The 114,598-nt window shown below is 37.3% G+C and overlaps 2 protein-coding genes and 2 pseudogenes across 10 annotated transcripts; 3 read left to right on the top strand and 1 right to left on the bottom strand.

Annotated features, from left to right (window-relative positions):
- The first annotated feature begins 13,166 nt into the window (after positions 1 to 13,166).
- RNF146 (ring finger protein 146) lies at positions 13,167 to 35,060 on the top strand. 5 transcript variants are annotated; one of them, XR_007725169.1, is made up of 4 exons: positions 13,167 to 13,920; positions 26,931 to 27,040; positions 27,214 to 27,307; positions 32,754 to 33,304. XR_007725169.1 is itself a non-coding variant. In XM_050788710.1 (4 exons), exon 4 carries the CDS (start codon positions 33,312 to 33,314, stop codon positions 34,389 to 34,391), a length of 1,080 nt encoding a protein of 359 aa, XP_050644667.1. In that variant the 5' UTR covers positions 13,167 to 13,920; positions 26,931 to 27,040; positions 27,214 to 27,307; position 33,311; the 3' UTR covers positions 34,392 to 35,060. The 5 variants fall into 5 exon arrangements, 3 of the variants coding, with proteins under 3 accessions (XP_050644667.1, XP_050644666.1, XP_050644668.1); XM_050788710.1 differs by lacking the exon at positions 32,754 to 33,304 and adding an exon at positions 33,311 to 35,060; XM_050788709.1 differs by lacking the exons at positions 27,214 to 27,307; positions 32,754 to 33,304 and adding an exon at positions 33,311 to 35,060.
- A 343-nt stretch (positions 35,061 to 35,403) lies between these two features.
- Positions 35,404 to 91,559, bottom strand: ECHDC1 (ethylmalonyl-CoA decarboxylase 1). Of its 4 annotated transcripts, XM_050788716.1 has the most exons (8): positions 90,909 to 91,559; positions 88,923 to 90,592; positions 85,762 to 85,883; positions 78,070 to 78,291; positions 74,284 to 74,426; positions 63,294 to 63,346; positions 61,645 to 61,725; positions 35,404 to 36,975 (listed from the first exon to the last, which is right to left on the bottom strand). In XM_050788716.1, exons 4-8 carry the CDS (start codon positions 78,287 to 78,289, stop codon positions 36,567 to 36,569), a joined length of 906 nt encoding a protein of 301 aa, XP_050644673.1. In that variant the 5' UTR covers positions 78,290 to 78,291; positions 85,762 to 85,883; positions 88,923 to 90,592; positions 90,909 to 91,559; the 3' UTR covers positions 35,404 to 36,566. The 4 variants fall into 4 exon arrangements, with proteins under 4 accessions (XP_050644673.1, XP_050644672.1, XP_050644674.1 ...); XM_050788715.1 differs by lacking the exon at positions 85,762 to 85,883 and having other exon boundaries at positions 88,736 to 90,592; XM_050788717.1 differs by lacking the exon at positions 85,762 to 85,883.
- A 3,741-nt stretch (positions 91,560 to 95,300) lies between these two features.
- LOC126952087 (14-3-3 protein zeta/delta-like) lies at positions 95,301 to 98,815 on the top strand (annotated as a pseudogene). Its single transcript, XR_007724786.1, has one exon. The product of XR_007724786.1 is annotated as a 14-3-3 protein zeta/delta-like (transcript).
- A 2-nt stretch (positions 98,816 to 98,817) lies between these two features.
- Positions 98,818 to 103,479, top strand: LOC126952086 (60S ribosomal protein L5-like; annotated as a pseudogene).
- The last annotated feature ends 11,119 nt before the right edge of the window (positions 103,480 to 114,598 follow it).

The raw sequence follows: 114,598 nt of genomic DNA, 5'->3' as shown, positions 1-114,598 counted from the left end.
AGCTTCTCATGTATCTATTGATTAATCCTTATATAATCATGCAATTTCTTCTTGTCATTATCTTTTTTATCACTTATTTAATCTAACAAAGGTTGAGAGATGCATCAGTTGCCCCAAATTTTTTTTCTTCAAATGTTTTTTATATTTTTAACAGTCTGCTAGGACTCAGAAAGTAGGAAAGCCAGAAATGTGAAAGTTTGTAGCTAGAGTATGAAACTATTTGTAGCCAGACCTAGGACCTGTAACATGTATAAGGATGTTTTGTGTTGTGAATACTACATGAAAAGCTAACTCAAACTGACTTAAACAATATTGAGGCTGTATAAGCTCATATAATTGAGAAGTTCGGAGAAAAGACAGCTTTTAATTGTGCTTTACTGAGGCCTCCCCATTCTCTTAGTCCCGCTGTTCTTCATGTATCAGTTTCAACTTCAAGTGGCGTTCTTCACAGTAGCAATACGAATGAGCCAGCTCCAGGTGTGACACCTGCACTTGCTGCTAACCAGAGGAGAAGAGAGTCTGTATCCCAAATTATTTACAAAAGTTTGGGAATTTCATATGGTAACAGAGGTCAAATGGTCACATCTTTATAGTCACTAGCCCAGGGGTTGGTATGCACTCACTGGCTTCATCTATTTTACATGCTCCACTTACAAGAATGAAGTACTGTTTCCCAGAATGTCATGGCCCCTCAATGGAAGTCAGGGACAACTGGTGCATTAGTCAGGGTTCTTCAGAAAACAGAACAAAATGGCTATAAATACATATATAGAAAAAGATTTATTATGAGGGAGTGGCTCATACAATTATGAGTCCCACCATCTGCCATCTGCAAGCTGGAGGCCCTGGAAGCCAGCAGTGTAGTTTCAATCTAACCCCAAAAGTCCGAGAACCAGGAAAGCCAATGATGTAAGTCCCAGTCATGTCTGAAGGCCCAAGAACCATAAGCACCAATGCCATCAGGCAGGAGAAAATTAATGTCCTCACTCAAGAGGAGAGAGTGGATTTGCCCTTCTTCCACCTTTTTGTTCAGGCCCACAACAGATTATATGATGCCCATCTGCATTGGTGAGGGTGATCTTCTTTATTCAATCTACTGATCCAAATGCTAATCTCTTCTGGAAACACCCTCACAGACACACTCAGAAATAATGTTATACCAGCTATGTGGTCATTCATTAGCCAGGAGAGTTGACATATTCAATTAACTTTCACAATAGGGAAGAGAAGAGGGGAAAACCAAATTTTAGTCAGAGGAATAGAAAATTCCTAGGTCTGGCAGAGTGTGGTGGCCTGTAATCCAAGTACTTTGGGAGGCCAAGGCAGGTGGACTATCAGGTCAGGAGATCGAGACCATCTTGGCCAACATGGTGAAACCCTGTCTCTAATAAAGATACAAAAATTAGCTGGATGTGGTAGTGCACGCCTGTAGTCCCAGTTACTATGGAGGCAAAGCGAGGAGAATTGCTTGAACCGAGGAGGTGGAGGTTGCAGTGAGACAAGGTCATGCCACTGCACTCCAGCCTGAGCCTGGCAACAGAGTAAGACTCCGTCTTAAAAAAAAAAAAAAAAAAAAAAAAAAAAATTCCTAGATCCCTGGGCATGGGCCTCTGAAGTTAAATAGAGAAGAAAGTCATCAAAGTCCTGAATTTTAAGGAACTTCATATTTAGAATACTATAGATGTTAAAAATTGCAGGGTGATCATAACTGAAACAGACCAGGACAGAAACTAGAGAGTACCAATACTACTTAAAAGCTTTTTTTTTTTTTTCTTGTTAAGGATCCGACTCTGTTGAGCAAAATTAAATCTACCTATTACTGGCCAGGCGTGGTGGCTCACGCCTGTAATCCCAGAACTTTGGGAGGCTGAGTGGGGTGGATCACCTGAGGTCAGGAGTTCAAGACCAGCCTGGCCAATATGGTAAAACCCCATCGCTACTAAAAATACAAAAATTAGCCAGGCGTGGTGGCAGATGCCTGTAATCCCAGCTACTCGGGAGGCTGAGGCAGCAGAATTGCTTGAACCCAGGAGGCGGAGGTTGCAGTGAGCCGAGATCACACTGTTGCACTCCAGCCTGGGTGACAGAGTGAGACTCTGACTCAAAAAAATAAAAACAACAAAAACAACAACAACAAAAATCTTCCTATTACTTCAAGAAAACTGATAATATCCAGTCTGCAGTAATTTGGAATAAAGCTTGACTCATCCAAAAATTTGAGCATCTTAAAAAATAAGAAGACAGCAAAAGCTGCAGGTTACACATATTTGTTATTTAATGATACACTATTACCTTCCCTGCTACAAGGATGTGTGCAGTCCTATAATTGCATCAGGTCCAACATTTACTTGAGTCATGCATTTCAAAAAGATATTTTCCCAGGGGTGGGGGAAGGAAATATTGCCCTAGAATAGCAATAGCACAAGTTAAATCTGAAAATCTCTAGCATGAGCCAAGATTACATCAAAGGTGATTATTTCCTTAATTCTGTCACAATAGCTAATGTTGTCTAAAAATAATAATGACAAAGTTTAAGGGTGGATTACCATGACAATTCTGTTTATGAGCATTCCATATTATGCAAAATAAAGTTTATTTTTAGTTTTCCCTGACTGCAGAGAGACAACAGTTACTCCTAAAGAATCTTCCCCAAACTGGAATTAACAGAATTAAAATTAAAACTTTCTATATTGAAAATGCATCATAAACAATTCCTAAGGCTTAAATCTCATTTATGAAATCTTATTTATGAAACTAAAATGTATAACCTATATTATTGAAAATGTCAAGAAATTAGATACGGATTTTACTAAAAAAAAAAAAAAAAAAAAAAAAAAAAAGGAGAAGAGAACAGAAAGAAAAGAAAAAGGCCGGGCTCCGTGGCTCATGCCTGTAATCCCAGCACTTTGGGAGGCCGAGTCAGGCAGATCACCTGAGGCCAGGAGATCTAGACTAGCCTGGCTGACATGACAAAACCTGTCTCTAGTAAAAATACAAAAATTAGAGGCCGGGCGCGGTGGCTCACGCCTGTAATCCCAGCACTTTGGGAGGCCGAGGCGGGCGGATCACAAGGTCAGGAGATCGAGACCACGGTGAAACCCCGTCTCTACTAAAAATACAAAAAATTAGCCGGGCGCGGTGGCGGGCGCCTGTAGTCCCAGCTACTCAGGAGGCTGAGGCAGGAGAATGGCGTAAACCCAGGAGGCGGAGCTTGCAGTGAGCCGAGATCGCGCCACTGCACTCCAGCCTGGGCAACAGAGCGAGACTCCGTCTCAAAAAAAAAAAAAAAAAAATACAAAAATTAGCCAGGTGTGGTGGAGGGTACTTGTAATCCCAGCTACTTGAGAGGCTGGGGAAGGAGAATCGCTTGAACTCGGGAGGCAGAGGTTGCAGTGAAACAAGATTGTGCCATTGCATTCCCGTCTAGACAACACAGTGAGGCTCTGTCTCAAAAAAAAAAGATACGGATTTTAAATTTATATTTCTTGGGAAATTATGTTTCAGTTTAGAAAATAATTTACCTGTCCATTCCAAGATGGCTGAATAGAAACAGCTCCAGTCTGCAACTCCCACCGTGGTCAACGCAGAAGATGGGTGATTTCTGCATTTTCAACTGATGTACCTGGTTCATCTCACTGGGACGGGTTGGACAGTGGGTGCAGCCCACAGAGGGTGAGCCTAAGCAGGGCGGAGCATCGCCTCACCCGGGAAGCACAAGGAGTTGGGGGATTTCTCTTTCCTAGCCAAGGGAAGCTGTGACAGACTGTACGTGGAATAATGGACATTCCTGCCCAAATACTGCACTTTTCCAATGGTCTTAGAAACGGCACACCAGGAGATTATATACCATGCCTGGCTCAGCAGGTCCCACACCCACAGAGCCTTGCTCACTGCCAGTGTAGCAGTCTGAGCTTGACCTGCAAGGCAGCAGCCTGGCAGGAGGAGGAGCATCCACCATTGTTGAGGCTTGAGTAGGTAAACAAAGTGGCCAGGGAAGCTCAAACTGGGCAGAACCCACCGCAGCTCAGCAAGGCCTGCTGCCTCTGCAAACTCCAACTCTGGCGGCAGGGAATAGCTGAACAAAAGGCAGCAGAAACTTCTGCAGACTTAAACATCCCTGTCTGACAGCTCTGAAGAGAGCAGTGGTTATCCCAGTACAGTGTTTGAGCTCCGAGAATGGACACACTGCCTCCTCAAGTGGGTCCTTGACACCTGTGTAGACTAAATGGGAGACACCTCCCAGTAGGGGCCGACTGACAACTCATACAAGCGGGTGCCCCTCTGGGATGAAGCTTCCAGAGGAAGGATCAGGCAGCAATATTGGCTGTTCTGCAATATTTGCTGTTCTGCAGCCTCCACTGGTGATACTCAGGCAAACAGGGTCTGAAGTGGACTTCCAGCAAACTCCAACAGACCTGCAGCTGAGAGACCTGACTGACAGAAGGAAAATTAACAAACAGAAAGGAATAGCATTAACATCAACAAAAAGAACATCCACACCAAAACCCTACCTGTAGGTCACCATCATCAAAGACCAAAAGTAGATAAAATCACAAAGATGGGGAGAAACTAGAGCAGAAAAGTTGAAAATTCTAAAAACCAGAGGCCGGGCGTGGTGGCTCACGCCTGTAATCCCAGCACTTTGGGAGGCCGAGGTGGGCGGATCACAAGGTCAGGAGATCGAGACCATGGTGAAACCCCGTCTCTACTAAAAATAGAAAAAATTAGCCGGGCGCAGGGGCGGGCGCCTGTAGTCCCAGCTACTCGGGAGGCTGAAGCAGGAGAATGGCGTGAACCCGGGAGGCGGAGCTTGCAGTGAGCCGAGATTGTGCCACTGCACTCCAGCCTGGGCGACAGAGCAAGACTCCGTCTCAAAAAAAAAAAAAAAAAAAAAAAAAAGAAAATTCTAAAAACCAGAGTGCCTCTTCTTCTTCTCCAAAGGATTGCAGCTCCTAGGCAGCAATGGAATAAAGCTGGACGGAGAATGACTTTGACGAGTTGACAGAAGTAGGCTTCAGAAGGTTAGTAATAACAAACTTCTCCAAGCTAAAGGATGATGTTAGAAGCCATAGCAAGGAAGCTAAAAACCTTGATAAAAGATTAGACGAATGGCTAACTAGAATAAACAGTGTAGAGAAGACCTTAAATGACCTGCTGGAGCAGAAAACCGTGGCATGAGAACCATGTGATGCATGCACAAGCTTCAATAGCTGATTGGATCAAGTGGAAGAAAGGGTATCAGTGACTGAAGATCAACTTAATGAAATAAAGTGAGAAGAGAAGTTTAGAGAAAAAAGAGGAAAAAAAATGAACAAAGCCTCCAAGAAATATAGGACTATGTGAAAGACCAAATCTACATTTGATTGGTGTACCTGAAAGTGATAGGGAGAGTGGAACCAAGTTGGAAAACACGCTTCAGAATATTATCCAGGAGAACTTCCCCAACCTAGCAAGGCAGGCCAACATTCAAATTCAGGAAATACAGAGAATATCACAAAGATATTCCTTGAGAAGAGCAACCCCAAGAAATGTAATTGTCAGATTCACCAAGGTTGGAAATAAAGGAAAAAATCTTAAGGGCAGCCAGAGAGAAAGGTCGGCTTAACCACAAAGGGAAGCCCATCAGACCAACAGCAGATCTCTCAGCAGAAACTCTACAAGTCAGAAGAGAGTGGGGGCCAATATTCAACATTCTTAAAGAAAAGAATTTACAACCCAGAATTTCGTATCCAGCCAAACTAAGCTTCATAAGTGAAGGAGAAATAAAATCCTTTACAGACAAGCAAATGCTGAGAGATTCTGTCACCACCAGGCCTATCTTACAAGAGCTCCTGAAGGAAGCACTAAACATGCAAAGCAACAACTGGTACCAGCCACTGCAAAAACATGCCAAATTATAAAGACCATCGATGCTAGGAAGAAACTGCATCAACTAACAGGCAAAATAATCAGCTAACATCATAATGACAGGATCAAATTAGCATATAACAATATTAAACTTAAATGTAAATGGACTAAATGCCCCAATTAAAAGACACAGATGGGCGAGTTGGATAAAGAGTCAAGACCGATCAGTGTGCGGTATTCAGGAGACCCACCTCATGTGCAAAGACACACATAGGCTCGAAATAAAGGGATGGAGGAAGATCTACCAAGCAAATGGAAAGCAAAAAAAATGCAGGGGTTGCAATCCTAGTCTCTGATAAAACAGACTTTAAACGAACAAAGTTCAAAAGAGACAAAGAAGGCCATTATGTAATGGTAAAGGGATCAATTCAACAAGAAGAGCTAACTATCTTAAATATATATGCACCCAATACAGGAGGACCCAGATTCATAAAGCAAGTCCTTAGAGACCTACAAAGAGACTGAGACTCTCAAACAAAAATAATTGGAGACTTTAACAACCCACTGTCAATATCACACAGATCAACGAGACAGAAGGTTAACAAGGATATCCAGGACTTGAACTGAGCTCTGCATGAAGCAGACCTAATAGACATATACAGAACTCTCCACCCCAAATCAACAGAATATACATTCTTCTCAGCACCACATCACACTTATTCCAAAATTGACCACATGGTTGGAAGTAAAGCACTCCTCAGCAAATGTAAAAGAACAAAAATCACAACAAACTGTCAGACCACAGTGTAATCAAATTAGAACTCAGGATTAAGAAACTCACTTGAAACCACACAAGTACACGGAAACTAAACAATCTGCTCCTGAGTGACTACTGGGTAAATAATGAAATGAAGGCAGAAATAAAGATGTTCTTTGAAACCAATGAGAACAAAGACACAGCATACCAGAATCTCTGGGACACATTTAAAGCAGTGTGTAGAGGAAAATTTAGAGCACTAAATGCCCACAAGAGAAAGCAGGAAAGATTTAAAATTGATACCCTAACATCACAATTAAAAGAACTAGAGAAGCAAGAGCAAACACATTCAAAAGCTAGCAGAAGGCAAGAAATAACTAAGATCAGAGCAGAACTGAAGGAGATAGAGACACAAAAAACCCTTCAAAAAAAAAAAAAAAAAAAAAAAAAAACCAATGAATCCAGGAGCTGGTTTTTTGAAAAGATCAACAAAATTGATAGACTGCTAGCAAGACTAATAAAGAAGAAAGGAGAGAAGAATCAAATAGGTGCAATAAAAAATGATAAAGGGGATATCACCACCAATCCCACAGAAATACAAACTACCATCAAAGAATACTATAAACACCTCTACACAAATAAACTAGAAAATCTAGAAGAAATGGATAAATTCCTGGACACATACATGCTCCTAAGAATAAACCAGGAAGAAGATGAATCTCTGAATAGACCAATAATAGGCTCTGAAGTTGAGACAATAATTAATAGCCTACCAACTAAAAAAAGTCCATGACCAGACAGATTCACAGCCGAATTCTACCAGAGGTACAAAGAGGAGCTGGTACCATTCCTTCTGAAACTATTCCAATCAACAGAAAAAGTGGACTCCTCCCTAACTCATTTTATGAAGCCAGCATCATCCTGATACCAAAGGCTGGCAGAGACACACACACACACAAAAGAGCATTTTAGACCAATATCCCTGATGAACATCGATGCAAAATCCCCAATAAAATACTGGCAAACCGAATCTAGCAGCACATCAAAAAGCTTATCCACCACAATCAAGTTGGTTTCATCCCTGGGATGCAAGGCTGTTTCAACATATGCAAATCAATAAATGTAATCCATCACATAAACAGAACCAATGACAAAAACCACATGATTATCTCAATAGATGCAGAAAAGACCTTTGACAAAATTCAACAGCCTTTCAGGCTACATTTCTCAATAAACTAGGTATTGATAGAATGTGTCTCAAAATAATAAGAGCTATTTATGACAAACCCACAGCCAATATCATCCTGAATGGGCAAAAACTGGAAGCATTGCCTTGGAAAACTGGCACAAGACAGGGATGCCCTCTCTCACCATTCTTTTTCAACACAGTGTTGGAAGTTCTAGCTAGGACAGTCAGGCAAGAGAAAGAAATAAAGGGTACTGAATCAGGAAAAGAGAAAGTCATATTGTCCCTGTTTGCAGAGGACATGATTGTATATTTAGAAAACCCCATTATCTCAGACCAAAATATCCTTAAGCGGATAAGCAACTTCAGCAAAATCTCAGAATACAAAATCAATGTGCAAAAATCACAAGCATTCCTATATACCAATAAGAGACAAACAGAGAGCCAAATCATGAGTGAAGTCCTATTCACAATTGCTACAAAGAGAGTAAAATACCTAGGAATACAACTTACAAGGGATGTGAAGGACCTCTTCAAGGAGAACTACAGACCACTGCTCAACGAAATAAAAGAGGACACAAACAAATGGAAGAACATTCCATGCTCATTGATAGGTAACATCAATATCGTGAAAATGGCCATACTGCCCAAGGTAATTTATAGATCAATTCCATTCAATACCAATGACTTTCTTCACAGAATTGGAAAAAATTACTTTAAAGTTCATATGAAACCAAAAAAGAGCCCGCATTGCCAAATCCTAAGCAAAAAGAACAAAGCTGGAGGCATCACGTACCTGACTTCAAACTATACTACAAGGCTACAGTAATCAAAACTGCATGGTACTGGTACCAAAACAGAGATATAAACCAATGGAACAGAACAGAGGCCTCAGAAATAACACCACACATCTACAACCATCTGATCTTTGACAAACCTGACAAAAAACAAGAAATAGGGAAAAGATTCCTATTCAATAAATGGTGTTGGGAAAACTGGCTAGACACACGTAGAAAGTTGAAACTGGATTCCTTCCTTACGCCTTATACAAAAATTAATTCAAGATAGATTAAAGACTTAACTTTTAAACCTAAAACCATAAAACCTTAGAAGAAAACCTAGGCAATATCATCCAGGACATAGGCATTGGCAAGGACTTCATGACTAACACACCAAAAGCAATGGCAACAAAAGCCAAAATTGATAAGTGGGATCTAATTAAACTAAAGAGCTTCTGCACAGAAAAACAAACTACCATCAGAGTGAACAGGCAATCTACACAATGGGAGAAAATGTTTGCAATCTACCCATCTGACAAAGGGCTAATATCCAGAATCTATAAGGAACTTAAAACAAATTTACAAGAAAAAAACAAACAACCCCATCAAAAAGTGGGCAAAAGATATGACCAGATACTTCTCAAAAGAAGGCATTTATGCAGCCAACAGACACATGAGAAAATGCTCACCATCGCTGGTCATCAGAGAAATGCAAATCCAAACCACAATGAGATACCATCTCACACCAGTAAGAATGGTGATCATTAAAAATTTAGGAAACAACAGATGCTGGAGAAGATGTGGAGAAACAGGAATGCTTTTATACTGTCAGTTTGGTGTAAACTAGTTCAGCCATTGTGGAAGAGAGTGTGGCGATTCCTCAAAGATCTAGAACTAGAAATACCATTGACCCAGCAATCCCATTACTGGCTATATACCCAAAGGATTATAAATCATGTTACTATAAAGATGCATGCACACGTATGTTTATTGTGGCACTATTCACAATAGCAAAGACTTGGAACTAACCCAAATGTCCATCAATGATAGTCTGGATTAAGAAAATGTGGCACATATACACCATGGGATACTATGCAGTCTTAAAAAAGGATGAGTTTATGTCCTTTGTAGGGACATGGATGAAGCTGGAAACCATTATTCTGTGCAAACTATCACAAGGACAGAAAACCAAACACCACATGTTCTCACTCATTGGTGGGAATGAACAATGAGAACACTTGGACACAGGACAGGGAACATCATACACCAGGGCCTGTTGTGGGGTGGGGGGAGGGATAGCATTAGGAGAAATACCTAATGTAAATGATGAGTTAATGGGTGCGGGAAACCAACGTGGCACATGCAGTGTTAAGTTATAGAAGACCCCAAAGAACTTTTGTTTATGAGTTAACCAATATTTACCAAATTAAAAGTTGAAACTGAGAATGGTTTACAATATGTACTAGTTCATTTAAAAATAAGACCCATTAAGTATTACCATACTTTAAAAAAAAAAAAAAAAAAACTCTACATTTTCCAAAACAAAGCTAACTGAATGAGTTTTACATTTTTTGTACATCGTTTTAATGACTGGTTTAATAGATACAGCCAAATTCTCATATCTGCTTCTGTAATCAATCTATTGTTATATCACATATCATGTAGCTTCTGGAAAACTCCACTGTACATTTGAGAGAGTGCAAGTAAAGTAACGAGTCTTAGTAGTATTATAAGAACAATTTACTATCAGACACTCCACAAGAGTCACAAGACCCATACGGGTCACTAGATAACACTTTGAACACCGCCACCCTAAATTAGCCACATCAGTGGTTTCAACATACATTCTATTGTAACACATCATTTTCTCATGAAATGCATTTTCATGGATGTCTTAGAATATTAAGTAAACAAAAAAAATGCTTTGATCCTTAAGTAAAACAAACAACATTGGACAATTTTGAGTGTTGGAAGGATATGTGGAGAAGAGTAGGCGCTTGGAGATGTGTAGTATTCAGGAAAGCATTTTGCAAGTTGTGGGAAATAGACAATGAGCTATAATCAAACAGGCCACTGGGTAATTCCTAGCAGTCAGCTGCAACTTCTTTACCTTTGATTGAATGAAGCGAAATGGAATCCCAGTTATAGTAACATTGTTACAGAAATATATTGAAACTGTTAGGCTCGGATTTATTTCTTTAAGCAAATAATCTGAAGTTTTGGTACTTAAAATTACTGGAAACCAGTTACTCTTAATTACTGGAAACCAGCGCTCTGACAATGTTGAGAGGTGCTGTCCTGTATTATTCAAAGATATAAACTTCTCACTATCTTTCTTTCAAGTGGCTGATGGAGGTAGGGTGTATAGTATTCCATGCATTCAATTCTGCTCTTCATATGCAACTACTGAAAAATAATGAGTTCACTTTTATTAATATACATAAAAAGTGTGTATATGTATATATACACACATAAGTGTATACATATGTATATATGTACATATAAGTATATACATATAAGTATATACGTATATACATATATATGTACATACACATAAGCATCATGTATATATGTATACATATGTGTATATATAAGTATATACATATGTATGTGTATATATAAACACAGTCACATACATGAATGTGGTTTTTTATTTTGAGACAGAGTCTCGCTCTGTTGCAGTGAAGGCTGGAGTACAGTGGCATGATCTCAGGCAATTTCCGCCTCCTAGGTTCAAGCGATTCTCCTGCCTCAGCCTCCCGGGTAGGTGGGATTACAGGCGTGTGCCACGATGCCTGGCTAATTTTTTTGTATTTTTAGTAGAGACGAGGTTTCACTGTGTTAGCCCCAATGGTCTTGGATCTCCTGACCTCGTGATCCGCCCACCTCGGCCTCCCAAAGTGCTGGGATTACAGACGTGAGCCACCGTGCCCGGCCATGCGTGTATTCATTCATTCATTCATTCATTCACTCATGTAACACATATTTACAGAGAACCTCTTTAAATGGGTCAGGCACTATTCCTGGCAGTTGAGGTACAAAATAGAACACACATTCCTGGCCTCCCAAGTCTTGCATCCTAATGTGGAGAGACATATGATGAAGATTAGTAAGTAAAATAAATTATCCATTACATTGTGATAAGTATTAAAAAGTAAAGGAGGAAATATGAAATATCGGGAATGGGAAATGTCATGATTTAAAATGTGGTGACAAGTAGAAGGACTGACTGAAGAGTTGGACATCTGAGCACATATGGAGGCAACATGACGGGGAAGAGTGTTCTAAGCAGAGGAAACCGCAACTGCAAAGACTATGAGGTTGGGAGCCTGTGGAGAGCTTTCTGGGAATACAAAGCTGGGTAAACAGTCTGTGGGGTCAAAGATGTAATGAGGGGAGAATTTTAAAGTCATTGTTAGGACTTTGGTTTGTACTTGTGTTGGGAAGCCATAGGAGACTTTGAGTAAGGGAGTGGTATGATCTCACTTCTTTTTAAGTAATTTTGGATTCTGTATTGAGAACAGAGTCAAAGAAAAGACTAGTTCTTGGTCTACCATAATACTATAATCCAAACAAGTGATAATGCAGATTGTAGTGGAGGTGGTAAGCAGTTGGATTCTGGATATACTCTGAAGGAAGAGCCAACAGATTATATGCCAATGTATATAAGACATAAAAGAGATGAATTAAAGATGGGTTTGAACAAGGAAAAATGCAGCCATTTGAAATACAAAGACCCTGGGTATGAGTGAGAAGAGGTGGAACTAGTTGACATCTTACAGTCTGTGCCTGGATTCAAATCTTAGCTGTGTGTCTCTCTCTGTAAAATGGGAAGAATAATAGTGTCTACCTCATAGTTTATTAGGAGAATTAAATGGGTATATATGAATAAAGCACTTAGAGAAACACCCGGTACATCGTTAGTTAATACTAGCATTACCTCTTCAAGCTGGAATCTTCGAGTACATATCAAATTTTAGCGATTCTCTGTTCTTGGGCTGTGTAGGATACAGGGACAAAACTGAGTGGCTAATAAGAAGATAAAGATAGAAAACTAAGCTTAAAGGATATACACTTCAATATTTCTACATGTATAGAACTTATAAGAAAAACAGTATTGCATACATGCACAAGCATCACTGAACTAGATGCACCCTTCAAGAGATTGGTTGACATATTAATATATGTGAATAAAAACCCTGAAATAAACTGACTTCAGGGGAATAACAGAAAACATATACATTTCTATATCTATAAGGGCACTGAAAACTTCCAATCCTGAATCAGTTAATGAAATCCCAAAATGCGAGAAGACACTGTCACAGAATGTTGAAATACATACTCTTTTAAAGATAAAAGGTCTGCTCTTCCACCCTCTTCATTTTCCTACACATTAGGAAAATTTTACCAGTTCTGAAAAAGGAAACGTACATGCTAAAACGGTGAATTACTGCTAGAGGTCTGATGTTTAAAACCACAGGCTTGCGACCAAAATAACCTATTTAATTTTAGATTCTCACGCAGATTAATTTCTTTCTTCAGTTTCTCAGGCACTATTCTGTTTTTTTAAAAAGGGGAGGGCTCAAAATAAAATACCAATTTTTTCCCGTATTAAATTGCTCAACCATTAAAAAGGTGAATAAATTGGAAAGTCCTAAAGTACTCTCTCCCCTCCATCCCCGCCCACGACCCTCCTTTTTTTTTTTCTTGAAGTGGAACAAGCAGTACTTTTGCTAAGGGATCTTCAAGCCGAAACTCAGCTAGGCGCCCCAGGGCTTCCTCGGGATAGCAAAGCTGGATTTTTGAGCAGCACCACCTGCCGGGCCTACACACGTTTTACTTCCTCCACCCCAAACCTCTCTCTGCTGTAACTGCATTCTTTCAGTGCCTCTGGGCCCTAATACAACCAAAGCACACTCTAAAGCAGCCAGAAGAATCCAAGCAGGGAAGTCGCCGGTCCCCACAAGCAAGAGAGTGCGGGAAGGCAGCGAAGCGATGCAGGGACAGAAAAAGGAGACGCCGGAGCCAGCTCGCGGGTGCGCGGCACGGCTTCCGCCCCGCGCGGCCCCGCCTCCGTGACGCGCCGAGTGGTCACGTGACGGCCGCGCGCGTTCCCGGCCGCTGCGGGCTCCGAGGCCAGAGAGAAAAGACTGCGAGGTGGCCGCAGCTGTGGCCGGAGAGGTGGGAGTCGGAGCGAGGCCCTCTCGGGGGAGCAGGGTGAACGCCGGCCACTCCAGGATCCTCACTCGGGGAGAGGAGGCATACCTCGTGGTGTCACCTCCAGCCGCAACGTACTCCGGGTCGGCCTTGCGCTCGGGGCCTGAGAGGGGCGGCGGCGGGGTCAGGGGCCGGTACGTAGATGGACGCCCTTGGGCTGGCGCGGCCCCGGCTGTCCGCGCAGAGGCGGGATGGGACAGCTCAGCCCTTTCCACCACCCCCGCCTTGGCTGCTGGGGCAGGCAAGACGACCGTGACAGCCCATGCGCTGCCCGAGGGCCCCGCAGCCCCTGCCCTAGGTGACGGCCGGAGCTGGTCTTGGTCCGGGTGCGAGGGGCGGAGCAGCGGCCATTACTGCGCAGCCTCTTCCGCCTGAGCCCGCGTCGCTGCCTCGGGTGGCAGGCGGGTCCCTCTCCTCCCCCTGGGCCGTGGTTTCAGGCCTTTACCCGGGGACCTCCTGGCCTCGAGGTGTAGGGGCGGCGATGGTTTTTCGACAGTAGCCTGCTCCCTGTTTCCCGTGTGGGGTCAGACAGTTTAGGCCTTGGGTCAGATCGAAGCCAGGGCGTACAGTCTGCATTTTTGTCTTTTCCCGGAGTGTCTCTGGCTGCTGCTTTCTCTTCTCTCTCTTCCTCCTTTTTTTCCTCCTCCTCGGTGTCTTGGTCTTGGCTAATACGAAGAGAGCAATCCCTGCACCTTGTTCTAGTGAAGCCCAGCGCTGCATATTGTTAGTTGTTTTGACGGCTGTTGAAGCATCGGAACAATTAAAGAGATCTCACAGTATCCCTTGAGCCTCCAAACCCTCTGTGCATCTTGAAAGCTGAGACTGTTGCTTTGTTCTGTTTGTTGGGTGGGGAGTTCTCTTCCTACCCTCCATCCCATGAGAGGAGTGTCGGTCTTCCATTGTTGTCGCTATTTATTTTGCGAAGGCTTCTAAAGAATGTAAAATTGTTTTTAAGAGTGTGGAGAAGGAACCGTCCTCTCCACAGGTAAAACCTACAGGACTGTAAGTTTACACACACATCCTGGCAACTAGAATTTTTTATCGTTAATCATTTTGGTATACGTTTTAATTTCTTTTCTACAAGTGTCATTTTAGTGAGCACTTATATCTCAAGTTTTGAACATTTTGTTTAATATTTTTGTAATATTGAAACAATGTAGAACTGAGGTGAGAAGAAAGCCCAAAGATAGGGAACGCTTTGTTCTTTGTATGATTGACGTTTCAGGTACTGGGCGCATCACCCCCACCCCGTGTGTGTACTTTTCAAATGGGATGTGAACGTATAATGGCATTCAATCCAGTATATAATTATAGAATTTGGAAGACTTAGGACATTTTAGTCAGTGAATCTATATTTAGACTTTTAAAAGACATGGCACGTAAGGACACATGGAGAAAATGTCCCACACTAATACCAGGATTTGTGATTTTTGCTTTGCTGTTTTATGACTAGCAAATATTGTTTGTATAGAGTGCCTGGGTGCCCTAAAAACACTTGAAAATAGGTCAAGTAAATCTCGTTTTAAAGAGAAAACCGGAAGAGTGAAACACCACTCTAAAAATAGATTTTGGATGTGTTTGTTTTGGTGCCTTGTATATCTTAAAGTGGAGGATGTTGTTCAGTCCAATCTTTCATTTAGAATTTATGTCTCAAATGGGCCAGTGTGTCATGTGGGCAGAATGGAAATACATTTAAATATTTTTTTTTCTTCGCTGGTTGTTCAAAACTTGGTAGAATTATAATCATCAGGAAAACTTTCTCCAAATAGCTGGTCTTTTAGACAAGAGAAAGAAAAAATTAACTTTTTTTAAAAGGAGATGTCAACTTACAAAGTGTTTTGTTTCAGTCTCCACCAACTTAAATTGTCAGAGGAAAGAAACAGACTTTTTTAAAAAAGGATCCAAAACGATATTTTGAGTTAAAAGAAGAAAAGGATATTAAATATGTTGTTTTCACAATATCGATCTGTTTAAAGAGTATTATTTTATATGTTAACCATATACTACCAGGAAACATCTAACAGCTCTGACAGTTGGGAATTCGAATGCGTATTTTTCTCCCGTGTTAGTAACAGAAGGTACTGAGCCTTTTCCATTCTCTTATCTGGTTGCCTTGTGCCTGAGGAATCTGAATTTGTGGAACAACATCTTTGTGGATATAGAAACCAATTTATGTAACACTTGGCTACAACCACCTGTGCTTACTTATGGACTGTGTTTAGTTTTTGTGGCGTATGACCTTTTGGGTTAATTCAAATCCAAAGTGTTGTTAACTGACTGCTAATTAAAGCATTTAGAACTTAGAATTACAGAATTATACAGTAGGATGAGATAACAAAAGACTGGGGGTCTTTTGACTTGACCAAGGTCACACAGATAATTTGCCAAAGAGCTTCCTTATTTATGAAATAGTTGCTGGCTAAGAAACATCTGTGTGTGATATGATTAAAAGACAGTATTTGTTCACTTTTACATCTCATGTTTTGAAATAAAATGCAAAGCCCACTTTTTTGTTGTTTTGAGAAAAATTAAAGGGTTTAATGCGCTAGTATAAAGATTGTGAAGGCAGTAAGTAGATTGCCACGTAGTAACGTCTTAAAGGGAAGTGATTCTTTAAAATAAAGTATCAGACCCCATTTAGTTGAAATGAGTTTTGTCTGAAGTTTCCAAGTATGACCTATTCTTTTTCTCAGCTAATTTTTAGCAGGCGATGATTAGGGCATTTAGTTACATGTCTCAATTTGGGACTGGTTCATAAAAAATACTAAGATGCGTCTGCTAACTCACATTTAGATTTATCTACTCCTTTTATGTATATATAATTTTTTTTTTGAGTTGTATACTAAAAGTGGGAACATTTCAAGTATTTTTTCTGTTACTAAGTGCTTTCATGTAGAACATTTCCTGTTTTGTGTATTTTGAATAAATGGTAAAAATCTTACATTAGCTGTTAATAATTGGAAAAATACAGTAAGTCTTCAAATATTTATAATTGATATTTGTCTTTGTTTTTATATGTACTTATATTGATGTTACATGCTCTTTTTTTTTCTTTGATTAAAGATAATCGCTTGCTTGAATCTATTACCTGAAAAAACTCGACTTTGATCTTGTGACTGACTTGAAAAGTGGGAGTGTGAATATTTGGAGTTGTTACAAATTATAAATGGTACAATATTACTTCATTTTTAGTTGTATTTATTTTTCACTTATTTGAATGGGTCAAGATTTAAATTCATTGATAATCCCTAAACCGCTTTGTATATTTTTAAGTTTTACTTGTCACTTTTTTTTTTTCCTTCAGAATTGTTAGGGGCAAAGTATCTAATTTGGTTTTAGACTTTTTCTTTTTTTTATGTTACCTTCTTAATAGATCATCATATTAAGTTTGGTGTAAAATTTACAAGTCATTCATTCCAGTAGGAATTATGTATGTTTGAGTTATTTATGTTTGGCAAATTAATTCTGGCCTGCAGTTAAAATTATGCTGTTGTTTTACATCCCCCTATTGGTTAAAATAAAAGCATCCCTTCTCCTCCAACTTTAAAAAAATCTTTGTTTTCAAATAATATGGATGTTTTCTGAGGACTTCTTCACATGACTGTTCTAAGTATTACATGTATGCCCTATTTTGTGCCCAGTTGAAATTATAGTTGACCATTGAACAAGGCTTTGAACTGTGCAGTTCCACTTATACAAGAATTTTTTTTTCTGCCCCTGCCACCCCTGAGAGAGCAAAACCAATGCCTCCTCTTTCTCCTTATCCTGAAAAGGATGAAGACCTTTATGATGATCCATTTCTACGTAATGAACGTAAATATATTTTTCTTCCTCATGGTTTTTTTTTTTTTTTTTTTTGAGACGCAGTCTCACTCTGTCACTAGGCTGGAGTGCAGTGGTGCGATCTCGGCTCACTGCAACCTCCGCCTCCCGAATTCAAGAGATTCTCCTGCCTCAGCCTCCCAAGTAACTGGGACTATAGGTGTGCGCTACCACACCCAGCTAATTTTTGTATTTTTAGTAGAGATGGGGTTTCACCATGTTGGCCAGGATGGTCTTGATATCTTGACCTCATGATCTGCCCACCTCAGCCTCCCGAAGTGGTGAGATTACAGTCGTGAGCCACTGCACCCGGCCTCCTTATGATTTTTTTAATAACATTTTCATTTTTTTAGTTTATTGCAAGAAAACAATATATAATACAACATAGAAAATATATATTGATCCACTGTTTATATTATCAGTAAAGCTTCCAGCCAATAGTAGGCTATTAGCAGTTAAGTTTTTGGAAAGTCAAAAGTTTTCCTGGAATTTTGACTGTGCAGTGGGTAGACACTCTTAATTCCTCACATTGTTCAAGGGTCAACTGTATAAATTCTCTGAGTTAGTAGGTGATGAGTCAGTTTGGCAGAATTGGGGCTACCTAAACCTGTTAACTTTGATTGTAACAGAATATGCAGTTTTCTTTTTTATCTGTCTTTGGCAAAAGTCTAGGTAAATTAACATTGAATTCATTGTCTCTATTAAATGATTCCTGTAATGACTTGTCAGTTTTGTAATGAGGTTAATATGCAAGACATTCTAGACCAGCATTGCCCAGTAAAGTAGCCACTAGCCACATGGAGCTATTGAGCACTTGACATGTATCCAGTCTGAATTAAGTTGTGCTGTAAGTGTAAAATACACACTGGATTTCAAAGACTATGCATACACTTACCCAAGAACATAAAATATTACATTAACAATTTATATTGAAACATATTGAAGTGGTAATGTAGAAACGTTGGATTAAATAAAATATATTATTGAAATTAATTTTACCTGTTTCTTTCTATTATTATTTTTGTAGAAATGGGGGTCTCACCATCTTGCTCAGGCTGGTCTGTAACTCCTAGGCTCAAGCCATCCCCCTGCCTCACTACCCCCAAAGTGCTGGGATTACAGATGTGAGATACCATGCTCGGCCTCTTTTTATTATTATTAATGTGGCTAATAGAAAATTCGAAACTGCATATGTGGCTTGCATCATATTTCTGTTAGATAATACTTGACCTTTTCTGTGAGAGACAATACGTTGTAGAAAGACTTGTTTAAAGGTATATTTGAGTTTGAATCGCATCTCCCAATATTGATGGCTTTGTGACTTTGGGTAAGTCATTTAACTTCCTGAGCTTAGGCTTCCTCATTTGTAAAATAGGTACAGTCATATTTCACAGTTGTTTTGAGGATTCAGTGACATGGATTTGGTAGTGTTTCACTAACTGTAATATGCGAATCACTTGGAGATCTGGTTCTGTAGGTCTAGGGTGGCACTTAGGATTTTCGTTTGTGAACAGCTCCCAGGTAGGGCTGATAGTGCTAGTTGGGAATCCCAGTTTGTATAGCTAGGATCTAGAGCATTATATTAGTTTTAATTCATTTTCTTTCCCTGGCGTTTATCCAGTTAGTCTGCACTTTGAAAAAATTATTCATGAGGATATAGAAATTGAAAAAGTCACCAAAGCATGAAAGATTGACTAAAATTATTTGAACTGTGGACTCAGGGTTACTGTAGGATTCCTGTTTACATCTGTTAAGTTTTTGGTCTGCTTTTAGCTGGAGTCACTTTTGTTGGTTGGGTAATACTGCTAAATCTCAGCCAAGAAGACCTAGTTATGTTGTTTTACACAAATGTATTTTTGAAAGATAATGCATAATTAGAGGTGAAATAAAAGAATGCTCAAAGACAATCAGAGGGCAGTACAATTGACCCTTGAGCAACACGGGCTTAAGGGTGCCAACTCCTTGCACAATCTGAGTAAAGTTTTGACTTCCCCAAAATTTAACTACTAATAGCCTACTGTAAAGTCAGTTAACACGTTATGTATGTTATATGCATTATATACTATATTCTTAAAATAGAAGAAAAATTACATTTAGAGTACTGCATTTACCGATACTGTGTTTATGTTACCTGTTTACAAGGTGTCTGTCTGAAATGATGGGTAACTGCAGCTGCAGACCCATCTAGGGCACATACCAAGTTAATTTAACTTCTTGTAATGGCATGACTTTTCTTGGCTTCTTGGGATCACTTCTAGCATCACTAGTGGCACTTCACATGGGTCCCATGGTGTTATTCAAGGTTTATGGTATTGCACTAATGATGAAAAACGCGCAGGAACAAGAAATTACGTTTTACTCCAATACACGCAGAGATGATTAGTGTCACACAGCATATTAAGTGGAAATTCATAATAGCAACAGGAAATTATTACAATATGTACTATAATTTTATATGGCTATGATTCATACTGCATCTTTACATTTGTTTAAATTTCTTGTACCACCTCAAATGGCACCATATGTGTCTGTGTTTGCTAAGTTTTGATACACTTTAACTTATAATTTCTCTACATTTTATAGTACTAAATGATAAAATAGACTATATGTTTTATGCATTCATAATATACCTAATTTTTTCTTTTCCTTTTTTTGATATTTCAAGACTACATGATTCATCTGCAAGTTTTTTCAAATTGTCACAAATCTCAAAAAATTTCCAATATATTTATTGAAAAAACTGTACGTATATAAGTCATTTTGTTTATTTCCAACCTGTGTTGTTGAAAGGTCAACTGTATGAAGTTATCGTCAAAGATCTTTGAAGGAAGAAATGAAATCATCAATATTTTGAAAATTAGAGAAAGCCGTTTCTAAGAGAATCCTAGAAATTACTTCAGGCAAGAATTAGAAAAAAAAAATTGAAGAAATCGGCTAAAATAAATATGTCTTTGGCTGTGTTTTTTTTTGAAAATGGCATTAATATAATGAAACTGGAATGTGAGTTATGGTCACTGATACATTCTTTTGTTTACTCCTAAACGTAACTAAACTAGAGGAGTGTGATGAGGGCAAGGATGTTCTTTTGAAGGAGAAAGGTCATGTTGATGGAAAGTCATTATTCATAGATACTTTGCTGTTATTTCAGTACAATTAAGTAAATAGTTCTCTGCTCCTGGGTTTGTGTGTGTGTGTGCTTTGTAAGGGGCTTTTTCAAATAATTTTGCTATTGATAAGTTACTTGAATTTAATCATTAGTCTTTAAATAAGGGAAGCAGAATGAGAGAACTGCATCTCCTTGAATTAATCAGATTTTTTTTTTTTAGTACCTTTGTTCTAGTGGATATGCAGCAAAGCTTTTATTTCAATATTTGTGGCTATAGCTTTATTTCAACGATGTGAAATAGTTTTATAGAAAAGATCACAGCTTATTTAGGTGTTCAAATATGGGGTCTTTAGAGGATTTTTTTGTACTTGTTTTGAAGCTGCTTTGTTTCAGTTAACTTAGATTCCTTTAAGAATCAACTTTTGTTTCGGAGATAAGATATTTATGGGGAAGACCTAGAGGAATAAATTAGATTGGTTAGAGATAATGTGTAAATGAATTCAAGAGATAAGGAGAATTAGAAACAAGGACATACTTTTTGTGTATTTCATAGGAATAAAATGGTACCTTCTACACATCTGAATTATTAAAGTACAAATAGTGATTAAACAAAATTTTTAGAAGAAATGGTTTAATTGAATCTCCCACACTAGAAGTTTTAACATTCAATCAATTAGGTTCTGAGAATGATGGATTGGTACATCTTAAAAGACTTGTAAGATAGCGAAGGATAGACAGTGCTAATGACCAACAGCAACACCCAGCAGGACTTTCTTGAGCAAAAAACTTCATGTTCGAATTGTGGGTAAAGGCTGGGCATGGTGGCCCTCACCTGTAATCCCAGCACTTTGGGAGGCTGCAGTAGGAGCATCACAGGACTCCTGCCTGGTTAACAGACCCTGTCTCTTAAAACAAAAGGGTAAAGTAAGAGCAAATTGACTTTTGAGTGATGGTCCGAAAACCTTTGTGATGGGTAAAGGGTAGAATGTCTGTATAATTTTTCTGAACTGGAACACTTTTGTTAGGAGACCAAGGGCAAACTGGACAGATGCTGAGCTAACGTATGTGGTCATCCTAGTGAAGAATCATAACCTTTATTGGGGAAAGAGCTTTGTGAAGCTGTTTTGGCTGTTCAGAAACCCATCTTGGTTTATGCTTAGATTTTTATCTCCATTTTGGAGAATTCATTGCCAATGAACAATAGCTGGGTAAATGATTTGCTTGCCAGAAGATACAAAGATGGGTTGAATTTTATATTTGTAAATGTAGGAACTCCTTTAGATTTTAAGTTATATAAAGAAAGGATTAAAACTTAGATATTTTTATGTATCTTACAGATTCCAGCTGGGTGCCTTGTTCACAATTAGAACTCAAGTGTTATTTGAATAAATCAAATCCTTTGATATTCTGTTCCTCACAATAGTTACTTTTAGGAGTTGATTTTTTATTCATCCAAAAAATATCAGTTCAACAAAAATTGATTGACACTTTACTAGCTACTTAGAGATATAAAAAGGTCCCTATCTTCAGGGGGTTCATGATTTCACAGAAGAGTCAGACTTCACAAATGAATGAAATTAGTGCATGTGATAAATTCAGTAATAAAAAAACATACAAAATATATAGAGAGAACAATTAACTTTCTGGAGGTAGTCAGAGAAAATGGTAGGGATAACCATTTCTGTGTAATATATTAAAGAACAAATAGGCATTCATAAGCTGTAAAAGGGAATAGATTGTACCAGGCAGGAGGAAATACAGAGCTACAAAGGGAGGTTTGCAGGACTATGAGTAATTTGATACAACTAGATTATTAATCTATGGGTGGTTGTTGAAGATAAAAAAGACTAGAGACTAGTTATTTACAGTTTATATCTTTAAAACCTTTTAATGTTGTCCTAAGGAGCTTTGTCTTTATTGTGTAGGCTGAGGAGCCAATATTGTGCTTCACATATGGAAGAAACCTGGTTCATTTTGCCTTTTAAGTATATCATTCAGTCCTAGCTACTTGGGAGGCTGAGATGGGAGGATCACTTGAGCCAAGCAGTTTGAGGTTGTAGTGAGCTATGATCATGCCACAGCATTCCAGCTTGGGAAACAGACTGTAGAGTGAGTGAGTGTGTGTGTGTGTGTGTGTGTGTGTGTGTGTGTGAGAGAGAGAGAGAGAGAGAATCTCAAAGGCTTAGTAAATGAATTTGAGGGTGATAGTGACACAAGATAATCAGGCTGTACAATAGTTCAGGTGAGAGATGATGTAGGTTTAAACTAGAGCATTAGCAATGGGTAGAGAGGATAGATTCCAAAGGGATTAGGAATAAAAGTTGACAGAATTTATGTTGTGGTTGGTTGGGGTGGGGGAGCAGGAGGCTGTGTGGTGAGAGAAAGGACTTTGTCTTTTTCTCCATGAACACAAAAGTAGTTAAGGCATGAAACCTGAGATGTCATATTGTAAGAATTATGCAGAAATGGGGGTTTGTAAAATGTGTGTATATGAGAGATAAAGATAGGAGGGAGCCAAGGGTTCTATTAAGTAAGAAGTAAAAAAGATTGGGTTCCAGAATGGGCAGGAAAGGAAATGAGATGGTCAAGAGATTGTAGGTCCCCATGAAATTGAAGAGCAGGTGTGGGAATGAGTGGGCTGGAAGAACCAGAGCTTGTGATCTGAGAGTCGGATTAAGATTTCAGAGAGGCAGCAGTTTAGGTGACAACTAGTTTCAAATGTGATCATAATATTTGGTTGCCGGAGAGGAGATTAATTTCTTCGAATTTAGGATTTAAGGAACTGAAAATTGAGGACAGTGTTTCTCAGATTGCATTTGAAGGACTAATGCATGAGTACCACCTGGGGTGAGATTCCTAGGTTTAAACCTATGTCTACTGGCCTAGAATTCCTAAGGAAAGGGGCTGAGAATCTGTATTTCTAACAAGCAGTTTCAGTGATTCTGATCACTGAAGTTGGGACAAGTTTCAGAACCTGTGCAATAGGTGTTGGATGGTTCATTTTCAAGGCTATTTAAATAGGCTCATAGTTATGTCAGCAGTTAGGATGAAGAGGATTATCAGTAGTGAAAAGATGACATTAATCCCTTATAGGTGGTGAGAGAGCAGTTTTAGGGGATTATAGGGTATGTTAAAGTCAGTGTGATAGAGACTTGAAAGAAGTAATGATGTTGGACCAGTAAATTGTCTCCTCCTGTCCTATATATAGGGAGTGTATGAAAATGTGCAGTTTCTGTTTGGAGTAGGCTGCAGCAAGGAAATGAACATAGCCTTCTTTGATGCCATTGAAGTTGTAGGCTCCTTGAAGGTGGTGAAAGGGTTGAGAGGAAAGTCAAAACAGTGGAGTCCATATCATCTAAAGTCAGAGTAAAACAAAAAGCCAGGTTTCTTAGAAACCCTGTTTAGTCAGTATATTAGGCAGGGTTCTCTAGAGGGACAGAACTAATAGAATATAGATATATGAGTTTATTAAGTATTAACTTACACGATCACAAAGTCCCACAACAGGCTGTCTGCAAGGAGCAAGGAGAGCCAGTCCGAGTCCCAAAACTGAAGAACTTGGAGTCAGATGTTCGAAGCAGGAGGCATCCCGTATGGGAGAAAGATGTAGGCTGGGAGGCTAGGCCCATCTCTCTTTTTCACGTTTTTCTGCCTGCTTTATATTCACTGGCAGCTGATTAGATTGTGCCCACCAGATTAAGGGTGAGTCTGCCTTTCCCAGCCCACTGACTCAAATGTTAATCTCTTTTGGCAACACCCTCACAGACACACCCAGGATCAATACTTTGTATCCATCAATCCAATCAAGTTAACACTCAGTGTTAACCATCACAGTCACTTTTGAAAGTTCTCTGATTTTAAAACAAATTGTTTGTTCTGTTAAACATTTGGTAGGATAAGTCAGCTTGTATTTAGAGGTTACATACGGCCTTAAGAATATGTTTCTTTAAACACTAGAATTTTGAGATAACTTAGGGAGATAGATGCCCATAGTATGAGAGCCACATGGAACTAAAAGAATATTCAAGTCTCTTCTATTTTGTGTTTACTGTGAGATCTGTCGTTTCTTTCTTTATCATGTGTTCTTGATTATTCTGTGTAATGTGATGTGTGTCCTGTAGTGGACATGGTGAAGTGAAGAAGGAAATACTAAATGAGAAGAAAGAAGGTTAATGACTGAGATGGTACAATTTTTTAAGAGTACAATTCCATGTAGTTAATTTCACTTACAGTGTTGTGCAACCATCACCATTATAGATTTTCCACAACTTTTTTTTTTTTTTTTTTTTTTAGCATTACAAACAGAAACTCTGTACCCATTAGGCAAATAACTCCTTACTTTCCTTCCCTCAGTCTCTGGTAACCTCTGATACCTTCTGCTTCTATGAATTTGCCTATTCTTGATATTTCATATAAGTAGAATCATACAGTCTTTCCTGTATCTGGCTTATTAGTATGTTTTCAAGGTTCATCTATGTTGTAGCACATATTTCTTTTTATTACTGAATAATGTACTGTTGTATTTGTAGACCACATTTTGTTTATCCATTCATCTGTGGACAGATACTTGAATTGTGTCCACCTTTTGCCTAATATTTCTGCCGTGAACATTGGCATACAAGTATCTGAGAACCTGTTTTCAATTCTATTGCTATATCCCTGGGAGTGGAATTGCTGGGTTATATTGGTAATTACGTTTAGCTTTTTGAGGAAGCAACAAATTATTATTCACAGCAGCTACACCCTTTTACCTTCCTACCAGCAGTGTTCAAAGGTCCTATTTTTCTACATCCTTACCAACACTATTATTTTCCCCTTAAAAAAGTTGTAGCATCCTTATAGATGTATCATTGTGATTTTGATTTACATTTCCCTAATTGCTAATAATGTTAAGGATCTTTTTGTGTGTTTATTGCTCGTTTGTATATCTTCTTTAAGTTCTTTGCTCATTTTTTGCTCACTTTTTAATTGGTTTGTCTTTGTTGTTGAGCTGTATAGTTCTTTACATGTTCTGGATACTAAATGTTTATCAGATACATGATTTGCCAAAATATTCTCCCATTCTGCAGTTTTTTTATTTTCTTAACAGTGTCTTTTGATGCACAAAAATTTTAAACTTACGTAAAGCCCAATTTATTTCCTATGTTTCTCATGCTTTTGATGTCATAACTAGGAATCCATTGCAAATCTAAGGCCATGAAGATTTGCCCCTGTGTTTTCTTCTAAGAGTTTTATGGTTTTATTTCTCATATTTAGGTTATTGGTTCATTTTGAGTTAACTTTTATATATAGTGTAAGGTAGAGGTCCAGCTTAATTATTTTGCATGTGGAAATCCAGTTGTCCCAACATTAGTTAGAGGCTCCTCTTTCCCCCAGTGAGTAGACTTGATACCCTTTTGGAAAAATCAGTTGACTATTGATGTATGAGTTTATTTCTGTGCTCTCAATTCTATGTCATTGGTATATTTATATCTATCCTATGCCAGCACCAAACTGTCTTGTTGCCTTAGCTTTGTAGTAAGTTTTGACATTGGATTTTTCAAGGTTGTTTGGGTTACTTAGGGTCCTTTGCAATTCCATATGAATTTGAGGATTGCTTTTCCATTTCTGCAAAAAAAGGTCAGTGGAATTGTCATAGGAATTGTGTTGAGTCTGTAAATCACTTCGGGTAGTATTGTCATTTTAATATGTTAAGTCTTCCAATCCATACATCACTTGTCTATTTACTTAGCTCTTCTTTAATTTCTTTCAGTAATGCTTTATAGTTTTCTGTGTACAAGTCTTTCACCTCCTGGGTTGATTCCTGGCTATTTTATTCCCTTAGATGCTATTATGAATGAATTGCTTTCTTGATTTCTTTTTTGGATTGTTGTCTGCTGGTGTATCAAAATGCAACTGGTTTTTATGTGTGTCAAACTTGTAACCTGCAACTTTGCTGAATTTGTTTATTAGCTTTCTTGGGGATTCTATGCGATCTTCTATATAGAGAGAATAAAAATACTTTTACTTCCTCCTTATGCGTCTGTATACCTTTATCTCTTTTCCCTAATTTGCTCTGCTAGAACTTACAGTCATGTTGAATAGCAGCGGTAAAAGCATGCATCTTGTCTTTAATTTTTTCCACTTTTAAGATAAAGTTTTCCACTGAATTTTGTGGAAGGATTATAAATAATTAATTGATTCTCTTGATTTTAATTACTCTTTTTTCTTTTGCAGCATAAAGAATGAACCAGCAGTGGAAGAGAAAATACTGCAAGCTGGCTGACTGCTGATGAAGAAAATGCTTTATTTTTATGGCAGGCATCTGTGGGATCTGTAATAGTAATGTAAGTGTAGCATCATGTTTTTTCAGTGCTGCAGTAAATTAAGTGGATTGGTTTAAAGCACAGTAAATTGAGTATCTGTCATATTTAGTTTTAATTATATAAAATGAGCATTTTCTGTTGACTTATAGGTGCTTTATTAACAATTTATTTACATTAAATTATCGTTAATGTAGATTTCCAAGTCTCCTCAGAGGGAAAAATCTCTAAGAAAAACTGAAGACACAGGAGTTTGCTCATAGAAGGCTAAAATACTGAAGAGATCTCCAGGTCCTCTGGGTTCTACCTTCTTTTTACATAATAATTTTCTTAAATAACTAAGCTAGGCAAGTAGTACTAGCTTTTATAAATAAGACAAACTACTGGGTTATAAAAACTCTAGTTACTAAAAACTTGTTTCACTAAATTAAAGGAATTTCTACATAATTGATTTTTTTAATGTAGTACCTCATTGCTTTTTATTCATATCACTTCACTCTGATCCCCAGTTTTACTAGCTGTGCTTTCATCATTTATCTTTGCATGAAATGCTTTAAAGTGTTACATACTACCTTGGATTTGTCCATATTTAACTTCACCCTATTACTGATGAAACATTTTTGCACTATGAATATATTTGTTTTCTAAAGTAATATAAACCATATGCAACTTGATATCACTCATGAAAAATGTAGTGAATATTTTATTGACTTTTAATTATAGCATTTTTCTTATTAGACCAAGAGAGACCTTAGTAGATCCTATTTCACATTTTCCCAGTTTGACATAAAACTTGCTATCTACTCTTCCAGTATGATACTGGTTACATGTAATGATATGTATTAACAATAATTAATTTATTACTGAAAAGTACGACCATATTTTTATTCAGTATTGAAAATTTGATAATTGAAAAATGATACTAATAAACATTTGTCTTTAAAAATACATCTTTTATTTAATCCTGTCCATTTATCTATCTATATACATTTTTAAATATCTTAATAGGTCAGATAGTCTAGGTGCTGGTCATCAAGGAGCTTACTATGATCTAGTAAATGAGACATGTATGTAATTAACAAACAGTGGAATAGATGCCATATTAAGGTAACAACAAGATGCTATTGAAACTGAACAGAGGGAGAGATTAATTTTATCTGAACGGTTCAGAGTGAACAGAGTAAGTTTCACTTTGCCTCTAAAGAATGAGTAGAATTTTAACAGTCAAAGAAAATTAAGAAACATTTTTCAAGCCAAGGGAATGAGGAGGGAAACAACTGCCTAATCATCAACACATTTTAGAGGAGTCAGGTAACAGTAATATGTGGGAAGGCAGGGTAGGAGAAAGAGAATTCAAAATAAGTGCCGGGAATGAACATTTATTTAGTACTTACTATATTACCAGATTTTACATTTATTTAACATAAAATCAATATTAATTGATTTTTATACTTAGGGACAGAGTATATTGATCAGTCTTGGAGGAGTTAGGTGACAGTACTAACTAGATGTTGAGTGGTTAGCTTTGTAAACAAGTAGCAGTACCCCATATTGAGCCAGGAGGAATAATGATAAGACAGAGTAAAGGTAAAGATAGATTTTCAGGATTTATTTTTGACTTACCTAATTTCTCAGTGATAGAGGTGTTAGTATATTGATAAACTAGGAGGGAGAAGTTTTATGATAGTCTTTGGGGAATAGGGAAAGAAAGATGTCTTGGCCGAGTAAAAGGTTACTGGGATTGATGGTGTTTAGGAAATCAAAATAGCTACTAAGTGTGTGGGGTTCACAACTTTTGCACCACACAAAAGTGAATTGTATGGTGAAATTTTTGTCACTTAGAGTAACTTGCTTGATTATTCTTTATTGCGAATGTCTCCCTTGTTGGCTTTTGTGGTGGTGGTCTATCTTTATTCCCTGTTCTTCTCTGACCGTTCCTTACACCCCTTCCTGGCTATTTTACCAGACAAATATTGGAGTAATTCAAGATTCTGTGGCTGGCCCTTTTGACTGCTCTCTCTACAGGTTTAATTTGGGCATTTACTCATTTTCATGGCTCCAAGGACCATGTATGTGTTGGTGAGTCACCAGACTTTTTTCAGCTTAGATTTATTCTTGGAGTACCAAACGAGTAAATTCAGCTGTCATCTATCTATCTCCACCTGGAGACCTTAATAAAGTCATTATGTCTGAGACAGAACTCTCCTCAAATTCTGAATTTTGGTGAATGTGTCACCACCCATCAGTAACCAAATGCTTTCATTTCTTTTTCCTTAGCATTCTTATATTATTGGAACCTTACATCAGCACCCTGCCTCTAATTATCTTATACTTGCATTACTACCTGGATATTCTAGTTTCCCTTTCACCTACCTCCTCCTGCATTACCATACTTTCCTCCAACCTGCTGTTCAAATGGTCTGGAAGCTACTAAACTGGCTGTTATTACCTGATGTAAAACCTTTCAGTGAACTCCTCTTGTCTCATTAGTGGTTCATATGTGGACCAGCTTCATAGAAATACTTGAGCCCCTTGAAATTATGTGTAGGATTGTTCCCTTTTTTGTGTCTGTAATTGGATTCTGAATTCAGACTTTAAAAATCTGATTTTTAATATTTGGAGTTTTTATTGCTGGCTAAAAATTTCTTGAATACTACATATACTAAAGACCTTTTTTGCTTATAATAATTTTGCCTTCCATTTGACTAATTATCCAAGAAGTTTCAAGGAAATCTGAGTTCTTGGAGATTTCCACTAACTCTGCCCATACCCCTCTATATTTTGTCTTCTTAAGAAGACGACTTAGTATTAATAAACTCTTAATAGTCTTACAGAAATATTTCACATGGTTTATCTATTGGAAGAAGGGGATTTATACTTAAAAGTTGGAATATCACATGAAGAATTCAGTGAAAACGTCTTTGAAAATAAGTGATGTATTATACTTATTAATAGAATTGGACTACACTCCAAATTTCTATGTGTTAAATTTTTAGTTTAGTAAACTGGAAATAAATTCCCTTTTTCAAAATGATTCAAAATTAGAATTTTATGAGACATTTATGAGATAGGGAATACCTCTTTTGCTTAGCATTAATACTTGCTTTACACAAAGGGAGGGGAAAAGCATTTCTTATTTACATATTGGTATGATCATCTGCATACATTTAGTCTCCTACCTATTTTAAGATCATTGAAAGTATGCAAAATAGAGCCTGTGTAGGGTAGATTAAAATGGTTTTTTAAAAAGCCTTGAAGTATGTCTTACAGGTAGACTAGCAGTTTGGGGTTACTTTGTGTCTATCTTGTTACACATTTTATGTGTATCTTGCTTATTGCATGTGCCTCATTCAGAATTAAAGAAGAAATATTACTAAGTTTTTCTGCCCATTTGTTGGTGATAGACTAACAGGATACTTGATGGGCTAAACAGAATCAGAATTTATAAATTGCTATGGCAAATTGATAGTTAAGAGTGCTTCAGATGAAATAATGACCACTTAGCTGTCTGGTGTCCATTGTTTTCAGATTAACTTTGTCCAACTTTACTTCATTCTAATGACAGAACCAAAATACCTGCACAAACCGAATTGTTTTGCCTTTCCAATTGTGTTGTTGTTACAGTTCATGCCTTCTCCTGGGATGATTGTAATTGCTTAGTTTTGAAATTACGTGTTTTGGTTTATTCATACATGCAAGAGTAAGAGTCATGCAAAATATTGATCATATTAAGTAGGGTGGAGGATAATATTTTTAGGTTGAAAACTTTTTTTTCTGTAGATAAACGAGCTCTATGTGATGGAAAACTGACTTCTTGGACCAGTTTTACTTAAAACAAATACAATAGGTTTGGAATTACGTATTTAAAAGCATGGCATTGGTCCATGTGACATGTTGGGTATCTTGTTTACATTTTACCAGACTTTATTTTTATTTATGTTTTAAATTTATGAGCCTGTCCTTTGTTCATAAGGTACTTAGATGGTTTAAGATATAGACTTCTTATGTAAAGATGTTGCTGTTGTTTTTCCAAAGTAATGATGATCATCAGCCCATTTTTCTATTTAGTCTTATGAATAGAATTATGAGTAGACTCTTTTAAATTATTACTTGTAAATGGATTGCTTTCTTGTTCTTTTTCTTAACTGGAGCTTTAAATAAATATGGAACTTGGAACAAAAAGAATTTCAGGAATTTTATGGAAACTTACTTTTTTGACCTAAATTGAAAGGGATGAAAGTTTCTGAAAACCTAACAAAATGTGTGCACAGCCAATTCTTTTAGGGGAGGAAATAGGCAGGGAATGTTAATTGGCTATTTAAAAAACATATGCCTTAGTTTGTAACTTATTGTTGTTTCAGGTTACAAGATCTTTGAAGGCAAGTGTTTATCTCAAAATATGTGAAAGCTTTTATAGTGCTTAACATACTAAGACGTCCTATTAGGGTTTATTTAGAACAAGCTTATCCAACCTGTGGGCGACATGCGGCCCAGGGTGGCTTTGAATGCAGCCCAACACAAATTCATAAGCTTTCTTAAAACATTATGTGATTTTTTTTTTTTTTTTTTTTTTTTTTTTTAGCTTATCAGCTATCATTAGTGTTAATGCATTTTATGTGTGGCCCAAGACAATTCGTTTTCTTCCAGTGTGGCCCAGGGAAACCAAAAGATTAGACACCCCTGACTTAGAACTTTCCATAGGTTAGGAAAAAGTTGTACTTTCTTGATGTCTATAACCTAGAATTTTTGGTAAAGGAATTGATTGGAAATGTTATTAAAAGTTGAAAATAATTTGGAAATTAAGCATTTTAGTGATCAGTTCTTCCACTGAAACTGTGTTGCTTCCTTTACTAAATATGTGCCATCTTTTTAAAAACTTAATGTGTTGCTTCCTTTACTAGAAAATTGCCATCTTTTTGAGCCTTGTCTATTGAGGAACCAAGAACACAGAAAAGGCTGTAAAAAGAAAAAAAAAAGGATTGTTTTAAGATTGGATGTGCTGTGATGATAGCCTAGGATTATTGTTTTTCAATTTTTGATGAGCGTAAGCATTGTTAGTGACTATATCTTTTGTAACTACTGGACCCATTTAGAATGGCAGAATTAGCTGGCACAAAGATTGTCATGCATTTTAAGCTTTAATCTCTGACATCTTCATCTTCATTTCTCAGTCTTTTTTACTTATCAGTGGTTTCCTCCCTCTATTATTTTCTCCCCTTTTAATTTTTTTTTTTTTTTTTTAACTATGGGGAAAAAAAAATTAAATGTTTCCTTAGCAGGGCACAATAAGGCTTTCATGACTTGGCTTTTGATTATCTTTACACCTTCATCTCCTGCTCTTCCATTGCTTGTATGACTATTTGACTCAGTGTCTTGCACATGCCTCTGCCTGGAATCTGCTCCACTGCCCAGGCCCCTCTGAATGAACACTAAACTTTCTAACCTATGTCCATCCTCTCATCTCTCTCTCTCTTTGTTATTTTTGTAAGTATGTTAACACATTCTGATTATGCAGGAATCAGGCCATATTGTAATTATCTGCATATTTGTTTCCTTATTTAACAGAGTACTTGTGTGTCTTATTTATCATTAGACCCATCAGTACTTAGTATCTAGACCATGGTAGGTGTTTGGTAAACGTTTATCTGAATCAGCAAGGCAGAAATTATAAATTTTATGTCAGTGTTTAAGCTGGATACATCCAATTTGACAAATCTTTTTTCTTCCTCCTCTTCAGGGCATCTTCAATATTCATGTTATTTTCTCCCTTGGTCTTATGTGATTGTTACCTTTATGAAGCTTTAGTGATTACAAAGCACTTTTTTTGTTCATTTTTACCTGAGCTTTGTAAACTCTGATTTGCAGGTAAGGAAATTTAGACTAAGGGTTTAACTGCATGCCTAAGAGCACATAGTTAATAAAGAACTCTAAAACTCAGATTTTTAGATTTCTTGTCTAGCGTTCATTTCACTGTATAATAGCTGCCATGATCCTTTTTCCCTCCACTGGATGCAGCTTTTCATTATATAGTTCTTCAGTGTGTTTCTCCAGGGCCGATCTGTAAGTGCACTGATGGAATTTTTATACATTCCCAAAGTATGTACAAGTAAATGCTTATAAAACGTTTTCATTGGTTGGAGAGTTTTTCTTCTACTTTCATCTTCATATCCCCATTGTCTAGAATGTGGCTTGCATATAATGCACATAATAGGTGGTTAGTATTTTCATAATTGTTGAATTAAGATATTGCAAGAATTAAAACATGACTTTAATATTTTATGTATTTTTTCTTAGGATGGCTGGCTGTGGTGAAATTGATCATTCAATAAACATGCTTCCTACAAACAGGAAAGCAAACGAGTCCTGTTCTAATACTGCACCTTCTTTAACCGTCCCTGAATGTGCCATTTGTCTGCAAACATGTGTTCATCCAGTCAGTCTGCCCTGTAAGCACGTTTTCTGCTATCTATGTGTAAAAGGAGCTTCATGGCTTGGAAAGCGGTGTGCTCTTTGTCGACAAGAAATTCCCGAGGATTTCCTTGACAAGCCAACCTTGTTGTCACCAGAAGAACTCAAGGCAGCAAGTAGAGGAAATGGTGAATATGCATGGTATTATGAAGGAAGAAATGGGTGGTGGCAGTACGATGAGCGCACTAGTAGAGAGCTGGAAGATGCTTTTTCCAAAGGTAAAAAGAACACTGAAATGTTAATTGCTGGCTTTCTGTATGTCGCTGATCTTGAAAACATGGTTCAATATAGGAGAAATGAACATGGACGTCGCAGGAAGATTAAGCGAGATATAATAGATATACCAAAGAAGGGAGTAGCTGGACTTAGGCTAGACTGTGATGCTAATACCGTAAACCTAGCAAGAGAGAGCTCTGCTGATGGAGCGGACAGTGTATCAGCACAGAGTGGAGCTTCTGTTCAGCCCCTAGTGTCTTCTGTAAGGCCCCTAACGTCAGTAGATGGTCAGTTAACAAGCCCTGCAACACCATCCCCTGATGCAAGCACTTCTCTGGAAGACTCTTTTGCTCATTTACAACTCAGTGGAGACAGCATAGCTGAAAGGAGTCATAGGGGAGAAGGAGAAGAAGATCATGAATCACCATCTTCAGGCAGGGTACCAGCACCAGACACCTCCATTGAAGAAACTGAATCAGATGCCAGTAGTGATAGTGAGAATGTATCATCTGCAGTTGTTGCACAGCACTCCTTGACCCAACAGAGACTTTTGGTTTCTAATGCAAACCAGACAGTATCCGATCGATCAGATCAATCGGGAACTGATCGATCAGTAGCAGGGGGTGGAACAGTGAGTGTCAGTGTCAGATCTAGAAGGCCTGATGGACAGTGCACAGTAACTGAAGTTTAAATAAAAATGTCTTCAGTTCCATGCTCAAGGTTGAAAAGGTTACCTGTAAATTTCTGCCCACATAACATTATACTCATCCCTAGTAGTGCATTTTGGGAGTTGGGGTGGGAAGGGGTATGGGAAGGATAGACCCGTAATCAAAATGTCTAACATGTCTCTGTTGAGAAATTTATTTAATGTAAGGAACTTGGGTGTTAATAGTTGAGAGCTGTTTAGTAATAACCCAGTTTTCTCGAGGTCTGTTTACTTTATAGTTTTTAAAAACTTCTGTAGTTCTTTTGGCCAGTGTGTTTGTATTATCTGTGCATTAATGGTCCTCATCTGACTCCTGCATTGTGTCTTATTTTTCTGCATGGATTGGCATAAGACCATTACTAAAATTTGGCACCTGTGAGATGTTTGATATTATGAGCAGGAAGCATAATTTAATGTAAGAATAGATGTGAATTTGGGATTTCAAAATAGATGAATAACTACTATTTTATAGTAAAGTTATTGATACGGAAATGAAAAGAGCCAGTAACTTATGTTTCAGAATGTTTGTAACACACTTCATGGCGTTCCCATAGGCTTTGCTGTCTAGTCTTATAGTTTGAGGTTTTTCTGGTCAGCATTTTTCTTTTTGATTACAAAATTTATAATTTAATAAATACTAGAGTTTATCAAAAACAATTTGTCTCTTGTTTGAGTGTGGAAAGGGTGTGGAAACATTTTGACATTTGTGACCAAAGGTCACTTAAAAAGTGGTAGTTTTAATTGGTTGTTTTCAGCTTTAAATCACCTGCCCAGAAAAGTCTGATTTTTTTTCTTAAGAGATTATTTATTTAACAGATTATTATTTAAACAGAACCTATAGGCAGTGTGTATATAATAAATATATATGGAAATAAAATTAAAGCAGATACCATTAATATTTTATATTTTCCTTACCATATTCATTAGTAGTCTAACACTCTGGATTAAATGGCAGACTTACAGTGTTAGCAGACATGAATTCACTTTAAACAAAATCTTGTAGACCACAAAATCCACTTTTATTTGGTAGATTTTACATCTATGGCCAAATAGAAAATATTAGGTTGACACAGTAATCTAGAATTTACCTCTGAAAAAAAGTAACGTGAGTCTGTCTAACCATATTTTCCAACTCAACAGTAGGATCATGTATAAGGCAAATGCAAGTTATTTTTACCATGATTCTCAAATGTGAATTGAACGTTACAGTAGCAAATACTTTTGACCTCTTGTGATGAGTCAGAACTAGAACTTAATTCTTGGACTTTCACATTTTTTAAAAAGTGTATTTCTGGGATGATCATAAACATTTTATGTTGTGCATTTTTACGTTTACTTTTGAAAGACAGTTATAAAAGGTTGTTTTTCAGGAAAAAAAAATCTGATGTAAAAATGCAAATTTATGTTGCAAGATGCTTCATGAGTCCCTTCGAGTGGTTTTAATTTTAAAACTACATCAACAGTAGTTGTTTATTACTAGTTGGAAATTCCAGGGCACACAAATGAATGTTCAATTTGTAAAATCAGTTGACTTTCCATGTCATGGCTACCACTGTTTAGTAGATAATTTATAATAGAAAACTAATTATTGAAAAGATCAAATAAAGTTCCAAATTTGTAGTGGGTAGTGAGGTACATCTTTTTTTAAATTAAGGGCCATTTCCCATGAATTTTACTCCGGCTGTTTGGAGCAGAAGAAAATAATTGATCATATCCTTGTTTTCTTGTTCCCTGATCCCTCCCCACTTTTGCTCTTTAATAGCAATACTCATTATTTTGGTAAATTATTTCCAGGTAAGACAGGTAAGACAAAATTTTACGAAAAGTAACACCAGGAATAGGTTTTGTATAGAAGCTCTCCTTTTAAACACTGCTCTTTGCTTATAAGCTAAGAATTATTATTGGAATTGAGAGCAATAATTTTTAAGCCAAAAGTGTATATTTTAGCTAAATGTTCCAGATTATGCAGTAAATACCCAAGTGAATAACTGGCAAGAAATGAGGTAAATGAGTTCAGATATTCAAAAGATGATTAAAAACAAGTCTGCATATTAATAGTAGCCTTCAAAGTAATTCTGATGTTCATATTTAACATCATTTAACATTTATACATATTAGTCACTGGAGCTTTACTTGGAGTACATCCACACGAAAAACCAATTATTTATTAAATTTTCCTTTCTTAGCAATAGCCTCTAAATTTGCAGGCCCACCCCAAACTGTTCCTAAAAGATCTCTTTCATTCTGTAATGCTTCCTCCAAATATAGCTCTCTGCCTGAACAAACAGATTTTTTCAAAGCTCTGATTACTTCCGGTGGCCCTTGGATGAATTGCTTTAGCCATTCTTGTGCCTCTTCTAGAGATTTAGTTTCATCTGAAGACTGCAAGACCTCTTCAACCATTCCTATGTGTAGAGCGTATTTTGAATCCAGTTTAAGGGCCCCACTCAGCACTTTGAGAGCTTGTCTACTTCCGATTATTTCAACTAGCCGGGTGGTGCCACCCCAGCTTGGTATTATGCCCATCTCTTTGTGGACGAATCTGATCTTACTCTCTGGAGTCATTAACCTGTAAGAGAAAAAAGAAAAGCTTAATTGTAACTCTCTGAGTGTGTGTATATATGCCCTAATCATAAAGTACTACCCATTCATGATCTGATGTGAACTCTCCACAGATCTTTATAGGTAGATATATTAAAAACAATGTTTGAAAAATATGGCTGTTTTGTCTAGAATTTAATTCACTAATAGTATTTAAAACTTCCTTTGAAAACAGTATCAACATTTTTTGTTGTGCTTGTTTACCCTTTGCAAACAAGAACCTACTCTTTGTTTCTAAAAGCCCAAAGTTGGTATTTCTTGAGTGGTGACCTAATGAGAGGATCTGGATCAAGTGAAAGTATGGGAGTAGGAAATGTTAGGTGCATACTATGAAAAACAAACAAGCATATTAAGTTAAGACTCTCAAAAGTCCTTAGGGGGAAAAAAAACTGTTTTAAATACAGCATCTATTCAGCAAATATTTACCAAGAACTACCAATGCCAAGTGGTGTTTTAGGTGCTGAGACTACAGGAATGACCAAAATAAAATCCTTGTGCTCAGGAGCTTGTTTTCAGTTTGGAGAGAGAGGCACTAAACTATTATAAAGTCAGTGGCAATGAGTGCTTTATAGCAAAAAAAGAAAAAGAAAATGAGGCAGGAGACTATTGACTTGAGGATATGTGTGCTGGGGGTGTGCTATTTGGGACGAAGAAGGACTGAACATTTGAGCAGCTACCTGAGGAAGTGAGCAATACAAAAATCTGGGAAAAGATGTTCCAGGAAGAAGGAATTGGAAGTGCAAAAGTCTTGAAGTAGAACTGCTTAGTATCTCTGGAGACAAGTACAGTGTAACTGAAACATGGGGAATAAAATGAGAAGCACACTTACAGGCCTTAGTAAGGAGTTCGGATTTTATGTATTTTTTAAGTGTGCAGTTATTTAGAGGAGGTCAACCAAAGAATTAGCGTCTGACACTTTACAAGGGCTGCTCTAGTTGACATGTGCATGACGACCTTATTTAGCATTTCAAAGCTCTTATACCATTTTTTTTAAGGAACTGGCAATACAACTATTGCAGAGTTGGATTTAAACCTAGGCAGGTTGGCTTCAGTATCTTCATGGTACACATAATAGTTAGCTAGGCAAGGTAGAATCAGGTATACCAGTAAGAAAGTTATTGATAGAGGCTTGGATTAGACTGATAGCAGTGAGTTTCCCTAACGGGTTCATTTTCCCCAATCATGGGATTTTTATGAATAGGATGATTAATAAGGAAAGAATAGCAATAAAGGGGAGTTAACACAAAGAAATTGGTGGGCATAGCAAACGGCCTGACATTTGCCAGTTCAACAGACTGAGTAAAGTTACACGATTTAGGAAATGCTGCTGATGCGTTTTACTTTGAATGCATGCTTCAAAAAGCTTTCACTTTCAAATTACTCAGTACAAAAAAAGAAGACCTTAAGTTGGTTTGGCTTTCCAACGTGTTAAATACTGAAATGCAGGTGATTTGGTTCTATTAGCACTAAGAACAAAAAACTCAGTCTTTGACCCCAGAGAATTCTGACAAATGCCCATTTATTAACTCACTGGGAAACTTTGTCTTCACAGTTGTGAATTTTTACAAAGGAAAATATGCCTTGATTATGAACAATTGCTTCTAGAGGCAAATAGCTATGAAAAATAATAGTTTTCAAGAAATAATTTTAAAATTGGGAGGAAGAAAGAACAAGTCTTATAAAAATCTGAATTTATCACAACATTGTAAGAGGAATACTGCTTTGTTAAACAGAAAAGAAGGTCAAAAGGAATAGAAATTATAGAAATAATGTCTAATATTCTTAGAATAGGAATATTGTCAATATTGAACCCAATCCTATAGGCTTTTCACATAATACATTAAATATGTAACTGTTCTGAACTGAATCCTGGAATTGGTTCAGAGCTGCGCCTATATGGAGGTAAAGGACTATGCCAGGAATAAATTCATTTAGAATCAGCTGAATATAAAAAGTGGTTAAAGTCCTAGATGTTGGATTAATGTAGATGAGCTTATGACAACAAAAGTTATTACCTATGTAAGTACATTCATATTTGGAATTATTTGCTTCTAAAGAAAAATCATCATCTCGATGGTGAATTTTTTCCATTTGCCTTACTTTATAAGGTAAAGTATGTCTTTTGGAATCATATTTTACAACTCCAACAAATATTTTACAACTCAACAAATTTTATCTTTGTAAAACACCTTTTGTGATCAAAATCTAACATCCATTCTTTGCAAACTGTATACCTTGGGTGTGCTTGTGTACTGATATACATTAAATATATATTAAATAAATATGTCCAAAAAATTCATTGGTGACAAAAGAACACAAGTAGTTTCCTCTAATAAACACAGCATTCAGATGGTAACCTTTACAAGACTAATTTAACCTAAAACTTCAAGTTTAAATATAAAATTTAAAATGCTGAAAAACCTAATTTAAGAAGGACATTGTTATATTATCAACAAGATGTATCCCAAAACAGTTTCCTGATAGATCCTACAGGATTATACACTAATTCCTTCCAGAGTTTAGATGCAGTTGCCTGGTAATATAATTATTGCAAGGGATAATCTATGCAGAGTAATGGAAGACTTAGTTCTTATAATTTTGAAGACTTATGACAGACTTAATTTATAAAGCCATATTAAACTAGCTTTTTTTGACAAGTAAAAGAATGGTGTCTTCTGACTGTTTAATAGCATAATCATTGGCAATGTTTAAAATTTCCTCTGACATCCTGGGGCAAAGGAGATGAGATGAGATTAATCAAATGTGGATATACTTCTTGTTACCACTGTCTGGATGAAACAATGTTACAAGAAAAACTACTGACAACTGGGGAAAGAGTTTCACTTTTGACAGGTGATACAAAGTCAAGTGTTGATGGCACCAGGAAAGACTGTTCAGTGAGTTACTACTTTTTGATGTAGTAACTTAAGTTTCAGGTCTTTGAACAAATGTATTCAAGAACATTCTAAAAAAAAGTTACCAAATGTTACTCTAATAGGAACTTTTTAGTGGAAAAGTTGCAAAAAAAAAACCAGCCTTTTTTGTAATGTTGATTATTAAAGCAAGGTACTCCTAGTAAATTCTGTGATGAAGGATGGAAATATAAATAATTGCATTGGAAGAATGTACAGCTTTGATGTGTCCTAGTGCATATACTCAGGGGCCAGACTGCTGGGCTTGAAATCCTAGCATGACCACTAGACTGGCTACATACCACACATTGTAAAATATAGTGAAGGCAAAAGAAACGTGGTACAAAGAGGAGAGGAAGATTCATCTCTAGATCTTAGGAAGGTACTTAACATCTCTGCATCTCTTGATAGATACTTTGAACATATGTACTCCACAATTCTTTTATAGTGTCTTTATGTTTTAAAAAATCTGTGTGAAATTGCCTCAGACAAGTCTACAAGAGAATACAGTATTACCTTTTATTTCGAAATATAAAAGTTGTACATATTTTGTTGTCTGATACATAATAAACTCTATGTATACTAGCTTTTATTACTATTAAGTTGGTGGTATTGATAGGTCAGTAAAAATAACAGTAGTGTTTCTGCTAGTGAAGTAGTATAAAGTTGTCCCCTGGATTAAAATCACATAACCTCTAAATATTCAAAGTAAAAGAGCTATGCTCAACACTGTATAACCAGCAAACACTCTTGTTCTTCGATGCTGGTTATATAAATGGAGACCAAAAGACATACTAAATTTTTATATTGCCAAATAAAATTAGAAATAATGCTGTATTCTACTACAGATACAGTTGAAGCAGAAGATTGCAAGCTGATCTTTTAAAAAACAGATAAGACACTTATCCCTCTAAGATTTCTTTAAAGAGAACTGTTCAATACAAGTAAGATAAATATCTTGAAATTTTAAACCATTGATGTTACAAAATTAACATCATGTTACACATTTAAAGTTTGGAATCACTGATTTAAGTATAAATAAGCTTTAGTTTAGGGCCAGAAACTCTGCTAGTCCGTTTACACTGATTGCATAAAGGGCCAAGGACAACAACGTAAATTGCTCACATGGGGAAATATAGCATAGAAAATTATAGAATTAGCAACAGCATCTCTGACACAAATAATACTTTTTACAATTATGCCTCAAACATAAACTTACTTGTTCACACATATATTTTCCTGGCACCTTCTCCCTTTTGTTTTCTACCATCTATAACATCACAAAACAAACTATGGAAAAGAGAACCCAAAAATTCTCCCTATAATCTCAGCTTTCTGATTTCCAAGTCTCAGATGATTGGCTTCATGAGTTTCCATTCATTTTATGCAAAGAGACTGCTTGAATAAGAAGGTATATAGTTGAATGTGTGAAAATTTTTATTTGTGTGTGTGGTTGAGAGGGGGGAGCAGACATAAAAATGTTTTGTGATATTTAAGTCTGATTTTAACATTCAGTAATCCTGGCATGATCAGAGGTAGATTTTCTTGATGTCACAGCTCTGAAGTAAGAACTTCCAAGTAATGTGGTAACTACAAAAACAAAGCAACATGGGCAATGTGACTGCTTCCTGAGGTGGACATCTCCTATTCAGAGTAAAGTTACTTCCAAATCAAAAATGGGATTTGTTATTTTCGAATTGGGGTGGGGGCGGGATTGTGTGTGCATGCATTTATTTGTGTATGTGCAAGTGTGTGTAATATTGTACTTTATTTATTAAGCCAGTATTTTTTTTTTTGAGACAGTCTCACTCCATTGCCCAGGCTGGAGTGCAGTGGTGCAATCTCGGCTCACTGCAACCTCTGCCTCCTGGGTTCAAGTGATTCTCCTGCCTCAGCCTCCCAAGTAGCTGGGATTACAGGTGCCCACCACCACACCCGGCTAATTTTTGTATTTTTAGAAGAGACGAGGTTTCACCATGTTGGCCAGGCTGGTCTCGAACTCCTTACCTCAGGTGATCCACCTGCTTCAGCCTCCCAAAGTGCAAAAGGCTACCTTGTAGGCTCCTTTGGGATAAGCATGTTTATAGCTCCCTTTCTTTGTAATATACTTTGAACTAATGCGTAGCAGCTGGAAATGCTAATACCTTGGCTGAGGGTTATTTATATTCATGAAAACAGCATTAGAGATTGAAAACAAATCACATAGGCAGGCTCTAATTGGATAGTTGAGAATTTTATTTCACTAGGGAGATAAAGGAATAAAAATGTGCTTTTCATTTGGTGTATAAACAGCTCAATACCCCAAAGGAGAAATGGGAAAAGAAAATGCAGAGAATTCATACACATATAAATAAGCCAACATGAAAATTTATGCATCACCAAAAATCTCTAAAAAGGCAAATACAATTTAAATATAATTTTTGATTATCAAAATTATAAAAGATACCTTAAAAGATTATACTCATTGTAAGAAAGGATGCTCTCAAACATTTTCTGCTGGTGGTAATATAAATTGGTAGAATGTTTCCTAGAAGATAACGTAGCAATTATCAAAAGCCTTGTTAACACTGCATATCCTTTGATTAAGTATTTGTGCTACTTACATGATTTATTTTCAGGAAATAATCTGAAATGTGGGTAAAGCCTTTTGCATAAGGTAATTATCACAGCATTAATCATTTTAGAGAAAAATTGGAAACAACAGACCAACAGAAAATCTCTCAACAGACATAACTGCAAGTGGAAATCTAGTACATGATCAGGTGTTATCTCAAATCACTGGAACACAGAAGGCTTTCTAAAACAAATGCTGTTGGGACAAATAATCATTTGGAAAAAAGATGAAATAAGATCCATTACTCACACCATACATGAAAATAAGCTCAAAATGGATTAGATATATAAATGTAAAACACAAAACCATTCAAGTACTAGAAGAAACACACATGAACTTCTCTATAACCTTGGTATATGGAAAGGCTTTTAAATTACCACTCGAAATCCAGATGCAACTTTTAAAAAGATTGACAGATATGACTACTTTCGCGCATGTGTGTGTGTGTGTGTTTAGATGGAGTCTTACTCCGTTGCCCAGGCTGGAGTGCAGTGGCACGATCTTGGCTCACTGCAACCTCCCTCTCCCAGGTTCAAGCGATTCTCCTGCCTCAGCCTCCAGAGTAGCTGCAACTACAGGTGCGCACCACCACACCTGGCTAAATTTTTTTATATTTTTAGTAGAGACAGGGTTTCATCATATTGCCCAGGCTGGTCTCGAACTCCTGACCTCGTGATCCGCCTGCCTCAGCCTCCCAAAGTGGATTGTGTTTTTTTAAAAAGGCTTGCATGGCAAAAAAGAATAAAAACCAAAAACAAGCAAAGTCAAAAGACAAGCTGAGCAAATATATGCAAAACATACCACAGATAATGACACTATCCCTAATACTTGAAGAACTTTAAAAAAAAAATTGAGGGAAAAAAACAAATATCCTGTTGAGAAATAAGCAAAATGTGAATAAATAATTCACCAAAAATTTTTTTAAATGGTCCTTAAGACATATTAAACCATAATCAACTTCACTTTAACAGAAATGGGCTGTGTGCAGTGGCTCATGCCTGCAATCTCAGCACTTCGGGAGGCCATGGATCACTTGAGCTCACAAGTTTGAGACCAGCCTGGGCAACATGACAAAACCCTGTCTCTACAAAAAATACAAAAATTAGCCTCCCAGTTACTCCGGGGGCTGAGGTGGGAGGATAACTTGAGCCCTAGAGGCGGAAGTTGCAGTGAGCAGTGATCGTACCACTATACACCCCAGCCTGGGTGAGACAGAGCAAGACCTTGCCTCAAAAAGAAAAAAAAGAAAAAAGAAGAAAGAAATGCATATTACAACTATGCTGAAATGTTGTTCCTTACCCATGAAATTTGCAAATTCAAAAGTTTAATAGTAGGCTCTGTTGACAAGGCTAAGTGAAACAGACTAGAGGGAGTGCAGACTTGTCTATCTCTTATGGAAGAAAATTCGGCAATAATAAATATTCATTAACTCATTAATATTTGTTTAACTTTTGATTCAGCAATCCTATTTCTAGTGTTTATCCTTAAGATATGCCACTAATATTACTAAAAAGTATACATAAAGTTATTCAGTGCAACATTCTAACATATTCAAGACATAAAATAAGGCTGGAAACAAGGGAAAAAATTTAAACTGAATGCAAAAACTAAAGGAAGGTATTTTCAAATGAAATCACATTGAGGGAGAAAAGGAAAAATCAGGCAGACAGCTAAGGCTAGTCCTTGGAGAAATAGCCTGAAAAATCACAGCTACAGGCACAAACAGAACAGCCTGGGGAAAAACTAAACTGCAACTACACTAATAAGAAAGCAAGACCCAACAGAGCCTTTTTTCCTTTGTGTGATTAGCGGGCTTCCAGGAAAAAGGTTCCTCCCCTTTTCAGGCATATACATGGTAGGCTCTGTGGGAACTTGCACAGGAATGGGGGTGGGCTTACCTGAAACAGACCTGCAAGTTACACAAACAAGAGAAGCTGCACTTTGTGCTTACCCAAGACATACCCACAGCTGCACAGATAAGGAGAGTTACACAAATAGCTACAGATGAGGGGAGTTTCTTATAAAAGCTTTTGGATTCAACTGTAAAAACAGCAACCCACTCGGGCCCCCTCTCCACTGTGAAGAGCTTTCTTCTTTCACTTATTAAACTTTCACTCCAACCTCCCCCCTTGTGTCGACGCTCCTTAATTTTCTTGATTGTGAGACAAGGAGCTTGGATAACACCTCAGACAACAAGACCATTCACTCAAGACCATTTCAACATCCTTTGAAGGAAAAACAACAAAAACAACAGTGAACTAATCTAAGTAACTTTTGAACACAGTACAATACTTTACCCTTAGTCTGGGTGAAAAAAATATATGATACACAAAGATAAAACACAATAGCAAAATGTTAAAAATCGTTGGATCTGAATGAATGGCACAGGGAAATTACTTGTGTTACTCTCATGCCTTTTCTGCAAGTTTGTAATTATTTCAAAATTTAAAATTAAAAAACACAATTCCAGTTTCTCTCTCACACCAAATTCAATAGTAAAATATTAAATATTAGATATATAGAAATGTGTACATGCCTTTTTTGCCAAAAGTTGATGCTAAAAGCCAAGCAGTCTGTCATTTTCTATTTTCTAAGATAGTTTTGAGAGATTTTTCTCTATTTTCCCATGTTTTTAGAATAATATTTTTCTCTATTTTCCCATGTTTTTAGAATAACTAGAATTAGAAAGTAGAATCAAGGAATGAGTGTTTTAAGTACTTCCTGAAGCACATTCTAGAATCTTGATCTTGAAACCAAGCTAACCATTCATACTACAGGTATGTTTAAAATAATATCTATCAGAGAATCCTTTATAAATTAGGTATACAGTCATGCATTGAATAACAACATTTCAGTCAACAATGGACTGTATGACAATGGTCCCATAAGATTATAATGGGGCTGAAAAATTACTATAGCCTGGTGATATCATAGCCATTGTAATGTCATAGAACAATGCTTTACTCACATTTTTGTGGTGATGCTGTTAAAAACAAACTTACTGCACTGCTACCTGTACAGAAGTATAGCACATACAATTATGTACATTACATAATACTTGATAATAATAAATGACCATGTTAATGGTTCAGGTATTTACTGTACTATGCTTTATTTATTTATTTTTTCTGAGAAAGGTTCTCACTCTGTCACCCAGGCTGGAGTGCAGTGGTGCCATAATGGCTCAATGCAGCCTTGACCTCCTGGCCTCAAGCGATCCTCCTGCCTCATCCCCCCCCCAGTAGTGGGACTACAGGCATGTGCCACCATGCCCAGCTAATTTTTGTATTTTTTGTGTCTCACTATGTTGCCCAGGCTGGTCTCCAACTGCTGAGCTCAAGCAATCTTCCTGTCTTGGCCTTCCAAAATGCTGGGATTACAGGCATAAGCCACCACACCCGACCTATACTTTTTATTTTAGAGTGTACTCCTTTTACTTTTATATGTAGAAATTAAATGTAAAATGGCCTCAGGCAGGTCCTTCAGGAGGAATTCCAGAAGACAGCATTATCATCATAGTAGATGACAGCTCCATGCATGCATGTTACTGCCCCTGAAGATCCTGACTCTATGTAGGCCTAGGCTAATATGTGTGTTTGTCTTAGCTTTAAAAAAAAAAAAAAAGATGAATAGAATAAAAATAGAAAAAGCTTATAGAATAAGAATATAAAAAAAGAAAATACTTTTGTACAGCTGTACAATGTATTTTGTGTTTTACATGAAGTGCTGTTATAAAAGAACAAAAAAAGTTTTTTAAATTAAAAAGCTTATATAGTACAAAAGTTAACAGTTAATTCTGTCTTCTGGAATTTCTTCTGAAGGACCTGCCTTAGGCTGTTTACATTTAATTTTTTATATATAAAAGTAAAAGGAATACATTCTAAGTGTACAGTAAATGTCCTAGGCCTTCACATTCACTCACCACTCACTCACTCACTCACTCACCCAGAGCGACTTTCAGTCCTGCAAGCTCCATTCACCATAAATACCCTATACGAGCTTTCAGTTTTTTATCTTTTATACGGTACTTTTACTGTACCGTTTCTGTTTAGATACAGAAATACTTACCATTGTGTTACAACTGCCTACAGCATTCAATACAGTAACAGACTTTATAGGTTTGTAGCCTGTGAGCAATAAGCTATACCATATAGCCGAGGTATGTAGTAAGCTGCACCCTAGATGGTATAATTAGGTTTAACTACATACTATGATGTCTGCACAACAACAAAATCACCTAATGACACATTGGTCATAAAGTGTTCCTATCATTAAGCAATGCATGACTGTATGTAGGTACTATTACTGTTTTCTAAAAAGTAAGCAAACATTAAAAAAAAATAAAAATACAGTTTACAAAATTAGAATAACAAAGTTATCACTTTTCACTGGCAATGAAATAGAAATATAAAAGTTAGCAACAAATCTGACAATTAAATTCCCTATGCCAAGCCCATATGTGGTAGGTAGATTGGCCCTGAAGAGATGACCTAATCCCTGGCAACTGTGCATGTGTTACCATACATGGCAAAAGAGACTCGGCAGATGTAACTAAAGTCACATCCTTAAAATAGGAAAATTTTCCTGGATTATCTGAGTGGACCCAATCTAATCATGAGAACACTTAAAAGCAGAGAAAATTTTCCAGCTGTAGTCAGAGAAATGAAGCATAAGGATAAATAAGAGAGATTCAAAGTATGAGAGGAATTTGACTCGCCACTGCTGGAGGAGCCACATGGAAAGCATGAGAAGGAATTCAGAAAGCCTCTAGGAGCAAAGACTCATCCCCGAGCTGGCAGCAAGGAAACAGGGACTTCAGTCCTTCAAGTGCCAAATTCTACCAGTTGGAACCTGGATAAGCCTGGGAGTTAATCCTCCCCTACAGTCTTCAGAACCCACTCCACTTAGATTTTGGTCTCATGAGACAAGGTTTAGAAAAACCAGCTGAGCCCAGCTGGACTTCAGACCTATACATCTGTGAGATAATACTGTGTTGTTTTAAGCCACAAAATTTGTGGTGGTTTGTTATAGCAGCAACAGAAAACTACTACATGTATTAACATTTTCTTAATTTATATTTCATTCTAAATATCTTTAATTTGTCAAGGTGGATTAAAAATGAGAGGCTATATTGTTTTATCACATTTCTAGCTTTTCATTTCCTCACATCAATGTTGTCACTAAAATGGAAACATAATGCTTGACTAGATTCTGACCATTGAGAAATACCAATTTTTAATTCATGTTAGTTTTTTGCTTTTAAAAAATGGTTTTTAAAAGCCATTTTCTCTTGGAATATTTTACATGAAAAGTATGACTCAAGTGAGGGTCTATTGATGCAAAGTGGAACTGAGTGTTTCTGACATATGTATTCATTACATCTATTATCAGCTGGTGCTTACAGGGTTTTGGGGGAAGGGAACAGTGTTAGAATGCTACATGAGTTCATTTCTTTTATATATTCATATTAAGTATCTCCGTCTGCTGAAGTACTTCCATTGGCATGGATGAAAATGTCAGTTGAGTGAATTCCAGGCAATTCTCCAAGGTAAGAAAGTTAAACAAGCTAAAAGGGCCAACACACATAAAAGAAGGAACATATCTTTTTAGCAAATAATATCAAAGCTTTCCGTGTTGTTTTAGAACAAGCAGACATTCTTAGGAAATAATTAAAACAATCTGTCATAGAAAATAACTGGTGAGGTATTGATAAAATAAAGGGGAAAAAATCAGCTAGAGGAACTTGTACTGATTTATCACTTCCTGGAAACTGGGGCTACCAAGGTAGTTCATTCAGTATGCAATCCTCTCTATTAGCCTCTAACATTTAAGAACTATAGTTGCTTTTGGTATGTGGGTTTTTAAAAGGCTGAATAGCCTAGGACAGTGCTTGTCAAATTTCTCTGGTCAAGGATCAATTTCTTCATTTTTAAAAAAGCTGTCTAATCGATTGCAGACCAATAATTTTGTAAAATATAACAAAAACATATTACTAGAAAAATGAAACAGAAAACCAAGGCATAAGTTTTGTGAATGGCTGTGCCTAGCACATGTGGGTGCTAAAATATGTTTAATAAACAAACACCACTTTCAGAAAAGCTGGTCCAAAAATGAATAAGATTTCATCAGAAGCTTTTTGACAAAAGCACCTGGTATCTCCAGATACTGAGAGTAGGCAATACCCTCAGACATCTTGTAACAAATAAAATTAAATATTTTATGAAGCTCTAGGATTCATTACATTTTCTTCAATTAGAGAATGACAGCTAGGCAATTTAGCAGTATTAAAGGATTATTTTTCCTGCTATTGTGCTTTTCTGTCCTAAACCTTAATACACTTAAACATCAATGAGAAATCAATATGAAGGATGGTGCAAAAATCTAATAAAGATGAACACCGGAATCTACGTTAGAGGGTTTTCACTTGTTCCAAATGACATCTAGAAAGTCTTAATTTTCTTGAATTTTCATTTTCTTTTACACAGAGGATTTTTCAGTGTAATAACACACACTTGCATACAGCTTAAGATTCTTTTTTTTTTCTTTTTTGTGTTGCCCAGGTTGGAGTGCAGTGGTGCAATCTCAGCTCACTGCAACCTCCGCCTCCCGGGTTCAAGCGATTCTCCTGCCTCAGCCTCCCGAGTAGCTGGAATTACAGGCGCCTGCCACCATGCCCAGCTAATTTTTGTATTTTTAGTAGAGATGGGTTTTCACCAAGTTGGCCCGGCTGGTCTTGAACTCCTGACCTCAGGTGATTCACCCACCTCAGTCTCCCAAAGTGCCGGGATTACAGGCCTTACCCACTGTGCCCAGTCTTAAATTTTTTTAAATTATATATTGAGATGTACATTTTATATTTATGTGTTGAAATTATATATTTCATAACTACCTGTATTTCAATGTAAAGTGAGGAATGTATTTAATACTTTCACACATAGAACATTTCCTGTTTAGTCACATATCAAGCATAAAGCCAATGACTGCTTTCTCCTCACATAATAAAATGTAGTAATAGCAGCATTCTAATGCAATCTGCACTGATGACAGCAGAGGGCACTGTCATATAAAATAACCTTTTTTAATTGTGCATAAGAATTCTGCCCATTATTGAACACTAGTTTTCAAGAGGTTAGGATTTCTGTAAACTGTCTTATACACCAAAAAAACTGGAAAATCTCTGTATGTGTGAACATGAAGTGACATATTTTAACGGATGAATTGAAACCTGAGTCATAAATTATAAAAAAGAAAAATATAAAATTTACTGTTTTTCATAAGTTAGCATATGAATCTTTTCTCATTCTATTTCTACTACCATATGATGCCATTTATATGAAGTCAAAAAATAAAAATTATATTTATTTTGGAATATTTAGCTTATAAAACTATAAAGGAAAGCAAGAAAGTAATTACCATAAAATTCAGGGTAAAAGCCAAGTTATGAATACAACAGGAAAGTTCTTGAAGGAAATTCAAAGTGCTAATCCAGTGAACACATGAATAATAAGGAAGTGAAACAGTCTTATTGCTAATATGAAGAAAGTTTTAGTGGTCTGGATAGAAGACCAAACCAGCCACAGCATTTCCTTAAGCCAAAGGCTAATCCAGAACAAGATTCTAACTCTCTTCAATAGTACAAAGGCTGAGAGAGGTAAGGAAGCTGCAGAAGAAAAGTTTGAGACCATCAGAGGTTGGTTTATGAGGTTTAAGGAAAGAAGTCATCTCCATAATATAAAAGTGCAAAGTGAAGCAGTAAGGGGTAACATAGAAGCTGCAGCAAGTGATCCTGAAGATCTAGCTAGGGTTATTGATGAAGGTGGCTACACTAGATAACAGATTTTCACCGTAGTATCAATGATCATTTGGCAGTATTCCCTGTGAGCCAGTGGTGACAATGGCCATGGGGCGACACTCCTCCACCTTTGGAAAGGGGAGAGAAGACTGGAAAGGTCTACGTCTTGTGGTCTGAGTTACAGGTCAGGCAAGTCAGAATACCAGCTAGACTTCTAAAGTTTTTGACTGTAGTGTCAGGCTCCCAGACAGCACCTCTGGACTTGTCCAGAGTCTAGTGGAAATCACCACCCTGCAAGGAAGAACACAGGACTGGCTGGCTTTGCCACTTGCTGATTATAGAGTCCTAGTGCCTCAAGTGAACATAGGAGGTATCCAGGGGGTGGTTATGGAAGGCTTGGGCAAGACCCAGTGCTGTTCTAGCTTCAGGTTTGACCCAGCACAGTCCTAGTGGTGGTGGCCATAGGGCTACTTGGTTCACTCCACCCTCAGCTCCATGGGACTCAGCACAGGGAAAGAGATTTCATTTGTTTGGGAAAAAGTAATGGAAGAGAACAAGAGTCTCTGCCTGGTTATCCAGAGAATTCTTCTGGATCTTCTCCAAGACCATCAAGGCAGTATCTCCACAAGTCTGCAAGAACCACAGCATTACTGGGCTTCGGGTGCCCTCTAAAGCAGACACAGCTCAGACCATGACACCTAAGTCTTTCTGAATATCTGGAAAGTCTTCCCAAGAAGGACCACTACAAACAAGCTCAGACTGTGAAGACTATAATAAATACCTAATTCTTCAATGCCCAGATACCAAAGAACATCTACGAGTATCAAGGCCACCTAGGAAAACATGTACCCACCAAATGAACTAAATAAGGCATCACAGACGAATCCTGGAAAAAGAGATATGTGACTTTTCAGACAGAGAATTCAAAGTAGCTGTTTTGAGAAAACTCAAAAGAAATTCAAGATAACACAGAGAAGGAATTCAGAATCCTATCAGATAAATTTAAGAACAAGATTGAAATGAAAAGAACCAAGCAGAAATTCTAGAGCTGAAAAATGCAACTGGCATACTATTGAAGAATGCATCAGAGTCTTTTTATGGCAAAATTGATCTAGCAGAAGAAGTGAGCTTGAAGACAGGCTATTTGAAATACAGCTGGAGGAAACAAAAGAAAAAAGATAAAAAAGCGTTCCTACAGGATATAGAAAATAGTCTCAAAAGGGCAAATCTAAGCATTATTGGCCTTAAAGAAGAGGCACAGCAAGAGAGAGGGTTAGAAAGTTTATTCAAAGGAATAATAACAAAGCTCTTCCAAAACCTAGAGATAGACATCAATATCCAAGTACAAGAAGGTTATAGAGCAGTAAAGCAGATTGAACCCAAACAGAAGTACCTCAAAGCATTTAATAAACTTCCAAAGGTCAAGGATAAAAACATGGTCTGTAATAAAGAAAGGATCCCAAAAGCAGCAAGAGAAAGGAAACCAGCAACACACAATTAAGCTCCAATATGTCTGGCAGAAGACTTTTCAGTGAAAACCTTATAGGCCAGGAGAGAATGGCATGACATATTGCAAGTGCTGAGGGAAAAATCCTTTCATGCTAGAATAGTATATTCTGCAAAAATATCCTTCAAACATGAGAAATAAAGATTTCCAAACAAAAGCTGAGGGATTTCATCAACACCAGACCTGTCCTACAAGAAATATTAAAGGGAGCACTCTAATCAGAAAGAAAACGATGTCAATGAGCAATAAGAAATCATCTGAAGGTACAAAACTCACTAGTAATAGTAACCATACAAAAAAACACAGAATATTAAAACACTGTAACTGTGTCTTAAGTAGAAAGACCAAATGATGAACCAATCATAAATAATAACTAAAACAACTTTACATGACATAGACAGTACAATAAGATATAACTAGAAACAACAAAAAATTAAAAAGCAGGAGGATAAAGTTAAGGCATAAAGTGTTTATTATTTTCTTTTTGCATGTTTGTTTATCCAAACAATGTTCAGTTGTTATCACCTTCAAATAATGGGTTATAAGACAGTATTTGCAAGCCTAATAAGATACAGTATTTGCAAGCCAAAAAATGTAAAAGATACACAAAAAAATTAAAAGCAAGAAGCTGAAACAAATCACTGAGAACATCATCACCACAAAAAGGAAGACCGGAAGAAAAGAAAGAAAAGACCACAAAACAACTCAAAAAACAAATAAAATGGCAGGAGTAAGTCCTTACCTACCAATAATAATATTGAATGTACATGGACTAAACTCTGCAATCAAAAGACATAGACTGTTGATGGATTAAAAAAAAAAAAAAAAACCAAATGATCTGTTGCGTACCAGAAACACATTTCACCTATAAAGACACACACAAGACTGAAAATAAAGGAATGGAAAAAGATATTCCATGCCAATGAAAACAAAAAGAAAACAGGAGTATCTATATTTATTTCAGACAAAATAGATTTCAAGACAAAAATTGTAAGAAGATGAGGAAGGTCACTATATAATGATAAACGGGCCAATTAAGCAAGAGGATATGACAATTTTAAATGTACATGCCACCCATCACTGGAGCACCTGGATACATACAGCAAATATTATTAGAGCTAAAGTGAGAGATAGGCCCCAATACAGTAATAGCTGGAGACTTCAACACCCCACGTTCAGCATTTGATACGGTTTGGATTTGTGTCCTCACCCAAATCTCTTGTAGAATTGTAATCCCTAACGTTGTAGGAGGAGGTGACAGGATTATGGGGGAAGCCTTCCCCCTTAGTGTTCTTGTGATAGTGAATGATTTCTCATGAGATCTTGTTTAAGCGTGTAGTACCCTCCCCTTTTTCTCTCTTTCTCCTGCTCCAGCCATGTAGGATGTGCCTGCCTCCCCTTCATCTTCTGCCATGACTGTACATTTCCTGAGGATTCCCCAGCCATGCTTCCTGTACAGCCTGTAGGACTGTGAGCAAATTAAACCTCTTTTCTTTATAAATTACCAAGTCTCAGGTAGTTCTTTATATCTATGCAAGAATGGACTAATACAGCACTGGACAGATCTTCCAGACAAAAAAATCAACAAAGAAACATCAGACTTAATCTGCACTATAGAAACAATTGTACCTAATAGATATTTATGCAATATTTCATCCAACAGCTGGAGAATACACATTCTTTTCCTCAGCACATGGATCATTCTTAAAGGTAGACCATATATATTTGGTCAAAAAACAAATCTTAAAACATTCAAAAAATTAAAACAACATCAAACATCTTCTGTGATCACAATGGAGACTAGAAATCAATAACAAGAGGAATTTTGGAAACTACACAAATACATGGAAGTTAGACAATATGCTCCTGAATGGCCAATGGGTCAATTAAAAAATTAAGAAGGAAACTGAAAATTCTCTTAAATGATAATGGAAGCACAACATACCAAAGCCTATACAGCAAATGCAGTACTAACAGGGAGTTTATAGCTATAAGTGCCTGTATGAAAAAACAAGAAACATTTCAAATAACCTAATAATGCATCTTAAAGAACTAGAAAAGCAAGAGCAAGCCAAACCAAAAATTAGTAGAAGAAAAGAAATACTAGGCCGGGCGCGGTGGCTCAAGCCTGTAATCCCAGCACTTTGGGAGGCCGAGACGGGCGGATCACAAGGTCAGGAGATCGAGACCATCCTGGCTAACACGGTGAAACCCCGTCTCTACTAAAAATACAAAAAACTAGCCGGGCGAGGTGGCGGGCGCCTGTAGTCCCAGCTACTCGGGAGGCTGAGGCAGGAGAATGGCGTAAACCCGGGAAGCGGAGCTTGCAGTGAGCTGAGATCCAGCCACTGCACTCCAGCCTGGGCGACAGAGCGAGACTCCGTCTCAAAAAAAAAAAGAAAAGAAATACTAAAGATCAGGGCAGAAATAAATGAAATCAAAATTTAAAAAAATATTGACTGGGAATGGAGGCTCACACCTGTAATGCCAACACTTTGGGAGGCCAAGGTGGGTGGATCACGAGGTCAGGAGTTCGAGACCAGCCTAACTGACATGGTGAAAGCCCATCTCTACTAAAAATACAAAAATTAGCTGGGCATGGTGGCACACACATGTAATCCCAGCTATTCAGGAGGCTGAGGCAGAGGAATCACTTGAATCTAGCAGGTGGAGGTTGCAGTGAGCTGAGATCACACTGCTGCACTCCAGCATGGGCAACAGAGTGAGACTCTGTCAAAAAAAAGAAAGAAAAGAAAAGAAATACAAAAGAGCAATGAAACAAAAAGTTGGTTTTTTTTGAAAAGTTAAACAAAACTGACAAATCTTTAGCCAGACTAACAAAGAAAAAAAAAAAAGAGGAATTCCAAATAAATAAAATCAGACATGAAAAAGGAGACATTACAACTAATACTGCAGAAATTCAAGGATTATTAGTGGCTACTATGAGCAACTACATGTCAATAAATTGGGAAATCTAGAAGAAATGGACAAATTCCTAGACACATACAACCTAGCAAGATTGAGTAGAAAGAAATCTAAAACCTGAACAGACCAATAACTAGTAAAGAGATTGAAGATGTAATAAAAAGTCTTCCAGTAAAGAAAAACCTAGGATGCAATGGCTTCATTGTTACATTCTGCCAAACATTTAAAGAAGAACTAATAGCAATCCCACTCAAACTATTCCAATATTCTGAAAAATAGAGGAGGGAATACTTCCAAACTCATTCTCTGAAGCAAGTATTACCCTGATACCAAACCAGATAAAGACACTTTGAAAAAAGAAAACTACAGGCCAATATCTCCAATGAATATTGATGCAAAAATCATCAACAAAATACTAGCAAACTGAATTAAACAATACATTATGAAGATCATTCAACATGATCAAGTGGAATTTATCTCTGGGATGCAAGGATGGTTCAACATACACAAATGAATCAATGTGACACATCATACCAACAGAATGAAGGACAAAAGCTATATAATAATTTGGATTCATGCTGAAAAAGCATTTGATAAAATTCAATATCCCTTCATGATTAAAAAAAAAAAAACACCAAGAAACTAGGTATACAAGCAACATGCATCAATATGCTAAAGGCCATATATGACAGACCTTCAGTTAGTATCATACTGAGTGGGGAAAAGGTGAAAGCCTTCTCTCTAAGATCTACAACGCAACAAGGATGCCTACTTTCACAACTGTTATTCAACATAGTACTGGAAGTCCTAGCTAGAGCAATCAGACAAGAAGAAGATAAAAGGGCATCCAAATTGGAAAGGAAGAAATCTAATTATCCTTGTTTGTAGATTATACAATCTATGTCTGGAAAAAGCCTAAAGTTGAGAAATAAAAAATCAACATACAAAAAATCAGTAGCTTTTCTATATGTAAACAGTGAACAATTTGAAAAAGAAATTAAAAGAGTAATCCCATTTACAACAGCCACACATAAAATTAAATACCTATGAATTAACCAAAGAAGTGAAACATGTCTATAATGAAAACTATAAAACACCAATGAAAGAAATTGAAGTGGACATCAAAAATGAAAAGATATTCTACGTTCATGGATTGGAAGAAACAACATTGTTAAAATGTCCATTCTACCCAAAGCAATCTAGATATTCAGTGTAATTCCCATCAAAATATGAACGACATTCTTCACATAAATCAAAAAAAAATCCTAAAATTTATATGCAACCACAAAAAACACAGAATAGCTAAAACAATCCTCAGCACAAAGAACAGCCCAGGAGGAATCACATTACCTGACTTCAAATCATACTACAGAGCTACAAAAACCAAAATAGCATAAAAACAGACAACCAATGAAACAGAATAGAGAACCCAGAAACAAATCTACAGATATACAGGCAACTCATTTGCAACAAAGGCACCAAGAACATACACTGGAGAAAACACATTCTCTTCAATAAATGATGCTGGGAAAACTGGATATTTGTATGCAGAAGAATGAAGTTAGACCCCTATCTATCACCACATACAAAAATCAAATCAAAGACAAAAAACACCCAAAAAGCAAACAACAAAACACATACACACACACACACACACAAAGGAAAAAATAGATTAAAGACATATTTAAGACCTCAAACTCTGGAACTACTACCAGAAAACACTGGGGAAAATCTCAGGGTCACTGTACTTGGCAAAAATTTCTTGAGCAATATTCCACAAACCCTTTCTCACATTGTTATTAAGAACTACTTGACACTGGGCAATTTGTGAAGAAAAGAGGTTTAATTGACTCATAGTTCCATAGACTGTATGGGAAGCATGGCTGGGGAGGCCTCCGAAAACTTACAATCATAGCAGAAGACGAAGCGGAAGCAGGCATATCTTCACATGACAGAGCAGGAGAGAAAGAGCGAAAGAAGTGCTACACACTTTTAAACCACCAGATCTTGTGAGAACTTACTCACTTATCATGAGAACAGCAAGGGGGAAGTCTGTCCCCATGATTCAATCACCTCCCACCAGACCCCTCCTCCAAAACTGAGGATTATAATTCAACATGAGATTTGGGTGGGGACACAGAACCAAACCATATCAACAATTGAATTCATAAAGATAGAGAATAAAAAGATAATCACCAGAGTCTGGGAAAGGTAGTGTGGAGTTGGCAGGGAGATGGGGATGGTTAATGGGTACAAAATAGAAAGAATGAATAAGGTCTATTTGACAGAACAGGGTGACTATAGTCAATACTATAATAATAACTTAATTATACATTTAAAAATCACTAAAAGAGTATAACTGGATTATCTGTAACACAAAGGATAAATGCTTGAGGGGATAGAAACCCCATTTTCCATAATGTGATTATTACATATTGCATGTCTGTAGCAAAACATCTCATGTACTCCATAAATACATACATCTACTATGTTAAAAATTAAAAAAAAAAAAATTGTTTTCAACCCTCATTGGTTGGCTTTCGACCCTCATGAAGATTTAAGGAGTTCAAGACTTCAGTGGAGGAAATAACTGCAGATGTGATGGAAGTAGCAAGATAACTAGAATTAGAAGTAGAGCCTGAAGATGTAACCAAATTGCTGCAATCTCATGATAAAACATGAATAGATGAGGAGTGGCTTCTTATGGATGAACAAAATATGTGGTTTCTTGAGATGGAATCTATTTTTGGTGCAGATGCTGTGAACATTGTTGAAATGACAACAAGGATTTAGAATATTACATAAATTTATATTTGAAAAATCAATGGCAGAAAGAAGTTCTACTGTGGGTAAAATGCTATCAAACAGCACTGCATGCTACACAGAAATCTTTTGTGAAAGAAGAGTCAATCGGTCAACAAACTTCATTGTTGTCTTCGTTTAAGAAATTGCCACATCCACCTCAATCATCAGGAAGCACCACTCTGATCAGTTAGCAGCCATCAAAATTGAGGCAAGATTCCCCACCAGATTACACCTCGGTGAAGGCTCAGATGCTTGGTAGCATTTCTCAGCAATAAATTACCTATTAATTAAGATAGACGCATTGTTTTTTTCAAATATAATGCTATTGCATATTTAACAGACTATAGTATAGTGTACACATAACTTTTATACACACTAGGAAACAAAAAAATTCGTGTGACTCACTTTATTGTGATATTAACTTTATAGGGGTGGTCTGGAGGAAACCAAACCTGTAATATCTCAGTTATGCCTGTACCAAGATGGCAGATTTAAACCCAGTTATATCAATACAACATTGGCTATATATATGGAACAAACACTCCAATTAAAAGGCAGAAATTGTCATTCTGAATAAAAAAGCAAAACCGTAGTATATGTTGTCTACTAGAATCTACTTTGAACAAGGCAGCCAAGTTAAAGATGAAAGGACAGAAGAAGATACACCACAGAAATCTTAACCATAAGAAAACTGGGAGCCAGGCATGGTGGCTCACGCTTGTAATCCCAGCAGTTTGGGAGGCAGAGGTGGGCCCTGGATCATGAGGTCAGGAGTTCGAGACCAGCCTGGCCAACATGGTGAAACCCCATCTCTACTAAAAGTACAAAAATTAACCAGGAGTGGTGGCGGGCACCTGTAATTGCAGCTACTCAGGAGGCTCAGGCAGGAGAATTGCTTGAACCCAGGAGGTGGAGGTTGTAGTGAGCTGAGATCATGCCATTGCACTCCAGCCTGGGCAACAGAGACTCTGTCTCAAAAAAAAAAAAAAAAAAAAAAAAAAAAGAAAGAAAAAGAAAAAAGAAAGAAAATTGGAGAAAATTGGGATGGCTATACTCATATCCGAAAAAACAGACCTTGACTGAATCCTGGGCCAGAAAAAAAAAAAAAAAATTAGTATGATAACTGAAAAAAACTGAATGAGGTCTGTAGATTAATTACAAGTATTGAATCAATGTTAATTTCCCATAATTGCACTGTGGCTACATATGATACTAACATTTGGGGAAACTGATTGAAAGGTATGTGGGAGTTACATGTATGATTTCTGCAAGTTTGTAATAAGTGTATAGTTAGAGCAAATGAGAAGTTGAAAGTATTTTAAAAATTCAAATTTCTGCTCTTCCAAAGATACTACTAATAAAAAAACAACTCACAGGCTGTGAGAAAGTATTCTTGCTCCTAAGGCTGTGGATAGTATTTAGTATTACAGTCGAGATAGACATAGACACATGAGCATACTTCACCTCTGCTACTATAATTATTGCTATCCCAAGGAATTTTATACAGAATATATAAAAAACTCCTACAGTTCAATAATAATAAGACAAATCAATTTTTTTTAAAGAGTCAAAGGATTTGAAGCAACAAAGAAGAAGATATATCTAATGGCCAATAAACACAAGATCCTCAACACCAGTCACTGTGGAAATTCAAATCTGAAATCACAATGAGCTCTCACAATGGTTCCCACCCATCAAACGGCTAAATCTAAACAGCTTGACAGGTGCAGCTGGAACTTTCTTCCACTGCTTATGAGAATAAAAATTATACAACCAACCTAGAAAATATAAGAAACCAATATATTTGCTGCTTAAGTTAATATACACTTACACTTACCATATCACCCCAGCAATTCCACTCTTAGATTTTCACCCAAAAGATATGGCAACATATGCCCACACAAATACTTATACATGAATGTTCACAACAGCTTTATTTATAATAGGCCAAAACCAGAAATAGCTCATGTGCCCATTAATGTATGACACTTACTGTGCTACATAGGCATAGAAAGCAATACTACTAAGCAATAAGATGAACAAACCACTGAAAAATGCAAAAACAGATAAATCTCAGAAACAACCTTTAATATCCACATAATAAAATACTTTCCAACATTAAAAAGGAACAAAGTATTCATAAATGGTACAACATGGATGACTCTCAAAGTAATTATACTGAATTAAAGAAGGCAGACATTAAAAAGTACATACTCTATGAAATGTATTTATGTAAAATTCTTTTTTAAAAATCTATTTTAAAATGAGAAAGTGATCAGTGTTTACCTTAGTGGGAATTGACTGGGAAGAGGTATATGAAGACATACAGATAGGGGTGATAAAAATGTTCTCAATCTTGATTGTGGAGGTGGTTACATGGATGTATATATGCATCAAAATCCATTTACACCATACAATTAAAATGGATTCATTTTATTGTATGTAATTTGTAGCTCAACAAATTTAATTTTTTATTTAATTTTTTATTTTTTTTTGAGACAGAGTCTCACTGTGTTGCCCAGGCTGGAGTGCAACGGTGTGATCTTGGCTCACTGCAACCTCCACCTCCCAGGTTCAAGCAATCCTTCCGCCTCAGCCTCCCAGGTTGTGGGACTACAGACAGGCATGTGCCACCACACCTGGCTAATTTTTTGTATTTTTAGTAGAGATAGGGTTTCACCATGTTGGCCAGGCTGGTCTCGAACTCCTGACCTCAGGTGATCCACCCGTTTCAGCCTCCCAAAATGCTGGGATTACAGGCATGAGCCACCATGCCAGGCCTAAAAATGTTTTAAATGTACAACATGATGTTTTGAAATATCTAGAGCATTACATGCCAGCGCAGAACGACTTTCTCTTCAGTGTCTGAAAGTGAGACAAAAAGTTTACTAGAAGTCTTCTCTTAATGTATACTCCAATATTTTTCTTAGCTAGGGTCAAGCGTATAATGATTTTTTTAAAAAATGGCAAGGCCAGGGTTAGCCCAAAGACTGAAAAACATTCCAAATGAAAAGACAATGAGTTTCAAAGTATGCCAGAATGTTACCATATTGGCATTGGTAAGAGACAGTTGAATAAGGTAATCTTAAAACTCTAAGCCAGAATATTATGTGAATACTTACATACACTTTAGGTTACACATTATGCTAAAACCTATATATTCACTATCTTATTTAAATTTATAGATATTTAAGGGAGATACTTCATTTTATAGATAAAGAAACTGAGATGAAGAGAGGTAAAATACTTGCTCAAAGTCAAATAGGTAAAAGTGGCAAACTGGGATTCAGCCTAGGTCCACCTGACATCAGTGCTCAGGCTCTTTACTGTTTTGCCAGTTTACCTCTAATTATGCTATATATACTACCTTTTGCATTATAAAGAGGCTCCAGTGTGTGAGCCTGTACAGATAACTTATGGAGCAGTGTACTGGTCCCTTTATAGCTAGCTGTGTTAGTAGGCCTTGGGAATGGTACTGAGAAAGCAGTTTAGATGTCTAAAGCATTAGATTTTACAAAATGTCATTTCTATATAATATAGCTATCAAATACTGAAAATAATTATAGGGACTGAAGAGCTATTGGTCCCAAAGAACTTTCTCTATCTTTACTCCCTAATCTTCCCAAAAGTCCCACAAAGTTGCTATAAATCACAGCAGAAAGAAGACAAAGGGATCTCAGAAAATCTCTTTTTATTGGTGAGAAAACAGCTACAGCAGTCTCTCTTTCTGCATTCTATTTTTCTTTTTTAACGTTGCTTACTTTGTTTGTATAATTCTTTTGGATTTTAAAGTTTCATATATTTCCTTAGCTTTCCTTCCAGGAGTTTTGCTAATATGGATTTGCTCTATTCAAAATCTTAAAACCTTGTGTTTTGTTAATTTTTTGAAAATGCATAATAATGAAGTGATCATGAAGTTATATTAGATAAAAATTATCTAATGACTGACAAAAAGAAAATATTCAAAAAAGAAAATAGGTTTATCCTATTTAAGAATATATGAAATATTGATATTAAGACAAAAATGAATTTGAGCAAGTTAATTATATTTGTGCAAGAAATTAATGCAATTTTCATCCTACCTGAAATCACATGCTGTAGTAAATTCTGCTCCTCCACCCAATGCCCAACCTTGAACCAGCGCAACACTTATTAAAGGAAGTCTGTATATTGAAGAAAAAACTGATGTTACAATTTTTAATTTCAATATTCACTTACAAATGTTATTTTTAAAAAATCTTAAAATGCAGTGGAAACAAAATATTGCAGTCTTCATAAAAACAAACACACATCAAAGGATAGCAGAAGCTTGAACCTTTACATCATGAGAAGAAAAACAGTGTAATACTAAAGATACAGTAGTTCACAATAAATGCCATGTAAGTTCATCAAAATACCTCCTTGAATCATTACATATTTTTAGGCTATAGCCATATTGTAACTTACTCCCAAATAAATGGATGCTTTTGTCTAATTTATAGCTCCTGGAACTTCTCAGCAGCAGTGGTTCTTCAGAATAATTCCATGTGATATCATCTTTGTCCATTTTTATTGGTATCAGGTTAAAAGTTGGAAAATCAAGGCTATATCCAAAGGTTCGAAATGTGTTACAGAAGATAGAGCTCCAAAACTGTGTTATGAAGGTTCCTTCAAAAATCAACTCATTGCTGCCTGAAATAATCCACATACTAATCCTATATAAAGGCATGATTTTGCGGTAAAAATAAATCTTTTACCTTTCCTGTTTGCAAAGACCCACTTTGCAGGGGTGTGTGAATACAAGGTAAATCTAAAAAGTTTTGCAAGTATGGAATTTTTGTAGGTTCTAACCTACAATGCAAAGGTGCAGGTCTAAATTAATTGAAAATTTCCTAATATACACCGCTCCCATGTAGAAAGAATTATTTTTAAAAAATAGTAACTTTTCAGATTTATGTAAGAAAAAGTCAAATGCAATAGGAAAAGGGAGGTGAACAGGGGTTAAGAAAATGAAGATACTATTTTAGAATAGTAATGTTATGATTCTATTACTCCCTCTAGACTCTCAGATACAATGAGTACCAAAAATACAGCAGTGCACAATTAATAACCTTGCTTAAATAAGAATTTCCTTAGTTTTCATAATTTTAAATTTGTCTACATTTGGAATGTGAAAGTAGGAAACTAATCAGCCAAAACATGTCACAGTTTGTAACCTCAAACATACCTTGACAGGCCAACAAGAATTTTTCCTCTTTGCTTCTTTACCTAGGTACAAAGTCAATTCATCTTCCTCAGAAAGCTGTAAAAACTTTCCAATCCATAGTTCTTTCTCTCATCTCTGGATACAGACCACTTCACTACACATTCTACTAATTTGGAATGTTAGGTAACCTTTATGTGTCACATATAGATCAGTGTCTTTATTATTCTGCTCTAACACCAGTATTTAACTTTCCTAATATCTACTCCTAAATACAGCTAGTTATATGAGCTCTTTAGGGGATATGTCTTAAATTCTTCTTATCTTTCATTTCTTTTATTTTTAAAATATATATGTATATACCTCATTAAATGATTATCCTTATATGTAATTAAATGATTATCCTCTATAGCACAAAAAATAGGACATCATTAGAATAGATGTAATTTAAAAATTAGCTATTATTTCTTAACTAGTACAAATAATGGAATAGTAAAAAGCTATTTTTGGTCTTTTAGAAATCGTGTTTTAAAAAGAAGGATGCATTACCTCATAAATCTTGTTAAGGTGTTTTGCATGAACATGCATACGGCCATTCCATCCTTTAAATAAAAATAAGCAGAAACACAAAGGTATAATGCAAATATATTACATTAAATTTTTTTAATTAAGTTTTTACAAAGTAATGAAGCCAAAAATATGTATTTTTTAAACAATGATGTTTCCATTTAAAACTCTTTGATGTTGTCTGAAATGCAAATAATGCTGTATTTGACTTTGTTGACATCCTAGGGCTCCTTGAGCTCAGCTTTGCATGAGGTATTAGCAAAGATGTAGGGATAAGTGACAGATCACATACTCTAGATCACTATGGAGTTCTACTCAGGGTAATGATGGGGGGAAAGGCGTAAGATATACCCATCTGTTATCCTTAAGACGATAAACTTATCAAAGAAGAAGGGAAAGAAGGGAAAAGTTATGTTAAGTTTTGGTTTCTTAAAAAAATGTTTCTAAGGCTTTATCTTGGTATTGCCACAACTTATAATTTTCTTAAACAAATTTCCTAAGAGTACTCCAAACTCGTTGCCTTGTCTTTTTTTTAGCTCACATACTTTCTTCAATCCAGTGTAATCTGGCCCTCTGCCTTATCCCAAAATCTCTCCTGAAAAGCTTTTAATAATCTCCTACTTGTCAAATTAAATGACTTTTCCTTATTCATCTTTTCTCTCTTCATAACACACAGTACTTTTCTTTAATCAGTTTCTTCATTCTCATATTTGCTCTCACATTCTAGTAACATTTTACACTCCAGATTCTCTTATTTCTTTGTTTGTTGTTTTCCAGTCTTCTTCCTTGGCTCTTCTTATCCAACTAATCCCCTAAATCCATGCAGTTTCAAAAATCCAATCCATGATTTACTCTCTTCTTTATTTATAATTTCTTTTTCTTTTTTTTTTTTTTTTGGAAGTCTCATCTACTTCCATATAAAGTGCTAAAATCTACTAGACATTTTCACATTCTGATAGCACCTCAAACTCAGCACAGCAAAACCAACTGAAAGTAAAACAACTGAGTTTGAATCCTAGTGCTGCCACTTAATAACAACATGAATTTGAGCAAGTCATGACTATGTAATTCAGTTTCCTCATCCATAAGAAATGAGAAATTTTTTAAAAATTTGCACTATTTGACTTAAAGGATGTTTAGAAAGATGACAATATACCTAGAAACTCTGTAAAAGATTGCATAAGAGTTCTGTGTTAGTGGAAAAAGTTAGTGTAAGAGTTCTGAGCTAGTGGTCAATAAGGCTCAGAATTTTGGTACTATGTTTGGCTTTCCTATTTCACAATTCTCTCACACTCAGTTATTTACCAAGTACTTCTCCTTGGATATTCCTTAGAAATATTTCGAATATTGATCCCTTCTTTTATATTTCCGCTGCTGTTGCATTAGTTCATACCTGTGTTACTCAAGCCTTGATAAGTACAATAAGATGGCTTTGCTTTCTCCCACCCAAGGACTAATCAGACCCGACACCGATTAACTTCCAAGATTGACAAGACTGGGTGCATTCAGGGTGGTATGGCCGGAGACAACAGCTTTGCTTCCTCACTGATTTCTGTATTTAATTTCTTTTTCCTCTTAAATATAATCTTCCATCCTGCTACCTAATAATCCTTCCTGTAGGATGATGATGTCTTATAGAATACAACCTGAACTGCTTGGCAAGACCACCTGATTCCAAACTATCTTATCAACTTTGACTACCATACCCCTCATCCAAGCATCCTAATTTCACCACACAAACTATTTGTCATCCCTCTAACATCTTACACTTATTGTGGCTCCTGTGTCTTTGCTTTCATCATTCCTACTAGTTGGAGTAGGCTGTCCTTCTCTTTACGTATTTCAAGGAATGCCCAGATCATATATTTTTCCATCAAGATTTTCTAAATTTCACAATAACAATTTTCTCTTTTGTGTTTCCATAGTATTTTTATTTTTGTGCCTTAATTATAGTACTTATAAATTGTGTTGTATGAATATGTGTTTAGATGCATTATCAGACACATCATCTTTACAAGACGGGGACTAGAGAACATAATAATAAGTTCTCAATAATTTTGCCAGAGATACAGAAATACAACAACTATCAAAGTATAAGTATTATAAAAAGTGCTTGAACAAACTGAGAAGAGTGTCAAAGAAGAAATTATTCATTTCAATTGGGATGGGGGTAGTTAGAGAGGCTTTAGAGAGGAGAAGGGAACGTGGCATTTGCTAGGTCTAGACAGTAAGTCCCTTGATGGTGATACTATGCCTTCTCCCTCCTCAGATGCTAGTAAAATGTTTTGCACATAGTGTTTGTTGAACTTAACAAAATTAGATGAATTTTAGATGGAGAACTATGTTGATTTATAAAACAAATGCAGTCAAGAAAAAGTAAAAGCCAATGTGGAAGGAATTTCCTAATCCAAAGCTGTTATCAGGAAGATCAGTGTAGCTCACAAAGTGATGAGAAAATTAACACAGGCACAAAGAGCTAAAAAGTTTTCAAAGTGAACTGGTTTATCCTCTGCTAAAAACCTTTCCAATAAAACCTGTTCTATTACCTACATCAAATAATTTTAATATGCATATTTGCTCTTGCTAGATTTAGATTACTTAAAATTCCCATGAAGTATATAGAATTGGTAGAAATAAAGGTAAAGCAAGTATTAGCCTGTGTACTACTATAATTTTCATTCAAAAGACAAAAGGCACACACTAAAAATGTCTATTAGAAGCCATATGAAATAAACGGTTAGAACAACAGTTTCTAAAGCCAGTCTGCCTAGGTTTGAATTTGGGCTCTAGCACTTTCTAATTAGTTTGACTTTGCCCAACCTGCTTAACCTCTCTGTCCTACAGTCTCTTATCTGCAAATTGTGCTAGTAGTAGTACCTATTTTATTAAGGGAGCTAGTAATGATTAAGCAAGTTACAGCACCAAATGAGGTTAGAACAGTGTCTGACATATAGTAAGAGAATAAAAGTTATCTATCATTATTATTAATATTACTAACAATACTGGCAATAGATAATGAGTATGTTTTGGTTTTAAGTGTATCATAAAACAGAAGTTTAAGCAGTATTGGCCAACATGCCCTAGAGATAAGAAAGATTTCATTAAATTTGTCCCCCAAAGTTATTAAACCCACAATGGTTAAATGCTCTGTCCTCTCACTGGGTTGAAGAAAGCAAACAAGCCAGTAAGAGATACCTGTGATAGAGTAAGCTGTGGGTGAGGAACCAATAAAAAGCTAGACCTGCTCTATGTATAAAAGCTGGAAGCTGAGAAGTACTAAAACAAGGTTTTGAAAGTTGCTGCAGACAGTGGTATTTTCATGCTATCTGGATGATACCTGAGATCCAACCCTACTCTTCTAGATCCTTCTCATAAAACAAGGACAAGAAGAACAATGCTCAGCCAAAATGCCAAAAGGAAGGATTAACATCATATTAAGCCATGTTTACAGTGGAAAAATGCCCAGCCTGTAGAAGTATCTTATTTAGAAACATAAATAAGCCTCTTTCTTGTTTATTATATGGATTTATTAATTTCCTCAAAATACACGGAAAGGTTTAGAGAAAATTGAAATAGCTTGTCTTTTTTTTTTTTATTTTTTTTACTTTTTTAGCTAGTGTATTGCTCTGTCACCCAGGCTGAAGTGCAGTGGCATGATCTTGACTCACTACAACCTCCACCTCCTGGGTTCAAGTGATTCTCCTGCCTCAGCCTCCTGAGTAGCTGGGATTACTGGCACCTGCCATCATGGCCAAGTAATTTTTGTATTTGTAGTAGAAACAGGTTTCACTATTTTAGCCCGGCTGGTCTCGAACTCCTGACCTCAGGTGATCTGTCCACCTCGGCCTCCTAAAGTGCTGAGATTACAGGTGTGAGCTACTGTGCTTGGCCGATTGTCTATAAATTAATCAGGGTATGGAACTGTACAATAGTAGTAGCAAATACAAGGAAGTTAGACAAGAACTTTGAGGTCACTGTAGAAATATAAGGAACAGAGATCTAAGGAACAATAGATTGGGAGAAAAGTAACAAGGAAAGTTAAGGGACAAAGGAGGAGACAGATTAAGAATAGAAAGGTTTCTAAATGCCACACTTTTCCTTGAGGCATTATACCCATCCATTGCAGACTAAGCAGGTTTTATTTCCCTACGTTCTAAAGCCTATAACTGCACTTTGATTACATATTCCCTCTGAAAGGAAACTTCTTGTAGCCTACAGGACATCTGTGGCATCAAATCCAAGTCTTAATATTTAAATATATTTTTTTCTATTTTATTCCTTTGTCTTTCCCATACATAACTTTTCAGCAGGGTTAATCTTTGTGTTATCCTAGTGGATCTCCTGGCCTCTACCATCTGAACCAAGAATTACCTGCCTAATAGGGACAGTTGGAGCTCTTTTCCTACACAATAAACAAAGCATACCAAGATGCGACCGACTTCTTATGGGATCAGTTACACTAAAAAAAAAAGTGGAATAATAGATAACAAATATAATAAAATGTTGATAGGCTTGACGCTCTTATGAGTACATGAGGGTTTCACTGTATTAGTCTCTGCTTTTACCCATATTTGGTAATTTATATTAATAAAAAGCTTTTGAAAACTGAACAAATAGCAAAAACATCAAAATAATTATATTTTTATGATAAAAAAGCCATTTAATAATCACTTCCAAGCATTTTATTACAATTAGAAGGAATTATAATCTAGTTGCCAAAATTGTCATATATTTCAGTTATCTCATCATCCTCAGAAAGCAAATTCACCAAATTAAGTAGATGCTAGTGATGCATCTGTAACAACAAAGACACTGACAGACAAACTGTTTACAACTTAAAGTCATGGTAAGTTTCAGAATGTTTCAGCCATGAGGGGGAGATGCAATTATATATTGCAGCTGTAACTCATATATAACACATGTATGAGCCTCAAAAGTCCTGAGGTCATTTTAAATTTCAGCTTTACACAGATTTATAGTTCCTTCTCAAGTATATAGGAATATAGTTTATAGGAAACATCAGGAACTTTACATAAACTACTTCTAGTTCTTGTTAATTTTAATATCATAATGTGATAAACACACCCCATATGTATTATTGCAATTCTTGTATGTATTGTTACATACATACAATTCTTGCACGTATTGTTACAATTCTTAAAATTATCCATAAATATTCAAAGTGTTTATTTTTATGCTATATATTTCTTATACTGTGACTTCAGAGATTTCATAAAAGGATAATAAAGAATTCATCTACCTTATAAAATGCTTTAAATAGCCAGGTGTCGGGCTGGGTGCAGTGGCTCACGCCTGTAATCCTAGCACTTTGGAAGGCTAAGGAGGGTGGATCACCTGAGGTCAGGAGTTTTGAGACCAGCCTGGCCAAAATGGTGAAACCCCGTCTCTACTAAAAATACAAAAACTAGCCAGGTGTGGTGGCGGATGTCTGTAATCCCAGCTACTTGGGAGGCTGAGGCAGGAAAGTTGCTTGAACCCAGGAGGTGGAGATTGCAGTGAGCCGAGATCACACCACTGCACTCCAGCCTGAGTGACAGAGCCAGACTCCGTCTCAAAACAAACAAACAAAAAACCAGCCAGGCCTGGTGGTTCATGCCTGTAATCCTGGCACTTTGTTAGGTGGAGGAGGGCAGATCACTTGAGGTCAGGAGTTTGAGACCAGCCTGTCCAACATGGTGAAAACCTGTTTCTACTAAAAACACAAAAATTAGCTGGGCATAGTGGCCCATGCCTGTAATCCCAGCTACTTGGGAGGCTGAGGCAGGAGAATCACTTGAACCTGGGAGGCGGAGGTTGCAGTGAGCTGAGATTGCTGCCACTGTACTCCAGTCTGGGCGACAGAGCAAGACTCTGTCTCAATAAAATAAAATGAGATCAATGTTTTAAATAAAATAAGAATCTGATCTGAGTTCTAAGCACACTCATTGTAAAGCAGATTCACAATTCCACATTTCCTTGATGAGACTGGCAGATGCATATAGCAACAAGTGACAAACACTTGCAGTAATACTACTCCTCAGCTGTTAATCAAGATTTACTTCAGGCGTTGAAAAGAGCAGATTACTTGGAGAATGTAGGTACTAGAAAGAATAAACTTTACTAAGTGATTCCTTATTTGAAGCTGGAATAAAAACTCTCTCCATGTTTTCCTGCATGACTTACGCCAGACCAATGATGTATATATACTACATATATATAATGATGTATATATAAAGCAATGAGCATGTTTCCACTTCCATCTTTAAATACAGAGAAAAAGAATAGTGGCCATATGATCTAAAGAGGCAGAAACAACCTTCTAACTAGAAGAAAATAAGAAAGTAAAATAACCCTTCATCTTACTAGAGATGTTTTCCTAACCAGCTTCTATCAAACCCACAAGAGTCTATTATATTATTCTGTCTTTAACAGTGTCTTTCATGAACTAAGGTGAACAGTGATACAACCATTCGAGAGATGAAAAATACATATATATAGGTTGAGCTATGAAAATCTGAAATCTAAACACTCCAAAATCGAAAATCTGAAATCTAAAAGCTCCAAAATCTAAGTTTTTGAGTGCTGACATGATACCATAAGTGGAAAATTCCACAGCTGACCTCATGTACACAAACTTTGTTTCATGTAAAAAATTATTGAAAACACTGTATAAAATTACCTTTAGGCTGTGTGTTTAAGGTGTATATGAAATATAAGTGAATTTTTTGTTTAGAGTTGGGTTTCATTCCCAGGATATCTCATTATATATATATATATATATACACACATATGCAAATACTCCAAAATCCGAAAAAATGTAAAATCTGAAATACTTATAGTTCCAAGCATTTTGGATAAGGGATACTCAACCTGTATAATCGAATGACTTGCAGGTGACATAGCTAATAATTAGATCTTGGGGGAGAAAAATCTGTCTTTTCAAATTTCCAGATTAGTGCTATAACCATTCAGATACATCACAAATTTAAGTCTAGTGGGAGTGCTACAAATTATGCATCATCTCATTAATGAAAATGTTTATTAATCTCAAGATCTTTGAAATAAAAATAATAGCTACCTTTTTCAGATACAGCTCTAGTAGGCACTTTATATATATTATCTTGAATCCTCACAATAGCTCAGCAAAATATCTACAATAATCCTCATTTATAGATTAGGAAAATAAGATTTAGAAAGATTAAGTAACTTGCCTAATCACTTAGCCAGAAAGTATTGAAACCAGCTTTCAAATCCAAGTTTATCAAAGCCAGTGTTCTGATTATCTGAAAGATTCTTTCTCACATATGCAAATAATAATCATATACTACATACAGTGGTATGAGACTTGTATAATATCATGAAAACTTTATTACCCACCTACAGCCCACATCTATAATTAAATGGAAACAAATATTACTTACTTTTTTCCCTTTCTAATTTCATTTCCTTTCTTTTTTTCTCCTAGAAGATGTGGTAGAGGGGGAAGGAGCACTGAATTCATGAAAAACAGGTTCCTTGTAAGATTGATAAAGGAAGATGATAGCATTTTTACTCTATCAGGGTAATTCAAAAGCATATTTTTAAAGTTGTTACTACTTCTTGAACTTTACTATGTGCCAGAACTAGGTGCTTTATGTACATACCTCATGTAAAACTTCTTATCATGAGATGCTAAAGAGCTTCCACTTAAAAGCATTCAAATTCTTGCTGATTTTAATGATGACCATCTTTGTTCATTGCTAATCTTCCTGTCCTTCATTTTTTTCAGCCCTTCACACTACTGCACCCTCATCTTTAAAAAGTGAAACAAATAAACAACAATAACAAAAGTACTAACTTCATATGACTGCTAAAAGAAAAGTGATGATATTGAATTTGATCTATCATCTTTGTTTTTTTTGTTGTTTTTTTTTTTTTTTTGAGACGGAGTCTTACTGCGTCGCCCAGGCTGGAGTGCAGTGGCGCGATCTCGGCTCACTACAAGCTCTGCCTCCTGGGTTCACACCATTCTCCTGCCTCAGCCTCCCGAGTAGCTGGGACTACAGGCGCCTGATACCACGCCCAGCTAATTTTTTGTTTTTGTATTTTTGCAGAGACAGGGTTTCACTCTGTAGGCCAGGATGGTCTTGATCTCCTCACCTCGTGATCCGCCCACCTCGGCCTCCCAAAGTGCTGGGATTACAGGCATGAGCCACCGCACTTGGCTGATCTATCATCTTAATATTATTAATTTATATTACCTATTTAAAATGTTATAGTAGCTCCCTCTAGCTTACAAAGCACTTTAGAATAGCTAACTCAATCCTCAATAGATTTTAGTGAGATAGATTTTATATATCCCATGGAGCTAAGGCTAAGAGGAAGCTGAGCAACTTTCTCATTTAGTTGAGTGGCAATGAGTAGCAGACCTATGTCTAAACCCAAGACGTCTCACTCTGCATTAAGAGCTTTTCTTGATCCTATTATAGTCACAGGTAGGCTCAACTAACCCAGGAATGTGCTATATCAATGTACTTGAAAAAAAGAAACACCTAACACCTAGATCTTAGTTTCTAACACCATCCTCTACCATTTTCCATAACCAGGACTCCTTGAAGAAATCACTCATTACATAATTGGAGCAGGGAAAATATAAGATTAACTTGGAGTATCTTATAATACTAGAAAGTAAGGGAATACTCAAAAAACAAAAGGATGTGTCAAAGGAAGACAGGACTTTGGGCCTTTGGTCTTTGGGCTCCCAATGGCCAAAGCTGGAACAATTTGAGCAACAAAATGAATAATGAATATAAAATAAATATCCATGAGTGCATATTGATATAAACAACTGAATAAATAAGTATATGAATAAATGGGGGAGAAGACCCAAATCCCCCTTACATAAGAATAATGGACATATATGTCCCCCCTCCAGGAGATGGAATTTATTTTCCCTTCCCCCTTGAGTGTAGACTAAACTTAGTGACTTGCTTCCAAGGAGTGGAGTATGGAAAGTAAATTTAAAATAGAGTAACCAGGCAAACACTACCTTGGCCAGGTGACCAAGGTTAACATCATTAGTGATAAGTCACCTTGACAGCATATTCCCTTGATGTGATGTGATGAAAATAGAAGCTTACCTCTGGTCTTTCTCTCAGAATCCCACAACCCCAGTCTAATATGAGAAAAACACCGAATTCCATTTGAACGATATTCTGCAGAATATCTAACTAGTACTCTTCAAAACTGCCAAGGTCATGAAAAACAAGGTAAGCCTGAGAAACTGTCATAGATAAGAGGAATCTGAAACATGACAGCTAAAGGTACTGTGGTATCCCGGATTTGATCCTGAAGCAGAAAAGAGGCACCAGTAGAAAAAGTACTGAAATATGAACGAAGTGTGGAGTTTCTTTTTTCTTTTTTTAACTACTTTGTTGAATTATCATTATCAGGTAAAAAGCTGTACATATTTAATGTATACAACTTGATGAGCCTGTGGACAAGTATACACCCATTAAACCATCACCACCATCAAGGCCCTAGACATATACACTACCTCCCAGTTTCCTCCCACCCCTTTTATTATTATTAATATTAATTTTGTGTGTATGTGTAACAAGAACACTCAACATCAATCCCTGCCCATCCCCACCACCAAGCCCCTGACAATCACCATTCCAGTCTTGGCTTCTCTGAATTTTACTTTTTTTTTTTTTTGACAGGGTCTCACTCTGTCACCCAGGCTGGAGTGCAGTGACACCAACATGGCTCAATGAAGCCTTAAGCTCCTGGACTCAAGCAGCCTTCCCACCTCAGCCTCCCAAGTAGCTGGGACTACAGGTATGTGCCAGCAAATCCAGCTAATTTTTTTATTTTTTTGTAGAGACAAGGACTGGCTATGTTGTCCAGGCTAGTGTTGAACTCCTGGTCAGTCAGGCAATCCTCCCATCTCAGCCTACGAAAGCACTCATATTATAGGTGTGAGCCACCATGCTAGGCAGAGTTTCACTATTTTAGATTCCATATATAAATGAAATCATACAGCAGAGTTTCATTAATAGTAAAGTACCAATGTTGGATGATATGGTTTGGCTCTGTGTCCCCCAACCAAATCTCATGTCAAATTGTAATTCCCAGTGTTGAAGGATGAAGGAGGGGCCTGGTGGGAGGTAACTGGATTGTGGGGGTGGATTTCCCCCTTGCTGTTGTGATAGTGAATGAGTTCTCATGAGACCTTGTTGTTTAAAAATGTGTGGCACTTCCCCCCGCCCTCCGGCTCCACCATGGTAAGATGTGCTTGCTTCACCTTTCCTTTGCACCATAACTGTAAGTTTCCTGAGGCCTCCCAGGCATGCTTCCTATATAGCGTGCAGAGCTGTAAGTCAATAAAATGTCTTTTCTTCAAAAATTACCCAGTCTCAGGTAGATCTTCATAGCAGTGTGAGAACAGACTACTATATTGGTTCATTAGTAACAACAAATCTATGTACCACAGGAATATGAGACGTTAACAAAAGGGGAAACCGGATGCAGGGTGCATAGGAACTCTGTATTCCATGTGCAACTTTTCTGTAAATTTAAAATTATTCTAAACTTAAAAATATTTTTAAAAAAGAAATCAATTCACCTTAAAAATAAAGAGACAAAGTGGGGCATTTGAGGGGGCTGGAGCAACATTAACAGCAAGAGAGAGAGAGAATCCCTCCAAAATATCTAACACAACTGAGAGTGTTCTGCTAAACTAGAAATTATAGTAATTTCAAAGCTTTTAACAAGAGCCTTTTGCAGATATACTACTAATAAAACCTCAGAATCATTTGCTTGTTATATTGTTCCTCCTATAATTCTAAAAAAGAAAACAAACCAAAATATCCCTATAATCCTTTGAAAGTTATTAAAGTCATCATAATAACCATTAGTAAAATATAAATGTCACAGTCATACATGTCTAATAAACATGTAGAATCTAATGCATAATTCATATAACACTTGCCTCTGGAGTTCCTAGTGATTTCACAGCATTCAGATCAGATCCTGAAGAGAAAGTATTTTTTGCCCCACGGACAATGAGGCCTTTCCCCTCTGTCCAATTTTCCAATTCAATTACTTTTTCCAGAAGTTGTAGCATCATAACACCTGCCAGAGATATCACAAATATATGAAGGTGACTGGAAAAATAGAAATAATTTATAAATCATAAGGTGTCAAGCATACTCTTAGGTCCTATATTTTATAAATATTTACTGAATGTCTATCAAATGCCTACTGCACTGGCACTATGGAGTATATAGGAGAGATATATATGGCAGGCCCTGCATTGTAAGTGTAAATTTATTATGTCTCTCTCTCCATCTATCTTAAGAAATCACACAAATATATGATTATGTAGAAGAATAAGAATATACCATGCTGTCCTAAGAATAAGAAAATGATATGGTAATAAGAAAAAATTATTTCTTAGGGTAGAGACAAGACATAGACCTGACTTCTCAGCAATACATGTCTCAGTCAATAAAGCTTTATGGGTATAACATGACTGTGAGACTTATGATACATTGGACACACGGTATACAGAACAAAGTGCAATTCCTATACTACTGACATCAGAATAGGATGTTAGTTGAGGAAATGAGTAATAAATACCATCTTTCTCTATGGTTAACAAACTGTCCTCTGAGGGGCTTGAGGCATACGATGGAAGTTCTTCACAGGCCTACCAACCATTAATTCTATGATTTATAGATTGTTACCTTGATATCACTCCAAAGTTCTATTAGAGCTTCTTTATAATAGACAAATTTAACACAGGAACAGCTGGGACTGGCATTTTAAGATCTAATCAATAACTTTTAGATATGCTTATCTTTGGTGATCTTCCAAGTTCATACAGTTCACGGTTTTCAACATGACTAGTTTTATTTTCCTCTGCCTAGGCAATGCTTTTAGAAGCCAATGTATAAAGATCATAACAGAGGGTTAAAAACTGGCAAAAAATTAGTACCACAAGGTTCCAAAACATGGCCCCATTAAATTATGTACACTTCTTTGGAATATAAATCCCACAATGTCAAAAACTTATTTTCTTTGCCATTTTCTGAAGTAACCAGGAGTGAGGTGGTTCCACAATAAATGTTATATTAATGGTACTAACTCACAAATGACTAACGTAGCTATTCTTTCTTATGGCTAATTATGACCTACAGTCATGCATCAACAATATATCACATATACTATGGTGGTTCCAAGATTAAAACAGAGCTAAAAAATTACTATCACCTAGTAACCATCATAGTCATTGTAATGTAGTACAACACATTATTCACATGTTTGTATTACAGCTGCCTATAGTATTCGGGAAGTAACACACTGAATAGGTTTGTAGCCTAGGAGCAGCAAGCTATTTCATATGGTATAGGTATGTAATAGGTTATGGGTGTAAGTACACCCTATAATGTTCACACAATGACAAAATCACCTAACGTATTTCTTAGAATGTATCCCCATCACAAAGCAACAAATGACTGCATTTAAAACTGTAACCCTTTCCAAGGATGTCCTAGATGCTTCAGAAATATCATTCTTTTGTTTCAAGTGATTTACAGTCTAGTAAGGGAAAGAAGAAACCCACACTTTTAGTATAAGAATAAATCTGTATAGGTTAATATGCATCTTTAATCATTCATAATATTTAAGCTTCTTAAAAACAGATCAGGTGCGGTGGCTCACACCTGTAATCACAGCACTTTGGAGGTGGAGGCAGGCGGATCACGAGGTCAGGAGATCGAGACCATCCTGGCTAACATGGTGAAACCCCATCTCTACCAAAAATATTAAAAAACTAGCCAGGCGTGGTGGCAGGCACCTGTAGTCCCAGCTACTTGGGAGGCTGAGGCAGAAGAATGGCATGAACCTGGGAGGCAGAGCTAGCAGTGAGCCGAGATCGCACCACTGCACTCCAGGCTGGGTGACAGAGCCAGACTCCGTCTCAAAAATAAATAAATAAATAAAATAAAAATAGTTAAATAAATAAACAATGCTGGCCTTTGTTTTAAAACCTTTCCTATGGTGCTGATTTTTTTTAACCCTTTCCTACGATGCTGAAACGCTGGCTATGAGAATAAGAAAAATCCATACCAGTAGTTTACTATTAAACTAATCTTTGCAACTTCGCAAAGTAAACCTCAAAAGATGGAAGAGACCTTAAAGAATATCTAACTGAATGATTTTTAAACAAGGGCCCTGAGTGCTCATTCATCCTGTCTCAATCCAACTTCACCAAATATCATTACCCAAATCAAAGCACGACTCCTTTTATTAGTTTTATATATTATGTATCAAAATAATATTTGTTTCTAATTGAATGAAAAATTATTTGTAACTTTTCAGAAACAAATCATCACTATTGATCCAAATTTAACCTTCTAGAGAAATTTTACCTTTCAATTTCTATTTTTCCTGGACTAGTATTAAATTGGTTTTTACTCCCTAAACCAACAGAACATATAGAACTACAGAGTCTCATAAGGTAGTCAATAGTCACCTGTATATATTGAGCACTTGATATGTGGCTAGTCCAAATTGAGATGTGTCGTAAGTATAAAATAAATATCGGATTTCAGAGACTTAGTGTGAAAATAAAAAGAAAAATACCTCATAATTATTAGATTAGTGACATATTGAAAAAATATTTTGGATATACTGAGTTGTAAGTGAATTGTTAAAATTAATTTTACCTTTTTTTATTTTTTTAAACTATGGCGACTCGAATATTTAAAATTGCGCATGTGGCTCACCTTTGTTTCTTATATTATGTTTCCATTGGTCAGCAATGGTACAGAGAAATCTCTCTGAATTCTGATAAGTGGAGAGAAAAGTCATCTTGGGTTTAAAGACTCACCACTGGTAATTTACAAAAAGTTTACAGACTATTGAATTATGTCTATAGTACGACTGTATATAAAGTAGATATATGAAAATTTTGTGAGATTTTCTAAGCCCCAAATTTCAAATGCTACTAAAGATTATAATCATGAAGTGCATAACTGAAAAGGGGAGATTAGTAAAATCAACTTGAAAATAGGAGTGGTGAATATTCAACAAGGCTACTCATTAGCTGTTGCATAACATAGTTGTAGCATAATTCAAATTTGAGCTTCAGCAAAAATTACAAAGTACCACATGTCCTGCATCTTCAGTTCTCTTAAATATAAAATTCTTATGTGCTAAGAGTGTTGACTAGAAAATAGAAGGCATTCACTAGCATCTAAGAGTTAGGGAAGAGTCCACAGCTAGACAAGTGCCGTTTTTCTTCTGTAACCATTGAATTAAAAGGTTAAAAACTAACACTGATTTTATCTCAATTCATAGAAAAAAATTAAGCTAAATAATTCTTTTCATTAACAGGCTTTTCTCTTTAGTTTCAGGAACTCTTTGAAACCTCTTCCTCCTTGTTTCCTAGAAGAATTAGCTGAAAACAAAGAAGTTATTAAACAGTTAATGAATTTCAATGGAAAATATAATCAAGATTAATTTAGGTTTCCTTTTTATTATTATCTGTATTAATGAATTTTCTGAAAGCATTCAAATATCCATAATTACTAAAAATTACTTAAAGTGTTTCTGGTTCATATTACAGAGTTGTTGTTTTTGTTATTTTTTTCATGTTCTACCAAGAGTACCAGGACTTTAAAACATTCTGTCACCAGAGCAAGGATAAAAAAATATGTGATAACGGGTTAGATTTAGTGTCATTCTTCAGGAATAAAAAGATCCCTAATACCTGAGAAGGCATTCATTTTACTTGGATTGTTCAGAGTAAGAATGCCAATGCCACTGTCTTCTTTCTGAAGGTCAATGGATCCACCAGGAAACTGCTGAAGTTTTTTTTTCACTTCTTCCTCATAAAATCCATGGGATGTACTATAAAGTGACAATCCTGTTTGATGTAGCAATTTTGTCCTTCCAGACAGAGAGGATGTCTTCAAAAGACTTTTTGCCATTTCTGGAAAAGAGAAATAAGTATGCAGTAGTACAGATGAATAGGCACTCATTATGTGTTAATAGGCTGTAGTAATGGACCCTTCTGTGGAACTGGGAGTACTTCCCATTTCTTTCTTTCTCTTTTTTTTGAGACAGAGTTTCACCCTGTTGCCCAGGCTGGAGTATAGTGGAACTCTCTCAGCTCACTGCAACCTCTGCCTCCTGGCTTCAAATGATTATCATATCTCAGCCTCCTAATTACCTGAGACTACAGGTGCCCACGACCATGCCAGGCTAATGTTTGTATTTTTAGTAGAGGCAGGATTTCACCATGCTGGCCAGGCCAGTCTCGAACTCCTGACCTCAAATGATCCACCCACCTTGGCCTCCCAAAGTGCTTGGGATTATAGGCGTCAGCCGCCCCGTCAGCCGCCCCGCCTGGCCACTTCCCCATTTCTAAAAGCACTCTTTCAGGAAATGATCAGTACAGAATTCCTTTCATTTTTCCCGCCTTCTCAAACCAAATAATTCACAAAGCATATCATTTCAGTATATATCACTGAGAGACAATTGCATAATTTCAGTATATTTACTGTGTTCTAATACAATAGGAAAGCTTAGAAAAAATGCTGCTCTGTATTTTGCACCATCTCCTGCCTCCAGGTAGTCTTTTGCATCACATGTTTCTTCATTCTCCAACTCTTAACTTTTTCAAAATCTAAGAATAAATAGAGTCCAAGTGTCCCTTTGGAAACAGCCTCTATGCAGAAATGCTACAAGAGCAATCCCACTCTCTAACAGAAATTTTATTCTTAACATTATTCTTACTTTCTGCAAAGCTTTCAGGCAAAAGGCTGGAAAGGGTCCTAAGAAAAATGGGGAGGGAAATACAAATGTCTGTGTGGTTTTTCTGTTCCCCAAGGTTCTGTCACTCTTCTCCTCTTATTCTTTCACCTCCTGAGTAATCTCTTCTCTGCCCATAAGCTTTTCTTGCCCTACTTAAACATTATTGTTGATACAAGACTACATTCAGAAAAGGATACAAAATATAAGTTACAGTTCAATGAATTTTCACAAGGTGAATGCATTCTAGTAAATAGCACCCAAATCAAGAAACAGAACATAACCTGAACTTCACAAGATTCTCTGTGTCGCCTTTCGGTCAAAACCCCTCAAGTAGGCCTGGCGCGGTGGCTCATGCCTGTAATCCCAACACTTTGGGAGTCCGAGGCTGGTGGATCACGAGGTCAAGAGATCAAGCTCATCCTGACTAACACGGTGAAACCCCATCTCTACTAAAAATACAAAAAATTAGCTGGGCGTGGTGGTGGGCACCTGTAGTCCCAGCTACTTGGAGGCTGAGGCAGGAGAATGGCGTGAACCCGGGAGGTGGAGCTTGCAGTGAGCCGAGATCGCACCACTGCACTACAGCCTGGGCAACAGAGCAAGACTCCTTCTCAAAAAAACAAAAACAAAAACAAAAAAACCCTCAAGTAAAAGTAACTTCTTGACTTCTAATACACAAGACTACTTTTGAACTTTATATAAATTGAATATTATATATTGTGTGTCTGGTTTCAATTTTATTAACATCCATTAGTGTTATGTGTAATCAGAGTCTAAATAGCCCATTCTTCTCATTGCTGTATTCTATTTGTGAACACAAAATATCTGAGACAGGTCTCATCGCAACCAATTCAGAAAGTTTATTTTGCGGAGGTTAAGAATGCGCCCAAGACACAGACTCAGGAGGTTCTCACCATACATGCCCAAGGTGGTCGGGGTACGACTTACTTTTATACATTTTGAGGAGACATGGGACATCATATGTGTAAGATGTACACTGGTTCTGACCGAGCTAAGACAGGACAACTCTAAACTTCTAGGGGGCAGGGTGGTGGTGGGGAGGGGACAGGAGGTAGATGTAGGCGAGGTCTTCCAGGTCACAGGTAGATAACAGACAAAAGGTTGCATTCTTTTGAGTACCTGATCAGCCTTCTACTGAATACGCAGTTTAGTCTGGCTCAGTGAATCTGCATTTTCACATAAACAATAGGGCAGAGGAAGTAATCAGATGTGCATTTGTCTGAGGTTAGCAGAGGGATGACTTCCTTTTTGCAGGCAGGGGAGGGGTGTTTGAGCCAGTCTCTCCTTTGTCGCATAGGCTGTATTGCAGTGGCACCATCTCCACTCACTGAAACCTCAGCTTCCCAGGTTGAAGCGATTCTCATGCCTCAGCCTCCCGAGTAGCTTGGACTACAGGCATGTGGCAATATGCCCAGCTAATTTTTCTATTTTTTGTAGAGACAGAGTTTCGCCATGTTGGACAGGCTGATCTCCAGTTCCTGGCCTCAAGTGATCTGCCCACCTTGGCCTCCCAAAGTGCTGGAATTACAGGTGTGAGCCACCACGCCCAGCCCAGAGGGATGGCTTTCTGTCCAGCACCTATGAACATAAGCTATCTGTTTAAATGTCAGAGTGAAATTCAACAGAAGTTAGTTTTAGGGTAAAGATTGTGAGGATCACAAGGAATTTCCTTGTGGGCAAATTGTGAAGGAGGTATGTAGCTGTTATCTTTTCAGCCATCTTATTTAGGAATAATATAGGAGTAAGGTTTGCCTGATGTAGTTCCCAGCTTGACTTTTCCCTTGGCTTAGTGATTTTGGGGTCCTGAGGTCTATTTTCCTTTCACATAGTATATAAATATACCACAGTTTAACTATTCTAATCTTAATAGACATTTGAATTATTTCTAGCTTTTGGCATGACTATAGAGTAGTTATTCTGAGGTACATACTTTGTGTCACTAGTGGCTACAGTACTGAATACATAAAGGGTACTTAGTAGATAATGAGGGAGAATGTAGGCAAGTAAAAAAAATAACTCATCAGGCAGTCAAAAGGAATGCCACAAACTTGTTTTATAGCTTTAAAAATGTATCTACTATATGAGTTATAAAATGGTATCAAAAACTGTCAGAGAACATGCCTCATAAAGGTTACAATACAATATCCCCTTTCCACTTTAAGTCACGTGGCCTTCAAGTGACATTTTTACCAAAGTGTTTCCAATGAATACTTATCTGAACACACAGTGGGATGTAATCTCCTCAAACAGATATATTTCAAAAACTTGAGAACAGTATTTCAAAACTTTACCAACTAAGGTGGCTTGTAACTACAATATTGAAGATACCAAGACATTTCTTAAATCTCCTCAAGGAGACTGAAGTGTAACTCAGAGAAATCATGACCTAATACACTATATTTTAGATTGACAAAAACAAGTAGCGAGATGCTTGTCTTCTTAAAAAATGATATCTAAGAATAAAAACTGGATGTTGTTTTTCCAAGAAAAGAAAGGTGTTCTAACTTGCCATCATGTCTTTGATGGGACCTGCTTTTAACTGTCATAATTTTATTCTATCCTTTAATTTCAAATTTCTTATCATCTTTCTTTGTATCCTCCCTCCCACCGAAAGTCACCAGTTGCCAACAGCTATGGTTACCGAATAAAGAATAATGAAAGCACTGGGTGACCTACTTAATGAATTGTGATTAATAAGGTTTGGGTCAATGTAATATACAAAACTAATAAGCAACTAATAAGGAAAGTCAAATGTTACAAGTTGCAAAATATCTAAATATTTAGTATTTTCAATACTTTAATGTCTTCATCTATGGCAATTCCATACTCCTTTTCCAAAACTCATATAGTGTAACTTACGTGACATCCTTCCATCCCATCACCTGTTCTGTCAAATTAGAAAAGGATATTAACTGATTCTATGGTATTAACAGATTTTAAGGTATCTAAGGCCTCCTGAAGAACTAGAAAGCTAGTGGGAACAATGATCACACATGATTTTGCAACATTCCAGGATATTTTCAGTTAACTCAAGGGACCTTGCAAGATTTTTAAAATAAACTTCAAAATAAAAGAATCTAATTAGAACATGGAAATGTTTACTGACACAATAAAGGCAGAATGAAAGCTTACATCACAGATGTTCTCACCACCTAATTTAGTGCAATAATAGGTACTTTACCAGTACTATATAAAATTACTGAGCATGCAGAAGAATGAGAGGATACTGTGAAACTAAACAAAATTTTTAAATGCCAAAAATTACTGCCATATACTTAAATAATAAATTATTTAATTTTAAACAAATGATTCATTTGAATAATGTTCCTGCAAATATGATTTTAATTCACTGAATATTATTCCCCATATTTAACTTATCTCTTTCCCTTATATAGCTCCATTACCCAAAACTGCAGTCTGGTTCAAAGACCTATTTCCCTGCTTTCCCAGAGGGAAATAAAAGTTCTGTCTATGGAAAGGAAGTATTTCTGAAATTATTACCATTAGTTATCTACCATTATTAGAAAATGAGCTATCCTGGTCAAATAAACTATCTCTCTTTAACTGGAAAGCAAAACTTTCCTGGGCAAGGACAAATTCTTTTGTTGAGAGTTTTCTTGCTCTAAGGCACACAGAAGTGTATTTTTAAATATTTCACCCTGAAGGAGAAATAAAGTGATAAGCATAGAAAATTCAGGTCTATGGAAAACAGAAGGGGGGAAAAGTCTTATAAATAAAATGTTGTTACCAATTACAAAGTACGAAGTGGTTATGAAAAAAACACCAGGGATTTTAGACACTAAGTTATCACTCAAATGTAAATATCAAGTTACCTCAAAATCTCTTAGCTAGTGGAAGAAACCTAAACTAAAAATTTCAGACATTATTGAGAAATGTCAAGCAATGTGGCTTGAAACAAATTGGTTATTCACACTGAGGACTAAGCTCTGATTTTTTAATCTTGCCCAAATTCCCACCTAAGGGGTCTGGGGACTCATGCCCTACAAATGATAAATTCTCATCAGATGGGTTTTATTTGACCCTATATATTGTGACTTACTTTTCAATCTGACTCTGGCATAACATTATGAGACAACAAGAAAATATTTAACTCCTAAATATATTTCCTTGCCATACCTTGAAATTGCCCTGCAAAGTTTCTTATGGGAAAAATCCACATAATATAGAGCATCTCCTTCCCCCTGTTTTCCTTGCTTTCTTTCCAGATCCAGGAGATAATCAACTAAGAGCCAAGCACCCTTCTAGGTCTGATAAGAAACATTTTACAACTTGCTGTCTCTCTGAAGTCTGCTGAGATTCCTCTCCCCAAAAAAACTTGGTCTCCACAACCCTTTATCTTTAACCTGAACATTCCTTTCTGTGGATCCCCATCTTTAGACAAATTCAACCAACTGTCAACCAGAAAGTTTAAATTTACCTATAGCCAGAAAGTTTAAATTTACCTAAAGTTTAAATTTACCTACACCCCCACTTTAAGTTGTCCCTCCTTTCTGAACCAAACCAATATATTTCTTAAATGTATTTGATTGATGTTTCATGCCTTCCTAAAATATGTAAAACCAAGTTGTACCCTAGCCACCTTGGGCACATGTTCTCAGGACCTGAGGGCTATGTTACAGGCCATGGTCACTCATATTTGGCTCAGAATAAATCTCTTAAAATATTTTACAGAGTTTGACTCTTTTCATCAGCAACACCTATATTCTCATGGTAGGATGTATTTATTATTAAGTTTATGTTTGTAATCTCCATTCATAACCATAACTCTCCCATACTCAACCACTATTCTTTCTGTTTTACCTCCCCTTTCACTACCCTTAGACCGAAGTTCAGTGGTCAAAGTCTGTGAGAAAAATAGGAAAATATACCAAAATATGTCATTCAAAATGAGTTTTGAAGCTCCCTTTACTTTTTTAAAGGCAAAATTTTAAAAACATAGTAACTAGATTAGCAATTAAGACAAATATTTTAAAACAGGATGGTATTCTTTATTGGATTATTTAAAGTAGATAAGTAGACATTTAGCTGCATTCTCAGAAATAAAAAGTTATTAGTTTCTTGGCATATGGACCATTAAATTTACATTCATATGTAGACTTTTCTGGTCAAGAAATGGGATCCAAGTGTATAGACACATATGCATACGTTAAGAGCATTTGGTGAGAGGTAGTTCTGTAGCAATTCAACAGCTATTTATTGAATTCCTATTAGTGATCACCCCATTGTTAGCTATTTCAGAGAGAAACAAAACATCTTTAAAAGTTTGCAGTTTTGTCAGAGAAACAAAATACTCACACATAAAGCAAAAATAACTCAAATATCTAATTGAAAATAGAGCAAAGTCTCTCCTTTTATTGAGCTCTACTAGAGAGTTCCATTAAACTTAATGTATAATCTTAACTTCATTAAAGGGTATCTTTTTTTTTTCCACCAGTAAACTTTTATCATGTAGTCTAAGGATTTTCTTTAGGTACAAATGGATCCAATAACATTAAATCAGTGCATGGAATTATGATGCTTTATTGGCTTTCATTCTAATTTTTAAAATTCTAAGCAGAAGTACAACCAAAATCAAGCAACATACCAGCTCTGCTAGGGAGTAAAGTAAATATCAAATGTATATACTCATACACACATATATAAAACCAGAATTATCCTACATATGTGTAACCAGAATTTTTATGGTTATGAAACAGTGCAATACTAGTGTTTCACAGCTATATATTACTTCTATAACAAATGACTTTTGTTCCCTGAGTTGAAATTTACGTTACATTGCATTTCACCAGAAAGAAAAGAAACACAGATGTGAAGAATGAAGAAAAATATCAGTTGAGTCACCTAACCAGTGCTGAAAAAGTTAAGTTTCAGAAGACGGGTATATTCTATTTCTTAACCTAGATAATGTCATCCACAGTTATTTACTTTGTTGTTCTTTAAACTCATCTGACACATTTTACTCTCTCTATATGTGTGCTACATTACATTTACTTCTCGGGAAATATTTTCTTCCTGTCCAGGATTTCCTTCCAGTCTCCTAAACTGCCAGTTGCAAAACTAGTTTCTTAAGAACTCTGCTTTATATATTGCATCAGTAGCCACTGACAATAATTACCACCTACAGATGTCTGAAATTTCTTTGTTGACAAGTCTGGCAGCTAAGCAAGGGTCCTTATTAAAGGTAATGATATTTCTTAAAAAATCATGCACAACCAGAAAACATAACAGAAAGGTACATATGAGATAAGCTGTAGAATTTTAGGGGTGGTCAGGACAGGGACTGCATCTTACTCACAGCTCTTAACACAGAATTTTACATTAAATTTTTGTGGAACTTAATGACACATATTGTGGTTATTACTGTATAGGTAATACGGTACCTAGTCATCATTTTCTAAACTAAAGATAAAATCCATATTTACAAAATAAGAAAAGAGAACTATTTCAGGCCAGGCGTGGTGGCTCACGCCTGTAATGCCAGCACTCTGGGAGACCAAAGTAGGCAGATCACCTGAGGTCAGGAGTTCGAGACCAGCCTGGCCAACATGGCGAAACCCTATCTCTACTAAAAATACAAAAATTAGCCAGGGGTAGTGGCACTCACCTGTAATCCTAGCTACTCAGGAGGCTAAGGCAGGAGAATAGCTTGAACCCAGGAGACAGAAATTGCAGTGAGCTGAGATCATATTGCTGCACTCCACCCACCGTGACAGAGTGAGAGATTGTCTCAAAGAAAGAGAAAGAAGAACTATTTCACTCTTGGGTTCTTTAAAAATGCAAACCCAGGGGTGTAGCTACAAGTGAGGGTAGCATAGCCAAATAATCTTTCACTGGCCTCTGGTCAGCTTGCCAAAGAGCCACAACTTCTCCATCGCTCCTAGCTAAGGAATCTCTGCTCCTCTTCAGAAAAGGAGGGCAAGAGCTCCTTGTCTGGTTTTATTCATATTTACAAAACGGGTTTGTATGCAACATAATCTCTACTGCATCACTAATAAAAATATTAACACTTTTTAAGAAATGAGGTTAATAGCCGGGCACGGTGGCTCACGCCTGTAATCCCAGCACTTTGGGAGGCCGAGGCGGGCAGATCAAGAGGTCAGGAGATCGAGACCAACCTGGCTAACACGGTGAAACCCCGTCTCTACTAAAAATACAAAAAATTAGCCGGGCGTGGTAGTGGGCACCTGTAGTCCCAGCTATTCAGGAGGCTGAGGCAGGAGAATGGCGTGAACCCAGGAGGCAGAGCTTGCAGTAAGCCGAGCCACTGCACTCCAGCCTGGGTGACAGAGCGAGACTCCGTCTCAAAAAAAAAATGAGGTTAATAGACAATACAAAGTCATTCTACATATCTATATATAATACATATTTTATAAGGGTCTGGTTAGTGGTATTCTTCCTACTTTAACTATTTGAACAGACTTTTCTCACAAGGCTATTAGGTATTATGAGTTAAGGATAACCTGACACACTTTCTACAACTTTCTCAGAATGAGAGGCAATTTACCCAGTACGTATTGAGATAAGACTTGACTTAATGTGTCCCTCCCTTCTGCATTCTATTTACTGAGGCAACAAAGGGAACTTGCTTTCTCCCTCTCTCCCTTTCTCCCTCCTCTCTCCTCTCTGCAACCTATGGCTGCCTTCAATTCGGGAAGTGTCCCATTCTAAGAAGGCCAAATAACTAGAGCTTAGGGTTCCTTAGGAATGCTTCTAGTCTAGGGAAGCTGTCAAGGTCACGTACCAGTTCAGTTAATAAACCTGGAAGGCCTACACATTCAGAGTCAAATATAGTATGCCTGGGTGCTTTTGCCTAAAATATGCCATTAATCAGGTATGAAGATACAATTCAATGAAGGAGATCCATGTGGGGCAGAGGCCCTGATTTCCACCTTGATAATATCTTCAGAATAAAAGTGCTAAAGAAACCTGATAAAGACATAGATGGTTGCTTTAAAAAAAACCTTTTTTTTTTCTTTTTGCCTGTCTTCCATAATCCTGTTTAGGGGAAGAAACAAAGAGTTAATCTAGAAAATAAAGAGTAGGAACTTACAAAAGCATTAGCATTTTGTGGGAAAGTAGAATCAGTAAACAACATATCTTCTGCTCTCATTGTAAAGGGGTCTGTCTGCTCTGTCTTGATACATTATCCCTCTCACCAACATCAACACTACAGCATTTAGTATGAATGCCATCAGATATCCTTTTATCCTCAAATCATTAAAACATTAAATATTTATGTAATAGTAGTATTTTGTCTCATTAGTATCTTTGATCACTGAAATGCCAATTTTTCCAAGAAAATCTTATAACACTTCACGTTTCCTTTCACTATTAATTCCATATTTTCTCTCTTCTCTCATTCTATTCTCTCCCACTACCGTCTCTCCTTTTCTCTCCTCCTCTTACATTCCTTGTCTGTGCCAGAAAAACCTGAGAACACTGCTTGAGCCTGCTAGATTCACTGACCCCAAGTTTAGAAATCCAATTCTAAAAATTTTATAATAGCCTATTATGTATACTTTCATCCCAGTTCTAAATTCAGAGACTATCTTAGACAAAAGCTCAGCGATGAGATGACAAGGTGTTAGTCATTATTAATCTACTATAGAATCTAATAGTACAAAGTGAACAGAGCTTAAGATTCAGGTTCTGCAGAAGCATGTAGTTAAACGACTGGTATTTTGGATTTCTTCCAGAATCGCAGGAAGATGAAAAGGTTCTGAGGCATTTACAATTTTATAAGCTTTCTTCGGGGTAAAACTTATGTTTAAAACTTGCCAAGCAGGATGTCTTGCAGCCCGCAGCCCCACCACAAAGAAGATTCCGTGCAGCTGAGCAGCTCACTACCAAGCCACTGAAAAGAGGAAAGAAAGCCCATCTGAGCTCAAAGGTCGCACTTTCCATTTTTTTTCAAGTTCTGCAAAGGTGATCTGTTCCCCCTTAGTGCACAGGAAATAAGTGAGATTTTCTCTTAAAAGCCCTTACCTATTTCACCTTATATTGTAATCACTAAATCCAGAACACTAACGCAAACTCATACTTAGAAAACAATTAGCCTAGAGCACGCAATAGAAATCAGAAGCATTTGATTTCAGACTGTCTGTATATCGCCTGTTTTTAAAAGTTCTGATTCGGTTGTAGGCTGTCATAATATAAACTACCTTTCAAGGTTCATTACATGCCACCCACAACACTCTCCCTCACACAGGCAAAATGCACAACTTTCAGTTCCTGAAATCCTTCTGATTTTTTCGCCATTTCAAGCTTTCGCATATGCGATCTCTCTTCCCGTTACATTTTTGTCTTCCTCAGAGTGACTTCAAATCATCTCCTCTAACATAGGACTACATAAAGTCCCCTTATTGTCTGCTCTCACAACATCTGTATCTCTCATCACCACTCTCTCACTCTTTGCTGTAATTAGTTTTTTAACCAGTTCTTTCAATTAGTCTTAGCTGCAAGAGGGTATTTGCAGTGCCTAATGATAATTTTCTTAAGCGTAAATTCCATACAGGGACTTAAGAATCTGGCCACAAATCAACCCTCCAACTATCCTGTTTATTAATCTCACCACTCACCCTGTCTCAACGCCATGCTCCTTCACAGGCTGGCTTCCCTTCCTGGAATGTTAATCACTGCAGTAATCTCAGCTGATTATACGGTCGCCTTTCAGGCCAGAACCCAATAAGAAATCAAGAAAGGATCACCCGTTTTATTACTGCGCTCCTCCCCCGCCCTCGTAGATTTCACAAATACACTTCTCACCACAAGCTTGTCTCTCCCAACAGAACGCTAGTTCTTCGAAAGGGGTCCTTTGTTTTTCTTGCCCTTGTCCAGTTCCTCTGCGTACCTCTAGCACCTAGAGCAACAGGTGCTATACAGGAGGCTCCCAGATGTGGAACAGAGAAAAGAACGGAGTGTTTATTTAGATGTTGCCTGAAGTCCTTAACAGCCCCTTCAACCTATAACTTAACTGTGGTTTTAATCCCCTACACGTGTAACCCCTGTATGTGTGTGCAGCGTTAAAAGGATTACTGCAGCTCAAAAATTCTCCAATGAAAACACCTCTACCAGAATGGAGTTGCTCATCTTTCGTTCTTGAAAAGTTGGCGGCACGATACAGGAAAAGTTTTAGTTATGCAAGACAATTTAGTACATAAAAGACAATTACAGAAGTCACAGGGAACATTACCTAACTAAGCACAGGGCCTCGAATGTACTCCGAAATTAGTGTGTAGAAAGCAAGCCTCCTTATGCTTTTGAAAGTGTAATCTCGCGATCTCCCGGCGCGCTCTGCGAAGACCGATTCATCTCTTCCCCGAGCCCTTCTTCCCCGCCCGGCGTACAGTCGGCCCGTGGCGCTTAGCACCGCGTCTCCACGTCCAGCAGGTGGCAGGCCTGCGCGGCGCTTGCAAGGGACAAGCCGCAGAGCCGGCGAGGCTCGCCGTCTGGGACACGTTTGGAGAAGCGAGCGCTACAGTCCATTCCACCGCGACATTTTAGGATTCTCCCACTAACAACACTAAACTGAAGCGCTAAGGCCAACCCTTACGACCTCGTAGCCCCGCAGGCCGCGGCGGTAACTTCCCTTTCCGCTACCTTACACACGCTCTTCCGCTTTGCGTGCCTTTGTTTCTGCTCCCCCCGGGAACCTCCTCCGCGCCTGTCCTCCGTTCCTGTATAGCCCCTCCTCTTCGCGTCGCCGCCTTTACTATCCCACGCTCCTTTTCCTTTCTCCGAGGACTTTATCCTGTTCCCCTGCCGGTTCCCGTGACCCCGGAAATCCCGCCTCTGCCGCGAGGCTCCCCCTTTCCTGCGGCCGTATCGCTCCCCCTAGTGTCGCGAGTGAGCCCGGGTGGGCGGTCTCTTATTGTTCTTGGCTTGGAATTTTCGCTTTTGCAGCACAGGGTTAGGGCTGGGAAAGGAGGCTGCTGAACCGTGCTTGTTTTGGCTCCGATAAACGTGGGAAAAAGGGGAGGCAAGGAAGCCAGTGTAGGCAAACAGCGAGAGGGGAGAGGACAGAAAGGTACCGAAGGTCGACCCTTTTTAGATATCTCATCCGAGTTATTGAGGGGAATGGGTATTTAGCCAGTTTTTTGTGTTTTTGTTTGTTTTTTGTTTTTAACCGAATACCTAGTGTGTGTCCTGAATGTGTGGATGTGACGAGGTGTTTATAAAGCTCAGTAAGTGTAAAATTCCGTGCCAATACATTTTGTATGCCTCAGACAGGAAGTGCTTTGGAAGATCCTTGAAAGGGGAGGTCATTTTGCGCCAATATTGAGATCGTTTTGTCAGAGTCGTAGGACTAAAGGTAGACCTTAGGTAGTCGATGTCAAAAATAAGCGCAGCTGGACGTTAAAGCGGTGAAAACATTTGTTCAGTTAACTACTTGACAGGAAAGAGCTGAGCACTATTTCGATTTGTGCAGAGGTGACCTGGGCATTTTTTTTTTTTTTTTTTTTTTTTTTTTTTTGAGGCGGAGTCTTCACTCTGTCGCCCAGGCTGGAGTGCACCATCTCGGCTCACTGCAAGCTCCGCCTCCCGGGTTCGCGCCATTCTCCTGCCTCAGCCTCCGGAGTAGCTGGGACTACAGGCGCCCGCCACTGCGCCCGGCTAATTTTTTGTATTTTAGTAGAGACGGGGTTTCACCGTGTTAGCCAGGATGGTCTCGATCTACTGACCTCGTGATCCGCCCGCCTCGGCCTCCCAAAGTGCAGGGATTACAGGCGTGAGCCACCGCGCCCGGCCGACCTGGGCATTTTTAAAGGGGCCTTTTAAAAGGAGAAAAGGGATATGCGGGCGCTCAGTAGAGAAAGTGAACCTACAGAGTTGTTAGTGTAAATGTGATTAGGCCAGCTGTGTGTGTGTGTGTTTCCACAGTTACCGCAGGATTGTATCCTCCTACGGAGGATTTTATCCTTCTTGATTACATTTCCAGGGAATGGCTCTCTGGTCCTTGAGCGAGAACTTCTGAGTAGCAAGAAATAAGTATTTACAACTGTAGGCCCTTTAGTAAATGTTCTAAGAAAGGGATGTCAGAGACCTATCATCAGTTCTGTGCTGGTTACATCACGTAGTTCAGCTTACTGAGGCAGTCGTCCTGGGCACAGGACCTTATGCTGCTAAAGCTGTGCTAGAGTTTGGTCAAGTCTCTGAGCGCAGGGGTTTGGATGGAATGATCATGTGCCTGGATTTCTGCAGTGGTCATAGGTATGATTTGAATAAGTGCAGGAAATATTCTAGTGGGAGGAACAGAATGTGCCAACACGCCGAGCAGAAAGGATAAAGTTTTACGGTACGGAGATGTATATCATAGGGAATAAGTGGGAACCCAGTTTGGACTGATTGGAAGAAGTCATTATTAGAAGTACCGTATTTAATTCCAGTTTGTTATATAATGAGCACCTTAAGCCATTACACTCTTGAACAGGAAAGTCGCTTGATTAAATGATAATTTGGGAGAATTTATCATTTTGCAGTGAGTGGGGATGATTAGATATATGATTTATGCTGTAAGTATGTATATGGTTATGTGATACTACAGCCTTCCAGGGTGGAAGCTGTAGATAAGACGGCTTAACTGTTGGACATGTTTGGGAACCTCCCTGATAGTAGCTTGCTTAAGTAAATAGAAAAAAAGGGTGAAATTTGTTTGTTGATACTATCTCGTGCTTTATCTTTTTTCCAAGGATTTGGTTACTTGCCAGTTCTCAATTATATCTCCTCAATAAGTACTGACAACAAGTTGAGATAAAATGTGTAAAAAAAATTACATGAAAGCTATTAAAAGAGGACCAAAGCCCAATAAGAATTTGGAGGTGGGAAAAAGCTTGGCAGCTGGTGAAAATTCCAGGAGGGTGGCACAAAAGACATATTTTCAGTACTGTAACTATTTAATAGGCTAACAGATAAAATAGCATATTTTTTTTTACTCCCACTTAAGTAATGCCTATTCACCCACAGCTGTGGGAGTATAATTGGAGGCAGATGGGGATCCGCAGGGAGGTATATGTTCAGTGGTAGGCAATACACCAAAATAATAACTTCTGTTAATATTGGTTTGTATTTCATGCAATTCCCCCCAATACCCATATGTGCATTAGTAATTAACTCTTGTAAATTGGAATAGACTTTGAGACTAAACAGAAAAGATATTTAAGCATCCTGAGAAGACAGGCAGATGGGATCTAGGAGGGCTGAGACCAAAATATCTGGTACTTACTCTGCATACCATGGAGAAAGAGGGAAAGTTTTCTAACCCAAGATTTAGTCTTCCTCATTTAAAAACTTTTCCTCCAATAATATTCTCAGGGCTCATTTATATGTATAGCATTTCTGTTTACCTGCACATACCACTTAGTATGAAAATACCTTTCACTGCAATAAACATTGCGCTAAACTGCAAACTAGAGGTTAATGTACTCTAGTGCTTCATTGCAGAGCCACTGAGAAGAGCTATAGTATCTCTGATGGCTGCGAATTTAGGCCATGGGCACTCAGAAAATTTACAGAAAAATTCCTATGCCTTAGCTGAAGTGTGGAATTAGAAAGCTACAAGACTTGGCCAGACACGGTGGCTCACGCCTGTAATCCCAGCACTTAGGGAGGCTGAGGTAGGTGGACTACCTGAGGTCAGGAGTTCAAGGCCAGCATGGCCAACATGGCGAAACCCCGTCTCTACTAAAAATACAAAAATTAGCCGGGCGCAGTGGTGGGTGCCAGTAGTCCTAGCTACTCTGGAGGCTGGGGCAGGAGAATCACTTGAACCCGGGAGGTGGAGATTGCAGTGAGCTGAGATTGCACCACTGCACTCCAGCCTGGGCAACAGAGTGAGACTCCGTCGCCCTCCCCCTACAAAAAAAATCACATAGGAAGACATCAAAGGAGGAAGAATGGAATAAAGAAATTACAAAACAGTCAAAAAGACAATCATAATTCCTTACCTATCAATAATTACATTAAATGTAAATTAAATTCTCCAATCAAAAATAGAGTGGTTGAATGGATGCAAAAACAAATAAAATTCAACTATACACTCTCTCTAAGAGTCTCGTTTTAGCTTTAAGGACACATACAGTCTGAAAATAAAGAGATGGAAAACATATTCCGTGTAATCAGTAGCCAAAAGAAAACAGGGATGCTAAATTTCTATCAGACAAAATATATTTTATGTCAAAAAGTTTCACAAGAGAAAAGGTCATTATAAAATGATCTAGGGGTCAATTCACCAAGAGGATGTATTAATCATAGATTCATATGTGCCCCATATCAAAGCACTTAAATAGATAAATATTAGCAGAACTGAAGGAAGAAATGGACAGCAATATAATAATAGTAGGGGACTTCAACATCTTATTTGCAACAATGGATAGATCATCTAGACAGAAAATAAAGAAACAGCAGAGTTGAATAACATGGTAGACCAAATAGAACTAAGAACCATACAGATTATTCCATCCGACACTAGTGGAATACACATTCTTCTTATGTGCACATAACATTATTCAGGATGGATCCTGTGTTAGGCCACAAAACAAGTTTTAGGACATTTAAGAAGCTTGAAGTCGTGTCATGTAACTTTCTCTCTTTTTTTTTTTTTTTTTTTTTTTGAGATGGAGTTTCACCCTTTCACCCAGGCTGGAGTGAAGCGGCATGATCTTGGCTCACTGCAACCTTTGCCCCTCAAATTCAAGTGATTCTCCTGCCTCAGCCTTCCAAGTAGCTGGGATTACAGATGCCCACCGCCACACCTAGCTAATTTTTGTATTTTTAGTAGATACGGGATTTCGCCATGTTGACCAGGCTGGTCTCAAACTCCTGACCTCAGGTGATCCACCCACCTCGGCCTCCCAAAGTGCTGGGATTACAGGTATAAGCCACCACGCCCAGCCATGTCAAGTAACTTTTTCAAACACAGTGATATAAAGCTAGAAATTAATAACGAGGCAAATTGGAAAATTTGCAAATATATGAAACTTAAACAACACACTACTGACAACCAATGTCTTACAAAAGAAATTTGACAATAAAAAAAAAATGTTGAGACAAAGGAAAATGAAAAAAAATCAAAATTTATGGGATATAACAAACATAGCTCTAAGAGGGGAGTTTATAGAGACAAATGAATGCCTATAAGAGAAGAGGAAGATCTTGAACAACTTTTCTTGATGCCACAGGGAACTAGAAAAAGAAGAAGCTAATCCTAAAGTTACAGAAGAAAGGAAATAATAAAGATCAGAGCAGAAATAAAGGAAATGGAGATAATAAAAATAACAGAAATCAAAGAAACAGTTGGTTTTTTGAAAACATAAACAAAAATTGACAAACTTTTAGCTAAACTGAAAAAAGAGAAGACTAAAAATTATAAATGAAAGAGAAAGCATTATAACAGATACAGCAATATAAAGGATCCTAAGAGCCTATTATAAACAATTATACAACAATATATTCAGTAACCTAGAAGAAATAGATAAATTTCTAGAAATATACAATCTACCAAGATTAAATCATGAAGAAAGAGAACATTTGAACAGACCAGTAATGAGTGAGAGGTTAAATTTATAATAAAAAAACTACCAACAACAGCAAAAAAAAAAAAAAAACCCGGGACAAGATGGCTTCACTGGTTAATTTTACCAAACACCTAAAGAAGAATTAACGCTAATTGCTCTTACTCTTTCAAAAAAGTAAAGAGAAGACAAGACTTCCAAAGTAATTTTATAAAGCCAGCATTACTTTGTTACAAACGCCAGGGAAGGAAGAAAAGTATAAGCCAATATCCCTCATATTGTCTCAACAAATTAGGTATGGAAGGTTTCTTGGTTTGTTTTCTCTGGCTTATAACAAACTGAAACTGGGTAATTTGTGAAGAAAAGAAATTTATTTTTCACAGTTATAGAGACTGAGAAGTCCAAGGGCAGGGGTTGTATCTGGTGAGTGCCTTCTTGCTGATAGGAACTCTGTACAGAGTCATTAACCAACTCAGGTCATCACATGGGGAGGAGCTGAAGATGCTAGCTCAGATCTCTCTTCCTTTATTGTGAAGCCACCAGTTCTACTCCCATGATCATCTATTAACCCATTAATTCATAATGGGTTATTAATTCATAACCCATTAATTCATAACCCATTAACCCATAATTCATAAATGGATTAGTCTATTCATGAGGGCTCAGCCTCACCTCTCAGTACTGCCACTGTGAGGATTAAATTTCACCATGAGTTTTGGAGGGAAAAAATATTCAAACCATAGCAGAAGGAGTGTATCTCAACATAATAAAGACCATATGTGATAAGTTCACAGCTAATATGTAATATTAAATAGTGAAAAACTGATAGTTTTTCTTCTAAGATCAGGAACAAGATAAGGGTGCCCACTCTTGCCCTTTCTATTCAATATAATGCAGGAAGTCCTAGCCACAGCAATTGCAGGAAAAAAAAAAGACAAGCAGATTGGAAAGGAAGGAGTGAAATTATCTGTTTGCAGATAACATAATCTTGTATATAGAAAACCCTAACAAGTCCACCAAATAACTCTTAGAACTAACCCACAAATTCAATAAAGTTACAGAATAAAAATCAACAAGTAAAAATCAGTTGCATTTTTATACACTAACAATGAGCTATCAATAAAAAGAAGTTGACAACACAATCTCATTTGCAATAGCATTAGAAAGAATAAAATACTTAAGAATAAATTTGACCAAAGAGATGAAATACCTACACACTGAAAACTATAAAACATTGATAGATGATGTTGAACAAGACACAGATAAATGGAAACGTATTTCACTTTCATGGATTAAAGATATTAATATTGTTAAAATGTTCATACTACCCAGAGAAATGTGGAGATTCAATACAATTCGTATGAAAATTCAATGACATTTTTTCACAGAAATAGGAAAAGCAATCCTAAAATTTGTATGGAACCACAAAAGCCTCAAATAGCCAAAGCAATCATAAGCAAAAAGGAATAAAGCAAGAGGCATCACACTACTTTATTTCAAAATGTACTACAAAGTTAACAAAAAACAGCATGGTGCTGATATAAAAATGCATGTGTAAACCAATACAACAGAATTGAGAGCCAGAAATGAATCTACACATTTTTGGTCAATTCATCTTTGACAAAGATACCAAGAAGACACAATGGGAAAGGTCACTCTATTTAATAAATGGTGTTAGGACAACTAGATAACCACATACAGAAAATAAAATTGGATGCTTATCTCATACTATATCCAAAAATCAAATTAAAATGGATTAAATACTTAAATGTAACACATGAAACTGTAAAACTAAGAGGAGAAAAACAGAAAAAGGTAAAAAGGCTTCTTGATATGGATCTGGGTGTGGTTTTTAAAAAATATGACCCCAAAGCATAGACAACAAAAGCAGAAGTAGACAAATGGGACTACATCAAAATAAAAAGCATCTATCTGCACAAAAAAGGCTCAGTAGAGGAAATAGACCAGCTGTGGAATGGGAGACAATATTTGCAAACCATACTTCTTAAAAGGGGTGAATATTCTAGTTTATAAGGAAATTGAGCCTCCCACTGCCACCACTGCTGCCCCCCAGAGACTGCTGAGCCCCCATTGGTCTGCCACCACCACCCAATCCAGAAACAGAACATCTAATCATGGATAAAAATGAGCTGCTTCAGAAGGCCAAACTGGCCAAGTAGGCTGAGCGATATGATGACATGGTAGCCTGCATGAAATCTGTAACAGAGCGAGAAGCCCAATTGTCCAGTGAGGAGAGGAACCTTCTCTCAGTTGCTTGCAAAAATGTTGTAGGAGCCCATAGGTCATCTTGAAGGTCATTTCAATTATTGAACAAAAGATGGAAGGTGCTGAGAAAAAACAGCAGATGGCCCGACAATACAAAGAAAATTGAGACAGAGCTAATAGATATCTGCAATGATGTACTGTCTCTTTTGGAAAAGGTCTTGCTCCCCAATGCTTCACATGCAGAGAGCAAAGTCTTTTATTTCAAAATGAAAGGAGATTACTACCGTTACTTGGCTGAGGTTGCTGCTGGTGATGACAAGAAAGGGATTGTGAATCAGTCACAACAATCCTACCAAGAAGCTTTTGAAATCAGCAAAAAGGAAATGCAACCAACACATCCTATCAGATTGGGTCTGGCCCTTAACTTCTCTGTGTTCTATTATGAGATTCTGAACTCCCCAGAGAAAGCCTGCTCTCGGCCAGGTGCAGTGCTCACATCTGTAATCCCAGCACTTTGGGAGGCTGAGGCAGGTGGATCACGAGGTCAGGAGTTCGAGACCAGCCTGGCCAACATGGTGAAACCCCGTGTCTACTAAAAAAACCATTCCTACTTGCTGGCCATGTACTTGGAAAAAGGCCGCATGATCTTTCTGGCTCCACTCAATGTCTAAGACACCCTGCTTCCTTTGCTTGCATCCCATGAACTATTTCCCTCATCCTATTTACTGCAGCTCATCTCTCCTTAATTGATGAGATTGTGTTTATCTCCCTTTAAAACCCTACCTATCCTAAATGACCTGTCATTGTCTGTCTTTCAAATCCTTCCTCTTTTTCTTCCTCTATTCTCTAAATAATGATGGGGCTAAGTTATACCTAAAGACACTTTTCAAAATATTTCCTCAGTACTTTGCAGAAAACACCAAACAAAAATTCCATTTTAAAAGAGGTGTATTTTTTCTACACCTCTTTAGAATGTAAGCTTCTTATCTACACCTTTTTAGAATGTAAGCTTCTCAAGAGCAGGGACAATGTTTTCTGTATGTTCTGTTGTGCCTAGTACACAGTAAATGCTCAATAAATATTGATGATGGGAGGCAGTGAGTCTTGATGATAAGGGTGAGAAACTGAAATACCCCCCCATAAAAAATTCTAGTATATAACGAAATCAAATAATAGCAAGAAAGCAAGTAACCTGATTTTAAAACGAGCTAAGCTCTTGAAAAGACTTTTCTCTAAAGAAAACATACAAATGGCAATATGTATATGAAAAAATGCTCAGCATCACTAATCATCAGTGAAATGAAAATCAAAACCCCAAGAACCTATCACCCCACACCTGTTAGAACGGCTATCATCAAAAACACAAAAACTAATGAGTGTTGGCAAAGATGTGGAGAAAAGGAAACCCTAACACATTGTTGGTGGGAATGTAAATTAGAACAGCCATATGAAAAACAATATACGGAAGTTCATGAAAAAATTAAAAATAGAATGATCATATGAGCCAGCATTTTTACTTCTGAGTTTTAAAAACCTATAGTATATACACAAAGAAAAAAAATGTATTTTTTTTTTTTTTATTTTTCTGACTGACTCTCACTCTTGTCATCCAGGCTGGAGTGCAGTGGCATGATCTCGGCTCACTGCAACCTCCTCCACCTCCCAGGTTCAAGCGATTCTCTTGCCTCAGCCTCCCAAGTAGCTGGGACTACAGTTGCCCACCACCATGCCTGGCTAATTTTTGTACTTTTAGTAGAGACGGGATTTTGCCATGTTCTTCAGGCTGGTCTCGAGCTCCTGACCTCCAGCGATCCACCCGCCTCAGCCTCCCAAAGTGCTGGGATTGCAGGCATGAGCCACCAGGCTGGGCCATATTTTCTTTATTCAAAGGAAGTAGAATCAGTATGTCAAAGAGATATCTGCACCTTCATGTGCATTGTAGCATCATTCGCAATAACTAAGATATGGAATCAACCTAAGTGTCCATTGAGGGATGAATGGATAAAGAAGGTGTGGTATATATGTACAATAGAATACTAGTTAGGCTTAAGTAATAAAAAATTCCTGTTATTTTCAACAACATGAGGGAACTTGGCAACATTATGCTAACTGAAATAATCCTGGCAGAGAAAGACAATACTGTATGATATTAGTTACATGTGGAATCCAAAGAAGTTCAACTCATAGAAGCAGACAGTAAAATAGTAGTTACCAGGGGCTAGGGTGGGGGTGAGGTGGAAGAAAATGTAGAGATGTTGGTCTAAAGGTATAATATTTCAATTAGGATGAATACGTTATGGAGATGTATTGTACAGCATGGTGACCATAGTTAATAATGTATTGTATACTTGAAAATTGCTAAGAGAGTATATTTTAAATGCTGTCGCCACACACACACACAAAAGATAAATATATGCAGTGCTAAATGTGTTGATTACTTTGGCTTAAACATTTCACAATGTATACATATGTTTAAACATCACATTGTGTACCATAAATATAAACAATTTTTGTCAATTATAGCTTAAGAAGACAGCGGGGAAAAAAAAGACAATCTGTGAAATGAATGAAAACAAAAACCCAGCACAACAAAAAAAGTATGGGATATGGCTAAAACAATGGTTAAAGGGGGAATTTATAACTGTAAATACCTATACAAGAAAATCTCCAATCCATAATAGGACCTCCAATTTTAAGACACTGAAAACAAAACAGTAAACTAAATCTAAAACAAGCAGAAGGAAGGAAATAAGCAAGATTGGGATGTGATATGGGTTTGGGTCCATGTCCCCACCCAAATCTCACCTTAAATTGTAATCTCTACATGTCAAGAGAGGGACCTGGTGGGAGGTGATTGGATCATGGAGGTGGTTTCTCCCATGCTGTTCTTGTGATAGTTAGGAAGTTCCCACAAGATCTGATGGTTTTTAAAGTGGCAGTTTTTTCTGCACTCACCAGGTCTCTCCTGCCACCTTGTGAAGAAGGTGTCTGCTTCCCCTTCACCTTTATCTATGATCATAAACTTCCTGAGGCCTCCAAAGTCATGCAGAACTGTGAGTCAGTTAAACCTCTTTGCTTATAAATTACCCAGTCTCAGGTAAGTATCTTTATAGCAGTGTGAAAATTGACTAATACAGAGAATTGTTACTGGGAGTGTGGTCATGCTATGAAGATAACCTGAAAATGTTGAAGTGACTTTAGAACTGGGCAACAGGCAGAGGTTGGAATAGTTTGGAGAACTCAGAAGAAGACAGAAAGATGCGGGAAAATTTGGAACTTCTTAGAGACTCGTTAAATGGTTTCGACCAAAATGCTGACAGTGACATAGACAATGAAGTCCAGGCTGAGGTGGTTTTGTTAACTGAAAAGGAGTCCTGATCCAGACCCCAAGAGAGGGTTCTTGGATGTCACACAAGAAATAATTCAGGGTTAGTCCACAGTGCAAAGTAAAAGCATGTTTATTAAGAAAGTAAAGCAGTGAAAGGACAGCTACTCCATAGACAGAGTAGGATGTTCCTGAAAGTAAGAAGAGGAACCCTTCCACCCTAGGTACAATGCTTGTATATTTATAGGATAAAAATAGCTCTTGGGGAGATGTGCTCTGCTACAAGGGTTTGTGATAAACGGTTAATTTTCTTAATTACTATATTTTATAAGAATCAATATTATTATCTTTAAAGCAAAATTAGGAATGTCCTTGTTCTCCAGATATCAGGATATCTGGACAATCCCAAGTCTGGGTCTGTTTCAATAAACATCATAAATTTGTTCCCTTAACCAAAAACATCTAGAGGCTCGTAACACCTAATTTTCTGGAAATGTAGCCCAGCAAGTCTCAGCCTCATTTTCCTAACCCTCACTCAAAATGGAGTCGCTTTGCTTGAAAGCCTCTGGCAGTTTTAGATGCAGATGAGGAACTTTTTGGGAAATAGAGCAAAGGTCACTTATGCTATGCTTTAGCAAATATACAGGCAGCATTTTGTCTCTGGCCTAGAGATCTGTGGAATTTTGAACTTGAGAGAGATTATTTAGGGTATCTGGCAGAAGAAATTTCTAAGCAGCCAAGCATTCAAGATGTGGCCTGGCTGATTCTGAAAGCATTCACCTATATGCACTCACAAAGAGATGGTTCAAAATTGGAACTTATGTTTAAAAGGGAAGCAGAGGTCTCTGTTCCACAGGATGGGGTTTCTTAAAGTTGTTAAGAATAAGGCCTACTTTGAGAGATACCAAGTGAAATTTAGAAGATGATGAGAGGGTAAAAATGATTACTGTGCTCAGAAATGCTTGGTGATACAGGATAAAAATAAATACAACACACCCAAATATAGGATGATCGTTCATGTAACAAAAAGAGGTATCATTTGTCAGATTGCTTATGCCTGTATAGAGGGGTATATGATAGTCTGTGCAGCATATGCACTTGAACTACCAAAATATGGTGTGAAGGTCGACCTGACAAATTATGCTGCAGCATATTATACTGGCCTGCTGCTGACCCACAGGCTTCTCAAAAGGTTTGATGTGGACAAGATCTATGAAGGCCAAGTGAAGATGACTGGCAATGAATACAACGTGGAAAGCATTGATGGTCATCCGGGTGCCTTTACCTGCTGTTTGGATACAGGCCTTGCCAGAACTACCACTGGCAATAAAGTTTTTGGTGCCCTGAAGGGAGCTGTGGATGGAGGCTTCTGTATCCCTCACAGTACCAAATGATTCCCTGGTTATGATTCTGAAAGCAAAGAATTTAATTCAGAAGTACACCAGAAGCACATCATGGGCCAGAATGTTGCAGATTACATATGCTACTTAATGGAAGAAGATGAAGATGCTTACAAGAAACAGTTATCTCAATACATAAAGAAGAGTATAACTCTAGACATGATGGAAATGTATAAGAAAGCTCGTGCTGCTGTATGAGAGAATCCAGTCTACAAAAAGAAGCCCAAGAAAGAAATTAGAAAGAAGAAGTGGAACCATTCCAAAATGTCCCTTGCTCAGAAGAAAGATTAGGTAGCTCAAAAGAAGACAGGCTTCCTCAGAGCTCAGGAGCAGACTGTTGAGAGCTAAACCAATTTTCTGTAAGGGTTTTCAAATAAAGACAATAAACTTATGGACAGAAAAAAAAGGGGGAAACAGAACATAAAAGTTTGGAAAACTTGCAGCCTAACTATATGGTAGAAAAGAAAAACCCATTTTCTGAGAGGAATTTTAGCCAGCTACAGAAATTTGTATAAGTAATGAGGAGCTGAATGTTAATAGCCAAGACAATGAGGAATTGTCTCCAGGGCATGTCAGAGATCTTCACAGCAGCCCCTTCCATCACAGGTCCAGAGGCCTAGGAAGGAAAAATGGTTTCCTGGGCTAGGCCCAGGGCCCTGCTGCTCTGTGCAGCCTCAGGATCCAGCACACTGTGTCTCAGCCACTCCAACTCCAGCTGTGGCTAAAAGGAGTCAAGGAACAGTTCGGGGTCATTGCTTCAGAGGATGCTAGCCCCAAGCCTTGGTGGCTTCTATGTGGTGTTGGGCCTGCAGGTGCACAGAAGACAAGAGCGGAGGTTTGGAAGCCTCCACCTAGATTTCAGAGGATGTATGGAAACATCTGGATGTCCAGGCAGAAATCTGCTGCAGGGTCAGAGCCCTCATGGAGAATTTCTGCTAGAGCAGTGTAGAAGGGAAATGTGGGGTTGGAGCTCCCACACAGAGTCTCCACTGGGACACTGCCTAGTGGAGCTGTGAGAAGAAGACCACTATCCTCCAGGCTACAGAAAAGTAGATCCACTGACAGCTTGCACCATACACCTGGAAAAGCTGCAGGCACTCAACACCAGCCTGTGAAAACAGCCACAGGGGCTGTACCCTCAGAGTCACAGGGGCAGAGCTACCCAGGGCTGTGGGAGGTCACCCCTTCCATCAGCATGTTTGGGATGTTAGAGATGGAGTCAAAAGAAATCATTTTGGAGTTTTAAGATTTAATGAGTGCCCTGACAGGTTTTGGACTTGCATGGGGCCTGTGGCCCCATTGTTTTGACCTATTTCTCCCATTTGGAATAGGAACATTTACCCAATGCCAGTACCCCCATTGTATCTTGGAAGTAACTAACTTACTTTTGATTTTACAGGCTGATAGGTGGAAGGGACTTGACTTGTCTCAGAAGAGACTTTGGATTTGGACTTTTGGTTTAATACCATCATCAGTTAAGACTTTGGGGGACTGTTGGGAAGGCATGATTGTGATTTGAAGTATGAGAATGACACAAGATTTGGGAGGGTCCAGGGTCAGAATAATATGGTTTGGCTCTGTGTCCCCACCCAAATGTCATCTCAAATTATAATCCCCATGTGTTGAGGGAGGGACCTGGTAGGAGGTGATTGGATCGTGGGGGACATTTTCCCCCATACTTTACTCGTGCCAGTTTTCTTTGCACTAATTTAAACTTACTTCAGTTGTCTAAAAGACACCCTAATTGTGAATCCTCTGGGATGCTCACTGTTGTCCCCATGTACACTAAGAATCTCTACAGGGGGTTTTAGTTAGCCTAAGTTTAGCAAATGCCTAGTTACTTTTCCCTTTTTAAATTCACACTTTCTTTTTTTTTTTTTTTTTTTTTTTTTTTTTTTTTTTTTTTTTTTTTTTTTTTGAGACGGAGTTGGCTCTGTCGCAAATGCGCTAGTTACTTTTCCCCATTTCCTTCAGCCTCCCGAAATTCAGGCACCCGCCACTTTTTACACAGATAGCAAGGTGTTACAAAAGTAGATTACAAACTACAAATGGCAGCTGGATGTTGAACCTAAATTCCACAGAGAGTGAGCGATATACAAGGGGGGACTAACAAATAGTGATTGTAGAAAGGAAGAAGGGAAGGGTAAACTGCATTGCCCAAGGGGAGACTTCAGAGGCCCTGACTTGCTGGAGAACCTACCCAGAAGTGAAGACACCAAAAAATATTCAGGTGGCCACTTGCCTATTACTGTAGGTGCTGTTCATCAGGCCAGGAGTCTGGGAACTCTCAGTTTCTTTGAACAAGAAGGGCTTGAGCAAGGCAGTTATATGACAGCACATAGGAAGGGGCTTGCAGCTGACTATTAGGAAAATAATACTTCCAACTTTAGGGTAGAAAATGGCAAGCCCAATAGTCCCCTAGGGGGAAGGACTATAACCCAGAGTCCTAGAGGGAATGTCAATGCCAGAAACCCCAGAGCATTTAGTGGAGTGACCAAAAATACCTATGCTGAAAACCTGGAGTGTCCGAAGTTCAGCCAATGAGTGTTCTCTCACCAAATGCCAAAAACCTTGAGGCACCCCAGGGGTGGCCAAGACTGAACTCCAGACCAAGTTGGGATCGCAGAACAATTTGACTCTGGTGTTCTCGAGTCCACACAATGGGGGACCTCTCACAACCAAGTATCCCGCCTTAAACAATTGCCAAATAGTTAACAGAAAGTGAAAGCAAACATGACCACAAACAAATGATTGCAATCAAAACATACATTTTTAGAACTAAAAATAAATGGGGAGCAATAAAATAAAGTGAGAGGGGGGAAAAAAAAAACAACAGGAAAAATGATGACAAAGATGTGCTTCAGGTAAAAGTTACTGCGGGTAACTTTTAACTGACCACTTAGCCAAAGGCCTTTATTTCCTACCTTACCTAATATTATGGTTGGGGAGGAGAAGAGAGGAGACATTCACCCACTGCACCAAGTGATCTCCCATGCATGACTTGGGTATAGGTCTCTCCAGGTTCCCCCAGCTTGGGTGGGCGCAGCTGCCATATTGTGAGAGGGGCAGCACAGTGACCTGTAATCCACTGACCTGCTGGTTGGAGCAGTGGGTCCCATGAGGCAGCAGCACCATGGCTACTTGCTCCTCCACTTTGCTCTGCTGCCTGCCAGGGAAAGATGATGGCTCTTAAAAGAGTCTTTGGTTATTGTTATAGCTCTGTAGTGTTAGAAGCTATTTATTGTTACAGCCTCAGTGTTACAGCTCTTGCAGCCTCAAGATCACAGACTTTTTTGTTGTCTCTCTCCTTGTAGTATTGCAGATTGCCATCTTTCACTCTCACCAACTGCTCTCTCTTGTTATCTCACTGCCTCTCTGACTGCCATCTTTCATTGTCTCTCTCCAATCGCTACCTCTCTGTACTGTCTCAGCATCCAGGTCTCACCGTCTCCACCAATCAATAACTGCCATCTCCACCAATCACTGCCGTCTCCACTGTCTTCCTCCCTTCGCTGGTCACCAGATGATGCAAGACAGGCAAGCCCCAAAATTGAGTCCTAGCCTGGGGGGGTTCTTGGCTTAGCCCAGGAAATAACTCAAGGGCGAGCCAGAGGCATTAAACAGCAACTTTCATTGAAGTGGCAGCATACAACAGCAGCAGCAGAAGTACTGCTCCTTGCAGAGCAAGGCTACTCCATACTCCCAGAATAACAGCCTAGAGGCAGTTTTGCAGTCATATTTATTCCCACTGTTAATTATATGAAAATTAAGGGGTGGTTTGTGCAAAAATTTATACGATGAGAGTGGTAACTTCTGGGTTATCGGGTCATTGCTATGGAAAGGGATGGTATGTTGTTACCATGGCAATGGTAAACTGACATGGCACATTAGTGGGCATGTCTTATGGGCAGGTGCTTCTGCATCAGATCTGTTTTAGCTAGTACTCAATTTGGTCCACTGTCTGAGCCCCGTGTTGAGTCCTGCCTCTTATCTCATTTTTAAGGTTCATCTATGCCATAGCATGTATCAGTACTTCATTCCTTCTAATTGGCAAGTAATATTCCCATTTGTGGCTAAATCGTATTTTATTTGTCCATTTATCAACTGATAGATATTTGCATTTTTACACTTTTTAGCTATTCCAAATAAAATGCTCCTATCAGCATTTATGGGTAAGTTTTTGTGTGGACATAAGCTTTCATATCTTCTGGGTACACACCTAAGAGTGGAATTGCCGAGTCATATGGTAACTCTATATTTAACCTTTTGAGGGACTACCAAACAGTTTTGCAAAGTGGCTGTACCATTTTACATTTCTGCCAACAGTGTTTCAATTTGTCCACAACTTCTCCAACACTTGATATTTCAGTGTTTTTGACTATAGCCATGTTAGGGAGTGTGAAGAGGTATCTCATTGTGGTTTTCATTTGTGTTTTCCTTATAGTTAATTGATTTTGGCATATCTTGATATATTTATTGGCCATTCGCATATCTTATTTGGAGAAATGTTTACTTATATCTTTTGCCTTTATATCTTTTGCCTATCTTTTAAATTATGTAATTTATATTTTAATTATTGACTTGTGAAGGTTATTTTTATATTCTACATATGAATCTCTTCTCAGATATATGACTGGTAAATATTTTTTTCACATGGTTGTTTTTTACTTTCTTGCTGGTGTCTTTTGAAACACAAATGTTTTACATGATGATTAAATCCAATTTATCTGTTTTTCTTTTGTCGCTTGAGCTTTTAGTGTCACATTTAAGAAACTGTTACCTACTACAGGGTTGTGAAGATTTATCCTTATATTTTCTTCTAACAGTTTTATACCTTTAGCTCTTACATTTAGGACTTCGATTCATTTTGAGTACATGTTTGTAAGTGGTATGATGTAGGGGCCCACATTTACTCTTTTGCATGTAGATATCTCACCTTCCCAGAACCACTTTTAAAAAAATTATTTTAATTGACACATAATGATAGTACCTATTTATATGGTAAAATGTGATGTTTTGATACCTGTATACATTGTACAGTGATCAAATAAAGGTAATTAGCATACTCATCACCTCAAATATTTATAATTTATTTGTGGTAGGAACATACAAAATCCTCTCTTCCTGCTCTTTTGAGATATACAATACTTTTTTGTTAATTATAGTCACCCTACTGTACTATAGGACACCAGAACCTTTTCTTCCTTTCTAATTGTAACTTTGTACTTGTTGACCATCCTCTCCCCTTTCCTCCTTACTTCTACTCTCCCCAGTTTCTGGTGACCATTATTCTATTCACTACTTCTGTGAGATTCATGTGTTTAGATTATGCATATGAGTAAGAACATGTGGTATTTGTCTTTCTGTGCCTGGCTTATTTCACTAAATATAATGTCTCCAAGTTTATCCATGTTGTAACAAATGACAAGATTTCCTTCCTTTTTATGGCTGAATAATATTCCATTATATTATATCACATTTTCTTTATCCATTCACCCATTGTTGGACACTTAGATTGATTCCATATCTTGGCTATTGTGAATAGTAATGCAATAAACATGAGAGTGCAGATGTCTCTTCAATATACTGATTTCATTTCCTTCAGATATATAGCCAATAGGGGGATTGTTGGATCATATGATAGTTCTATTTTTAATTTTTCAGGAACCTCCATACTGTTTCCCATAATGACTGTACTAATTTACATTCCCACCAACAGTGTATTAAGGTTTCCCTTTTCTCCACATAATTGCTAACACTTGTTATCTGTTGTCTTTTTTAATAACAGCTATTCTAACTGGAGTGAGGGCATGTCTCATTGTTTTGATTTGCATTTACATGGTTATTAGTGACCAGGGTCCTTATCCCTGATGATAAGTGATATTTAGTATTTTTTAATATGCCTGTTGGCCATTTGTATGCCTTCTTTTGGAAAATGCCCGTTAAAGTCTTTTGACCATTTTTAAAATGAGGTTGTTTATTTTTTGTTTGTTGATTCAAGGTCATTATATATTCTGAATAGTAATGCCTTGTCAATGTATAGTTTTGAATATTTTATCCCACCCTGTAGGTTGCCTCTTCACTCTGTTGATTGTTTGCTTTGCTGTGTAGAAACTTTTTAGTTTGGTGTATCTCAATTTCTGTTTGGTTTTGTTGCCTGTGTTTTGAGGTCTTGTCAAAAAAAATCCTTGCCTAGTCCAATGTCATGAAGCATTTCCTCTGTGTTTTCTTCTGTAGTTTCATAGTCTTGGGTCTTATATTTAAGTTTTTTAAGTCATTTTGAGTTGATTTTTGTATGGTGAAAGATAGGGATCCAGTATTCTTCTGCATATGGATATCCAATTTCCTCAGCACCATTTATTAAAGAAATTGTCCTTTCCCCAATGTGTGTTCTTGGCTCCTTTGTCCAAAATCAGTTGGCTGTAGATGTGTGGATTTATTTCTGGACTCTGTATTCTGTTCCATTGTTTTTTATGCCTGTTTTTCTGCCAATACATGCTGTTTTGGTTACTGTAGGCTTGTGATATATTTTGAAGTTCGCTGGTATGATGCCTCCAGCTTTGTTGTTGTGGGGATTTTTTTGCTCAAGATTGGTTTGGTTATTTAGAGTTTTTTGTCATTCTATGTGAATTTTAGGACTGCATTTCTATTTCTGTGAAGGATGTCATTGGAAATTTGACAGAGATTACAGAGAATCTCTACATACTTTGGTATAATATGGACATTTTAACAATATTAATTCTTCCAATCTATGAGCATGGATATCTTTCTATTTATTTGTGTCCTCTTCAATTTCTTTCATCAGTATTCTACAGTTTTTACCTCTCTGGTTAACTTTATTCCTAGGTATCTTATTGATTTTTGTAGTTATTATAAATGAAATTGTTTTTTATTTCTTTTTCAGATTGTTCACTATTAAGGTATAAAAATGCTATTTATTTTTGCATATTTACTTTTACCCTGCAACTTTAGTGAATTCACTTATTAGTTTTAACAGTTTTTTGGTAGAGCCTTTTGGTTTACCTCTACATGAGATCATATTGTCTGCAAACAGACAATTTGACTTCCTCCCTTCCTATTTGGAAGACTTTTATTTTCTTTTGTGTAATTTCTGTGGCTATGACTTCCAATATTATGTTGAATAGAAGTGATGGAAGTGTGCATTCTTGTCTTTCTCCAGATCTTAGAGAAAAAGCTTTCATCTTTTCTCTATTCAGTATGATGTTAGCTATGGGTTTGTCATATATGGTCTTTATTGCATTGAGCTATGGACCTTCTATACACATAATTTGTTGAGAAGGTTTTTTTTTAATCATGAAGGATGTTGAAGTTTGTTTCTTTAGTCTCCATTTATTTCTGCTCTAATCTTTATTATCATTTTCTTCTGCTTTTTTTGGTTTTAGTTTTTCTTGTTCCACCTGTGCAATGTTAGGTCATTTATTTGAGATAATTCTTCATTTTTAATGTAGGTGTTTACTGCTGTAAACTTCTATCTTGGAACTGCTTTTGCTGTACCCCATAGATTTTGGCATGTATGTTGTGTTTCTATTTTTGTTTGTCTCATAAAATTTTTTAATTTCACTTTTAATTTCTTTATTGACTCATTGGTTATTCAAAGATACTTTGTTTGATATCCATGTATTTGTAAAGTTTCCACAGTTCCTCCTATTATTGATTTCTAGTTTTACACTATTTTTACCAGAAAAGATACTCCATATTATCTATAGCTTCCTAAATTTGTTAAGACATGTTTTGTGGCCTACCATATGACCTACCCAGGAGAATGTTCCATGTAAAGTTGAGAACAATGTATATGCCATGACTTTGGGAGATAGGATTTCAATATATAAATCATGGGGAACATAAACATGAAGTCAATTGCAATAGTATTTCCTTATAATCCTTTTTACTTCTGTAATGTTGCTAGCAATATTATCTCTTTTATTCTTGCTGTGGTCTAAATGCTTGTGTCTTTCCAAAATTCATATGTTGAAAACCTGATCACAAACATAATAGTGTTAGGATGTAAGGACTTAGGGAGATGATTAGATCATGAGGTCAGGCTGGGTTTAGTGCCCTTATAAGAAAAGTTCCAGAGAGCCGGTTTCCCATTTTCACCATATAAGGGCATAGCAAGAAACTACTATCCATGAACCAGAAAATAGGTCCTCACCAAACACCAAATCTGCCTGTCTTGATATTAGGTTTCCTTGTCTCCAAAACTGTGAGGAATACATTTCTGTTGTTTTTAAGATATGCAGTATATGGTAGCTTCTTAGAGCAACCCAAACAAAGACAATTCTGAATTTTGATAACTTGAGTTTTCTCTCTTTTTCTTTTTGTCAGTTTAAATAAAGCTTTGTCAATTTTGTTGATCTTTTCAAAAAGCTACATTTGGGCTTCATTAATTTTCATTAATTGTCTCTTGTTTTACTAGTTTCTGCTTCAGTCATTTTTTTCTTTTTTCTGCTTACTTTAAATTTATTCCTTTTTAATATCTGAAGGTGATTTTATGAATTTCAAATCTCTTAATTTTTAAATATAGATATTTATAGGCATAAATTTGCCTCCAAACACTGTTTTACCTGCTCTAAGGTAATAAGTTTTGATATTTTATGTTTTCATTTTTATTCATTTCAAAGTGTTTTTGAATTTTCCTCATGATTTTTTTGACCAATTGATTATTTTGAAGTGTGTGGTTTAATGTCCACTATTTGTGCATCCCCCAAATTTCTTGTTATTTTCTCATTCTGTTATTGATTTCTTCATTCCAATGTGACCAGATAATGAACTTTGTATGACTTCAATTATTTTAAATGTGTTGAGGCTTTTCTTGTTGCCTACCGTGTAGTCTATCTTGGAGAATGTTTCACTTCCATTTGAGAATAATATGTCTCATCTAGGTATAGAGTGTTCTATGGGTATCTATTAGGTATAACTGGTTTACAATGTTGGTCAAGTCTTCTGTTTCCTTGTTGATCTTCCTCATAGTTGTTTCTCCATTGGTCGAAAGTGGACCATGAAGTCTCTGAATATTATTGTTGAATATCTATTTCTTTATGTCTGTTTCTCCCTTCAATTTTGTTAACTTTTCTTCATGTATATTGGGACCATTTTTAGGTGAATATGTGGTTATGTGGTTATAAATGTTATATCTTCCTAAGGATGATCTTTTTATTATTAAAGATGTCCCTCTTGTAACATTTTTAAAAGTTCTATATGTCTAACATTAATATAGGCATTTCAGCAAACTTATGGTTGCTATTTGCATGATATATTGTTTCCATCCTTTTACTTTCAATCTATTTGTATCTGTAAATCTAAAGTGTGTCAACTCTAGACAGCATATAGTTGGTTATTGTTTTTTCATCCAGTTTGATCATCACTGCCATTTTACTGAGGTGTTTTTGTTTGTTTGTTTGTTTGTTTGTTTGTTTTTTTAATGGAGTCTCGCTTTGTCACCCAGGCTGGAGTGCAGTGGCGCTATCTCAGCTCACTGCAATCTCTGCCTTTGGGTTCAAGCAATTCTCCTGCGCCAGCGTCCTGAGTAGGTGGGACTACAGGCACATGCCACGACACCTGGCTAATTTTTGTATTTTTAGTAGAGATGGGGTTTCACCATGTTGGCCAGGATGGTCTCTATCTCTTGGCCTTGTGATCCGCCCACCTCGGCCTCTCAAAGTGCTGGGATTATAGGCATGAGCCACCGTGCCTGGCCTTATTGAGTTATTTAATTCACTTATATTTAGTGTTACTATTGGTAAAATGGATTTAATTCTGCCACTTTTTTTTTCTATGCCTCATGTCTTTTAGTTCCTTCGTTGCTTACTTTTGTATTAATAAATATTGTGTGGTTATACTTTTTATTTCTTTAACAATTTTTTTAAGTTCTTTTTTTGAGTGGTTGCTCTAAGAGTTGTCACATGCATCTTAACTTGTCAGAACCTACTACAGAGTTTTACTGACAATTCCAGTAAGATATGGAAATTTACCCCTGCATAGTTTTTCTTTTTCTGCCTTTTGCTGCAGTTATCGTTACATATATTACATCTAAGCATATTACAAATGCAGCAATACATTGTTATAAGTATTAATTTATATAATTATATGTCTTTTAAAGAACCTGAGAGAACAAAAGAGATCAAATGCTTATAGGTTTTGCCATATTAGCCATCTCATTTAGCATTTCTTCTTCTGTTTATCTTGTAGATTTGGGTTATCATCTGGTATCACATCCTTACTCCAATACTGCTTTGCTCACACCCATATTCGTTGTAATATTATTGGTTTTATATGTGTTATAGGCCTAACAATGAAATTATAAGCATGATGTTTTATTCATTTGTTTTGTAGATCAATTAGGAGAAGAATTAATATGCATTTATACTACCTTTACAACTACATAATTACCTTTAAGCATGCTCTTTTTCTATTTTGCCTCTTTTTTTTTTTTTTTTTTTTTTTGAGATGGAGTCTTGCTCTGTCGCCCAGGCTGAAGTTAGTGGTATGATCTTGGCTCACTGCAACCTCCGCCTCCTGGGTTCAAGCGATTATCCTGCCTCAGCCTCCTGAGTAGCTGGGACTACAGGCATGTGCCATCATCCCTGCTTAAATTTTGTATTTTTAGTAGAGACGGGGTTTCACCATATTGGCCAGGCTGGTCTTGAACTACCGACCTCATGATTTGCCCGCCTCAGCCTCCCAAGTCCTGAGATTACAGGTGTAAGCTACTGCGCCTGGCCTCTATTTTGCTTCTTATAAAATATGTTTTGAGGCCACTTGCCTTCATCCTGAGGAAGTTCCCCTAGTGAACCCCCTTTATAAAAATTATATCAGCAGCAAAATTAGACAGTGAAAAAGATCTGATCTAGCCCACCCCTCCTCTTGCCTTTAGCTTCAAGCTGCCTCAATTATTCCTGGGCTTAGGCTGAGCTAACTCTGGAAGGCTGTTTGTTTTTCTTTTGTTTTGTTTTGTTTTTGAGAACATGCCCAGCTAATTTTTGTATTTTCAGTAGAGACGGGGTTTCACCATCTTGGCAGTCTTGAACTCCTGACCTCATGATCCACCCACCTTGGCCTCCCAAACTGCTAAGATTACATGTGTGAGCCTCCAGGCCTGGCCAGATGATTGTTTAAATAATAGACCTTCCCCCAAACTCATCTGTTTTCATAAAGTTAATGAGAGGCTATCAGGCTAGGGGGCAGAGAGGAGACTGATTCTGCTGAGATGTAGACATAGATTGCCAACCATTCCTGCAGATAATACTACTATTGCAGATTGGCCTTTTGAGATATCTTTTCAGGTTTTTTTTCACGTCTGACACCACTTGGACCCTCCAACCCTGCTCCTGTGGCCCTACCCAGAAGTGATTCAGTGCAAGAAGACAGCTTTGACCCCCTTTGATTTCATCTCCACCCCAACCAATCAGCACCAAGCCTAGCAACCTCCCACCCCTTCCCCCAAACTGCCTGTGAAAAATCTGTAATTTAGAAGCTTTAGAGGAGAATTATTGCAGTACTAACTCCACCTTCCATGTGGTGTGGCTGGCCTCATGTCTAATTAAACTCTTTTACTGCAATGCCATGGTCTGTCTTTGTGCAAGAGGCAGGAGGAACCCCTTGGGCAGTTATATTAGTATTTCTTATGAGATAGGATCGCTAACAATTCTGTCAGTTTTTGTTTGTCTGCAATTGTCCTTGTTTCAGCTTCATTGTGCTGCCTTTTTTTTTTTTTTTTTTTTTTTTTTTTGGAGACAGAGTCTGGCTGTGTCCCCCAGGCTGGAGTGCAGTGGCAGGACCTCGGCTTACTGCAAGCTTCGCCTCCCGGGTTCACGCCATTCTCCTGCCTCAGCCTCCTGAGTAGCTGGGACTACAGGTGCCCACTACCGCGCCTGGCTAATTTTTTGTATTTTTAGTAGAGACGGGGTTTCACTGTGGTCTCGATCTCCTGACCTTGTGATCCGCCCGCCTCGGCCTCCCAAAGTGCTGGGATTACAGGCGTGAGCCACCGCGCCCGGCCATTGTGCTGCTTTTAAGATGTTCTTTTTGGGCCAGGTGTAGTGGCTCACGCCTGTAATCCCAGCACTTTGGGAGGACGAGGTGGGTGGATCACGAGGTCAGAAGTACAATACCAGCCTGGCCAGCATAGTGAAACCTCATTTCTACTAAAAATACAAAAAATTAGCTGGGCGTGGTGGTAGGCACCTGTAATCCCAGCTACTTGGGAGGCTGAGGCAGGAGAATCCCTTGAACCCTGGAGGTAGAGGTCAGAATGAACCAAGATTGTGCCATTGCACTCCAGCCCAGGTGACAGTGCAAGACTCCATCTCAAAAAAAAAAAAAAGTTATTTTTGTCTTTGACTTTCAATACTTTGACTATGATGTTTCTATGTATAGCGCTCTGTTTTTCCTACTTGGAGATTGTTAACCCTCTTGGATATATCTATATTGTTTTTCCTCAAATTTGGGAAAATTTTAGTTATTTCTTTGAATACTTTTGTTCTACTCTTCTGGTAATCCTATTATATGTGTGTTGGTGAGTTTCTTAGTGTCACACATTCCTCTGGGACATTTTTTATTTTTATTTATTCTTTTTTTCTATCTGCTTTTTGGATATTATTCTCTATTAACCTATCTTCATGCTTCATGTTTGCTCATTTCTTCTTCTGCCACTTCAAATCTGTGGTTGAGCCCTATAGTGATTTTTTTTTTTTTTTTTTTTTTTTTTGAGACGGAGTCTCGCTCTGTAGCCCAGGCTGGAGTGCAGTGGCCGGATCCCAGCTCACTGCAAGCTCCGCCTCCCAGGTTCACGCCATTCTCCGGCCTCAGCCTCCCGAGTAGCTGGGACTACAGGCGCTGCCACCTCGCCCGGCTATTTTTTTGTATTTCTTAGTAGAGACGGGGTTTCACCGTGTTAGCCAGGATGGTCTCGATCTCCTGACCTCGTGATCCGCCCATCTCGGCCTCCCAAAGTGCTGGGAT

The sequence above is a fragment of the Macaca thibetana genome, chromosome 4 (assembly GCF_024542745.1).
Source record: "Macaca thibetana thibetana isolate TM-01 chromosome 4, ASM2454274v1, whole genome shotgun sequence".
Classification (NCBI taxonomy): domain Eukaryota; kingdom Metazoa; phylum Chordata; class Mammalia; order Primates; family Cercopithecidae; genus Macaca; species Macaca thibetana.
Note: the sequence above shows the minus strand (reverse complement) of the source record. Positions and strands in the feature narration are given on the sequence as shown.

Bases quoted from the DNA above. Each gene is read 5' to 3' on its own strand.
- ECHDC1 (XM_050788715.1), bottom strand. The intron at 63,347-74,283 runs GCAAGTGTTATA...TTTTATTTAAAG, and splicing joins AATCACTAGGAACTCCAGAG to GATGGAATGGCCGTATGCAT. The intron at 61,726-63,293 runs GTAATGCATCCT...TTCAATATACAG, and splicing joins ACCTTAACAAGATTTATGAG to ACTTCCTTTAATAAGTGTTG.